A 144,179-nucleotide genomic window follows, 5' to 3' on the forward strand; every position below is an offset into this window, starting at 1 on the left:
CTATGAACAGGTAAAGCCCCTCAGACTCTTCTGGTACCAGAAGGTAAAAGGCTCCAGCAGTCGCCCTGCAACGTGCCTCTTCTTCAAGGAGCTGGACCAGGTGCTCTCCAGGCTCCCAGTATCAAGCCTGAGGTGACTCACCACCCGCTGGCCTCATTGCCCAACCAGATGCTGAGGAGGCAGTGGAGACTGTGGAGGAGGAGGCCCTGGAAGACCCGGAGGAAGAGGAGCATGTTATCCTGCACCTCTACCTGGAGGAACCAGCTCCACAAGCCCCTTCTGAAGAGACAGAGGAGGACCCTGAGGCTCATCAGGAACTGGAACCCAAAGCTGGTAAATTAAAATCCCACCCTCCCTCTTTCTCCAGGGCGGCATGCAGAACAGGAAGGCCCCTCCCCCCCCCAAATGCTCCCTGACCAAGACAGAGCTGTCAATTGAAAATTTGATTGAATTACCACTAACTACTATAAAGCTTTTGGCAGAAGCTATAGCACAGGTTATCAGCGAACTCTCGGATTGCCCCTGGGTCTGTGAGGTTTGTCAGCCAACTGGCTGACAGTGAGAGAGGGGATGGGAAAAGCCCAGCTAGGGGATGGGGGGAACTTTTTTGGTTCTCCAGAGTTACAGCTGTTTCAGCTCCTTTCAAGATCACAAACTTTCACTACAGTAACCTCCTTCCCCTGCCCTTTACAAACAGGAGCCAGGCAGAAGGGGTAGGTGGGTTTAGTATCAGGGCGGGTATGTACAGGAAGGAGAAGGGGAGCCTTTGCTGCTCCGAGGAACGTGACAGCGCTATCACAGTACAAATGTTTTCAAGTATTCCTGGTCCCTGGGGTCTCACAAGCCGGTAGAAAGGCGGGGAGGGGTGTCTGCTCCAGTGTCTGCACAGACACACTGCAATATCCCTTTGCAGTAGGGAGGTGAGTGGCTTGTGGTCTTGATCAGAAAGTTCAAGGACCACAGAACAGTTGCTGTGACTCTTTCTTTCCTTGTTCCTTTCTCTGCTCTTCGCTGGATGAAGGAGCCAGATTCCCTGAAGCTGCAGGGGCTGGCCTGGGGATGGGGGGGCATTTGATGTGGTTTGCTTCTCCGCATTCATGCAGGCTCCCCTCTGCTAGCTTAGAATAGTGAGTGAAGAATAACACTTTCAACTGAGGTACTCACTCAGTCCTTTCAGTGGGCAAAGTACTGGGATTGTGGGTGCCACCAATGGCCTCCGTGCAGTTCGGAAACCCTATTCTCTGGAACCCAGCTATTCTTTTTGGAACTTTGGTGATGGCAATCAACCATGGGCAGCTGAGTGTTGATAACTTTGCAAACCTGCATCACTAAGAGCCCAACAGTGGACTTCCCCACCCTGAAGTGGTTTGTGACTGACTGGTAGCAGTCTGGAGTTGCCAGGTTCCAGAGGGCAATAGACCAAGACTGGCGTAGAAGTGGGTGGCTGTGGAACAGAGTGTTCTGCCATTGTAGGCAGGGCCGGCTCCAGGGTTTTTGCTGCCCCAAGCAGCCCCCCCCAAAAAAGTCACAATCGTGATCTGCGGCAGCAATTCGGCGGGAGGTCCTTCGCTCCGAGTGGGAGTGAGGGACCGTCCTCCGAATTGCCGCCGAATAGCTGGACGTGCTGCCCCTCTCCGGAGTGGCCGCCCCAAGCACCTGCTTGCCAAGCTGGTGCCTGGAGCTGGCCTTGATTGTAGGGTTGGGATCAGCTCCCCACAGAGCTCCAGGAACCTCTGTTTCTTTATTCTGAAGTTCTGCAGCCACAGGTCATCATCCCAAATTTCCAAGATGATGTGATCCCACCACCCTGTGCTGATTCTCCTGGTCCAGAAGCAACGGTCCACCCATAAACATACAGTTGCAACAAAGGCACTCTCCTGTGTCTCTGTATCATGGGGCAACAGTGGATCAGTCACTGTTCTCATCACCCGTCTTCAGCTTGTGAGAAAGATCTGAGTACCATGTGTGCAAGATTGTCACTGGTCGCATGCTGCAATGCATGCACATTTGTCCTACCCGAAGGAGCAGAAACACATCATCTGTCACTTGCTCCATGTCTTCAACCAAGTTGGGCAGTAGAGTGGAAACTGCCATCCTCAAATAGGTGAAGACGGCAGACAGTACCAACAACATACTGCAAGGAGGTTCCTAGAGTGTCTCATGTGATGCACAGAACCCACCACCCCTGAAATGCTAATACCAAATGCACATACCAACAATAGCAGTGGGCACACATGTATACAGCTTGTACTCATGTCCAGCACAGCATATGTGAACATCCTTAGAGGTTTTTAAGGCCTGACTTGACCAGGGCCGGCTCTAGGTTTTTTGCTGCCCCAAGCAAAAAAAATTTTGGCTGCCCCCCGTCCCAGCCCTGGGCTCCTCGCCGCACTCCCCTGCCGCCCCAACCCTGGACTCTCCCGCACCACCCTGCTGCCCCAGCCCTGGGCTCTCCCCCTCCCCGATCCGCACCCCTCTGCCGCCCCAGCCCTGGGCTCCCCCTACCCCCCCCACCATTGCCGCACACACACACCTCCTGCCACCCCAGCCCTGGGCTCTCACTCCCCCACCCACACACCCCTGCCGCCCCAGCTCTGGGCTCTCTCCCCCCCCCCCCACGCACACCCTGTTGCCCCAGCTCTGGGCTCCCCCCTACTCCCCCCACCATTGCCCCACACACACACCACCTGCCGCCCCAACCCTGGGCTCTTCCCCCCTCCCCCCCCCCCACCTGCACCCTCCTTCCGCCGCAGCCCTGGGTCACTGGTAACTTGCTCCCAGGGCGGGTCATTCCGCAGGAATTTTGGATGTGCACAGAACACAGACAGGATTGGTTCCCATATGGTTACAGAACTGCAGTAAAGTGGAACAATTTTCAGCTTGTGTGATTGGAGGATATCTGGATGCATATTATAAGACTGTCCTACATAAACGAGGAAAAGTTGAGGTGCCTTTATTATTCTTTTGTTCCATTCTTTGTTTCTATGGGGAATTTGCCAATGCAATATCACTGTCTTCCTTTTAAACAAACAAACAAACAAAAGGCAATGGCTGTTGAAAATAGCAATTCCAGTCCTAATAACCACTGGGAAGCATTTCTTGCTCAATTTTATCCTACTTTTTCTACAGCAAGTTACAGTGGATCAGTATATTTGATTTGGGAGAAATGAAGTAACAGCTGCCCAAACTGAGCTTGAGCACTCCTGAATTTTGAGGTGTTCAAATCTGGAAGGCAGGTGCTGGGGGGGGGGCTGTGGCTCTGTGGGGGAGCACGGCAGCATGTATGCTGGTCTGAGTGGCACGGTAAGGGGGCTAGGGGGTTGGAGAAGGGGTAGTGGGTTCCGGGGGGGGGGCAGTCAAGGGACAGGGAGCAGGGGGGGTTGGATGGGGTGGCGGTTCAGGGGAGCAGTCAGGGGCAGGGAGAAGAGGGGGTTAGATGGGTCAGGGGTTCGGGGGGGCAGTCAGGGGACAGGCAGCAGTTGGATAGGCACGGGAGTCCCAGGGGTTTGTCAGGTGACAGGTAGGGGGTGGGGTCCTAGGGGGGAAGTTGGGGGGTCTCAGGAGGGGGCAGTTGGGGACAAGGACCAGTGGGGCTTAGATGGGGGTGGGGTCCTGGGGGGCAGTTGGAGCAGGGATTCCGGGACAGGGAGCAGGGGGGTTGGATAGGTTGGGGTTTCTGGGGGGGCAGTCAGAGGGGGTGGCTGGAGGCAGGGTGGGGCTACCCTCCCTCCCCGTGGAGTGTCCTATTTTTGGAATGTTAAAATATGGTATCCCTACTCACAGTGCAGCTCTCCATTCACAGCAGGCTGCAGCATGAGGTCTCAGCTTCCTCACTCCCTCCCCCTCTTTCCTGTTGGTAGTGGCCAAGGGACTGCTGGGAAATGTAGTTCTTTCCCTGCTCCAGGGCTGGCTCTATAGGCAGGGAGCTAACCAAGGAACTACAGCTCCCAGGGCCCCCTGTTGGTTCTCAGATCCCATGTTGGATCCCTGCCGCCCCTGCAAATGGGCTGCCCCAAGCACGTGCTTGCTTTGCTGGTGCCTAGAGCCAGGGTCGGCTCCAGCATTTGTACCGCCCCAAGCGCCAAAAACAAAAACAAAAAAAGCCGCGATCGGTGGCGGCAGTTCAGCGGCAGGTCCTTCGCTCCTAGAGGGAGGGAGGGACCTGCTGCCCCCGAATTGCCGCAGGTGCCACCCCTCTTCCTCGGCCGCCCCAAGCACCTGCTTGTTAAGCTGGTGCCTGGAGCCGGCCCTGCCTAGAGCCGCCCGTGGACTTGACAAAGCCCTGGCTGGGATGATTTAGTTGGTGTTGGTCCTGCTTTGAGCAGGGGGTTGGACTAGATGACCTCCTGAGGTCTCTTCCAACCCTAATCTTCTATGATTCTATGAACACTAAGTGCAGGGATGGGATACCCACATTTATGCTTGTGCATGTAAGTGTGTCTCTCAGTGTAGATGTAGCTTCTATCTCACGTCACGTTGTCTGTACAATTGCTTCTCCCTGGGTTAAGACTGTGCTTTGTACTTCAAGGAGCTACCAGAGGTACATGGATACCAACCCAAGGAGAGGCCAGTGTCAGCATAACAATTCCCATGCTCCTACAGCCATTCCACACTGCAGCCTTGTCAGGCTTAAATTCTCATAACTGGGATATTTCCTGTCATTTATTTAAATAAGGTGATACATATTAATCAAATATGCAAATTATGCTTCACTTGCACAAAATCTCCAGACTGCTAGTGCTTCAGACTTAACATATATGTAGAGAAGCCCATTGAGCTTTGTAGCAAGAATCCAATAGTTTTTTAGTGGCAGGCGTAAGTGGGAGGTAGTTACTTTGCAACTAAAGTAACTGTCTCTCTTCTGCAGTTGACGAGAAATCAGCCAATGGGCTTCTAATATCCCTTTGGTAATCAATGTACACCTACGTCTACATTTAAAAACTCCAAGTAAATAATTATTTCAGATGCTTATGTGGAAAATGTGGTTAAAAAATCTTCTTGGATCGCAGAGGGGAATGGCCACTGCAGGAGTGCAGCAATTTTATTCTCTGGTTCGTGAGATCCTTCACTAAGTAGCAAAATGTGAACATTTCAAATACAGTTTGTGACACTGGTAAACCAAGTGCCAGCTCTGCCCAAGGCCGTAGGCGTTAGCTAAGAAATGACAAACTCATAGCTGGAAACCAAACCAAACCTGTACATTAGTTTTGTTCAAAATAGGTATTAGTCTTATAAGAATGTATTTAGCGTTTCGACTCTATGAAACGCTCATCAGTTGCTGCATGTATTAGTCTCACTTGTAGTGTCTGTATTCCATGCTAAAAGGACATATGTAAGTTTTGCTTTATAACTTTGAAAATGTTTGCTCTGAACTTGTGAACCCAGGCATGGGAATCATCCCCACCACCCATCCAGGAGGCCTATCAAAATTTAAGTGGGCCATCATAAGGCAAAAGCTTTGTAAATTGCCCCATCCACCCATGGAGAAGTACGTGCAGAAGGCCCCGTCCCATTGGTTTGAATGCTAGAAGAGGGAAATAAAAATACTTGACATGAAGATTTTTCATCTCTTTGCTGTTTGAACTCTCACAGGGACAGAGACTCTAAACTGAGGCAGAGATCCCCAGGGATTACCCCAGGGTCTGCCCTGAAAGACCTCTTGAATTCACAGATGATCACATCTCTGTCATCTTTAGGAATCATAGATGGTAACTCATTTGTGTGCATATGTTTGCTTGCTTTAACCTGTAAATAACTCTTATTAACTAGGAAAAAGAAATAAACCTTTAGTTAGTTTATTACATAATTGGCTACAGGTGTGGTCTTTGGTGTGACAGCTAAAATACAAATTGACCTGGGGTAAGTGACTGGTCTCTTGGGACTGGGAGCAACCTGAATATTGTGTGATTTTTGGTGTAAGTGACCATTTATCACTAAGTCCAGCTTACCTGGGTGGCAAAATAGACTGGAGAACCCAAGAGGACTGTCTGTGACTCCGTGGTAAGACTGTTATAGTGATCCAGGAGTTCACATTTGTTACTGGCTTGGGGAAATCTAATTATAGGACACGCACCAGTTTGGGGTGTCTGCCCTGTTTTTGACAGTCTGCCCTGAGGTAGGCACTCAGTCGTGAGCCACTCCTGACAGCATGACACAGTTGTCAGGGGAACATTTATTTATTAACTACTCTAATCTCTCCTTGACCCTCTCCATCCCTTGCTTTTTCTAAGAAGGAAAAGAAAAGATCAGCTGTGTGTCAAAGCTCAGTCTCTGTATCCGTCCCTTGTAACCTTCATACCTCTGAATTTGTCCTAGGCTCAGATGCTATCTATTAGAGCTAGACACGTACTGCAAAAAATGTTCTGTGGATAATTATTCTAAATGTGTAAATGAATTACTTTCAGATGTGATGCACCCCTTTGGTATTTGCTTTCTTGCAGATATTGAAGCGAACAAGTTTATTGGAAGGAATATTTCTGGGGAGAGCAATTTTTAGCAAATATTGGAGAACATATGGAAAAAGTAAATTTTGCAAAAGATGCAAATCTATAGTACTGAACACTATCTGGTTTGGTTATCTCCAGGATAGCTTTCTCTTCTCCGCTGGGAATAGTAGACGAGATAAGGCCACAAAAAAGCTGTTTTCTCCAATTATTTCCTGTTTTCCACTGACCCTCCCCATTTGAAGGGCTGTTATGACATGCCCATGGGTAGTGTTAGAAGTTATGTCTTGCACATCAATAGCTTTGGAGCATCTATTTATAATACTCTGTAATGGGGTGGTCACCCCGCTCCAGTCAGAAAGGGGTTAAAACCAGCTCTGGGAAAGGGCTGCCCCGAGTCACCAATCAGGGGAGGGAAGGTAGCAGCCAATCTGGGCCTGGGAGGGCTGGTATAAAAAGGGCTGTGAGCTAGGAGACAGGCAGTCTGACTCCAGCCTTGGGGTGGGAAGGACCTGGCTGCCTGCCTGCCTGGGAGCACAGGGTACCTTCAACAGAGCAGTGCTGGCTAAGCTGGGGAGCTCAGGCCTGGCGACCTCCCAGGCTGAGGCCTGACAGGAAGGCCTAAGGGGGTACTGGGGCTGCAGGGAAAGGCAGCAGGTCCAACCCCCTAGCCAATGACCCCTTTCAGACTGCAGTTTGCCCCTGAGGGACAGGGCTAGATAAAGACTGGCAGTGGGTCACTGAGGCAAGGTGGGCTCAGGGGAGTGGGGTTCCCTGTGTGAGGGGCAGTACCACAAGGTAAGGGGCAGCGTGGTCCGGGAGGGACGTGGGGCCTATTGTGGTGGACATAAAGGGACTGCAGAGGGATAGGTAACAGAGGGCAAGACACCGGCCCATAGAGGGCGCTCCAGGGCTGAGAGAGCTAATTCCCGGATGACCAGCAGGAGGTGCTGTGCCAGTGAGTCAGCAATCTGTTACAAACTCCCATGGATAGCTTTGGGGAGACAGTTATGTCATGTCTGTCTTAGCCTGGAGTTGTTTCAGTTTGCCGCAATCTCATGTCTTTTGGTGGCAAAGATTTTTTTGAATAAAGCAAACAATGCCGATTTAAGTTCCAGAAGATTGGAAGAACGCTAATGTTGTGCCAGTTTTTGAAAAGGGTAAATGTGGTGACCTGGGTAATTATAGGCCTGTCAGTCTGACATCAATCCTGAGCAAGATAATGGAGTAGCTGGTACAGGACTTAATTAATAAATAACTAAAGGGGGGTAATGTAATTACTGCAAATCAACATGGCTTTAGGGGAAATATCCTGCCAAACTAACTTGATATTAGGGTTGTCGATTAATCGCAGTTAACTCATGCGATTAACTCAAAAAAATTAACGGCGATTAAAAAAATTAATTGCGATTAATCGTACTGTTAAGCAATAGAATACCAATTGAAATGTATTAAATATTTTTGGATATTTTCTACATTTTCAAATATATTAATTTCAATTACAACACAATACAAAGTGTACAGTGCTCACTTTATATTATTTTTTATTACAAATATTTGCACTGTAAAAATGATAAAATAAATTGTATTTTTCAATTCGCCTCATACAAGTACTGTAGTGCAATCTCTTTATCGTGAAAGTGTAACTTACAAATGTAGATTTTTTTGTTGTTACATAACTGCACTCAAAAACAAAACAATGTAAAACTTCAGAGCTTACAAGTCCACTAAGTCCTACTTCTTGTTCTGCCAATCGCTCAGACAAACAAGTTTGTTTACATTGACAGGAGATACTGCTGACTGCTATTTATTTACAATGTCACCTGAAAGTGAGAACAGGCGTTCTCATGGCACTTTTGTAGCCGGCATTACAAGGTATTTACATGCCAGATATGCTAAACATTAGTATGCCCCTTCATGCTTTGGCCACCATTCCAGAGGACATGTTTCCATGCTGATGATGCTCGTTAAAAAAAGGTGTTAATTAAATTTGTGACTGAACTCCTTGGGGGAGAATCGTATGTCTCCTGTTCTGTTTTACCTGCATTCTGCCATATATTTCATGTTATAGCAATCTCAGATGATGACCCAGCACATGTTCGTTTTAAGAACACTTTCACAGCAGATTGGTACCTTCTTTGTGTTTTGTCAAATGTGAGATTCTAAGGATAGATACAGCACTCAACCCAAAGTTTAAGAATCTGAAGTGCTTTCCAAAATCTGAGAGTGACGAAGTGTGGAGCATACATTCAGAAGTCTTAAAAGAGCAACACTCCAGTGTGGAAACTACAGAACCTGAACCACCAAAAGAGAAAAACAACCTTCTGCTGGTGGCATCTGATTCAGATGATGAAAATGAACATGCATCAGTCTGCTCTGCTTTGGATAGTTATCAAGGAGAACCTGTCATCAGCATGGACGCATGTCCTCTGGAATGGTGGTTGAAGCATGAAGGGACATATGAATCTTTAGTGCATCTGCCACATAAATATCTTGCAATGCCAGCTACAACAGTGCCATACGAATGTCTGTTCTCCCTTTCAGGTGACATTGTAAACAAGATGTGGGCAGCATTATCTCCTGCAAATTGTAACCAAACTTGTTTTGTCTGAGCAATTGGCTGAAATAGGACTGAGTGGACTTGTAGGTTTTAAAGTTTTACATTTGTTTTATTTTTGAATGCAGTTACTTTTTGTACATAATTCTAGATTTGTAAGTTCAACTTTCATTATAAAGAGATTGCACTACAGTACTTGTATTAGGCGAATTGAAATATATAATTTCTTTTGTTTTTTACCATGCAAATATTTTAAATAAAAAATAAATATTAAGTGAGCACTGTAATCTTTGTATTCTGTATTGTAATTGAAATCAATTTATTTTAAAATGTAGAAAATATCCAAAAATATTTAAATAAATGGTATTCTATTATTAACAGTGTGATTAATCACGTGATTAATAGTGATTAATTTTTTTAATCACTTGACAGCCCTATTTGATATCTTTTTTGATGAGATTACAAGTTTAGTTGATAAAGATAATAGTATTGATGTAATATACTTAGACTTCTGTAAGGCATTAGAGTTGGTACTGGACAATATTTTGATGAAAAAGCTAGAACAATATAAAATTAACATGGCACATAGTAACTGGATTAAAACTGGCAGATAGGATTCAAAATGTAACTGTAAATGGGGAATCCTCACTGAGTGAGTCTGTTTCCAGGGGGTCCCACAAGGATCAGTTCTTGGCCGCACTCTGTTTTTAATATTTTTATCAGTGACCTGGAAGAAAACATAAAATCATCACTGATAAAGTTTGCAGATGACACAAAAATTGGAGGAGTTGTAAAGATGACAGGTCACTGATTCTGAGTGATTTGTATCACTTGGCAAACTGGATGCCCACCAACAATATCCATTTTAATATGTTTAAGTGTATATATCTACAAACAAAGAATGTAGTCCATACTTACAGGATGGGGGATTGTATTCTGGGAAGCAGTGACTCTGACAAAGAGTTGGGGGTTGTGATGGTTAACCAGTTGAATATGAGCTCCCAGTGTAATGGTGTGGCCAAAACAGCTAATGCGATTTGGGACGCATAAACGGGAATCTCAAGTAGGAGTGGAGAGGTTATTTCACTTCTGTTTGGACTGGTGTGACCCCTGCTGGAATACCGTGTCCATTTCTCATGTCCGCAATTCAAGAAGGATGTTGATAAATTGGAAGGGTTCAGAGAAGAGCCACAAGAGTGATTAAAGGATTAGAAAACATAGTGATAGACTCAAGGAGCTCAATCTATTTAGCTTAACAAAGAGAAAGTTAAAGGTTGACTTGATTACAGTATATAATTATCTACATGGGGAACAAATATTTAATAACACAATCCAATGGCTGGAAGTTGAAGCTAGACAAGTTCAGACTGGAAATAAGGTGTAAATTGTTAATGGTGAGAGTAATTAACCATTGGAACAATTTACCAAAACTCATGGTGGGTTTTGCATCAGTGACAACTTTTAAATCAAGATTGTTTTTCTAAAATATCTGTTCTAGGAATTATTCTGGACAAGTTCTATGGCTTGTGTTAGACAGGAGGTCAGACTAGATGATTGTAATGGTCCCTTCTGGCCTTAGGATCTATGACTTCTTCCCTAGGAAAATTGTTGTAACTCTTTGAACCCGTAGCATATGATCATAAAATTATATAGAATACAGGGGCGGCTCTAGCTTTTTGGCCGCCCCAAGCACGGCAGGCAGGCTGCCTTCGGCGGCATGCCTGCGGGAGGTCCCCGGTCCCGCGGATTCGGCGGCATGCCTGCGGGAGGTCCCCGGTCCCGTGGATTCGGCGGCATGCCTGCGGGAGGTCCCCGGTCCCGTGGATTCGGCGGCATGCCTGCAGGAGGTCCCCGGTCCCGCGGATTCAGCGGCATGCCTGCGGGAGGTCCGCCGCTCCCGCGGCTTCGGCATACCCGCCGCCGAATTGCCGCCAAATTCACGGGACCGGCGGATGCTGCCTGACTGCCGCCCTCGCAGGGACCGGCAGGGCGCCCCCCGCGGCTTGCCGCCCCAGGCACACGCTGGGAGCACTGGTGCCTGGAGCTGCCGCTGATAGAATATTCCACAGCAGCTGGGCAGTGATTTTAAAATGCCATTACTATTTATATCACGGATCGGCAACCTATGGCACGCGGCCCATCAGGGAAATCCGCTGGCGGGCCAGAACGGTTTGTTTACCTGCAGCATCCGCAGGTTCATCCGATCGCGGCTCCCCCTGGCTGCAGTTTGCTGTTCCAGGTCAATGGGGGCTGCAGGAAGCGGCACGGGCCGAAGGATGTGCTGGCCGCCGCTTCCCGCAGCCCCCATTGGCCTGGAATGGTGAACCGCGGCCAGTGGGAGCCGCGATCAGCCGAACCTGCGGACGCTGCAGGTAAACAAACCGTCCTGGCCCGCCAGGGGCTTTCCCTGACAGGCTGCGTGCCAAAGGTTGCCGATCTCTGATTTATATTATCATTAAATTTTACTGCAAAGCCTGCTGTTTGTTTCATAGTTATTATAAATAATTGCTAAGCTACCATGGTGTCTTCTGAAGTTCCCTAAAGTCAAGGGTCACTTTCCAACTATGAAATGGGGTGTCTGGTAGTATATGTGATCCAGCACCGAGAGGTAATACTCAGCAATGCTGTGGCCAGCTTTTTATGCCGGGCTTCCTAACACCTTTAATTGCACAGCTTTTTATGTCTCAGCATAGAAACTCTCAAAAGTTAGAGACACAAAAGCTGTGTTCCATCATCTGGTTTCATCCTGCTCCCTACAATATCTTCTGCAGTGATTTGCCCATAGAAGATTTGTGTCCCTTTCTCCCTCACCCTTACTAAAAGATGAGGATGGGGCAGACTTTCCTAGCCCCTCTGCAGAGACCACAGAGTTCAGTCTTCAGAAGGGTCCCTTTCACTTCATCCTAAAATACGCAGGGGATTTTTCAAGAGCAGGGTAACTGCATTTTGGTTGCTTTGGACAGAAGAGGAGCCCTCTCCCAAACATTGCTGGAAGCCAGTTGTGCAGTACTGTACCATGGAGGAGAGGAGATGGCTTCCTGATCTCAACTTGTGATCGGGTGATGCCCTGCAGCAGGCGTGACAGCCCTTGTAACTTTATCCTGGCAAGTGCAACCGAAGGTTCTACTTTTGTTCCTTTTGTACAGTACGCACCTAATCCTTGGATTGAATTTTATGATGAGAAACACTAAGACCCTGGTGCTTGATTCCCATTTATTTATTTCTAGTAGAAATTGATGAAGCGCAGGGACATCTTGTTCTTTTTTGCTTTATTCCAAGTGAGTCACCAGGCAGGAGGAATTTAAAGCAGCTGAAATCCAACAAATCCGCAAGCTCCCTCCCTCAGAAAGGAGCGGGACATTAGTATAAATTAAGTTATTCCTACCATCCTTCTGATTCATCCTTAGTAGGCCTAGGCTTAATTCCAGGGCACCTGTGAACTCCCACCTCCTTTCTCCTCCCATCTCAGCCTGGCTGCTACATCTTGAGCTGGGGCATTGGTGCTGAGAACACTAACATGGCAAGTGTTTGGAGACAGCAAAAGGGCAGCCCTCCAACTCGGAAATGATCATCTAGTACCCACAAGTCTCAAGTGACCTTTAAAAACCAACAGGGATCTACCTCCATGGCATATGCAGTGGTAGTTTTTATGAGCCAGCAGCTCCAAGCTATTTAAAGTGGCCCTATCTAACAATCACACATGTGCTGCTGTATACTTATGTCATGCTAGCTTCAAGCATTACTAAAGGAGAACTGGCCTCTTTTGCTCAGCCCAGCAGTTTGAAAGGTCACAGGCATGGGGGCGAGGGGCATGCTAATAATCTGTGAATATATTGGGAAATAACATTGTTGTTTTTTATTATACTTGGGCTTTTCGGAGCTTCTGCTTATGCCAGCTTGCTAAGGAAGACATCACATATGAGACCACTACCAGCAGCATGGGAGATTAATGACAGCAACTGTAAGCTTGCTTCAAACATGCTGGACTCTAGTACAGTTATCCAGAACTTCACCATCAAATTAAACATACAGGATCCTCAGCTGGTATAAATCGACGGTGCTCCACTAACTTCAGTGGAGCACCACTGATGTACACAAGCTGAGGAACTGGCCTTAAGGGTTTGGGGTTTTTTGTTTGTAAATGAAAGCAGGCTAGAGACTTTTCCTGAACAATCTCTGGCACTAGTTCCCATAATCATGTTAGCATTACAAACTACGTCCCTCATTAGCAATGGCTATCATCTCCAAAATGCTCAATTGTAATTAAATGTGAAATTTTAAATACGCTGCATGGCTGATTCCTGAGGTGGTGATCTCTCCCTGTGAGTGTTTTGATGGCAGCGTGGCTTTTTCCCTGCAGAAAGACCAACCCTATATGTTAAACAAGTTAGATTAAGGAAGGCAACAGCAGCAAGAAAAAACAAAAGTAATGTCTCAATTGGAAAGCATCAAGTGTATGTCTCCTCCATAATGGGCTTCAGCAACTCCTCATGTTAAGAACAAAATGGCTGCAGTCACTGGAGAGAGGAAGAGTTCTGAGAAACTTAAAGTCAAGGACACTGAACACAAAAGGCATGACGGAGTCAAGATGCATACATCAAGTGGTACCTTCCAAAATGGTGGCATTTGGGGAACGCCAGTCAAGTGGTAAGAATATAGAATTAGGTAGCAGTATCCCAACTTCTAACCCACTACTGTGCTTGCCTCTGGCTGTCTTTATGGGTATGTATAAATGAATGTGTGTTGGTTAGGAATAACATATGTATATTGTTGTTGTGGGCTCACAGCAGAATTCTTTATATTTATTTTTAAAGCAGGTTTTGTGTCAGGTAGAGGTGCCGGACTCACTGACAGCACCTGTCACCAGAGAGGAGTGCAGCAGAAATGCAAGCATCCATCACGTAGCTCCACCAAGGCACACTCTGACCTGGAGGGAACACTTATAAGGGTAAGAGGGGAGTTCAGTCTCTACGGACCAATCAATCCCTGACTTGTCCCCGAAGCCTGTCAGATGTGGCGGGTTCCCCTTCATGAATGCTCATGCCATGGGGAAAATTTACAGTTGCAGTGATGTAGACCCTATACATATATTGCTGCCTACCTTGTGGTACAAGGTAATTTTCCAATGGTTTGATCATACAATTGCATGACCCCAATACATTGTATAAGGGTGGTGGCTTTGTGCTGTGGACATCTGTTGTTCTATTAAGACTGGGGCCACAGGCTAATTTAAGAGGAATAAGCCACTGAACAGCTGTCACTAAAATTTGGGAGTTGTTTTAAACTAACAACCTAGAATAAAAGGTTCCCTATGCCCTTACCCACCCCCTGAGCCATCCAGTATTAAAATACTCACAGGAGTATTTTAATTGCCCTATAATAATCTGAGTATCTGTATGGTGTCAGGGTCAGATCCTTTGCTGGTATCAATGGACCCAACTCCACTGAAGTCAATGAAATGAGGCCAATTTACACCTGCTGAGAATGTGTCCCATTGTGCCTTAAACTCGTCAATGAATTAAATAGCTAAAGAAGTAAAGGCTGCATTGGCTGACCCTGAAACCTCAGAAACTGAAGGGAAACTAAGCCCAGCCTCAATCTGTTAATATTAAAAAGGAGATTTAGGAATCAGACACAAAAGAAAATGACGAAAACCAGGAAAATAAAAGTACCAGCAACTGCTTGTCAGTTTCCCTGTTTCTTGTCCTGGTTTTCCTAGCACAGGGGTCGGCAACCTACCGCACGCGAGCCGATTTTGAGTGGCACGCTGCCTGCTGGTGAGAGGAGGCGGCGGAGGGGCCGGAATGCACCACGCTGGGGGAAGAAGGGGGAGGAGGGAAGCTTGGCTGCTGCAGGACCAAGTTTCTGCCGCCTGCCCCTGCAGGGGAGAGCGGGGGGGGGGGGGGTCCCGGCCCCCCGCCTCCCCCCGCTCACCGCTCTCCGCTGCGGGGGCAGAAGGCAGAAACTTGGTCCTGCGGCAGCCAAGCTCCCCTCCCCCCCCCCCCCGTTTCTTCCCACAACGTGGTGCATTCCGGCCCCTCCTCCTCCTCCTCCCCCCTCTCCCTGCCGAGGGGAGGGGGAGCGGAGCCGAGCCGAGCGGCAGCGTGCTCGCTGCTCCATAGAGCAGGCAGAGAGAGGTAGGTAGGTAGGGACGGGCCTTGGGGAAGGGGGTGGAACAGGGCATATCCCTTCCAGCCCCCTGCCATGAACCGCTCAGGGGAGGGAGCACCCCCACGAGCCGAGCACCCCAGCCCTCTGCCCTGCACCCCCACACCACCCCAGCCCTCTGCCCTGATCCTCCCCACACACACCCAGCCTTCTGCCCTGCACCTCCACGCCCCCCCCAGCTCTCTGCCCTGCACCTCCACACACACCCCAGCCCTCTGCCCTGACCTCCTCCCAACACCCAGCCTTCTGCCCTGCACCTCCACACACCCCCCAGCCCTCTGCCCTGATCCTCCCCACACACACCCAGCCTTCTGCCCTGCACCCCCCACACACCCTCCAGCCCTCTGCCCTGACCTCGAGTTGCCCCCAACACCCAGCCATCTGCCCTGCACCCCCACACACCCTCCAGCCCTCTTCCCTGACCTCCCCACACACCCCCAGCCTTCTGCCCTGCACCCCCACACACCCTCCAGCCCTCTGCCCTGACCTTCCCCCAACACCCAGCCTTCTGCCCTGCACCTCCACACACACCCCAGCCCTCTGCCCTGACCTCAAGTCGCCCCGTTCAGCCCGCTGCAGGCCTAGGTGAATAGAACCCCAGGCTGGAAGCGGGCTGAGCAGGCTGGCGGCGTAAGATCAGCATTTTAATTTAATTTTAAAGGAAGCTTCTTAAACATTTTGAAAACCTTGTTTACTTTAAGTACAACAATAGTTTAGTTATATAATATAGACTTATAGAGAGAGACCTTCTAAAAAATGTTAACATGTATTACCGGCATGTGAAACCTTAAATTAAAGTGAATAAATAAAGACTCGGCACACTGCTTCTGAAAGGTTGCCTACCCTTGTCCTAGCACTTTCCACTTGCTGGAAAATTAAAGCTATTCAGGGCAGGACTAGAGTTAGCATATCTGGGTGGGAGGAGGGAGAAGCAAAAGCCAAAGCCCCATAATAAACCAGCTAGAGAAACAGCCTGGGGTTAGGAGAAGAATGATAGGGACCCAGCAGCATAAACCCCCTGGGGGCTGAGGAGATTCACTATGTAATACAGAAGGGGGTACGGGAGAGGCTGAGAGAATCTGCTGGCCAAACATGGGGAAAGCAAGGAGTGCAAGGAAGAGAATTCTTAGGATCCCTTGGGAAGGATTTCCTGCCAGTGTGCCAGCCCATTCTCAGCAGTGAGAGACCAGGGAAGGTGACAGCTGTTGCTGAGATGGAGAGCAAAGTGAGCACTCGCATACTGCAGCAATTCTGGCACCCACAAATGTGACTATAGCCCGGTACTGGTGCCCAAGAAGGGAAAAGTACTTTAGCAAAACTATGGGATAGGAGTAGATTATAAACCCACCCGTGAGTTATTGGTCTTTCTATGGAGACATTTATTGATTTATCTAATAGATTACACATACCAATATAATAAAGGGGATGAGGGGAATCACAATGCTCGACAGGGTCACAGACTTAAGGTTGAAGGAGAACATTATGGTATATCTCTTGGAGAAAGAAACAGATGACTCTAGCTAAACCAGAAACTTGAGACGAGACAGTGGAAATTGTATTACAGACAAGGAAGCAGAAGATACGTCACCAACTTTACAATATAGTGCAAAGGAAAGCCAGGCTAAAAGGATGGTTCCACTACTAATGCCCAAAACCAGACTAAGTTCATTAACAAGGACTCCAAACTTTCTAAGAGGTCTTTATTGGATACATGATGATTTTCCCTGTTGGCAAGCATTAATGTCTTTAATCCATTCTATTAGTGAAGGGATCTGATCCCTTCTCCAGTGTCATGTGAGATGCTTTGTATGGAAGTTTCAAAAGTGCCAAGATGACTTAGGCACACAAATCCCATTGAAAGTCAATGGGACTTGTGCTAAGTCACTCAAGCACTGTTGAAAATCCTACCCTTCATTGCTACTGGCAACTCTACGCTGCTGGACACAGCTCAGGGGGTTTTTTGTTAGCTAGAGCACAGATTAGGCAGATCACACAGGAGCTTTATCTGTAGCCATTGGAAGGTTGAGATTGCTAAACTATCTCTGTGAAATGTTGAAGCTGAGGACCAACCTTCTTGGACCACCGTCCAGTTCTGTGATTAGTCCATTTCCACCTTGCTGTGCTCAGACACGCATGCCCCTCTTTTATTTTTGTCAGTTCGGTGCATTTCTTCTGTTGTGAAACATGTTACTAGCTTTTTTTTTTTTTTTTTTTTTTAAATTGTGCCTAGATCTTCAAGAATGTGAAGGCCATACCACCAATTGTTCTGTAGAACTTTTTTATTTATTAGCTGATCACATTTCTAAACATTACTCACCAGTTGGCCAAATGCTTTCATTAAAGTCAATCACAAAACTCCCATTGGCTCCAAAGGGAGCTGGATCAGGACCCAAGGTAGGAACCACATGGCTTGTGATATTCTAGATCTCATTCTCCACTGCCCTACACCTTGTACAGTCATTGACACCAGTGCAACATGGGTGTAAAATGCTACCATGTAATAATGGTAGTGTTTTACACCCATATTGCCCTGGTGTAAATAAATAACACAAAGTGCAGTGGAGGATCAGGCCTATTGCATTTAAGTAGCACCTTCCAGCCATAAGTGCTTTGTAAACCAAAATGCAAGTTATATCTGGGGATCACGTAACTTAATCCACAGCTGAACTGCATCACATGGTGAAACAAGGTTCCTATGGCACCTACAGAAATATCAAAAGGTCTGATAGTTTGTGCTAGACATGTTAGGCCAGTGAGTAATCCTTGAAAGAGAGGACAGCCAATGGAAGAGTTGGGATTTTCAACATACATTGTTATGCACCTGAACCTACTTACTATGGGCTTAAACCAAAATCCACTGAAGTCAATGGGAGTCTTTTCATTGATTTGACTGGGCGGGGGGTCATGCCCTAGACTGAGGGTATGTTCATGTTGTGATGCATCATGGCTTCCAAAATGTGGGTATTGAGACTATGCATCTTTATCCAGCTGTGAGCCATAGAGCATGGATTACTAGAGAACATCCAGACAGCTGGTCAAAAAGCATGTGTGCAGAAAGCTAAAAGCCACAAGCAGACTAACGGCCTGAAGCATGGGATAACATTAAAGGAAATGGACAAAGTGGGATATAGTAGACTGTGAAAGAGATGTGTTAATCTTTTATAGAAACCTTGTTCTGGCTGGTTGGCTGTGGGCTAGAGGCAAAAGCCTTTCAAACACGAGCAAAGTAAGAAAAACATCCCATCGCAGAGAGGAGGAGGTTGATTTTTTCCAAGATAAACATGAGACGAAGAGATGGAAGAAAAGGTCGGCCTTGCTTTGAAAAATAGGAGAAGTGCACCAATGTTTTCCCTTCAGTCAGGTCAACGAAAAGCCATTTTTCTTGGCTGTGGAAGGTAAACACTCAAGATCATTTGAGGAAGACTAAACAAGGTGAACTGCAGTTTTGAGCTGTTAGTTCCAAGAAACTGGATCACACTGTGATTTATGACCAGCAAAACAACTTGTTAAAACCCGTGCTCGGAGAAAAGACAATTCACAAGAGGGCAGGGACAAGTTTCCACCCAGTTTAAGTCAGACAGAAGGTTCAAACTGCTTCCCCAAAGATTGTTAATTTGGGAGCACAGATTGAGTTTTCAAAACCTGCTAAGGGATTTAGATGCGCAATGCATTAAAATTAATAGGGGTTGTGCATCTAAATCCCCTAGCTGGCTTTGAAAAATCTCAGATACTGTCTTGAAGAGAGGGGAGTACATTGAGACCACCTTGAGAATAACAGATGCAGCAACCCTATTTTCTGCAGAGAATGGGGAATCTTCCCGCTTGGATTCAGAGTCAGGCAATATGGAAACTAAACAAGAGAGACTAAAGAAACTTTCTGTGCAGGCCAGGCCTTGATGTACAGAATAACCATTAAAAGCAGTAATATGAGAGCCTCCTAGGCTAGATAAATATTGAACTGCCCTCAAGATAGTACATCTCTCTCTGCCTGCTTTTTGAAGGACAGCTCAAATTGGGCCAGCCCCCATTCTCGCATCCCACTTACTGGTGACCAAAGGCTGTTGTGTTTCTAAAGTCCATCTTTCATCCATGAGGAATTGCTTCCTGGAACCCCACCCCTCTTGTATATACAGGCCCACACCCCAAATACCATAGCAGTCCATCTCCTTGCCACTGCAGGATTCCTCCTTATTGGACACTGAATATCATTTTGTCCACATTAGTTTTAAATGTCCCATAGAGAAGGGGCTTCCACCACTCCCATTGGGAGCCTATTCCACAACCTTAGCTATTTCACAGTCTTCCCCTGATATTCAGCCTAAATTTCACCTCATTACTCCTAGTTATGCCCCAAGTGTATCACGCTAAATAGCTCCTCTCCCTCCTTGCTGTTTACACCCTTCACATACTTCATTGTTTAGCCAATCTTTTTAATCTTCTCTCTTAACTCAGTCCCTCCAGTAGTCTCCTTGTTTCTGTTCTCTGAACCTCTACACATTTCTCATGATCTTTCTCATAAGGAATCTATGCAGTATTCGAGGTGGGGGAATGATAATCTATCAGATGTCTCCCACAAGATTCCCTCATTTTAACCAGACCGGAAATATCATAAAAAGTGTGAGTGTGTGTTGAGCATTTCGGTGCTTTCAAATCTGGATCAAGCCCAAACCAAGAAGCACAGAGGTGTGTGGAAACAACGGGGGGGGGGGGGGGGGGGGAGGGGGAATTATCCAAACTTGTGAACCTGTAAACAGAGTGGGGATCTAAAGCTTCTCCAGGGTACACAGACATATACAGGTAGCTGAGGTGTCTTACTTGTATGAACATTGAACTCATAGATCTTGCCATCTTGGGTCATTATTGCTCCTGGGAGCTCCAGCCTTGCTGACAGTCTGATCCAGTTCCCACTGATATCGATGGAAAATTTGCCACTGGTGAGAGTGGGAGATGAGTAGGGCTCTGAATGTCTGATCCAAAGCCAATTGAAGTCAATAGACTGGCTCCAGTGGCACTCTGTGTGAGATTCTGAATGCAGTATTTCCTGGGGTATTGCATTGCAGCTTGTAATACTGATTGGCCAGTAGCACTGTGACATCATTGATACTTGAAATATTATAAAACTAAGACCCTGACGTCCACCTGCTTGGTTCTCCCAAGATAGGTGGGTTACAATGCAGTATGTCAGAAAGACATTGGCATGTCATTTGCATCCTCCTCATTATAATTTAGAGCCTGTGTTAATCCTATTCAGATTAAGGACCATTAATGGAAATTTTAAAAAAATCTTTAATAAAGTATTACAAATATTTTTAGTAATGTATTTGTATATTTTAATTGAATGAAACTTCTGTTACTCTGAAAAGTGATTTTGTAATAATGGCATCGTGGCTGTGCCACTGTGTCTCAATGTTTTTCAAATCAAATTTTCACAATTTAAAAGTAAGAGGGTTTGCCCTCCTCCCTCCCCCAAAACCAACCTTACAAGCTCAAAACAGGGGATCTGAAAGTCAAGCTGGGTTTTTTATCTTCTCATAGATTTTAGGCCATTATGATCATCTAGTCTGACCTCCTGCTTAGCCCAGGCCGTAGAGTTTCACCCAGTGATTCCTACATCAAGCTCACAACTGCTGGTTGAGCTATAGCATATCTCTTAGAAAGACATCCAGTCTTTTGAAAAGCAGCAAGCAATGGAGAATCCACCACATCCCTAGGTAAGTGATTCTAGTGGTTAAAAAAACTGCATCTTGTTTCCAATTTGAAGTTGCTAGTAGTTGGAACTTCTAGTAATTGGATTTTGTTATGCATGTGTTTGCTAGATTAAAAAGCCCTCTTCTATCAGAGGTTGTCTTCCTGTGTAGGTACATCCTCATCACTGAAACAAAGATTCTGCGGACCAAAGTGGGCCTTCAGTGACACCTGTGCAGCTCCATTGTCTTCAGATGAGGCCCTCAATTACCTCTATCGCCTTGAGTGGAAATGCAGAGATGTAACTGATATTAAGACAATGGGGTTCTGCAGGTGGCCCTGCAAATAGAATTTGGTTAATGTGCAAGACAATAAATCCTAGTTCACTCAGGACAGGTTCTTTCAGGATAACAGGAGAGAATGGTAATAAAATCTTACTTGTCACCAAAATCAGCAGATAGGGCTCTCTGAATACCCATGCACACAGAGCAGAGCTGCTGAGTGGGAAGAGGACACTTGTACATACTTTGTACAGTAGAACTACACTGTAAGAACATTATCTATACTGTTTGTTGAAAAGTGATAATGTACTGAATGATAAGAATACAGATCTGATGAGGACTGAGGAACAATTCAATTACAAACACGTCCAGACCACACCCTTCTACACAAATACCCCAAACAAAATCCCTTCCTTCATCCCCGACTATCATACCACCTTCTGCACAGCACCTGTGCACACTGCAATCCTCTACACACCATTCACCTACACATCCAGGCTCCACCTTCATATCACCTGTGCAGCACACACACATTCAACCTTCATGCGCTTATCTTTCCATGCACATCAGAAAACAATCCTCTGGCTCTCAAGAGGGCCAAATAAATTGGGATGTCCAGATTAGAGCTGGTCAAAAAAAAGGAATAAGTTTTTTTTGGAGGGGGAATGGAAATTTCTAAGTATTTGTTCTGAAGCAGAACCATTTCTTGGATTTTTGAAAATTGTCCATTTTTTTTTTTTTAATTTTGAGACTTTTGCTTTTTTCCCCTTTCGCCATGCTTTGCCCCCAACCCCTCTGAATGCAATAGAATGAAGGATTCCAGCAGGATTCTCTTTCTTTCTTTCATTCCAAAATGCTCAACTTTTAAAAAGTTAGAGCAGCGGAAGAAAAGTGAAAACAAAGAGAGAAATTTTAAAAGGGGTTGTCACAGGGTGGTGGGCTCCTGTGAATGAAGTAGGTCCAGTGCCCCTTATGCCAGGACAGAGGCTCCTAGTTTGGCCAATTAAGAGGGCGGGAGCAGCATGTGGAACTATAAAGGATCAGGGAACCTGAGTACTGAAGCGGAGAGTAGGATGAGGGAGAGAGACTGTGATCGACCGATCAATCAACCTCCAGAGTCAGTCGGAAAAGGCAGATGAGAGCTGCTAGAGCCAGAAAGTGTTTCGGGGGGTGAAGGCTGAAGGCAAGGAGAGCAGCAAGGGGGGTTTGCGGCTGACCTCCCCATGGTAGGGCTGGAGAGAGCTGCAGCAGGAGGGGGAGGAGCTGCTGGCTCTAAGCTGGGGAGCTGAAGCCAAGGGTTGGAGAGGGCTGAAGCCAGGGGAGCAATGCAGGGGCTTACCCACTGATGGCTCCACAATGGAGAGCTGGGGAACAGTGAGCGGGCTGGAAGAGTGAGGGGTGCTCTCCTGGTAAGGAGGTTCTCCCAGCAGAGATGCTGGGGGGTTCCTGCTGGGAAGAGCAGGGCTGCGCTCTAGCTAGAAGGATTAGGGTGACAGTCCTGGCAGAGCAACAAAAGAGGACCAACAAGGAGCCTAGGTGTGGCAGACATGGTATGGAAGGACTCCGAGCAGAGAGGCTGGTGGGATGAGCAGAGCTGTAAACCCTATATACACTGGGTGTGGGAAATGACTGTGTTTGGGGCTCTTTGTTAAGGACTGACTTGCATTATGGTTTGTAATAAGCAGGCCCCAAGGAAGGGTATTATTGAAGCAAGAAAGCCAGGTGTAGAACTGATGAATGAAATTGTTTTTAATTGTTCACTTTATTAATGTAACTTCATAAGTAAAGTTTTATGAATGAAACAACATTCATTCATAAAACCGGTTACCCCAATAACTGGCTAATTGACAATTAAGATGCTTGTTAAAAGCCATAGCTGTTCAGCCAGTTGCCCTTGTAAGTTTCACTGTCAATCCAATTCCTGCTTAAATCACTGAGACTTGCATTGTTTCAGTATTGTAACTTCTGTTCACTGTTTGCCATTCACTACACTTGTCTACTTCTGTTCACTGTTTGCCATATTGTAAATTCAAACTCCATTTTACAAACGCGTACTCCATTTTGTAAGCTTACTGTAACCTTCATTTTTGCAAAACCTTGCTGTAATCTTATTAGTTTAGTTTAGATGTGTGAATGAGGTATGTATGGATGATGGAATCAACCTCCAGCACCAACCTGTCCTGATAAAATAAAGTTCAAACACCAACGGCTGAAGATGCAGACAAGAGCCCTAACAAAGTAAGAAGAGTCCACCCTAAAAAGAAAAAAACAAAGGTACAATAGAAGGAACATCAAAGCCAGGTCCGAGGCTAAAAGTCACGTCTGCAATTAACAGGTGATCAATCACCAAATCCAGAGGCAGCGTGACACAGCAAGACCCATAGACTCTGGATTCAAACTAAAGCCTACAAAAAAGGATGGGTGAGATGAAAGACTTTGGAGGGTAACATTCTGCTGCCAACATGGAAGGGCATCAGTGCATGCCCAACAGAGACCCAGCTCGTCCTTGTGCCCGGCTTTCCTGGCCAGTTAGCCACCACAAGCTATGAACCCAAGCTGCGAACTCAAGCCACGAACTCAAGCTATGTTCAGGACTGGTAACTATACAGCAGATGCAGAACATCTGATGGATGTGTGTGTGAATGTGTTTGTGTGGATGTGTGTATAGGTAATTAGGTATTAGTTATTGGTCATAAATCAAATTGTGTTATCATAATAAATGTGGCATCTTTGTCTTGCCCCCTAAAATGATCTTGTGTAGTTTTGTCTGCGTAACACAGGCATAGAGTCCTTGGGTTACCTGAGAGGCAAAACTGAGGCCGGCATACCTGTCATGCCACGGCCTGCCATGCAGGGCCGGCGCAACCCATTAGGCTACCTAGGCAGTCGCCTAGGGCACTAACATTTGGGGGGCGGTGACCACGGCGGCTGGATCTTCGGCCATCTCTGTCGGGGGCGGCATTTCGGGGGCAGGGCCTTCCGCCACCTAGGGCGGCAAAAAGGCTGGCGGCGCTCCTGCTGCCATGGGAGAGTGTTCCAAGCAGGGTCACCCTGGTACAGGGGATTGAAACTAGCAAACCTCAGCATCAGTCTTTGTGTTGCATTTGGTGGCAGAAGGAGGGGAAACAAACACTGAAATGTTGAAATTTCTAGTGAACTTTCCAGGAAAAACTAGAAAATATATTTAAAATTAAAAAGGAAGCCTTTTGCAAACGTGTCCAGTCTAGAGAAAAAGCCTTTGTTGTTGTTCTTGTGCTTTCTGGTTCTTTTGGTTGTTTGACAAAAAGTTTTGCATGAAAAATATTTCAACCAGCTCGATTCCTGACCATTGCCCTGGAGCCTGAATGTGTCAGGATTTCAGCTCCCAGCTGTTGCCAAATCCTTGCTATTAGGGATACAGGTCCATCAAGGCCTCCATAGATGAGCAGTGGAGTCTGGGTTTGATCAAACCCAGTCATATTTTTATACAGACCATCTGGACCCATCTCCTCTCATTCACCTGCCATGCTTTCAGTGCAGAACGTTTTGTTTCCCTTGCAAATTTCTAATATCACAAGCACCTGAGGCTCTGATCCTGCAAATATATATGCAGATGCCTCCCTTTACTGTCATGAGCAGTTCCACTGACATCGCCTACATAATGAGGCCTAAGACAGGGCCTGGAAATGTTCTGCTTTAAGTGTCAGCAGCCATTTCTGGGGAAATAGAGAATCCTAAACTTGGATCTTGGCAGGTAAGTAAAGGAGAAACTGCTAGGAATGAAACTTATTTGTGTGTGTGTGTGTGTGCTTCTCTCCATAACAGAACTCAAAGCACAGCCTGCTTTGTAGGAAAGATGTGAAATGGCAGTGAGCAGGGGAAGAGAAAGTCTGGAATAGCTTCAGTGCATGTGGTAGGTTTAATTCACAGTCACGTGGCCAGATCAAATCCTAGTGAGTATTTCCCACTGCGGTTGGGTCATAGCTGCTGATGCTAGAGGCTGGATAACTAGGACCTTCTCCTACGCAGGTATGATGAAGTTGCACTAAGAATCGTCAGCTGAAAAGTAAAAAGGATGCAGAAGGTAGCACAGGAGTAGCCTCCTAATGTGAGCCAGGCCTCTGCTAGGGTCCGTCTGGATTAAGTGATGAGCCTCATTTATCATGACTTAAAGCTAATACTAGGTAACTTTATGCCTTTGATTAACCATTTTACCTCCTGTTTTTCTTTTTGCTGATTGGATTCTCTTGCATCAGGTCTGATTGCAACTGCAGCCATTTCAAATGGATGCTACTGGCTGTATTCTGTGGGAAATAGTGTTCCCTCTCCATGGCTAGCACAGCAATCCCCTCCGGGCTAATGTCTGTCCCCCTACAAGATTGGAGCATTCTACTGGTAGGCACCAAGCAGCAATAGCAGCTACCACCCTCAAAATCAGTGCCCTGTCTGGATAGGCAGTGAGCAGGTGGTAGCCAAGTGCTGGCTGAACAAGGGTGAGTCTGGAGGATCTTGCTTGTTCTGGGCCTTGTCTATCTGCAGTTGGGGTTTTGCCCAGACCGACTGGTCATATCTGGCTGGAAACTCAGTCTAGCAGCTCAGGTTTTGTCAATGGCCAAAAATGGCACTTAATTATCTCCAAACTATTTGAAAATTTGTATCCTTTTCTCTAAGGGTGTGTCTACACAGGGGGGTTAATCTGAAGCTATTTGATGTGCGTCAGGTAACTCCCAGTCTGGAGTCACACCAATAGCGTGCACGCGGAATGCCTGTTCCGTTTTCAGTTCCCATCGTGTGAGCACATGGTGGGATTCTCTGGGGGCGTAGCATTCTCTGGGGGTATCCCATGGTCCTTTGCATCACTGCTGAACAGCGTGCATCCTGGGATTGTTTTCACTATGAATTGTGGGAAGCCAGATGAGTTCCAGTGTTTAATTTTAAAATCCCATGTTTCTGCTGTCTCCGCCGCATACTTCCTTTCTGGGCTGGCTCACGCCATTTTCAAATTGCTGTCAGCCAGCATGGACCCAACAATGCTCCACGCCGTTATGTGGCACCCTCCTTTTCTCACGGACCCTCCTGCAGTAGATCTATATCTGCATGACTTTTATGCTGGATGGCTGTAAGGTATTTCATTTAAGGACTATCATTGAAAACCACTCCCGGCTCTTGTAGAGCCCAGCAGCACGATTGTTCAAGGGCATCCACCCACAAGCATCGCTGACACATTGGCTCTGACAGCTGCAGTAGCTGCCTGTTGCTCAGCAAGTGCATTTCAAGATATCACTGGTAGTGTTTTGAAGCCTTGGATAACACTGGACTGCTCTGCCTGAGGGATTGTGTGCTGCCCCGTCTTCTGCTGTGGCTACTAAAATCTGCAGGATGGAACTGCTGGCCACCTGATGGCATAACTTGGTAAGGCCTCTTCCATCAAAAGTCTGTGACTATGGAATCGTCTCTACCTTGATACATGCAATTCTGCAATATCCTTCAGAGCCAAGCTCAACGCTGTGAGTTTCCTTTTTAATTCAGTGCTTGTGGGGTAGGGGTGACCATCGTTTCTGGAGAGGGAGGGAGTTTGTTTCTCTCTTCTCTGAGGTGTGGTTTATTTGGGATATGGTACTGCGTAAAAAATGTTGGTTTCGGTTATTTTTTGGTTAAGGTGGCCAGTTGGTACTCGGCCCTGCAACCACCAAGTTCTCCCTGTGCCCACGCTGACTTATACTAGCTCTTGTTCCTCTCGTGGGCAGGCCCTCATGGTTTCTTTGCTTTTGATTGGATGCTTATCTCTATCTCTCCCCTCTGGATCTGAGGTTACTTTTTCATTGACTCAGCCTCCATTATGGTCTGAAGCCAGTTTCCTTCCCGTAGCTGTGTCCAGCAATCCCTGTCCCCACGTTATTGTTCCAGGTACTGTAAGCAAAATAAGGTTTATTTGGTGTTGGATTGACAACAAAGAAAAAAAATCACAAAATAAAAGCAATAAAAATAAAATTAAAAATTAAAAATAGTTTACGCTCCATGTCCTGGCCAGGTGATCTTCCACTGCTATTGCCTCCTCCGTGAATGGAGAGCCTTTGTTTTATCATCTCTCTGGGGCTGTGTACCCAGGAGTGAAGTCTTCATTAGCGCACTGAATGCGATCCTCATCCCTAAGGGCACGTGGGCAGACCGTTGCACAATCATCCATTGAAGTCAGTGGGGCTTGATGCCAGCACGGCATTCTGCCTCAGCATTGCAGATTGCAGGATCAGAGTCTGCGCTTAGATGTCAATATGCAATTATAACTGTTTCTCTGTATCTCCGCACATTTTCATTAGTTTTCCCTTTTCTCTTGATTAGAGCTGCGTGATTGTGGCAAGAAACATTTCTGTAAATATGCGTTTGGATTTCAAAATGAACTTGCTTTGACAGTGTTTGTGTCCCTTGTGTGCATACCTACAGGTTTGTTCATCTGGACAGTGAATTTTTAAACAAATGCTACAGGACGTTTGCAGCCAGCACATATCAAATCCATAACTGTGAGTATTTTCGCTATGCAGTGTTGTGGTAGCCGTGTCAGTCCCAGGATATTAGCTATAAGGTGGGGGAGGTAAGATCTTTTATTGGACCAACTTCTGTTGGTGAGAGAGAGACAAGCTTTCGACCTACACAGAGCTCTTCTTTAGGTCAGCTCACCCAGCTTGTCTCTCTAGTATTTGCACTAAACACCTGATTCCGAGAGTTGCACTTAGCTAATCAAGGCACCGAAACATACCACATAACATGTATCCATAGGCACCGACTTCCCCTCTGCCTGGTGGGTGCTCGGCCCCCACCCCAGCCCTGCCCCCTTCCTGCCCCCATTCCATCCCCTTCCCCCAAGTCCCAACCCCTGCCCTGCCTCTTCTTCGCCTCCTCCCCTGAGTGGAAAGTCCTAAGCGCCGCCAAACAGCTGTTAGGCGGCGGGAGGGCGGGGGAGGAGTGGGGATGCAGCTCGCTGAAGGGGGAGAAGGAGGCAAGGAGGGGGAGCTTGGCTGCTGGTGGGTGCGGAGCACCCGCTAATTTTTCCCCGTGGGTACTCCAGCCCCAGAGCACTCACTGAGTCGGCACCTGTGCATGTATCCAATCCAAAGCGTGCACAGTGTGAATAGACACTGTTCCGTCTCCATGCACCTTTTTTTTTTAATTCCCAGCTAACTTCCATGGCTGCATGTTGGGTATTTCAGAGGAGTTTTGCTCCTTTCAAAGGATTCTTCTGAACCTCTGTAAAGGGCTGTTGAATACAGACCCTAGCACACTATCATGTGCTATGAAAGCTGTGATATGCTCACTGGTGGCCACGTGGCTAACAAAATCAGCCACTTATTTGTAAAACGTGTTGAGATCGACTGATGAAAAGCACTATATCAGAGCTGGGAATTTATTATTTAAATCAAACGGATAGGAAATGGCTTGACCAAAATAATAATATTTGAACCAACCAAATATATTCCAGGCACATCATAAACCATGTAATAACCACAGCCCTTGTCCCAAAGAGCTCAAAATCTAGGTTAAAATGAAAGAGTGATTTATTGGGCCAGATCCTCAGCAGGTATACATTGGATTAGTTACATTGCAGCCAATGGAGCTATGCTAATTTGCACCTTCCAAGGATCTGGCCTACAGAGTACAGAACACAGATACAGGGTGTGAGGGATGTATGAAAGCTTTGAGTATGAGGCTTTGGCTTCACTGCATAGAAAAGCTGTGTGTTTGCACTGAGATCGCTAATTTGATGTCAAATCCTAGAGGAGACAAGTCACGGGGAGTTTGATGTAGCTAACCAAAGTCATCCATAGGTGGAAGCTAGAAGGTTGACCTTGACTAGCTACAACGAGGTGAAAAATACAATTCCTTGTCTCCGCCAGGATTTTAGACTGTGTTAGATATCTCAATGTAAACACAGTCTTTGCAGTGAAGGCGTAGTCCAAGTTTGGAGAGATGTATTACTCCTAAAGTAGCGAAGTCATCGAACACTTATTTGATTTTATTTTGTTATCTCTGGCACATCTCCAGCACTCTATCCACCTCTCAAAGTGTAAAGCACTCCATTAGAAAAGCTAAAAAAAATGTCACTATATGCTGATTCATCAAATTTCCAGAGGCCATTTTTTCAAATAGACTCCCACAAAAAAGATTAAAGGCATTCTCTCCAACTGCCTCCTATAGTGAGAAACTTCATATAATTCACCCATCTCCAGCCTCTCCCCTTTGGAGCCCCCCAGCCCCACTATGGCCCTGATCCAGGAAAGCACTTAAAGTTAAGCACATCAGTAATCCAACTGAAGTCAGTGGGACTAGTCACATGCTTAAAATTAAGTTCCCACTTAAATGCTTTGCTGGATCTGGGCCTAAATGCCTAGGAGAAAAGAGGCTTAGCAGCCTGCCTGGAAGTGAATGAATCCAGTCTCTGGAGGACCAAGCAGGGAAGTGACAGGATCTCTTGAATTCAAAGAAAATGCCCTCATATCCACTTGCATTTGTTTGTATCGATTGCCCTCAAACATGCCGGTCTCCATAGTGGCAGCATGGTGTGGGAGACAGGTGGTCTCTTAGGTAACTGGGTCCCAAATTGTGGGAATTGATAGGATAAAGCCAGCACTTGGAACTCTTCCTGGAAATGTACTGAGAATCAAAACCATCTCATTAGCGGTCACATGACATCCGTGCATCGGCGACAGCTGCTTACATGACAAGGTAACATTTGGGAAATACACCAGTTAATTTTTACCTGCCTTTAGTGAGATGAAATGAATCATGCTCTCTGTGGAAACTAGTGTGAGAGGAGAATCGGGCCTTTGAGTCCTGCAAGTGGAGATCTAGGGGGAGACTGCCCATTCCTGTAGTGGAGCTGGGGACCACAGGTACCTGACTAAACCCAGTTATCTCTGTGTTTGTGTTTATGCCTCTTTCTGAGTCAGGGAGATGGCATCTTGTCTTTTCATGGCAATGCCACCATGCAGAAATTGAAATGCCCTGCGAAGAACAAATACCCATAACATCACCCTCATATATAGCCTCTTAGTTCAAAGGAGGCCCGATTCTCCTCTCACACTGTGCAAAATAAATATAAATAACATTGTAGGCCTGGGCATGCCCCTGTTGAATAGGAAGTATGACACAGTGAGTGCGCAAAAAGATTCAGCTTTATTTCCTGGATCCAGTCATCTGAGCTGGGTCAGACTTCCGAAGATTAATAGCCCTGCATGACATGGGTCAGCGTACGTTAATGCCAGTGGTTACTGTTACAGGGAAGTGTGACTAGCACAGAGACTTCACCTAAACCTGAGCAGATGTGCTAGGATCAGTGTTTCTCTTTGAGAGAAGGAAAAAAGCCAAGCAATGTTTTTACTTGGAAACAAACGCTTATTTTACATGCAGGAAACCCAACCAAGTGCCGAGCAACGAGAGTTGATCCTCTGCTGGTGTAAATCAGCATATCTCCATGGGCATCAAGGAAATTACACTGATCTACACCAGATGAGGTTTTGAATGAAATTATGCTTTACAGACAGCTTCCAGTTTTTACTACGCAACAGGTAGATTCATCTAACTCTTATATTTGGCGGAGGAAGGGCTAAAGAACTTGTTATACTTTTACCTGAGTGACTTGCACTTTTGGGGAATCCCATTCACACCCTTCTCTTTATAATCAGCAAATATCCACTGTGATCTTCGCTGCACCACATGTCCCTTTAACGCTGCATTGCAAGCCTGAACCCAAAGCTGCGTGGAGACTTGAACGCTGCATTTTCCCTATACAGCTGCTGCTGCCCACTCCCCCCTCCTTTACTCCCAATCTAATGGTTATACAGGATCCAAGCTTTTCAATGCATGTTTGTCTCTATAGGACCACAGACAGTGTTCCTGATTAGGCACAGTTTGGCATGCCAGAGAAACGTCGCAGCTCAAGCACCTGGGACAAATCTGGCAGGGGGGATGGATCTGACACCACACGTTTACAGCTATATTTTGCAGGCACTCTCCCTTTCTACAGCTAGTGCACTGCTGACTAGAATAACTTCACCTTTAGCAACATGTGCTGAGTGGTGGAGAAAGCTTTGAGAAGTGGTTTTACTTGTTTTTATTTCTGGGAGGGGGAAGTTGTGAAGTTATTTTTGGAGAGGAGGGGGAAATAACCAAAGTTAAAGAGAGCTTCCCAGCAGGTTCCGAAAGAGAGAGCTCCGTGTCCTGAAGCAGAAGCATTTCCTTGCGAGATTGCTTTAATAATTTTGTGTAAAATGCCCCATGCTCGTCCCAGGAACCAGAGTCCGATCCCAGAGGTGACGTGGGACTCTGGTCTCAAGGAAATGAATGAGACCTGGAAGGGAGCTGTTGCCTGCCTCGGGGTGGCTGTCTTCTTTGTGATGACCATCGGGATTATTTACTGGCAAGTGGTGGACCAGCCAAACAAGAACTGGATCTTGAGAGGGAGCACCAGTGGTCTCATCTGGGAGCGAAGGTCTCACTCCCTCGTCCTGCAGACCCTGAGCGAGGAGAAGACCCTGGTGGAGATCATTGTGGGCAACTTCCCAGACATGGAGCAGCCCTTTGTGAAGAACTTGTGCTGGCTCAACAAGACGGAGTTCTGCTATACCTGGGATGCGACGGCGGATCTGGAGATCTCCCTTGAACCTGGTCCTTCCGCCGGCACAGAGTGCTACAGGATAAACTGGACTCCTCTGCACTGCAAGATTACACTAAAGGTAATGAGGATTTGGTTTAGTTATAAAACAAATGTGGTGTTTTATTAATGCATCCTGGTGCTTTCTGGGCCAGATCCCCAGCTGGTATAAATCAGCGTAGCTCCAGTGAAGTCAATGGAGCCACACCAATTTACATCAGTGGAGGATCTGGCCTCACATATTTATTATAATTAAAAATAAATAAAATCAAATTAAAAAAAAACCATTAAGCTTGTCCTGCTGAGAGGGCTGGAAGAGAGAGGGAGTGTGCTTACTTTTTGTGGAAGGCACCTGGACCACACAATGATGGGGTGATCATACAAAATCCTAGACAGATGGGTGCTCCAAAGCACTCCGGGTGCTACTGTCACCATTAATAATACTCTAATAATACTCAACTAATAATACTAATAATAATACTCAACCAGTCACTGTAGCTACCTCCTCATAGTGATGTGGTGTTAACTAGAGGGCAGGAAAGCCACATTTAGATAGAGACTGAATACATACATATATACACCAACACACACAAAATAACAATGGTGTTTAAAACCAAAAAGCTAGAAAAGGTTATTCCTAAACAGTCACAATAGATTTATTCCAATGGCCCCAGTGGGAGAACGGCAGCACCCTCCTTCCTCTGTTTGTAACTAAAAAGAACTTATGTAAAATGAATACACACTGCATATTTGCACTGGCACTGAAATCTCCTGGCTGTACCAGGTTTCAGAACTTGCTTCTCTGTCTATGCTAAAAGTTGGGGAACTTCCTCTTGTGTTCCCTCAGTTTGTGTGATGTTCTTGCGACTTACAGAGCACTTAAGAGTATTTTGTTGTTATACAATATTTAGGAAAGGGAAGAATGAATCAACTTGTCTGTATCTGAGCACGGCACTTTCCTTTCTCCTGATACATCAGGTGTCAGCACTGAGAACATTAATAAAATCTGATTTTTTTTTCTGATCTATACATTGTCTAGATATCGACATCTCTGCTATCTGTACAGTAAATCCACATTTAAAACACACTTTGCTTTGGAGAAATTTTTGAATGTAATCGGTGAGTGTTGCCTACGTGCATGATTTGTTTTAATTTGTTTCAGATCTATACTGCCAAGGTGATGAGTAGGATAGAGTTGATCATTTTCCAAGTAAAAATCAAAAACGGTTGGAAAATATGATGTGGGGAAAGTCAGAAACAGGGAGTGGGCCAGAGTCTCAGCTGGTAGAAATCAGCTACTGAAGTCAATTGAGCTATATCGATTTACATCAGCGGAGGATCTTTATTTTAATACTCTGGGCCAAATTCCTCCACCTTAGTGAAACATTCAACTTGAGGACTGGAGTGGATTGGCCCTGCTTTTCAATAGAATTTGTCCCTCACTAGCACCCAAATAAAAAATATTTTACAATGTAGTTAAACCATTACCGAGTTCAGAAATTTTGCTTGACATTTAGGATCAGTCTCAAAGGGACCCCATAGGAACCTGAGCCATGAATACGCATTTCATATTATCAGAAGACAAAGAATAATTATTCTCTTGTAGATTTGAATAAATCAGAATAAGACAGGACTCCGACACACATAGGTGTTTCAAAAAAGTTAGGAAACAGGAGTCTGATCCTTCACGATGCTGAGAGCCCCCAACTCCTGCTGACTTCAGGGGAAGGTGAAACTCCTCAGACGTTTACAGGTTCAAATCCAGGCCAGTGGGGAGGAGGGGGTGAATGTGGTTATAAAAGGTGAAAGGGATTAAGCTGGGTGAGATGAACAGGGTCTCTAACTTGCAGCAACAGAACAAGTCAGAGAGGAGAAAATGAAAAGGAAATAAAAGGCTTTTCGGAAACAATCCAGCAAATTAGCTGTCCTTTTATCAGAACATAGGCTAAATTATAAATGTTGTTGCTGGCCGGCTGGCTCGCTTTTACGGTTGTACTGAAGATCTGCCCCAGATTGTCTCCATGTGCTTAGAAGTTTACACCAGAAAATAAAAATAAGCCCCCCTAACAGTTAAAGCCATTTATTGATGCACCGTGTGACACCAATAAATCCTCTCTCTCTGCTGAGTGATAGAAACAATCCTGTGACATGTGGTTCTATGTCTTGTTTTGACTGCATTCCCTAGTTACACGTATAGGGCCAGATCCTCAGCTAGTGTCAGTTAACGTGACTCCATTGACTTATTCAGTTTGCACCAGCTAAGGATCAGGCCCAGATATGTTAAAGTAATCTATGGCTGGCTTTGAGTCACAGTTGTTTGGCAGGTAGCGCCTGTTTTTCATGGACTCGGCTGTTCCTTTGTAACGCTAAATACAAACTGAAATCGCCCACTTGAAATAGCTGAATTTCCCTCCCCAGGACCCCAATTCTGCATGAATCACTGCACAGAGTTAGGAGCTGGTCATTCTTTTTAGTAGTTGAGGGTAAGTGGGACTAGCTGCTAATGCTTAAACAACCAGAAATCCCCATTCCCCCTTAAAATATGTCTGGGCTTTCACGGAGGCACCCAAGAGGCCTTGTTCTAATTGCCAGAGATTTGAAGTCATGTGGGAGGTTAAGTCTCGCTGATCCTGCTGCTTGGCAAAAAGGAAAGGTTTAGAAAGGGCAGAGGCAACAAGAGCATTTGAACTGAAATAATATAATTGATTGTATTTAGGTGGTTTAGGAAACCAGGAGGCAAGGGGGGAAAAGCCACGTAACTCTTGATACTTTCCAGGTTTGTCTTTGTTTTGTATTATGGAGTGGCAGGAGCTTGTTGAAAAATATTCTTAGCGGTTTTTTTGGTTCATCATGTCACCAAAACACCTTGACCTGGAATCTCCAAATTTGTTTTGCTTGCCTTGCTGAGGAGAGGCACCGTTGTTAGTACTGGGGGACCTTGGTACAATTTTTGGGAGGGAAATTTAGTGGGGGAAATACATATACATGTATTATGGAGGCATCAATAGGGACTCGATAGTTAAGGATGCATTGAGATTTGCACTTGGAGTAGGGTGTAAAGACTCATGTTTTACACTTTAGTGACTGAAATGGTTTTCAAGTTCAATACAGTAACTTCAGAAAACTGAATTTTCATAATATTTGTTTAAAATATTTAGCAGCTTTTGCAAAGGAAACATTTAAAAACTCTCTCTTCTTGGATTTCCTCCTGGCAGCCTGTCCAGTCTCTTATATTGCCTTCCTGAAGCTAAAGAACCAGTCACCACAAACTCAAAACTTCTCTCTCTCACACACACAAACTATGTTAAAAGAACGTTATTTAGATTGCAATGTTGAGCACCATTAGGAAAACCATGTATGACTGCTCATGCAACTGTAATTACTGGCTCAGTGGGCATCCATTTTGTGCGCAGAATAATGCAGGATCCTACAGATATAATAGTAAGATTGTGTAAAGACCTGAATGCATAATGCATACCTGAATTATGGTTGTAATCCTAAATCTGGCACTTCCTAACTTTCAGGTGCTTGACTCTTCAACATAAATAACATTATTTTGAAAGGTACAAGGTGGGTGAGGTAATGTCTTTTATTGGACCAACTTCTGTTGGTGAAAGTCTCCCACCAACAGAAGTTGGTCCAATAAAAGTTATTACCTCACCCACTTTGTCTCTCTCTTATCCTGGGACCACCATGGCTACAACAACACTGCATACGTTCTTTTAAAGCAGCTTTTTGTGTGTAATTGAGCAATAGTGGGGGGGGGGGGGGGGCTTAGGGTAAAAACAGATTCTGTTACATGCAACTATAACAACTCCCCCAATCATGGATCGTCAACAGGATCTGAATCCCGAGCCTTCAGCATTGTGGCACAGACTGCTGCTACGTGAGCTACAGGACCAACATTAGTGAGTGGTAGGAGAAGGCTGTTATGTGGGAAGGTGGGAGGAGATTGGATTGCTGAGTCCAGGTGCTAGGTCCAGGAAGAAGCCCATTCCAGCTTGGCTCTTGCTCTCCCCAACCCCCAGAGTCGGGGGAGCTCCTGCCCCACGTCTTGCCCCCGGAATGGGGGGTTGGTGTCTGGTGCCATTTGCAGGATATGAGAATTTGGGTGTTGCCATGTCTGTCTGTCTGTGTGTGTCTCTCTCTCTCCTTGCCTAGTAGTTAAGGGAGCCGAGTTTCTGCTCCATGCGGTGCCCTGGGGTATAAGTAAGTAAGTAAGTGTGTGTGTGTGTGTGTGTGTGTAAACAGGTCACTGGGGCCATGTGCTGGTTCCAGGGACTTATAGGTGAGTAGAGCCTGGATGGGCACTCTTCTCCCCACACTCTGCTCTGGCTATTTTGGCAGCTGCCTGCTGTGGCCCTGGCTTGAGCCCACCCTTGGTGTGTTCAGCCATTTGGGCAGGCTGCCAAAAGTTCCCTGAGGGACGCAAGCGAGAAAAGGGAAACGGTGATTTAAAATCTACAGTTGCATATGTCTCAGCCAAACCTGAATGGAATTTCCTAGGAGAAAGAAAAGGCATTTCTGTAGCCCAAGAGGATCTCCCCGGCTGAATATCAAAGGCCTATTACAAAGAATGAAGGTCTGAGAGCTTCTCAGAGAAAAGGTCACAACAATCTTTTATAATAGGAAGCGGTAGGCAAACTAGGCTCACTGCTAGCTCCCCCCCATAATATATATTCTCATAACGTAGCAAGGATGGGCCTGAGATGTTACAAGAATATATATGTTGCTAGCATGGTTTCAGCTGTTGTATGGACAGGGCTTAAATGTACCATGTAGCACATGAGATTCTGTACATAGTGTAAAAAGAACAGGAGTACTTGTGGCACCTTAGAGACTAACAAATTTATTTGAGCATAAGCTTTTGTGGGCTACAGCCCACTTCTTCGGATGCATAGAATGGAACATATATTGAGGAGATATATATACACATACAGAGAGCATGAAAAGGTGGGAGTTGTCTTACCAAGTCTGAGAGGCCAATTAAGTAAGAGAAAAAAAACTTTTGAAGTGATAATCAAGATAGCCCAGTACAGACAGTTTGATAAGAAGTGGCAATTTTGCAACAGAAAAGCTTCAAAAACAGACCCCAACAAGAAACTGCTGAGCTGGAATTGATATGCAAACTAGATACAATCAACTTAGGCTTGAATAGGGACTGGGAATGGCTGAGCCATTACAAACATTGAATCATTGTAAGTATTCTCACACTTCTTATCAAACTGTCTGTACTGGGCTATCTTGATTATCACTTCAAAAGTTCTTTTCTCTTACTTAATTGGCCTCTCAGAGTTGGTAAGACAACTCCCACCTTTTCATGCTCTCTGTATGTGTATATATATCTCCTCAATATATGTTCCATTCTATGCATCCGAAGAAGTGGGCTGTAGCCCACGAAAGCTTATGCTCAAATAAATTTGTTAGTCTCTAAGGTGCCACAAGTACTCCTGTTCTTTTTGCGGATACAGACTAACACGGCTGCTACTCTGAAACCTGTACATAGTGTATAGACCCTAATTTACAGTGCCTTGAATAAGAACTGCAGTGGGCTGTAGAGGCTCCTACGCAGTTGCTACAGGAATTTTTTGGACGGGACCTATGTATCACATGGGCAGGCTCAAAGCATTCCTTGCGCCCTGCAGAAAGTCAGAGCAGTTGGGCTTCGTGAGTGTGAAGCATGAAAGGGTGAAGGATGCAAACACACACCCTAGCTGGGGCCAGAGCATTGAGCCGCAGAGTAATAATCCCTTCAGCCCACTCCGTGCGGCTGCTTCCCCAGCCTACGCTACTGCAACCTCTTGGTGCCACTTGCACAGGGCATTTAGGACAATTGAATTTATGTAACTGAGGATCCTGTGGCCTTTTCTCTAACCTATCCCTACCCCATGCAGGACTGCCACACCAATTCCCCCTCCCTCCACGTGACACAGGAGGTGCAGAAGCTCCTTTGCATGATAATTCTGCTGAAGCAGCACATCTCCTGGCCAGGAGTCCTCTCCAGCTAGCGCTGACACTTCTTCGGTGACACTGCCCAGCTGCAGAAACCCCAGTGGCTGGGAGGACACGGCTGCAGCCTGCTTATGGAGGATGTTCTGACACCCGTTCCCCTGGTATTTAGTTAGCAGAAGCCAACGTAATCCAGGACTAGAACTAGCTCCTTTGTCTTCCAGTGGAGAGGCCAAGCAGCACGGGGAAGATGGTGCTTTGATCAGTTCTTTTGGTTATGAAATAAAACAGTCAGCTGTGTATTTAATATGAAACATACAGAGTTGTGCTTACCCTGTGCTAATGTCATAAAGCAAGCGTGGCCTGCCATGTTGTAGCATTTTGGATGCTAGAGAAAACAGGAGAGACTTTCAAGTTCTGAGGAAGAAAGTCCTTTTAAAGTCTGGGATTACAATAAGAGCAGTAAATAGCCAATGTTAGGATTATCCTCAGAGTTATTTATTGCATGATGTCTGCCTGGAAACCTTATGGCAAGATCAGTAAGCCTATGGTATCGTGCTAAGCACGGCTTACATAGTTACTGGATTGATGGAGAGCCAAATTCCCTGCTGTCATAAATTGATATAGCTCCATTGAATCTGGTCCAGCCCTTATGGGAAAGAACCTTTTATTAGTAACCCAGTGTTTGCAAATATGGGGCCCACTCCTGCTCCCATTGAAGTCAATGGGTTGCTCCCATTGACTTCTACAGAAGCCAGGAGTAAATCCACAGTTAGCTGAGTGGAGACTTGAGGAACATGTTCCAGTTGAGGATGGCTAAATTGGAAGGTTCAGCTCTGTGGTCACATAGATTGTTACAGCATTAACCATTGGGATATCTTAAAATATGGAGATGGAAAACAGTGCTTGCTATTATAAACATCTGTAGGCCAAATTCTGCCTACATTTTTACCACTGTAAATCTAGAGAGGCTCAGATATCACTGGAGTTCCTCTAGACTTAAGCGGATGTAACTGAGGGCAGAATTTGTCCTGCTGTCTTCACAGCCCCTTGGAATTTGGGTCTCCAGAATGAAAGGTGCCATATATTAAATGTACAGCAAAGCATCCTTGATTACTACTAATTTACTAGAAGCAGAACTGAAATCAGATCCGATCATTTTGAAAGGACTTAAATATTTGGGCACAGGTCCTGTGTCCACAAATATCACTAGAATCTAGGAATAAATGTCTGTCCAGATCTGTGAGTGGAAGCTTCTGAAATGTGAGACTATCTGGTCTCAAGGCCAACAATGAGTTTCTCGTATGTCTGAAAGGGAAAAAAGGCAACTAGCAGGTTTGCAGGCATGCTATTCTATTGTAGGACAGAGATGTTTAGTAGAAGGAGGATTCTTCAGATTGTTTCTCTTGCCTGAAGGAAAGAGCTCAGCTGGGATATTAGCGCTTCTCATCTCTCTACAAACCCATTTTCTTTATTGAAAGGTTTTATTTTAATGCTTCACTCCACGCATACTGAGTGTGTCTGCATTGCAATCATAGAGTATGATTGCAACTGGTGTAGACATACCCAAGGTAGCTTTAATCTAGCTAGCTCAGGCAGCGGAGCAGTGAAACTGCAGCATAAGTTTCAGCGTAGACTAACCAACCAAGTAATTAACCAGGGTTCTGGCCAGGCTTCTGCGCTTAAGTACATTGCTGAACCAGGGCTACATACAGTAACATACCAACACATCCTATTATAATGAGAGGGGATGAGGAGGAGAAGGTGATTGTGACGGGTTGGATCACAGAAACCCCCTGGGGAGCTGCCACCCGATGTGCAAAGACTACCCCTGCTTCTGTTTTCCCTGCCAGCTCAGGACTCCAGCACCCTGTCTTGCTGAGCCAGACACTCCCGTCTGCTCCAACACAGACCCAGGGTCTGAATCACTTGCCCCAAAGCGGCAAGTTTACCTGAAAACAGCTCACAGAAGTGTGCTTGTCTCTAGCACTCAGATGCTCAACTCCCAATGGGGTCTAAACCCAAATAAATCTGTTTTACCCTGCATAAAGCTTATGCAGAGTAAACTCATAAATTGTTCGCCCTCTATAACACTGATAGAGAGATATGCACAGTTGTTTGCTCCCCCAGGTATTAATACATACTCTGAGTAAATTACTAAATAAAAAGTGATTTTATTAAATACAGACAGTAGGATTTAAGTGGTTCCAAGTAGTAACAGACAGAACAAAGTAAGTCACCAAGTAAAATAAAATAAAATGTGCAAATCTATGTCTAATCAAACTAAATACAGATAAGTTCCTCACCAGTTCCAGAATGCTCCCTTTTACAGGCTAATCTCCTTTTAGCCTGGGTCCAGCAATCACTCTCACCCCCTGTAGTTACTGTTGTTTGTTCCAGTTCCCTTCAAGTATCCTGGGGGGGGGTTGGAGAGGCTCCTTCCTTAGCCAGCTGAAGACAAAATGGAGGGGTCTCCCACGGGTTTAAATAGACTCTCTCTTGTGGGTGGAGACCTCCCTCCTATGCAAAGTCCAGCTCCAAGATGGAGTTCTGGAGTCACCTGGGCAAGTCACATGTCCCTGCATGACTCAGTCTTTACAGGCCGAAGCCATTGTCCACATGGTATCTTGCATGTCTCCAGGAAGACTTCTTATGTGGAATGGAGCATTCCAAGATGCATTGTTCCCCAAGTGTTTCCTGATCAGGTACTTAACCTGGCAAATTCCTTCCTCAAGAAACTGATCAAATGCCTCACAAAGCTTACTTAGAAACCAAGCAAGTATACAGCCCATATTCTTAACCTCAAGTAGAAAATGATATATGTGTACAGATAGGATGAATAGATATAGTAGACCATAACCTTTATGGAGATATATTACATGGCACAGGCAGCACAAAACATATTCCAGTTATGTCATACATACATTTATAAGCACCCCCCCATAAAGCCTTATGGGGTACACTGTCACAGTGATAATATATGATAATGTGTTGTGCTATAAAGTAATGTAAGAATACTAGATCAGACCAGTGATCTGTCTACTCCAGTAATCTCTTTCTGAGAGTGGTCAGCACCAGCTGCTTCAGAGGAAGGTGCAAGAAACTGCAGGTGGTAGTTAAGGGATAACCTGCCCCCCAGGAATGGACATTCTAACACCCTGCCCCACTGCACCCCATTCCCAGAAGTTGGTTTATGCCCTGAAGCAAGGGGGTTTGTATCCTATCTGAAACTGCTGTTTTGTTTTTGTGTTGTTCACTATTGTAACCTTGGATAGTCTTGTTGTGAGTATAAATGTATAATCCTGCTAAGCTCTGGGCCTTAGTGATAATTTTGTTGCAGTGAGTGCCACACGTTGAATGTTGGATAAGTAATATTTCCTTTTAACTGTTTGGAATTTGTCACTTTTCACTTCCATTGCCTGTCCATTTGAAGGGTTCTATTCGCAGGAGTTTGGGATGACTACGTTGTTTAGATATACTAGACATATTTGGCAGAAACTGTTTTAGAAATATTTTCTAGGCGTTTTGTTTTAAATGGAGGCACTAATTTCCGTATGCTACCACCTAAGGGAATTCATTTTGTTGTGACTTTCTTGCAGTGGACTAGTGCCTATTGCAAAACTCAAGAAACGGTGGTAGATATTTGAGAAATTATTCACAGGCAGATCATAAATGTCAAGACAGCCCACTGGATAAAGTACATCTGTGCCATTTTATACCTCAGTGTGTGTTTCATTTAATTATTGTTTTATAAAGAACATTACTGGAGGGATAGAAAAAGCTAGAGAGAGGGAATAAAACCTAACCAAGGTTGAATGGTGGTTTTTCGTCTTTAATGAACAGCTCATCTCTAGAGCCTCCCTGAGTGGTTTTACTGTTCTTCATGTTCCCCTTCCTCCTTTGGCCAGGCCCAGAGGATGGTATATTCACAGCTTTTCTTTTCCCCATTTGGTCCCTTCCTTGTCCATGTTCTTTATGGCTATCAACATGGCCCATGTTAAAATAATTGAAAACAAGTTACCTGATAGATATGAAAGCATTGTTAATTCTCCATTAACAACTATTAGGGAAGTGTTTCTAATGGGGGTCCCCTATGGATTGGTTCTCAGCCCAATGCTACTCAATATTTTTTTGTCAGTTATCTGGAAGAAAATATAAAATTATCGCTGATAAAGTTTGTGGACGACGCAGACTGAACTCCCAGGCGGATGCTGGGATACACAATATGTATAAAGGGGTAAGTACTGAATAGGAGTAGGGAGGTGGTGTTACCATTGTGTACAGCATTGGTGAGACCACCCTTGGCATATGGTGTTCAGTTCCAACGTCTACATTTTAAATAGCATATTGAAAAGCTGGAGAGAGTTTAGAGAAAAGCTACAAGAATGGTTTGTGGTCTATAAAACATTCCTTATGATGAGAGAGACTTAAGATAAATAGACTGAGTGTATCAAAGAGAAGGTTAACAGGTGACTTGATCTGCACAGGGAAAAGATATCTGGTACTACAGGGCTCTTTAATCTAGCAGACAAATGCATAACAGCTGGAAATTGAAGTCAGCAAAGTTCAGACTTGAAATAAGATGCACATTTTTAACAGTGAAGGCAATTAACCATTGGAACAGATTACCAAGGAATGTGGTAAATTCTCCATCATTTGGCGTCTTTAAATCAAGACCGAATGTCATTCTAAAACAGAGGTGGGCAAACTACGGCCCGCAGGACCGTCCTGCCTGGCCTTTGAGCTCCCGGCCAGGGAGGCTAGCCCCCGGCCTCTTCCCTGCTGTCCCCCCTCCCCCGCAGCCTCAGCTCGCTGTGCTGCCAGCGCTCTGGGCAGCATGGCTGGCTCCGGCCGGGCGGCGCGACTGCCAGTCCTGGTGCTCTGAGCAGCATGGTAAGGGAGTGGGGGGTTGGATAAGGGGCAGGGGGTACTGGGGGGTAGGGAGCAGGGGGCGGCCAGATAGGCGTAGGAGTCCCAGGGGGCCTGTCAGGGGGCGGGGGTGTGGATAGGGGTTGGGGCAGACAGGGAGCGGCAGGTGGGGGGGGTTGGGAGGGGATGGGGTCCCGGGGGGCAGTTAGGGGCGGGGGGGTCCCGGCAGGGGGCGGTCAGGGGACAAGGAGCAGGGGGGGTTGGATGGGTCGGGGGTTCTGAGGGGGGCAGTCAGGGGACGGGAAGTGGGAAGGGGCGGATAGGGGGCGGGGGCCAGGCTGTTTGGGGAGGCACAGCCTTCCCTACCCGGCCCTCCATCCAGTTTTGGAACCCCAATGTGGCCCTCAGGCCAAAAAGTTTGCCCACCCCTGTTCTAAAAGATACATTCTAGTTCAACCACAAGTTATTAGGCTCAGTGAAGGAACCACTGGGTGAAATTCGATGCATGTGATTATCATAATGGTCCTGTGATGCGGGGTGGTCTCGCACTGCTTGGAGCACTAGCACACTCTTCCCCATTATGGTTCCAAGTCCGTGGATTGGCCGTAGCACCTAGTGGCTCAAGGCTGTAGATTGCTGGTAGGGGAACCCAGGCCCTCCCTCTCCACCAGGCTCCAACCCAGGGCCCTGGGGCTGGCAGTTCAGGTGTGCAGCAAAGGCAAGGATATCACCAAGACTGTTCCTTGGGTCACTTCCTACTACATCCCCTGTCTCTCTAGAGGCCTAGTAGTTGCCTGGCTATTGACTTGCAATGCATACTCAACTGAAAGGGGTCCGGAGGTTCTTCCTCCTCACTCACAGGCAGGCGCTCTGCTGTCTCTCCACTGGCAGCCTGCATCTCCCAATTGAGGTCTGCTCCAGATGGCATTGGACTCTTTCTGTATCCCCGCAGGAGCTACCAGAACAGCTCTGCTCACTGGCACTGACCTCCCTGACTGAGCTATGCTGTGCCTTTTTAAACTCCACCTCTATTGCAAGCACCTCCAGCAAATCTGTCTGGACGGAGCCTCCTGGGCTCAGATCTGCTCTTTAACCCTCTGTTCCCCAGTGTGGGGTTTGTACACTACAGCACACGTCCCTTCTAGCCTTAAAAATCTATTACTCTTATTTCCAGCATCTCTAAATCAGGTTTATGCTTTGATGCACTGCTATTGAGAGCTTCTTATATATATATTTTTTTAAAAAATCTAGACTGGTAGGTTATTGTTTTCCTGAAAGGACTGCATTTTTATTTTTTTTAAATAAGGGTTACTAGTTTGGGTCAGAACATTAGCGGCTAAAGTTAAAGTTGCAGTTCTGCGCTCGCTGTCTCGCTCTCTCTCTCTCTCCAGTATATAGACCACAGCTGGTCAAAAAGTTCTGTCAGCTTTTAGATGGAAAGCTGCTTTTTAATTAAATGGAAATTCCAACACAAACCCCCCTAATTTCATCAAAAATTTGAGTTTTTGTAAAAATAAATATAAAAACTCACTTTTCAGTTGCCAAAAATCTGAATAACATCCAGATTTGGGTTTTTTGTATTAAAACAATATTTTGTCAGTGGTTTTTGGGGGGGATATTTCCTGGTCAGCTTTAATATAGATAATAAAATACACAATGAACAATATTTGTAGTGCTTTTGCTGTATCTATAGAAGTGCAAACCATCAAAATTCAATAGGGTAAGGAAGCTGGACCAAAATTTCCCTCTCAAGTCCACATGGTAGTAGATATCTGCTTTGATATTCCACTTTCACTGCATGTGTGGAACTCCCCAGAAGAGTTCTGGAGACAAGATCCATTGAAAGGATTTCAAAGGAAAGTATCGCCTTTAGTTTTTGGTTGATAAGAAGTAGCTACTTTTTAAGGCATGTAATGTATAGAGTACCTGAGATAATAGAATAACAGTGTTGCCAACTCTTGTGATTTTACTGAGTCTTGCTATTGCTTGATGTTAATAAATCCCCAGCTCCTGGAGTCAAGTGATTATGCAGAATTTCAGCTTTCATTTATGAAAAAAATTCCAGCCCTCATGGTTGTGGAGAAACATTTGTCACATTTTGAAGTTTAAGTTAAAAGCTCAGATACAGGAAGACAAAGAGAAAGTACCTAAAATTGATATATATCTTTTAAAAATCTCATGGATTTTTAAGGACTGTCTCATGATTATTGAATATTTGGGGCTGGCAACACCGGTAGTATTGTGCACTTGCAGAGCAGTCTGCCTCAAAGCATTGGGAAAACATTCACTTGTTAATCCTCACAGCATCCAGTGAGGGAAATGTCATTATCCTGAAGGCTACCGGTGGGGAAGCTTGAGACACGGAGGTTCTGACTTTCCAAAGGCCCCCCAGTGAGTCATTGGCGCAGAGTTCCTTGCTCAATCCACTTAAACTTGTTCCCTTTCTAAGCACATAATGTAAAGAGCCCTCTCTCACTTCTTCATTACCCTATGTATGTATTATCCTGTGTACCAGTCCCTGGCACAAAGAGTTTTCTGTCTTCATTTCTAACAGAACTCTCTGTGTTTGGTTGCAGGATTGTTTTTCAATGACTAATGTCTCCTGGTACGGAGGAGCAAGCATCAGAGCCCAGCGCTGGCCTTTGAACAATGTGAATACAAAGTCCCAGCCATTTGTTATCAGCAACCTCACCAAAAATCCCACCGGCTATGGATCTGTCTTAGAAAAATACTTTTTGGGATCAACGGGTAAGAAGAGTTACTTTGCTGTGATTTCTCATTGTTGCTGACACTAACTGTGACGGGTTAGATCACAGAAACCCCCTTGGGAACTGCCAACCGATGTGCCAAGACTACTTCTGCCCCTGCTTTCCCTGCCAGCCTGGGACTCCAGCACTCTGTCTTGCTGAGCCAGACACGCCTGTCTGCTCCAACACAGACCCAGAATCTCAATTACTTGCCCAAAACAGCTGCAGGCTTAACTGAAAGCAACTTACAGAAGTGTTCCTGCCTTTAACACTCAGATGCCCAACTCCCAATGGGTTCTAAACCCAAATAAATCCATTTTACCCTGTATAAAGCTTATACAGGGTAAACTCATAAATTGTTCGCCCTCTATAACACTGCGAGAGAGAGAGATGCACAGCTGTTTTCCCCCCCAGGTATTAACACATACTCTGAGTTAATTAATAAGTAAAAAGTGATTTTATTAAATACAGAAAGTAGGATTTAAGTGGTTCCAAGTAGAAACAGACAGAACAAAGTGAATCACCCAGCAAAATAAAATAAAACACGCAGTAAGAAACTGAATACAGATAAGATCTCACCCTCAGAGATGTTTCAATATGTTTCTTTCACAGACTGGACGCCTTCCTAGTCTGGGCATAGTCCTTTCCCCCGGTACAGCCCTTGTTCCAGCTCAGGTGGTAGCTAGGGGCTTTCTCATGATGGCTCCTCTACTTTCTTTTGTTCCACCCATTTATATATCTTTTGCATAAGGCAGGAATCCTTTGTCCCTCTGGGTTTCCATCCCCCAACCCCCTTCTCAATGGAAAAGCACCAGGTTAAAGATGGATTCCAGTTCAGGTGACATGATCACATATCACTGTAAGACCCCAAGCCTGACTCACAGGAAGGCTTCCCTGCAAATAGAGCCATCCGCAGTCAATTGTCCTGGTTGATGGGAGCCATCAAGATCTCATGTCTCAGGGTGTAAGATGATCATCTGCAAGATCCCAATTCCAAAATACCACACTGCACAACTGGTTAGGTGTTTACCCCTTCCTTTGAAGGGTCAGGTACTGGCACTGCCAAAAGCAAGATATCGGACTACATGCGCCAGTGATCTGCCCTGGCAGAGAAATCTTCTATTTATTCTTTTCAATGCATGCTAACCTGACAATATCATTCACTGAGGGCAACTCCGAGATACAGTACTGGAAAAGCCCTTGGCAGCTGGCAGCTAGCACTATGTATCATTGCCGGGCACATGGCATGTGTGTTTAGGTCTTTAGTGGCATACGTTACTGAAAGTCACAGATAACTATTTCAGCTGCTACTTTGTCTGTAGAATCCATTGTGGAAATTCTTCTCCTTCCATTCATGCAGAGCGCTAGCAGAACAGATTAAATGGTGCCTCAGGAGGATGTGCATGGAAACTCAGGAGAGGTTTTTTTCCTCAGTCATAAGCACAATTCCTTAAACATGCTCCCTGAAGGGCTGAGTTTCCACTGCCTCACACCTTGGGTAGACGAGACAGTTACGTCTGTGTAGAGCAGATGTAGAGGTGCTGCCATTCTGATGACAGGGTACATCTACACTGCAGCTGAAGGTATAGTTTCCAGCTCAGGTAGATACACATGCACTAAGCCAGCACACTAAAAATAGCAGTGTAACTGGGGTGGGAAAGGTGGTGCAATGGGCGAGCTGCCCGAGTCGGTACCTTTGCACAGGTACCTACTCCTCCATGTCTGTCTCTGCCAGCTGACAAGCTACATGCAGTTAGAAGTGTCATTTGAGGAATAGACCTGGAATGCCTGGCGCAGCTGCAGTTACCTGCAGCCCTTCTGGCTGGCTTGCAACCACTCTTGGTCCCCCTGCCAATCTAGGGTGACCAGATGTCCCAATTTTATAGGGACAGTCCCGATTTTTGGGTCTTTTTCTTATATAGGCTCCTAATACCCCTCACCCCCGTCCTGATTTTTCACACTTGCTGTCTGGTCACCCTATGCCAATCAGATCCTTCTGCTCTTACTCCTCTGCCTGCCTGTTCCTTCCCTCATTATTCCAGCTTCCAAGTATAGCCCATGATGCTTCCTTTCTCCCCCTGAGGCTGTGATACTAGTCATCTAGCACTCCTTTACTAACCTCCCCGGCTTGCACTAACTCCTCCAACAGTCCCCAAGTCTTCAATCTATTGCATTTTTTAAAATTTAGGAATGAAGAGTCTTATAAAGTCAAAGGGCTGGATTGTGTCTTTAGGCACAATAATGAGCAAGAGCCACATGTGTATGCTACATCCACCTTGTGACTTGAGTCACAATTCCCTTCCTGCTCCTAGAAGGTAGGTAGCCATATAGTGCTGGCCAAGCTGGAGAGAGAGTAGAGCCAAGGCTCCATCCACTCCCCACCCAACTGCTTCAGGAAGGAAGGAAGCAGACAAATAGCTGTGTCTACTCCTGTGCACCTGTGACCGGGGTCCTAGTGGGGAGCCAGCTGTGGTCACTCAATTAGGGTGAACTGCAACGAATAGGGCAGACAATCCCCAAAAAGCTGGTGGATATTCCAATACTTAGATTCACTAAACCAGCACCAACAGCTTCTTTATTACCTTACTGGTTACTCAAAAGTCCAAACAACACAGTTCCCTTAAAGTGATCCAGCCTCAGGCCTCCATCCAGGTACTCACGTCGTCAAATATGATGAAAATTTCTGTAAATCTTATTTCATCGTATAAAAGAACAGGTTCTACCAATCCCAAAGGATTGGACACATTACCTCCCAGATTAATGAATGTTTCCGATCTTACCCAAATACACGCTACAGCCAATTCTTATTAACTTAACCATACTCTCTCTCTTTTGTTTTTGTAATACATTTTAGTTTAAAGATCAATATACATACAGACATGAGTTCAGTTCATTGAGGTTCAGATTCACAGCAGAGATGGTGAGCTTTGTAGTTGCAAAGAGTTCCTTTAGAATTCAGTTCATAGGTCATAGTCCAATGTCCAAATTTCATATTCAGGGCAAACCAGCATAACTGGGACCTCAGTCTTGTGACTCAAACTTCCCCTGACAAAATCTAAGTAGATCTGAGATGACAGAATCAGGATCCAAGGATCTTTTATACAATCTCATGTTTTTTGACAAGTTGGAATTCCTCAAGGAACAAAAGGTAATTAGGATGACTTTGAAGGACGTCCATCACTGGTACGTAGGGCTTGTCTACACTGCAACGTTGTCGACAAAACTTTTGTCTTTCACGGGTACTTAAAAAAGCCCCCCCGTGAAAGACAAAAGTTTTGCCGACGCAAGTGGCAATATGAATGTGGCTTTGTCGGCAGGAGCACTCTCCTGCCGACGAAGCTAACACTGCTCGCGGGGCTGGAAGTATTTTGTTGGCAAAAGTGTTGACAAAATACTGGCAGAGAGCATTAACACATGCTGACTTTTAGCGACAAGGCTGTCCTTGTCGCTAAAAGCTGCATAGTGTAGACAAGCCCTTAGCTATATGAATTAACATAAGGCCATTTGCTTGTTCCTCCACCATTCACAGTCCATTTCAAAGAGAGATGAATACTGAGATATCCGGTGTTTACAATTCATTTACATGATAGGATGTTCTTTTGACCTCTGAATTATCAGAATACAGCATAGACTGTTGATTACATTGTCCACCCTACTCATACATATGTAAATACACAAAACCACAAACATTATCTCCCCACATGTCTTCCACGGGTTAATTATTTTGCAGGATGTTTAACCCTTTCTGGCCATGCATCAAAGCACCCAATCCCAAGGCCTAGGTAGCCAGCCTAGCCGTGTATGGGATAGTTCTGTTACCTCCTGGCTCCTACTCATCTGTGCAGACACGTAGTCAAAGTCAGAATCTAATATAATGTACTACTCTGCTGCCAATTCTGTTTTTTTCTGAATCTCATGGTATCTGGTACTTTTGATTACCTGAGAATCTCAGCTTTCATTAAAAAAAAAAAAAAAGTGTCTAGCCCTCATGATTGCAGAGAAAACTTGAAACATAACCAGAGTGCAACCTAAATACTCAGAAACAAAAAGGCAGAAACCCCTCCTCCCCGCACACACACACAATTTCTTTATAATGTCATGATTTTTAAGCCAATCTCATGATTTTAGGGAGCCTAGACTCCTGATTTTTTTTAACCTTCTGGGTTAGCAATATTGCAAATATAAGGGTGGGAAATGTATATCATGATCTGGGACATGTGAGAGTTTGTGTGTTGGTTTTTACACATACACAGCCTTCTGCATGTTTAACAAAAATATCCTCAGAGTGCTAAATGAGGCAAAGAAGGGCTTTCCTCTTGGCAGCATTATGGCAGGATGTCCATCCCAGTCAGACAACATGTGTATTTGCACGGACATTTATGGAGCTGATTAGAAGTCAAAACCTCATGTAGAAACTAGAGGCCTGATCCTGGACCACTGAAGTCAATGGTACTTTTGCCATTGGCTTCAACAGAAGCAGGATCAAGACCCAGATGTAGAAAACCTGATTAGGGCTTGTGTATTGAGCTCTTTGAGTTACAAGTGGATCAAATAGTGGCCAGGCTTCAAAGACTGAAAGGGTCATGTTGGATTTGTAAACTAAACTTTCATGCATGAAATATAAATCTGTCCTGGGAAATGGATTTACGGGTCCCAGCAGCTGAACAGTGGAATGTTTTAGTGAAATCCAATGTGTAACATAATGACTTTTTTGGTTTGTGTCTTTTTGGCTTAGGCTGAATAGAATGAGGACAAAAGAAATTGCTTGCCTAGGAATTTTATAGATAATTCACTGCTTAGACAAGAGTTCAAAAGCCTGATACATTGATATTATATAAAGCTGTATATCTCCTCCTCCCCCAACAAGGAAAGCTCTGCTCTGATGCAGAATCTTTTTGGGGATGGTGGTTCAGTCAGATCCTAAGTTTTACTGTAGTTCTTCTAGCTCGGTTGGAAAGAAGTGTGGTCTGATGGTTAAGGCACCAAGACTCAGGAGATCTGGGTTCAGATCCTGGCCTTGCCACAGGCTCCTTGTCTGATCTTGGGCATGTCACTTAATCTCTCTGTGCCTCACCTCCCCAGCTGTAAAATGGGAGACAGTAGTGCTTCCTTTTTCCCACGCTTGGTCTCTTCCCTGGAAAGGTTACACAACAGATAATGTATTATTCTGGACATCTACACCTAGCACAATGAGGCTCTGATCCCAGTTGGAGGCCTTTGAATTCTGCTGTTCTTCAAATTCCTTGCATTTCTTTCACCTCTTACCAATGGCCCTGCTGTGTCATCCAGTTTTGTGTTCACCCTCCAGCCCTGTCAACAAGAATGCAAATAAATGTAGATTTTTTTTTGTAACAAGAAGGATCTTGCTAAAGCCAATATGTGAAATTTAAAAAATGGTTCATGAAAGCTTTTTGAATGTAGAGCCCTCCCCCCGAGTTGTGGCCCAAAACAGCCCTGCATTGTGGTCACACATGAGAATCAGGGAGGTAACAGAACGCTGAAGGTGGAGGTTTAGCTTCACTTGAGGAGAGGCAACGTGGGCCAATGGGGAGGCATCGAACTGGGTCTCAGGAGACCTGGTTTCTATTCCCAGTTGTGAGAACCAAAGCATTAATTTAGGGAGGGATACCTGGGCTCCAAGGTAGATCAGCTCATGCCCTCCAAAGGCTCTCTATGTTTTGGGCTCAAATTACTGAGGGGGAAAATGGCTCTGTCTACTTATTATAAATGTTATTAAAATAATAAACAAATAATCAAAAAGGTCATATCAATAAGGCTAAACTACTACAATTTTTATCAAACTCAGCATTAATCAACTCAGTTATCAAATTAAGGTCAACTGAACTAATTAGCAGCAATACTGGCATGAAATCAGTTTAGTCAAATCATCAGATTAACACAGCAAATAATCAGTTCTTAATCCTAAAGCAGAAGTTCAAGGAAATAGCTGTTTGCTTAATTAGAAACCACAGTCAGAGAACTTTTACTCTCAGCAATGGCACCAATATTTATCTGGGCGGATATTTTAGCATATCCATAGCATTTGTTTACATCTGTGCCATGGTCTCAAAAGCCAATTAATGCTTTCCTCCTTGCATACAGTTAGGTACAGAGGATAACCCAGAGCCGGCACTAGGCATAAACAGACTAAACAATTGCTTAGGGCCCCGAGCAGCTCAAGGGGGCACCTATTTGCTTTATATTACGTGTTGTGCGGAGGGCCCCCCAAAATATTCCTCTTTAGGGTCCCCACTGGGCTAACACCACCTTTGGGCTAATCTGTTTCCTCTTCTCCCCTCAAATATAAACTTTACTAAGATACTTTAATAAAAGAAAGTTTTAACAACTTTTTCTCTAAACAATGAGAGAATTAGTAACAGACACATTGTTAAGGTGACCAGATGAGAGGAAGAAAATATCGGGACACATGGGGGGAGGGGTCACTGGCGGAGCAAAAAAAAAAAAGGGTGTACCGCAAAATATCAGAACAAATTGCGTCCCGACGAAAGACGCGGGACAAACGCCTAAATATCGGGATGGTCCCGATTTTATTGGGTCCTCTGGTCACCCTACACATTGTATTGATTTTAAGGCAAAGTTTAGGGAATATTCTCTGGTTCCTCCCCGTGTGCCCTTAACAGGATCTACTACACCTATAAGCATCCAACCACGCACTCACAGTCTAAAATAGTAAAAAGCAGAGATGTCTCCCGAAAAGGAAAAATTAAATATTTGAAGTGAAAAACATGTTTGAACTAGTCAGCTCTCTGACTTGTGTGGTATAGGGATATGTAACTGCAGTTGTGAACCTAGGTTGACCAGATGTCCTGATTTTATAGGGACAGTCCCAATATTTGGGGCTTTTTTTAATATGGGCTCCTATTACCCCCCACCCCCGTCCCGATTTTTCACACTTGCTATCTGGTCACCCTATGTAGACCAGACAGTGATTGCTGGCATTCGGCACTCTTCACTAACGGGCGTTTTCGGATACAGGGAAAACTAATCAAGGCTAGGAAGATGATGTTGATGTTGTGACTCCCCTTCTCCTGGAAGTGATTAATTTCAGGGTCTGGCTGGGAGGGTCAGTCTTCTTGAGATGGCTGGTGACCCAAAAGGGCACATAGCCCTCTGCATGACCTTGGTCTCACAGCTGACTACACTACTTTATTCCATCACCCAACTCCTTCGGAGCTGTGAGCAAATCTGGGGCGCAGTACACCCTGGGTACAGATGACATGGTCCAGTCCCACCACAGTGACCAAATTCCAGCCTGTGGATAGTTCGGAGAGTTCCCCTTTAGCCCGTGATTTCTTTCAGATGTCCATTTGTACAACCACAGACAAAAAGAGGAGGAAACATCAGGCAAGTCCTGGGGATTCCTGAATATTTTTAGAAGCAAACTGAGGGTTCATGAGGGGAGAAGAGAGGCGTTTGGGTGGCAGGAGGGAGGAGGAGAGAGAGGGTATCAGAAATGCAGACGTTCCCTGACTTTAATATTTCCTCTTGTTGTCTCCAAAGGGGTGACAGTAACAGTTGCACCAGACGTCCCCATCTCCCTCTCAGTGGAGAGCAATAGGCACTTCTGTCTTGAGAGCCCTTCCAGCATAGCCATGGTCCCCCTACAGTACATGGTGTGCATCAGTCAAAACATCACGTCTGCTCACCAGGAAGTAGGGAGCCAGCTCTCAGAGCAGGAGAGGAGGCTGCCAAACACTGACATATTAGGGTAAGAGAAAAATCTTCCCATTCCAGAGGGCACCAAACAACTATCCAATGGCAGCAACCCTTGGTCTCTATCGAACTGGGATGGACTTCCACCAGCAATCCAGAGTGAAAAGCTCTGTACCCAGTGCCCTGAGCCATCCAGTCTCCCAGTGAATGTAAAACAAGAAATTTAATGAAAACATTTCCATTCCTACTACTGTGCAGTAGTATCGCCATTAATTGATTGGTTCAAAAGCTAGGATTCAAAAGTCCAGTTCACTGGGGACAGGACTGGCTCTAGGCACCAGCAAACCAAGCACGTGCTTGGGGCAGCACAGTTCCAGGGGCGGCATTCCAGGAGGGTTTTCTTTTTTTTTGCTTGGGGCGGCAAAAAAACTAGAGCCAGTCCTGACTGGGGAGGAACATTCCCATTTCTTCTGCACTCAATACCCAAAGTAATGCTCCAAGTGGATCTAGACCATATACTGTTTGGTGGGAAGGGGGTTGTATTCTCCAACTATTTCCTCCTTTTACTCTCTCCCACACCCCCGTACACACACTGTCTTCAGAGACCTTGTGTCATGTACCTTCTGCCCAGCTGTGGGGTGCTAGACATACTAAATATCTGGTAAGATCAAGCAAGACTCTTTTTTTTTTTTTTTTAATTATCCCGATGCAGGTTGCCAATCTGGAGGCATTACAAAGCAGTGGATTCTGCTGCCAAAATGGAGCGAGGATTAAGGTCTTTCTTCAACAGATTGAAAAGACATCATCTCGGGGAGGGGCTAATTGCTCTCAACGAACATTCCACAATGTTACTTTCCAATGCGGTATGTGCAGTCATGCTGGGTGAGGGCAAACTGAGGGACTGCTTAGGAAAGCCCAGCAAAAAGGGGTGATGGGGCTCTGCTACTCTGGAGCAGGGAATGGGCCATTTTTTGATGTAGAAACCTAATGCCCCCAGAGAGCTACTTGAGGAGATAGGGCAGAGAGGGCGACCTCTTCCAAGAGTTCCCCACCCCCAAAGGTAAGAAGTGGTGACCAGTGCATCGTTTGGTTGGTGGGAGAACGTAATGGAACGTTTGAACCTTTGAAAAGGTTGTGTGCAGGGGAATGGGAGAGTATCGGAGATGGTTCGGATGTTATCTGAGGCTGGGTCTCCCATCTCTATGGCAAACAGTAGGGCTGGATAAAAGTTTTCAAATATTTTTTTTTTCATTGGAAAATCGACTTTGTTCAAAAACAAAAAACCTCATGGTTTTTCTAAATTTTCTCTGGGGGAAAAAAAATGAAAACTAAAAACTTTCAGTTTTGGCTTCTCCTTTTTTCCTCCTCTCCCTGCAACCCCCTTTTTTCAGTGGCAAAATGGAAAAAAAAGAGAGAAGAGGGGGGTGAATGGGACAAAATTTTTGCAAAAAAATAAATAAAAATTGAACAAACAAAAACACTATCCTTTTTGAAACCTGAAAAATGAAAAATATTTTGAAGTTTTCAAAAATTACCATTTTTGGACTAGTTCTAGTAATTTGCATGTAACGTAATGATCAACACATCATTAAAGAGGGGGCAAAGTGTTGTATGTACTTTTCTGTATAAATCTAATCTTAAGAATAATAAAAGTTGTTTTGCATTTAGGGTACGTCTACACTGCAGTCGGAGGTGTGATCTGCATTCGTGAGAGTACACCTGAGCTAGCTTTTATTTAGCTAACCCGCCTAAAAATAGCAGTGAAGATGCAGCAGTGCAGGCTAGGAACACAAGTACTTACCCAGGTTTCTGGGTGGGATCATGCATCCTGCACTGCCATGTCTTCACTTAGCTGTGCTAAGCTAGTATAAAGGCCAGTATATATATAAGTGGGGATGTCTAGCCAAGCTATAATCACACCTCCGATTGCAGTGTAGGCTTACCTTTAGTGTGCTCCTGAATTGTTTGTGGGTTGTGGTTATTTTTTTTAAGGGATGATGAAGGCTATTTAATTTGAGAGGAAGGACCTTCTTGTGGTTCAGGTACTGAACTGGGACTCAGAGAGCTGGGTTCACTTCTCAGCTCTGCCGTAGACTCCCTGTGTGACCTTGGGCAAGTTGTTTATGGCCAGATTTTCAAGAGTTTAGGTACCTGAATGAAGTGGCTGGATTGTCAAAAACGCTCAGTTCCCAGCTCAGTTCTCAATCATTTAGGTGGTTTAAGTGAGAGCTGAGCTGTTTTGAAAATCTGCCCTTTAATCTGTCTTTACTTCAGTTCCCCAACTGTAAAAGCAGTCCCTTATTCTTTCTATCTTGTCTATATTGATTGTAAGCTCTTCAGAGCAGAGCTTGTCTCTCATTCAGTGTATGTGCAGCCCTCAGCACAATGGGATCCCCAATCTCAGTTGGAGCATCTACATGCTACTGTGATGCTGCTACTAATAAAGACTGTGTTGTTAACTAGTCTGACTTGCCAAGCTTTGCATTCTCTGGCCATTAGTTTCAAGTTACCCTGATGACTTGGGTTCAAATTATTGACTAATAGTGCATTCTGTTCTTCCTTCCCGCCAGGACCATATGCACTTGCCCATGGCTAGCAGGAAGATGCATGCTCTGAGACACACCAGGGACTTCTCGTTAATTAAACCTCTGAAGTTTTCCATAACTCTGTCCCCGTATACAAGCATTAACTCCCAGCTGTTTCTGATGTCTCTGCAAGAGGGCAAAGAAAATTACTGGCTGAGCCTCCATTCGAAATTCGACAGCCACCCGGTACAAGCCTATATTGCTTTTCTGATCCAATCACTTAAATCTAGAGAGTCTGAACTCAGAAGAAGCCAACAGGTGTAAGAAACACTTGGCTGGTTAAACACTCTTTCCGCAGTAATAGATAATCAATGCAGCACACTACACTAGACGGTGTTTAAATATTAGTGATCCAGTCTCAGACCTGTAAAATTTAATATAAATAAAGCCATATCTTGGATTATTTAATAGAATGTGTCACTGAAAAAATATTATCCACTTTAGTTGTCTGTTAACCAAATAACTCCTGACTGACACAGATTGTTTGTGTGCTATATTAAAAAGCTAAATCTCGTTTGATAGAGGCTCAGTTTCATACCAGTGACACTTGTGACACTGGGAGATGTTACTACAGAGAGTAAGTTATGAAATGTTTTAAAATGTGCATTGTAACTGGATTTAAAAGCAGGCACAGTTAGGTCAATGTGGGGCCAATTAGTCTTATCTATATCTTTCCCTACATTTCCTGTGAAAAGCCTATATAACTCTTCCCCCCTTTTCCCCTTTCAGTTCTAAATTAGAAGAGAGTCCATTAGCCCAGTCTTCATAAGCAACCGTACAACAAATGGGCAGTACCCATAACTCGGTACCCAGCTGCAGGCCTGCCATTATAAAACCAGGGTATTTATAGCCAACCTCTCTTGGGCCATCAGTGGTAAAAGCTTGAGCCTCTTCCACTTTAGCTCATGGACTAATATCTGGAGCTGGCAGCTATTGCAATCACTCTCCTACTGTAGAGTACAAATGCAACTCCGTATTCCTGGCAAACCGTACAATAATGAACCATTCCATGGCGGAGCAATGCAGATCATTTTCTGGTAAGCAAGTAGATTTCAAGTTTCCAGAGGGATATCTTAAATCAAAATAAAACAAATAGTTAAGTATGAAAAATGCTCTTTGCAATATTTATTCACTGACACATATTTCATAATTTACAAAGGATTTTTTTTAATTGTAAGCTTGATTTTCAGTTAAAAGAATTTTCAAGTTTGCTGCCAATAGCCTGGAGAGAAGTGTAGGCAATTAGGGTTTGATCCAAAGCCTGTTAGAAAAACTCCTCATGACTTCAGGTGCACACTGGATCAGGCCTTTCACCAGCAATACGGTGCTGCCAGTTCTCTCATGTCAGCAAGTCATGCTTTCCGCAAGTCACTTCAAGGGTGCCCAACCAGTATACACCCAGAATAAAAGCTCAGTGCTATCTAAATTAATAATAATGCAAAATAATAACATGGCGTATTATATCATGGGAGAGAACATCTTCCTGACCTCACCTAGTGATCAGCTTATGTCCTGGCGCACGAGGACTGAGAGCTTTTACAATTCCATCCTAGCTAGTGTAACTGCAGATGCTCTGGAATTTGTAAATGTCTAATGGTTCAAACCCAGCCTCATAATACCCTTGCTGTATCACAGACTCCTCTGCTTATCAAGTGGAAAGGGCAGTTTTCTGTCCGGCTGAACGTGACCAATGATGCTGCAAGAAGCTGGTACATGGACAGGGTGAGCCTCTTGTGGCAGAGACTGGGAGCGCAGTACGTGACTTTTGAAGGTGCTGAAGGAAACACGTTTGCAGAGCAGGCAATCCAGCCACCCAGAGAACTGGAAGGGGATAAATACATTGGCATTTTTGCACTAATGGCAGCTACGCTGGGAAATTCGACAATAATTAGTGCCGTCACAAGGTGAGTCTCAGGAAAAGTGCTCAAAAGGTGAAATGAAAACAGAGATCTAAAGCCTCCTGTTGGTCCTATTTCAGTGCAAGCAGGATAGCTGGGCCAGGGCCCAAACAGCCAAGGAGGAGGGGGAACTGTACGCGAGCCCTGTTTTAACCCTGCCTGGGAACTTGGGTGGGCATTGTGGAACGAGAGATTCTGCCTGTGGCACAATTTAAAGCACACAGACTAACTCATCTTCATGCAATTGGCTTCAATGGAGGAGAGCAGTGGTTGGTTTATCTCCCACTGAACAAACAGGCCAGCTAATGGCACCTGCCAGTTCTGCCATGCAAGCAAGCAGAGAGTGCGTCTACGTTTGTGCTGTAGGAGGTATGATTCCAGCTCATGTAGACATACCCGCGCTAGCGCTACTCGAATCAGCACCTAAAAATAGCAGTGTGTCTGCAGCAGCGTGTGTGGCAGCTCGGGCTAGGTGCCCCATCATGTGCCTGGAGGTCAGGTGGGATTATACTCAGGGCAGCTGGCCCAAGAATCTGCCTGTGCCACCAGGGACACACTGGTATTTTTAGATGCTAGCTCAAGCAGAGCTAGCGCAGGTACGTCTATCCAAGCTGGGAATCACACCTCCCAGCTCATATGTAGCCATGCCCAGATCTTCAAAGGCATCTAGGTGCTGAATTACGATTGATTTCAGTCCTGCAGGGTGAGTATGTGAGGAGGCTTTTTTCTTTCCCTTCCTATCAATGTTTGTTTTATTTTTATTTTTTTTGCATCATGTTTACAGGATGACACACAAATCCAAGGTCTTTGCCACTTATGGTAATCCAAGCTCCCACAGCACCTTTTGCAAAGCAGGGACATTAACTCCAGTGTTTTAGCCAAAGTCCAGTCCGAGCAATTATTTTGCCACCTAATGATCACCTGTAGTTTCAAATGGATACAGTCTTCTTCACTTTCTCTCCTATAATGTTGCTGTACACTACCACAGTTTCCATATTCCACACCAGAAGTGGGTGTATTTCAGTGGCAGGGACAGAGATCAGTGCTTAATTTGTGCCAGGGCTTGCCAGGGCTGAGACCCGGCACCTCTAGGCAGGGCCACCCAGAGGGGGGGCAAGTGGGGCAATTTGCCCCGGGCCCCGCAAGGGCCCCCCGAGAATATAGTATTCTATAGTATTGAAACTTTTTTTTATGTAAGGGGCCCCCAAAATTGCTTTGCCCCAGGCCCCCTGAATCCTCTGGGCGGCCCTGCCTCTAGGCTTGGCACTTCATAGCCCCGGCACCTCTGGGCTTGCCACATAAGTTATTAAAGTAAATCATTGATTGATCCCTGGCACCTCTTTCATTGTGAATTAAGCCCTGCACTGATCTCTAAATAGCCTTTACATATCTCACAGCAGGTCTAATTAGTCAATTAATGTTTGTAACACACTTTGAGATACTCTGATTAAAGGCACTATCACAGAGGAAAGCTTTGTTGTTTTTTATTATTGGGATCTCTTGTATTTACCAGATGGCGAAGGGATACAAATTGTTTGGGAAATATTTTCAAGCTTCTTATGAGGATTTTACAGGAAATTGGAAACAAAGATCATTTTAAATGGTTCATTTTAAAAAAAAGAAAGGCGGTAACTCTCCTTTTGAATGTCTAGTTAAAGAGATATTTCTAAATCAGCTGTGGGATTGACAGTGATTCAGAAAGAAGGTGCTGTCTGTGACTATTCAGAAGAGTGTAAGGTAGCCCCTAGCTAGTGAAAGCAGTAAAGTGGCAAGCTGTTCCTACAAGCAGGTCCTCTGCTGATGCAGATTTGCTCAGCCACTTGTATTTAGTAGTTCTCAGATACCAGAACTGCTCCATAAACCATTGCATCAAATCCCATGTCACCTCTTAGAAAGCATCACCAGAAAGTATTTTTGGGAGCACCTGTGAACCAATCAGTCAGTTAGTAGTATTACTATTGCTTATTGTTTATGGTGCCATTTATATTCATGGCATATCTTTAGATACCTAAAAGACAATATCATTGCCTTGAAGATCTTGGAATCTAAATTACCCAGTTGGGCCTGGATCACAGTGTGATAAAGGTTAAGAACCCCTAGTTAATGGTGTTCTACTAAAAGCAAAGGTCACCACTTCAGAGCCCTAAGAGCATATAGGCACAGATCCTGAAGTTTTTCCCTAATCCTAGCTTGCACACAATTCCTGTTGACTTCACAGAGAGTTTTGCTTGAGTAAAGTCTGCAGGATCTGGCCGTGACTGCACATCCAGAAAAGCAACACCCAAACTATCTTATGGACCTATACCAGAGGGACCATGCTATCAGAAGCCTTGTGACCCCTGAGTGTGCATTGAGGGCCCAATCTAATTCCCAATTAAGTCAATGGAAGGACTCCCAATGGCTTCAATGGGCAATAGGTCAGACCTTGAGTAATGGCACATAGAGCAATAAGGAAGCCATGAGGAAGGCTTTGCTGAGTATTGTAAGGATAGGTGTTATGGCGCTATTGCAGTAGTGACTGTGCTAATGACTGTTCTGGAAATGCCCAAATGTTTCTAGGAGCTGGGAGCAGTCTGAATCTGATGCAAGTGCTCATGCAGTTTATAAAAGTGCTGTACCTTCTCTCTAGCCAATCTGACTCCTGTGTGCTTGCTAAATACTATGTGGTGTCAGGAGATACATAAAAGCAAAATTGGAGGACTGACTTCCTCCAACCCCATTGGAATTGCAAGGAATCCTCACAAGGAAATGGCATCAGTGTTTAAACAGTTTGATATTTTTCTCATACTGATGGGGATCTCAGAGAAAGCAACTAAAATGCCAGCCATGCTGTTTCTCTGCATGTCAGGATCAGCAGTATTGCAAACATCTGATGCTTTTACATGGAAGGAGGGACTAGAAGACATAAAGAGGATTTGGCATAGATGATGTATACAGATATTAGGAAAACCTTTCTAACTGTAAGGATAGCTAATCACTGGAACAGGTTACCCAAGTCATTTGTGGAATCATTGTCATTGGATGTTTTAAAGAATGGGCTAGACAAACATTGTCAGGGATGGACTAGGTCTACTTAATGTTGCCTCAGCACAGAGGGAAGGACTAGATGACCTCGTGAAGTCCCTTCCAGCCTTACATTTCTATGATTTTAGAATTACCTAAACCTAGAAAAATATTACACCTGAGAGACATTCAGTTTTTAAAAATTCATATTCAAGGGCAATATGAACCAGTTAATTTATAAGTGACTAACTCAATGATTAAAGCTCAAACTTGAATTTGGGGAATAATGTGACTTTTAATAACCAAGAGGCTTGTATATGGAATACAAAATGACCAAGTGAGGCAAACTGCTGTGGAAAAGATGATTTAACCCATGTTTTAGACATCTTGTTGGGCCAATGAAATGAGTGAAATGTAGATTTTGGCTTTTGGTGATCTGGGCACAGATAAGCAAGTAGTCCAGTGTCATCATGGTAAAGAGACAATACCAGAAATGAAGGAAATCAAAATAAAAATCTCTCTCCATTAGATGTGGTCAAGAACATTAGCCAAGGAATTCCCCAGCATTTGGTCAAATATGGTATGAAAGCAATGAAAAAATAATTTTTCAAAGATATGTCAAATAGTTAAACTTCAGTGTCTCCTTCTTTGCCAAACAATTCTATAATTCAGATCTCTTTGTTGGTAGTATCTGCAGAATTTACTGCTTCAGATTAACAAATACAGCTAAGCATTAATGACAGAACTGTAGCCTTTTAACCTAGACACTGGAGTACAATGTAGTGTTATTCCATTAAATACCTAGTACTGTAGGTAAGGAAAGGATACAGAAAATTGAAGTAAAGCTTGTTTCATATTCAGGTCAGAAAATACTGGTATAAAGGCAAATAACTATTACAATTTGCTTTAGAAACCAGTATAATATAATATCTTTTCAAACAGTTAAACACAGATGGTATCATCTGTTTGAAGACTAAAAACCTATCTAGCCATGAAGTTAGTTAAAAATATGTTTGCTGTAAACACCATAAAATCACATACAGAGAGCGTAGGCTGTATCTGGAGAGACTTCTCAAATGGCCTCAAAGACTCAGGGTGTCTGAAAGAAAAATTCCAGTTAGAGAAACAAGTCAATTTACTCTAGTGGTCTAATTACGAAGGGAAAAAATTGTGCTAATAGATACTGACAAGTGCAATTTTAACTGTATGGAAAAAACAGTAATTACTGAAAATTTAGATCAACTTACAGACTGATTTAACTCTAGACATGTAAACTGAAAGCCAAATGAATTAAGAATATGTAGCAATCCATGTGCTTTAAATAAAGTAATAAAACCTGAACTGTATATGACTAAAACTTGAAGAATTGGGGGCCAAACACTTTGTACCAAAAAATATTCTCAGTGTTAGATGAAGAACCTGCATTGTGTCAAGTTCTAAATTAGTGACTTTTCAGACACTGGGTGTTTTAAGGGTGTGCCTTTAGTTGTTACTTGTGTTCCAGAGCATATCAAAAAGTGTAAAGACTTGTGAGGAGTTCCAAGGGATGAAAGTTATAATAGATGAAATTCTGATTTGGGCTAGAGACCTTAAAGAACACAATGAAAGACTTAGGTGATTTTGGCAGACAGCAAGGGAGAGGCACCTAACCATGAATTTAACTTCTATTAGACCATTTGTTGATTTTTATCTGTATGGGACATTTGTGCACTGGAAGAGTAGCCTGTTGCATTTGACTCATGATACCTAAACATGGCAGAAAGAAACTACTTCTAGATTGAAAAGAAGGTGTTTGTGTTTGTCTTACATTATGAACGTACCCACACCCACACACAAAAAGAGCCATTAATAAACTGGTTGAAGACTGCTTGAAAATGTGTTTGGATTTAATCTTCAACACAATCTAGATCCCAATTTGTGATGCTGAAGTTGGAGAGAATTATTCCATACTTGAAATAAAAATTGAATAAGGAATTGCTCCAGCTGATACCAATAGCAGGGCAGTAAACACATTAATACCACCTGACAATAATGTAGATGAATATGAAATTCCTGCAGTGAGACCTATGTCTATTATAACCTCAAAAATAACAGAATTCCTAACTGGAACATGAAGTTACCCTGCTTTACCTAAAATTAAACTAAGAGTTTTGCAAGGACAGCACAACGAAAGAGCAGAGTTAGAAATAAACCCAGTCATTTCAGGACAAAAGCGGGGAGGAGGATGTTTTGCTAAAGCCAGACAGATTAATTGTTCCAACATCACCATACAAATAAACTCTTGCTAAAATACACTGAAGTCATCTAGGTATTGAAAAATGTAAGCAAATGGCAAAAGGTGTCTTGTTCTAGCAGGGATGAGCATTCAGAGTATGTCTACTCTAGCACTGGAGGTGTAATTTCCAACTTGGGTAGACACACAACCAGCAGTGTATCTGTGGTTGCACAGATGGCAGGACGGGCTAACTACCCCAAGTTCTACCTAGGCGTTCAGACTATCTGTTCTAGCTCCAGCATACGCACACACTCAGATGACACATGTCACAGCACAGGGTGAGGCAGATAATGCTTTCTGAAAGAGTTGAGGCTTACTAAACATTACATGTGTTTTTCTGGTTTGCTGTTCATCTGCCCTTGTTGCTCCTAGATCTAACCATCTGCCACTCTTCATTCAAATGACCCCGCTCCAGTCGGACTGGAGCTATGCTGGTTTGAAGGGAATTATACCTTCTGTGCTTCACTACAGTCTTCTTGGCTACAACTTCTTCATTCCGGATGCAGTAGGTAATATATTTTTATGATCTGTTCATATCCCAGACCATTCTGCATGAATTTTGTAAGGTCTAAACCATTGCCTATTGCTACGGCAGGAAGAATGCATGTGGTCTGTTAGCTCCATCAGCAAGCTGCTAAAAACCATAGTAAGCTATATTAAGACACAGCCTCGGGGGGGGTTATTTGGTATCCTATTCTATGCCACATCAAGTTTATTTGATTTACTATTAACAGGAATTAACCAGGGAATTTAAAGAAAAGCTTTTATCAAATTAAATCGGAAACCCATATGCTTCTAGCTTCCCTGGGATTAGATTTCAAAGAATTCCTTAACCTTGTACCAAGGGCACCTTAACTGGGTCCAGCTCACTGAAAATATGCCAGGAGCCTGAGGGCTGCATGTAAATTTGTATAAACTGGCATAGATTGCGTCCACGTTCGTCTCTGGGCTAGACTGTGCACTGGCCATGTGGCGTAGTGGGAGCACAAGGAACTGCACACCAGCTCCTTGAGGTGTTGAGCCCGAGCCTCACCTGGTGTTAGTTAGCATAGCTCCACTGCATTCAATGAAGCTATGCTGACTTATAGCAGCTCAGGATCTGGTCCCTTGTGTCTGAGGCAGGCGTGATACCTCTGGGAGCAATGGGGAAGCATGTACAACAGCACCATCCACGTCCTTTTCTCAGGGTGGGGCATATGCTCACCCCAGTCTGCCTCTCACAGGAGTTTCTCTGCAATGCTGTTGGTGCTAGACAGCATCCTGGACCAGGGATGCAAGGGCCAAGATTATACCTGCACAGAGGTTTCTTGCAGGTTTCTTGTGTATATTGGGACCTGCCAAGGGCTGCACCAAGAGGGCCTACAGAGGCTGCATCTTAGAGCTCTATGGGCTGCATAGCTACCTGGTAGTTATGCTTTTGCTATCACCTGCCCCAGGCCATCTCCCAACTCAGAGGGTAAGAACAATGGTTGTCTCTATGAATTTCTGCTGACACTTTAAAATGGTTGCACTGAAGTCTGCATTCGAGTCCGGCACACACGAGTCAGGTCTGAGAAGGAGGATCCCTTATGAAAGGCCTAATGGAGAGTAGCTGTACAATCCATGGGTGCCATTTTCTATGCTTAGGGCTCTGCTCCTCATTAGTAACTTGGTGCCAAGCTCCCACTGACCATGTCCTTACAAATGGCTGCTCCCAACCCCCTCGGATAATTTTTGACCTGCCGCTCCCCGCCGCCCCTTGACCAGCCAATATTTTCATGGTGACACTTATCAGCACCGGGAGTTCAACCATCGCGGCAAACTCTGCTTACACGAAGGCAGCATCATTTGCACTGGTGCAGTTTATCCCTTATTCCAGCCCAGTTATGGAGTTGCTCAACAGCTCCCCTGCTGATTGGGGTGTGGCCTCAGTAGTCCAAATACAAAGCCACAGCACTAGGTCTCCTGAGGGAAAGGAACTTCCTCTTCCTCCATTGCAACCTACAAAATGATCCAACTGATGTAGCTCTGGATCATTCATAGTGGAGCCTTGCCTAGAGAAACCATTACTAAGTTAAGCAATAAGCCAGGGCTGATGGGCAACTCCATGGCCTTTTGGAGGAATTGTGTTCATTCCAGAGGCACAACCACGGGTCAGTGTAGGTGTCTCAGATCATTTATAGAGAGCCGTGTTCTTCATCTCGGAACCTGTCCTATCCCATTGGACAAAATCGGAGTGACTGGTGCCTCATGTCCTCTAGGGGGAAACCTTTTCACCCTAGATGGAGAACTGAGGGGGACTGTTGACTCACACCCTATAGGGCCACAATTATTCTAGAGGTTCAAACTGATGAAGATCCTGATAGAAGGGGACAGACCTGGGCCAGTAAAGACTGTTTTTTCCTTCTCTCATCAGTGAAGGGGACAAAGAGGTTGAAGGTGGATGGCTGGATGCCAGGTTGTGAAGCTGCATTTAACTGCACTGTTTTTTGTTTTCCTTTTGTGTAATTAACAGCTAGTAATTTAATATGAAGTTGCTGCCTCTTGTGTCTGTGTACCTCAGAACCTCCTCCTTTTTGACCATTTCACTCTTGCAATGGGGTTCATTTGAATCATTCACACTTGGCAGAGGGGGGATGTCGGAAAAAAACACCCCCAGAGCAGGGGGAGAGGGAGTTGTTATTAGAGCCGCATCTGCACAGGTTGTTTACACTTTCTTTGACGTTTCTGGCTTCCTGCTTACAACGTGCTTGGCTAAAGCTCCCTCAGGCAGTGCAGGGCCAGAGCAGCACTTAGTTTCTCTCAGGTCTAATTTAATATTGTTTTTTACAGCTCATTTTTCGCATTTAAAACTTGCTTTAGCAGATCCAGACCCAGAAGCATATTACTGACCTGTCTAAACACACCCTTAAAAGGAGTTTATCTTAATAATGATGAGATTACCCCTTTTTTTTCTTTAACTGTATATATAACATTACATTGCATCCAAAAAAAAAAAAAAAAAAAGCCTATGTCAAAACAACATTAAGCATTACAAACTTAGAAAAGATCAGAATTTAGGTTTCCTGCACAACTTTCATTTGGCCCCTTGTGCATATCCATTATGATACAATCTTTAATGTCATGATCACATACTATTCTTTTCCACAGGACTCTTCCCTCATTCAGTGCAGGTTGGTCAGTGAATTTTGTTTTATTCCCATAATTCAGTGTATAGCCCTAGGCCTTATTTAATGTACACTGTTCAAACCTTGCCCTAAGGACAGAATCATTAATTTCCTTGTGGTTTTTTTCTATGGCTCTCATTAAACATTAATTAATTTATTTTCATAACATCCCTGTGAGATGCAGGATTGGTATTATCTCCACTTTATAGAGGGGGGGACTGACACACAGAGAAATTAAAGTCAACAGTGTCCACTGATATGTGATGCGAGGGGCCTGATTCTTAAAGGTATTTAGGTGCCTAAAGCTGCAGATAGGTGCCTACTGGGATTTTCGAGTGCCTATGAAAATCCCACTAGATACCTATTTGTATCTTTAGGCTCCTATATATCTTTAAAAATATGGCCCTTAGGGTGTGAATTTTCAGAATACTTAGCATTATCTGCAACCCCTCTCTACCCAGGTCCTCCCTACCATAAGTTCCTTACCCTTCTGCATTCTGTGTCATGCGGCTTCTTCTCTTTCCTCATGATCTAGATGCCAGCAGGGGGAGCACTGAGAGCACAGGACAATGTCCCTGCTCTCAGTTCTAGTGCCCTGCCCCAGAGCAGCCTGAAAGAGCAATTGCAGGGAAAGTCCTGGACTCAGCCCCAACACGGCTGGGATGTTGCATGCACAGTCCAGTGGTATGTAGGAGCTGTGTGGAGCTGGTGCATGCTCAGAACAGACAGACTTGTTGGAGAATTTAGAAGCCAAACTCTAACACATCTCTATTGAGTGTGTATGAACGGCAATTTTTTCTTGGACAAATTTGGGTAGTTTTTCATGGAAACAGCAAAAGACACTTCTCTGTCACAAAGGCCACCCCCCTGCCAAATTTCAAGTCTCTGCTCCAAAGCTGGGAGACATTAGCGCTTCTAAAAATAACATTCCTACAACCAATTCATTAGCGTGGGCAAGACAACATAGTTTTTTCCTTATCCTGTTCTCAGAAATGGCTGAATTATTTTTGCTGAAACTTTCCCCCAAAAAGTTCAGCCACAGGCAGACACCCAGTGTGGAAAACTTCAGCCAAATGGTTTCAGTTTGGCAAGGTTATAAACAACAGAAAATAGGGTCCTTCAAATGAGAAGTTGTGGGCAACCTTAACTATAGGCAGTGTTACCTGCACCACCTAAAATGGTTATTTTTTCAGTCACCTTTTTCAAGCACATTTTAAAAATGGGGTTTTTTTCGGTTTGAGTCCTTTCTCCTGCTTTAAAAATAGCTTTTAGTAGGAGACAGCCTTCGCCAATGTTAGGATCTTCAGGTGCCTGCCAATTTGAGCATTCTCTCCCTCTACCTTGAAGGACAGAGCAGCACTGTTTTCTGCCCACTCGCATCTAGATGTACTGTCCTTAAGTGTCTCTACCTGGAGCAGCTTACTGCGGTGATAACATTCGTGGTCAATAGCATCCCCAGGCTTTTGATTTACAAACGGATATGTTGGATACTTTTAGGCCTTGGCTACACTTGCAGCTGTACAGCGCTGTGAGTTAAACCTGACTTCGTGCAGCTGAGTAGGGAAAGCGCTGCACTCTGTCCACACTGACAGCTGCCCAGCGCAATATCGTGGCCACATTTGCGGCAATTGCAGCGCTATTGGGAGCGGTGCATTATGGGCAGCTATCCCACAGAGCACCTCTTCCCATTCTGGCGCCGTGGGTTGTGGGAAGGGGGCGTGGGTGCGGGGGATTCTGGGTCCTGTCCCAATGCCCCGTGATGCATCGCTTTGCATCCCAGAAATCCCTTTGTTTCCATCCACCTTTGGCGCCATCTTTCAACGGTTTCTGTGCAGTGCGATCTGTCTGAGGGAAATGGAGTCCGAACTGCTGAGGCGTATGCTGACGAGTCTCGCCAGCACGTCACGTTTGGCTGTCGAACTATTCCTTAAGATCCAAAGTGACAGTGAGAGTGAGGGTGAGGATTCTGACGATGCTATCGAGATGCGTAACGCGTACGACACTAAATTGCTTGTGGCATTCACGGACATGCTCAGCACCGTGGAACGCCGCTTTTGGGCTCGGGAAACAAGCACCGAGTGGTGGGATCACATCGTCATGGAAGTCTGGGATGACGAGCAGTGGCTGCAGAACTTTCGGATGAGAACAGCCACTTTCATGGGACTGTGTGAGGAGCTTGCCCCCACCCTGCGGCGCAAGGACACGAGATTGAGAGCTGCCCTGCCAGTGGAGAAGCGGGTGGCTATTGCAGTCTGGAAGCTGGCAACTCCAGACAGCTACCGGTCGGTCGCAAACCAGTTTGGAGTGGGAAAGTCGACCGTTGGAATTGTGTTGATGCAAGTTTGCAAGGCCATTAATCGCATCCTACTCAGAAGAACCGTGACTCTGGGTAACGTGCAGGAAATAGTGGATGGCTTTGCACAAATGGGGCTCCCTAACTGTGGAGGGGCGATAGATGGGACGCACATTCCTATTCTGGCACCACCCCACCTAGCCTCTGAGTACGTTAATCGGAAGAGGTATTTCTCTATGGTTCTCCAGGCGCTTGTGGATCACCGTGGGCGTTTCATTGACATTAACACAGGCTGGCCTGGAAAGGTGCATGACGCACGCATCTTTCGGAACACTTGGCTGTTCAGGAAGATGCAGGCCGGGACTTTTTTCCCAGAGCGGAAGATCACGGTAGGGGAAGTTGAAATGCCCATTGTGATCCTTGGAGATCCTGCTTACCCGTTAATGCCGTGGCTCATGAAACCCTCCACAGGGAGCCTTGACAGCAGCAAGGAACGGTTCAACTACAGGCTAAGCCGGTGCCGAATGACTGTGGAGTGTGCCTTTGGCTGTTTAAAGGGCCGCTGGCGATCTCTGTATGGGAAGCTGGACTTGGCCGAAAACAGCATCCCCGCGGTTATATCCGCGTGCTGTGCCCTCCATAATATTTGTGAAGGGAAGGGTGAAAGCTTCACTCAGGCATGGACCTCTGAGGTTCAACACCTGGAGGCTGAATTTGCACAGCCAGAGAGCAGGGCTATTACAGGGGCCCAGCGCGGGGCTGCAAGGTTTAGGGATGCCTTGAGGGAGCAATTTGAGGCTGAAAACCAGCAGTGATATCTGGTGCCCTGCACGGGAGTGAAGTGCAGTAGTTCCAATCTTTAGGAATCAGTGTTTGCTAAGCAGACAAGCAGACTTGCAGTGCCTGTTTATTTCCTGGGCTAAGGAGTCTTTTACTTTATGCAATAATAAGGAATGTTTTCAAAGCCAAAGAATCCATTTATTGAAAAGAAAAAAAATGTATTTATTGAAAAGAAACAAGGGGGTGGAGTGGGGAACGGTACAATCACAGATTCGCATATGTCCTGTCTGGTGTGCTGTGCAGTGAGTGCTGCACTTCAGGACAGCTATACTGCATGGTGATGGGGGTTGAGTGCAGAGGGTAAGGGTCGTGGTTTTCAGGGCTGGGTGGTGAAGATACTGGTGTTGGAGGCAGCGGGTGGCGTGAAGAACATGGAAGTTGGGGAAAGTGGGTTGGAGGTGACAGTGGGGCACAACGGAAAGAGTTTTGGGACAAGGGCTGTAGGGGGGGTGGCGTTTGCGGTACTGCTCCTCTTTCTGCATGGCTACCAGCTCCTGGATAGCATCTGCTTGGCGCTCCAGGATGCTTATGAGCCTATCAGTGCTTTGCTGCCGATGCGCGGTGCTTTGCCGCCGGTGCGCTGCGTTTTCCTGGCGGATCCTGCTTTCTCTCTCCCTCCAGTCCTGTGCTTTCTCATTCTCTTTAATAGATTTCCGCATCACTTCTTGCAGCATGTCTTCTTTGCTTTTTCGCGGTCTCTTCCTGAGTCTTTGCAGTCTCTGAGCAGGCGATAAGAGGGACGGCTGAGGTCTCAAGTTTGATGCAGCTGTATAGGCAAAATGCAACATTTAACAGAGGCAGCATTGTTTATACCAGAGTAATGATTCCCCCCGCACTTAAGGAGTAGGAAACACACAGGGTCTACACAATAGCATAATTTTCCCGTCCGAAACAGAGCACACATATCCCACGGGAGCCTCAAAATGGTGAGTAAGGGGGACTGATTGTTTCAGGGCTGCACTGTCCTCTGGGTTTCTGTGCCTTGGGGAGAGCCAACAGCTTCAGGGGGCACCTACACTGAACACTGTCCCAACATTTTCCACAGGAGTTCGTCCTGGATGATATCTCGCTGCTGAGGGTGACCTGGGAAGCAAGGGAGGGTCTTCTACTGCAATGCGGCTTCCGCCCTGGCCCATATGCAGCTTGCCTGTGTGCAGCAATGGTCCCCCCGCCCCTCACGGCACAGTGGCGCGGACACGTTAGCCTGGCTGGGACAAGGACCACGGTGGCTCTCCCGATAAACCTGCGCAAGCGCATTGCACACGTTCTGGATGAGACATTCGAGGAGATTACCGAGGCCGATTACCGCGATGTGATAAACCACATCAATGCACTATTCCACATCTAGGCATGCATGCCTAACCCTCCTCTCCCAAAGAGCCCGCACCGAAAAAATTCCTTCCCGAAAAAAAACCCCACTTACCGGGAACCTGCTCTTCTGTTTGTCCTCCACCAAGTACCGGCCGCTGTGACTGGCTACCGTCCTCCTGGCTCGAGAAGAGCTCCTGGCTGCATGGCTCCAGGGATTCCGGGGTGTCTCCATCCGGCCCACCACCATCACTCCCGTTTTCCTCCTCCTCCTCCTCCTCCCCACCGGCTCTGAAGTGTCCATGGTGGTGCTAGGAGTGGAGGTGGGGTTAACCCCAAGTATCGCATCCAACTCTTTTTAGAATCGGCAGGTCACGGGGGGAGCACCCGAGCGGCCGTTTGTGTCGCGGGCTTTGCGGTAGGCACTCCGCAGCTCCTTCACTTTAATCCTGCACTGCAGGGCGTCCCGGTCATGGCCCCTTTCCATCATGTCCTTTGATACCTTCCTGAAGGTATCGTAATTCCTACGGCTGGAGTGCAGCTGGGACTGTACAGCTTCCTCCCCCAAACACTGATGAGGTCCAGCAACTCGCCATTGCTCCATGCTGGGGCTCACTTGGCGCGTGGAGGCATGGTCACCTGGAAAGATTCGCTGATAGCACTCCAAACCACGCCGGGCTGAGCAAACAGGAAGGGGATTTTAAAAATTCCCGGGGAATGTAAAGGGTCGGTCACATGGTTGGTTACCTGAGGCCAGGGCAGTAGAGTTTGAACTGATGACCAGAGTGGCTAGAACAGGCATTGTGGGATACTGCCGAATAATTCTGGAGGCCATTCACAGTGCATTGGGTGGCCACACTGGTGCCGCAGCGCTGCAGCGGCAGCGCAATACTCGCTATTCCTCTCAGAGAGGTGGAGTACATGCAGCGCTGCAACCACGGAGATACAGAGCTTCAAATGCCTTGCCAGTGTGGACGGGGAGTGAGTTACAGTGCTGGGGGCGGCTTTACAGCGCTGTAACTCGCAAGTGTAGCCAAGGCTTTAGAGAGAGATTTTTTACTCTCAGGGATTCTGAAATGTCTGGTATTGCAGACATAGCTGGACAAGATGTTCAAAAGTGGGTACCTAAAGCTAGGCTCCTAAAGCCATATTTAGAAACCTAAATAAGTGCCCCAATTTTCAAAAGTACTGAGCACCCCACAGTTCCCTCTGAGGTCAAAGGAGGTGATGGGCAGCCAGTGCATCTGATAACCAAGCCACTGATTTAGGTACATAGAATCATCAGGTTAGAAGGAACCACAAAGGTCATCTAGTCTAACCCCCTGTCAAGATGTAGGATTTGTTGTATCTAAACCAGGGGTGGGCAAACTATGGCCCGGGGGCCGCATCCGGCCCTTCAGATGTTTTAATCTGGCCCTCAAGCTCCGGATGGGGAGCGGGGTCCGGGGCTTGCCCTGCTCTGCGCGGCTCCTGGAAGCAGCGGCATGTCCCCCCCTCCGGCTCCTACGTGTAGTGGCAGCCAGGGGGCTCCACGTGCTGCTCCTGTCCCGAGTGCCGCCCCCGCATCTCCCATTGGCTGGGAACCGTGAGCATTCATGGCCCGCCATACAATTTTCATACCCAGATGTGGCACTCGGGCCAAAAAGTTTGCCCATCCTGGTCTAAACCATCCAAGACAGATGGCTATGGAGCCTCCTTTTGAAAACCTCCAGTGAAGGAGCTTCCACAACCTCCTTAGGCAGTCTGTTTCAGTGTCCTACTGTTCTTACAGTTAGGAAGTTTTTCCTGAGATTTAATCTAAATCTGCTATGCTATAGTATGAACCCACTGCCTCTTGTCCTGCCCTCTGTGGCAAGAGAGAACAACTTTTCTCCATTTTTTATGGCAGGCTTTCACGTATCTGAAGACAGCTATCATGTCTGCCTTTAGCAGGGCCATCCCTAGCTATTCTGGGGCCCTACGCTGTGGGGGGTGTGGGGGGGGTGCCCCAGGGCTCTGTGGGGGGGGGGGGCTGGCCCCAGGCCTCCATGCCGGGGGGGGGGGGCTGGCTTGGAGGGAACCACCCCCAGCACTCACCAGCGGCGCAGCTGGGGCTGGGTTGCTGCACTTCCCACAGCCGGTGAGTGAAGGCCTGGCCCTGCTGCAGAGTCCTCAGGGGAGTGGGGACGGGGCTGGGACAGAGCAGGGGTGGGAAGAAGTGGGGCTGGGGTGGAGAAGGGGCCGGGTTGGGGCCGTGGGGAAGAGGTAGAGCAGGGGATGGAGCAGCACGCAGCTGCGCAGGGCACCAGGAAATTTGCCCCAAATTTGCTGGTGCCCTACGCAGCTGCATACTTTGCGTATGGGAAGGGACAGCCCTGGCCTTTAGTCTCCTCTTTTCCATTAGGAGCTAACTTCTGTTTTTGAACATGTTGGCCAGTGATACAGCATGGAGTTTTTCTGTCTTCATCAAGCCCTACTAGCAACCCAGCCTATCCCCACGGAGAATATAATAGAGAGAAAAACACCACAGGAAGTCAGTGAGGGTGCGAACGGTTGTCCTGTACTGTGGCACATGTGGTCATACACAGTATTGTTAAAGAGATGCTGACAAGTGTCTTCCCAGCTTGTATTCTTTCAGGGCAGGGACTTGTGTGCTTGTGCAGCAGCTAGCCCAGTGGGGCTCTTCTGGTCCTGGTTTAAGCCACTGGGTGCTCCCACACTAAAAATAATGAAGAAGAAGAATGAGGGAGCTGGTGGCAAGGGGTGTGTACAAGAAGTAAGTTCAATATTGAAGCTTTCCTGCCAGGCTTAGGAGGTAGAAGTGCATGGGTTCCCTATTCGTACAGTGAGCTGTTACTTGTGAAGCTATACCAAAACAAATACTCTGTTTCTGAAAGCCTCTTACTATTAGACGGGGCTCTGGGGTTTTAATGCCTGCAGTAGATTTTTAAATCAAACCCAGCTCCATTATCTTTTCTTTTCTTTTTTTTAACCCTCAAGCAACTGTCTAGTATTTCAGAGGGGAATTGGAATCTGCTTCCATTTATCCCATGTGTTTCTTATAAATGAGTCATTGATACCCTGCCCCCTGCACCTCTTTCCACTTGATGGAGCAGACCCAGATTATTACCACCAAACTATTTAAGGAAGGAGCGACAAAGCCGGGGAGAATAGGAATACATCTCAGACCCTATCGGAACTGAATCTCTTCCCTAGAATGAGTGCTAGTAATCCCAGTGGTGCTACTCTTTGCATGAAACTTTCTAGTGCTGTGTCTGGGGGTCAGTGCACTCTGTGTTTGGTCAATGTCTAGTCTACTGATTTTTTTGGGAATAACTTTGGAAAAAACTAAGGATTTAAATTCTGTGGCATATTGTCATGAATCTGTGCACAACCCATGGACCTCCAGGTTGCCACCGTCCTGTGATAGCAGGATCAGCTATCCAATCTGCTCCAAAACCATAAATCCCCTATTGCTTGAGACCAAGAAGCATTCAACTGATGCCAGTGGAGCTATGCCGATTTAAATTATCTGAGGATCTGGCCCAGTGTCTCCGATGCAGAGCTTAATTTGAAAAGGAAAAAGTGCCGGGGCTCAAGCATAACAAAATGGCATCCACCATACATGCAAGGTCATGCTGCATGAAGGATGGCATTTTGTAGAACAAAATGGTGTCGTCCGCACAGTGTGACCTCGCACTCACCGTATATACGAGGTCATGACTTGCATGCAGGTGTAGAATTGCATGCCTTATTAAATGCCACTAACGGAAGGTGCCACAAGTACTCCTCATTCTTTTTGCTGACACAGACTGACATGGCTACCACTCTGAAAACTGACGGAAGAGGCACTAGGGCTCTGCCCTGGCATGAAAAGAGGTGCCAGGGCTAAGCCCCAGTACAAATTAAGCTCTGCTCCTATGCCTGTCTCCAGTAATAACTTGGGCTGGATTCAAACTGGCGACTTAGAAATTAAAATCTTCCTATCCCAGAGCCATCTATTTCCCCAGTTTATGACTTTTGAAATCTCATTACACCCATATTCCATATTACTCACTCTGGGTAAAATTCACCCTCAAGGCAGAGGATCAGCACAAGGTCTGTATATTATTTAAATCCCATTTAAAACTACAGCATAGACCCTTACTAAAGGATGAATTTCATCTCCTGAGAACATTGGAAAATGGAATATATTGCATGTCCAAATGCCTTCTGGCTTTCTGCTGATATTCATCTCTCCATAATGCCTTTCTCAGTGGTGATTACCAAGATTCTGGCAAAACAAAACAAAGTTTCTTTGTTTTATAATAATCGCTTCCCTACTGCTGCCTGATCCATTCAGTTACTCCTCAATCTAGGGTCTTGTGATGTCAAAATGACTTTCACAGTGGTGTATTGTAATGTCATAGTCACTGGATTGTGATTGAATGAATCTGAGAGAGCGAGGAGGCTGATTAGAAAGGAAATAGCTTCTGTTTACATAAGTATACTGGTAACCAGCAGAAAATAGTTACAGAAAAGGACAGTTTTCACTGGGATTTTATAAAATTGTATACATTTAGCTTGCTGGAGTGGTGTGCTGTAGCTGCATTTCTCTTTGACAAGACTTACAGAAACCTGGTATTGCTGTTAAAACATTCAAATCTGAAAAGAAAGAAGGCGAGAGAGAAAGTTAAAGATTTTCCTTCTTTTAGCAGGTGATTTATCTAGAACATTTGTCTGTAATTTAACCGCTATAGCCTGTGCACTGTGATGCTCCAGCTGGAGTTACCACTGCATCACTTAATTAATTTTAATCCTCCATAACATGGACTGAACTAAATTATATTATATTTTATTTATTTATATATATTTTATTTCAGCAGTCAGATGGCCAGTAACATTAACCTTTTCTTCCTTACCTGCACTCTCTGTCTGTCCCATTCAGTCAGAACCAATAGATCAGTTCATAGACCAACCAATTGTACTCATTTTGAAACTCTCTGGAAAACTTTTGTCTCCATTTAACCACCTGTGGTGGAACATGTGGGGTTAGATCCTTAGCTGGTGGTAAGTCAGCATTGCTGCATTGACTTCAACAAAGCTATGTCAATTTACATCAGCTGAGGATCTGGTCTGTGGTATCCTGAACCATGCTTGCTTCTATAGCTGTTATGACTTTCTTCTTCTTAAATACTATACAGTGGAAAATCCTTAAAGACTAACATATTTTCAGACATATTACCCTTACAAATAGAGAAGCCTGGAAAACCAGGATTTTTCTTACAACATTTTTTGCAGGAAAAAAAATCCCCTTTAGAAATGTTCCCAATGGGAAACTCCAAAAATATGTGAGAGTGGGGTGTTTTTGTTTTTCACTTTCCCACACTTTCTTACTGTTTCTCAACTTTTTCCAATAAGGGGGAAACACTTTTTTTCTTGTTTAAAACAATATTTTCATTGTTAAGTGTTAATACTTCAACACACTATTAGTTTTCGAACTGACAAAAGTCTGAAAACTATCAGAAAGTGGGAGGGAAAAGTAGGTTTTACCTGGTCATTTCAAAACCAAAAATTCTGAAATCCAAAAAAAAAAAATAAAAAAAAAATTCCCCCAACATTCTTTTGGAAAATGAAAAACTTAATCAAAACAACCCCCCCTCCCCCACACAAACAAATATTTTTGACAAACACTATTTTCTGGGGGGGTTGAAAGAATTCAGCCAGTTCTACTTACCAACATTGCATTATCTGTTGTCCACAAAAATCTAGATTTTTGTAAAAACACAAACAAAAGAATTAGTTTTTCTGCTGCAGGTACACAGGACCAGGTCCTTAGCTTTAGTTTTATGTAGTTCCATATAACTTGGATAAAAATTTACACTGCCTGAGGATCTGGTCCTGGTCTATCCAGGGGCGGCTCCAGGCACCAGCGCAGCAAGCTCGTGCCTGGAGCGGGAAGCCACGGGGGGCGGCCTGCCGGTCGCTGTGAGGGCGGCAGGCAGGCAGCTTTCGGCGGCGTGCCTGCAGGAGGTCCGCCGGTCCCACGGCTTCGGCGGCAATTCGGAGGCGGGGACGCCGATGGCGCGGCACAGGCGGACCGCCCGCAGGCGCGCCGCCGAAAGCCGCCTGCCTGCCGTGCTTGGGGAGGCAAAAAACATAGAGCCGCCTCTGGGTCTATCTATACAGTGTTGTCCTAGGGACTGTTCCCTTTCTAACCCGAGCAGGCATAAAAATGTCACCAGCTAAACCATAGCACAGAAGAGATGTGACCTCTCCCACCTCACTAAGGTCTGAAGTCTACAGCACCCATTTTCCCTCAGTGAGGTGGGAAATGGGAGAGGCTTCAAAGTCTACCTGGGTAATTTAAATACTGCTAAATTTGGACACTATAGACTTCTGCTGGAATAGCTAGGTTGGTCAGGAGTGCGAAGCGTTGTGATGCCTGACTGACGCGGCTGTGTTGGCAAAAGCCCTGAGTGGAGGTGCAGTTAGGCCAGGAAAGCAGTGCTTTTACCATGCAGTTTATTTTGCTTGGGGTGTGGATGGGGAACTGGAATAAAATAGACCAGAAAAAGCAGTATCCAGGATAGCTTGCCAGTAAAGTTTCCTATGTAGTCCTGGCCCTTGAGGCAATGATCACCTGATCTGATAATGCCAGCTCCTTTCTCACTCCACCCTTCCTGTTGTTATAGCTGCTTCTTTCTTCCGTATCTTGTTCCTCTTTGCTGTCTAAACTTACGGATAGGCCTGTCCCATTCATCCTCTAGTTTAAAGTTTTTCCCTTGGATTTGTTGAACTTCGGCTGAGCCATACTATTGGTCCTCATTCCGTTCAGATGTCGCCCGACCCGTCGTCTTTCAATATGCTGTATGCGTTCTAGAGATCCCACCTCCAAATAAATAACTTCTTCCCGCCTTCACTAATGTTTCAATCACACATTCAGGGTAGTTTTCTTTCATTGTACCCCTGATCAGCTAGCAACAAAGTATAGAAAACTACAGTCAATGGGCTGGACCCTCCCTTTGTTTCGATCGAGTTATGCTCATTTACATCAATTGAGGACATAACTTTACATTTAAAAGTCTGACAAAGGCTGGGATTTTCAAAGGGCGCTAAGGGAGCTAGGCACACAAGTCCCATTGAATTTCCATAGGAGTTGGGTGCTTAACTCACTTAGGCTGCCTGCTCAACACTCTTCTCATATGCCTCTTCCTATGTCCATTTCCCCCCCCTTGATTGTGAGTATGCGTTAGGAGCTTCCTATTAGCCTGCTGCTCAGATTGACATGGAAAAAAGGGTGGTATTCTACTTAAGATCCACCCAGGGTTCCAGCTCATTGTATGATCACATGACTTGTTAAAATGGAAGAGTTTTCAAATATTAAAAATCAATACTATGATCTTGCCGCTTATTCAGTTTGAAGTCCTGATTTTCATTCCTGTTGGGTGTTTCTAAATGGGAAATATTAATCCCAGGTTAACAGGAGAAAAAGAACAATCTGGAAAAGTAGAAAACTCAAATACTCTGTAAGCTTCCTGGTGACTGGGAGGCTCAGAGGATTGGAAAGAATATACATGCCATTGCTACCTGTTCTATTGAGAGAGATGTGGGTCAAGCCTTTGCACCATATTTAAAAGCTATTGCATTTAGTATCTGACATAGGTGAGTTTTAGCCATCTAGGAAGGGGAGGAGCTTGTGGTTAAGGCAGTGGCCTAGGTATCAGAGACTCCTGGTGTGACCTTGAGCAAGTCACTTAATCTTTCTGTGCTTCAATTCCCCATCTGTCAAAAGGCAATAACACATCCTTTATCTATTGAGAATGAATGTTCTCGATGGGGAAACGATCTGACTATGTTCATGTACAGCACCTCGCACAATGGGTCACCATTCTCATTTGAGGACATTGGGTGTTACTGCAATACAAATAACAAAGCATTACATAGTACTTCCTGTAAACAGGTAAGGATTATACTGTGGGGCTGATAGTGAGCAACATTTTCTAGAGAGAGTTAGGAACCTAAATCCCTTTGAAAGTCAATGGGATTTAGGATCCAAAATCACTGAGCTGCTTTTGAAAATTTTCCCCATTGTGAAATGCAATCTTTCACCTCTCCATCACTCATTTATTGCTTGCCCTGTTCACTAGTGACAACGTGTTACAGGTGCCAGCTGTTCTGTGGCCTTTGAGTAACGAGTCAGTGATTTCAGCCCTCTTCTCAGTGGGAAAGTGTCCAAAACCGTGGCCCTTGACTCGCATGCTCGTTTGCAGTCTGACAGAGAGGCTAAGAATCAAATAGGCCTGAGGACTGAAGTACCTTCTTACCCCTCCAGAACAGGTTGAAATACATTGCAGGGCTGGGGCGGGAGGGGAAGCTGCTACTGCCTGTACTGTGGATAAACTATGGACTTCTAGGGCTTTCTGTCTGGCACCTTGCAGCAACACAGATTCTGGGGTTAGAGCATCTCATTATAAATGACTGCATATGTAACACCGACAGACCCCAGTCTTTGGCAGGCAGGATTGAACCTGGGATTTCTGGAGCTAAATACATGAGCCTCTACTGCAGTGGTCCCCAACCTTTCAGTGTGGTGGGCGCCAGACGACTAGCCGCCGAGGAGCGCGGCCACCGGACAAGCAGCTGCCGAAATGCCACCGAGAAGCGGCAACGCCAAGAAGCGTCGCTGCCACCGAGAAGCAGCGTCATCAAGAGGCGTCGCCGCCGAGAAGAAGCTGCTTGTCCGGCGGCCGCGCTCCTCGGCGGCGGGGCGCTCCCTTGGCAGTAGGCGGGCGCACATAGATGTCCCGGCGGGCACCATGGTGCCCGCGGGCACCGCATTGGGGACCACTGCTCTACTGCGTGAGCTAAAAGCCACATGGCTCTTAGCTAAGGCTGTAGCAGACTCATTAATCTCTAAGTGGTCTCAGTGCCAATAGAGGGGACCGAACACCATACCCAGGAGGTGTGTGGGTTACAAATAAGCTTTTGATTTGCCTTTTCACAAACTGAATATGTCCTGCACAGGAGGGACCCTGGCAAATGAGTTCCTGACAGAAGAAGAGCTGTATATTCGTTGGCTGCAGATTGTGACTTTCCTTCCTGTGATGTCCTTCAGCACTCCGCCATGGGTCTGCTGTGACGACTGGGTACGTACTCTCCACATACTACATCAGCGCGTACTCCCTGACGCACACAGGACAGCTAAACTGCCCTGTAGCACCTTTCATCCAAAGATCACAACAGAGCTTTATAACGCCCCCGTGAAGCCGGTATTACCATCTCCTTTTTACAGGTGAACAAGCTGAGGCACAGAGGTGTTTAAGGCCAAAAGGTTCAGAATTTGGGTCTCTAAAATCTAAACCCATGTGTTGTAAATGACAGAGTTTAAAAAAAATAATAAAAATCATTAATGCAAGCTCCCCCCGACACAATTTGAAGAATTGATTTTCATTTCTGTTCAGTGTTTCTAAACTGGAAACATTAAGTAATCCCAAAGTAACAGGAACAAATAACAATCTTAAAAAGTCAGGCTCCTAAATCCATAGATTCCTAACAAGTGTGGGTGGATTTTCAATAATGCTGAGCCCCTTCAGCTCCCACTGAAATCAACAAACCTGGGCTTGGTCAGATCAGTGAAGGAAGTGAATTCCAGGACAAGGGCTCTTCAGTGTGAACACCCTGCTTCTGGAACCACAGATGTTTATATCTCGGGTCTGTTGGCTCAAGTGTTTCAGCTGTTCTAGAAAGCCAGGGCACTTCCTGTAATATAGTGCCTGTGGCTAAACTTACTCAACAGGGGTGTAAGCTGCTTTCTGCCCCAGGCAGCTGTTGCTTCTGAGAGGTTCTCAAGAGCAATTCAGTATAAGACACATTGCGGTTAACCAGTCTAGAAGTCATAAAGATATGAACAACAAAGCAAGGTCCGTGTTTGAGAGAATGCCTTACCCGAAGGAGATAATGCCTTTTGGGCTACCAGTGCCACCTGAGATTCCAGGAGCAATCGGGCAACCTAAATCACCATCAATTTTTCACCACTTAGACAAACACTAGAGAATACCCCTGAACAGTAGGAAGCAAACCACACCTCCTGGACTCGCAAGGTCCTTTCCCCATTCTACAGGCACTGCTTTCTTGCCTGGGTTAAGTTTAGCCAGATCACTCTCATCCAACCCTCAATAACAACAAAGCAGTGAGAAGTGACACTCCCCGCCATCCAGATCTGATGAAAGTGATACCTAGAGCTGTGTACTATCAACATACTGATGGTACCATTGCCCATGAAGTCACGCTATCTCTCCCAGCAGTTCCACATACACATAGAAGAAGAGTGGTGGTAGAACAGAACACTGCAGAACTGCGCTCCAGACTTTTCTTGAAGCAAATAAGTGCCTGGGAGATAATGCACTTCCAGTGCTCCCCAGTTTAGGAGAGAGGTGCATCACCCCTGAAGCGCTGCTGACTTCCCACCAGGATGATTGCACTTCAAGGGAACACTTTGCCGAACATTCATAAGCAGAAATGGCAGTCAGAGAAACAGGGTGTCCTTCTGTATACACATCTCCCTGTTGCTTCTGAAACAGCAAGTATCTAGAATAGAATCAAGCAGGCTGATCTCAGACATGGAGCTGAGGGAGACTATAAGGGGGGAAATGATTTGTGAAAATTCAGGCTGGGAGAATGAGTGCTTAAATCACATCCTCTACACTAGTAGCAGAAGGGTTAATCATTTATGGGTTAGAAGAGATGAATCCAGAGGGGATATTACCAATATACTCAGCTCCTAGTGGAGTTCATAGCTACAGCTATTATCAATCTATCACAGCTGTTTGCACATGATTGTCTGCTGTGTCTATTGATCATTCTGCTAGGATTTACTGTGTCTGCTTTTCTGAGCAACTACTCTTTTCCTCCAGGAATACATAAGTAGGCTTAAAAGTCTCATTTTTCTGCTCTTATATTGCCATCTATTAAGTGAGAGAACATGCTAAATTCTTCTCCTCAGGTACTGAATCTCACTAGGCAATACATACAGAGGCATCAAGATTTTGTTGTCCCGCTCATTCTAAAATTCAGCAAGGAATGGCTCTCCTGGGGGTATCCCATCTTCCGGCCGCTGTGGTGGCTCAGCCCCAATGACCCAGTCACCTTCACTATAGATGACGAATTCCTCATTGGAGACGAGGTAAGACACAGAGAGATTTGGGTACTAATTACATGCAGCAACGTTTAAGATTATGATTAAGACCAGGTACCCCCTGATGCGCACACTTCACTCCCGACCCATCTTCATTGAATGCTCCAAATTAAATGGCATTCCTGTGTTAGAAACATAGAAACTGATCCAAAGCCCAATGAAGTCAATGGAAAGACTCCCATTGACTTTAATGGGCTTTGGATTAGGCCCATAGACATTAAAGAGGGAAAAGACCAATTAAGTAATTGGCACTTATCCAAACCTGGAGGTCAATGGAAGATTTTTCCCTATATTCTCTAGTGCTTTTCTCAGTCTAATTTTAAATGGCTCTAGTGAGTGAGCTTCCAACACATCCCTGGGGAGGCTCTTCCACAGCCTATCGGATTTTACTGCCAGTTGTTTCCTGATAGTCAACCTCATTTTTTTCTTCTGAGTTTCATCCCATTACTCCTAGTTATGGCCCCTTTGCCCACTCTAAACAACACTTTTTCCTTCTTGACATTTATATTGTCCAAATACTTGTACTCATGATCAGATCCCAGATTGTTATCTCTTCGCCAAGCTAAGCATAGTTAGCTTTTAAAATCTTTCCTCATAAGTCAGAGGCTTCAGCCCCTGAGTCATTTTTGTTGCACTTCTCTGAATTCCCGCCAATTGCCCTACCTTTGGAGAGCTTGGCAAAGACTACACAAGAATAATTTTGATTTATGGGATGTTCTCTGAAGTCTCCTCTAACTCCTGCAGCATCAGTATTTCACTGTTGTGTTTACAACGCTTTGGCAAAGTAGCTGCCACTTATTGCACTGGTACAAAAGACAGAAATTTCCAACTATCTGAAGAGCAATTTATAAACTTCATTCATCTCCTCTGCCCATTCATTTTCCTTAATGAGCCCTACCAGTCCAATTGTGGAAAATCATTGGTTTGTTACTGTAGGATCCTCTATACATGTGCACTGGTTTGTTTCTCATAGTGTTGGTTGTGAGCACTAAAAGAGGCTCTCCTGGTTGCTTGTGGGAGCAGGGCTGTGTACTTGCTTATTGCTATAGGCTTTCTCTGGAGCACTGAGTTGTGTGCATCTGGTTTATTATTGTAAGGTTGATCAGGTGTTTATTGACTCTTCTAATTTTGATGAAGAGCTGAGAATTTACAAAAAAAGATAGAAACTTGGAAATCAAAATAAATATTAGGTGCAATGTTGGCCACTGGATGATGCCCTGATATCTATGTGTGTTTCCATTACTGAAAAGAGAGCGCACAGGGTTCCAGTTTATAATGCATTTCTTGATTACTCATAGAAGATTCAGTTGTTTGTTTAACCGATTACTTTTTTTCTGCCAATTTTTCTGTTTTATTTCCATGCAAAAGGCAGATGAGAGGCAAAAAGCTGAGAGCCAGGAATTCCTAAAATCTGATCCCAAACCTGTCACTGACTTTCTGTAGTCTTGGGCATGTCACATAACCTTTGTTTCAGTTTCCCAATTTGTAAAGTGGGGTTAATAATAATAACATTCAGACATTTCGCTGGCATTAGTTAACGTTTTTGAAAATGAAAAGCACTGAGTCAGTTTTCAGCTAATCAAAATGTCGAAAAATTTCAGTTTGGGTTGAATGAAACATTTTGTTGTGACAAAATCAAAATGTTTTTGATTTTTTTAGTAAAAATTAGAGAAAACTTTGAAGCAAAAAATGTTTAGGCATGAAAACATGGAAACATTTTGATTTAAAAAAAAATTTTTTTGCAGCCAAAACAATTCAGGCAAACTGACATGAATTCATGAAACATTGTAGCCAAATATGCCTTTTTCACTGGAAAAAAGGCATTAGCTGAAAAATTTTGCCCAAGTATGGTCATGATGTGAAGGAAAACTGAGATTGCCTGGTGTATAAACACAGGCTGAGGTCAGTGCCCTGATGAAGGCACTAAAGCCTGTAGATAGACTGGTGAACATGCGTGAGGCTATTTTTGACCCTCTAGAAAGATGTTCATATATTGAGGAGTTCTATCTGAGCTAGAATATTTTAAATTACAATCCTCTAGATCCATAAGGTAATTTCATGTTAAGTGAATGTTACCAGTTACCATTTAACAAGATAGTTGCAGCACATTAAAGAGCAATTAACATTCTTACTCATTTTCCAGTAGTTTCAAACTCAGTTGATATCTAATTAAGTTGCCTGGAGCTTTTTTTATTTGTTCAGATTGAGATTAATTTAAATGTCTAAATATTTTTGCGAATTTGGAATATTCACACATTGATCTTGGCTTTTATAGCTTTGAGTTTATCTGCCTCCGCAGATTTATCTCTTTCATTGCATTAAGACTCACTAAGTGTTCACTTAGCATATAAATGGTGTGAAATTTAGCATCTAGTTACGGCCTTATTAAATCTAGAATGTATGCTCAAAGAGCAATTGATGACTCATTTAAAACTTTGGAAAACTTCTTTCTAATATATATCTGCTTTGATATTGTATATTTTCTTTATCTCTTCTCTAACTCTTGATTACTAGAAAAATTGCATAAAAACCAAGGATCATGGTGGTTTAAGATTTCTTTTGCAGTTTATTCCCGAAATCATAATCTTCTGTTTGGGACATCACATTAATCTCCACAGCAGTGCATTGTGATGTCACAAACAGAGAATGATGATTTCAGTTTCAAAACCAATCCAAAATACACCAATATGTGTCAGTTCCTTGGTAGGGTTTTGCCAAAAGTAGCTTTGATTTGAGGTTTTTAAAATAGGCAGTGGAAATTTTAAAGCCTGATTTTTAAAAGTGAATTTCATTCTGGAGACTAGCAGTCATCTGGGTCTTTTCAGACGTGACTAAAGATTTGGGGTGCTTTGGTTTTGGGTGCCCAGCTTGTAGCCTGATCTATGGATTGTGTATTAATTATATTGATTACTTAGGAATTCCCAGGTATCACTCTGAGGTTTGACAGGTTCTTGTCCCAAGATCAGGCCCAGTATTATTACAATTACTGTTCAGTTGGGAACCCCGAAGTGCACAGTTGCAAAGTTGCAACACTCACACTTTAGGAACCTTCTGTCTTTGTAATAGTTTATTAATACATTTAGCGAAGTCACAAGCATGCTAATCCAGAAAGATAGATGGAGATATAGAGAATGTACATCCATATACTCACACCATCCCTTGCAGGGCAACCTGAAATGTTAACTATTATCTTCCTCACCACCATCACCTTCCTCATCCTCACCAGTGGCCATCATCCTGGCACCTCGCAAGGGCTACTTCTCTCTTTCCCTCTGCACACAGGCTGGGATATGACCTTTATAATATCAGGGTTGGAAGGGACCTCAGGAGGTCATCTAGTCCAACCCCAGGACCAAGCCCCAACTAAATCCCCAAATGGCCCCCTCAAGGATTGAACTCACAACCCTGGGTTTAAGCAGGCTAATGCTCAAACCACTGAGCTATCCCTCCCCCCAAATATACTGTGCTGACACCACTATGCCTAATGCATATTCAGTAGGGGTTTCTCCCCTCTTCCTTATTTGTATTTCCTTGCCCTACTAATGTTGGGGTGCCCTTCTCCTATAGGTTAGTATATTAATGATCTCAAATATATAATATATATCATCATATATGTCAGTTCGTTGCCATGATGGCCCTCTTGTGGTCAGACATCTACAGATGTTCCTATCCTAAAATATCAAAAGCTGGTGTCAGCAGGGCCGGCTCTAGCGTTTTGCCGCCCCAAGCAGAAAAAAAAGAAAAAAAAAAAGCCGCGATCGGCGGCAGCTCTACCGCCGCTTCATTCTACAGCGGCAATTTGGCGGCAGGTCCTTCGCTCCAAGAGGGAGTGATGGCCCCGCCGCCGAACGGCCGGACGTGCTGCCCCCCTCTTCATTGGCCGCCCCAGGCACCTGCTTGCTAGGCTGGTGCCTGGAGCCGGCCCTGGGTGTTAGCTCATCTTCCTGTGGTTGCCGGTGTCAATATATACAAACTTCCCCCTTAAACACTCTATTCCCAGTTCCCCAAAACTTAAGAGTGACCATTGGGCCATTTATCTATGCCAAAATTCATAGGCCTCAAGCCTAGGGTTACCATTCGTCCGGATTCTTCCGGACATGTCTGGCTTTTCTGAGTTAAAAATAGCGTCCGGGGGGAATTTGTAAATGTCCGGATTTCCCCCCCCCATGCAGAGCGCGTGCGGCTGACAGGGCAGCCGGCTGGATCATGCCACTCGCCCGGGCTTCGGCAGCCAGAGCCCCTCCTCCACTTCCCCCTCCTCTCCCCTGCTGCTTGAGATCACTCCCCTCCTCCCCCTCCCACTCCCTGCATTCGCAGATTGCCAGACGTTCGCATCGGGTCTCCGGCAGTCTGGAGCTCCTCCCCCTGCTCCCCTCCCGCTGCCCAGCGCGCCGCTCTGCGGGGGCGGGGACCGGGCTGTGCGCTCCGCTGGGGAGCGCGGCAGCGTGTCGGGCTCCGCGTGGAGCCTGACACGCTGTTCTGAGCAGCACGGTAAGGGGGCCAGGGGGTCGGAGAAGGGGCAGGGGGGTTCTGGAGGGAGCAGTCAAGAGACAGGGAGCAGGGGGAGGGTTGGATGGGTCAGGAATTCTGGGGGGGGCTGTCTGGGGGTGGGTGTGTGGATAAGGTTTTGGGCAGTCAGGGTACAGATAGGGGGTAGGGTCTCAGGAGGGGGCAGTCAGGGGACAAGGAACAGGGAGGCTTAGGTAGGGGGTGGGGTTCTGGAGGGCAGTTAGGAGCAGGGGTCCCAGGAGGGGGCAGTCAGGGGACAAGGAGCGGGGGGAGGGTTGGGGGTTCTGGGGGGTGCTGTCAGGGGGCAGGGGTGGGGAGAGGGATCGGAGCAGTCAGGGGACATGGAGCAGAGAGGTTTAGATGGGTCGGGAGTTCGGGGGGGGGGGCTGTCAGGGGGTGGGAAGTGGTTGGATGGGGCGTGGGAGTCCCGGGGGTCTGTCTGGGGGTGGGGGTGTGGATAAGGGTTGGGGCAGTCAGGGGACAGGTAAGGGGTAGGGTCCTAGGGGGCCAGTTAGGATGGGGGGAGGGTCTCAGGAGGGGGCAATCAGGGGACAAGGCGCAGGGAGGCTTAGGTAGGGGGTGGAGTCCTGGGGGGCAGTTAGGGGCAGGGGTCCCAGGAGGGGACAGTCAGGGGACAAGGAGCGGGGGGAGGGTTGGGGGTTCTGAGGGGTCGGGAAGTGGGAGGGAGTGGAAGGGGCAGGGGCGGGGCTAGGGCAGGATGGGGGCGGAGCTAGGGCGGGGCTCCTCCCATCCTCTTTTTTGATTGTTGAAATATGGTAACCCTACTCAAGCCTTATGCTAACTGCTGGGGTCAGTGTCTCACAGGTTACAGGCCTGTAGGTTCCTTGCATTACTGCTAAATCTGAGACACCTTAAAGTGGCCCAAGGCTCAGAAAGTGTTGGGCATCCACCCAGAGATGAATTAAGGCAATTTGGGACTCTAGGCACACCAGGACATGCAACCCATTGTGTCCCTGCCCCTTAGGGTTGCCAATTTTCTACTCACACTAAACCGAACACCTTTGCCCCGCCCCACCCTTCTTCAGAAGCCCCATCCATGCCCTGCCCCTTTTCTGAGGCCCTGCCCCCACTTACTCCATCCCTCCCGCCATCACTCGCTCTCTCCACCCTCACTCACTCGCTCATTTTCACCGGGCTGGCTCAGGGGGTTGGGATGCGGGAGGAGGTGAGGGCTCTGTCTGGGGGTGCGGGCTCTGGGCTAGGGGTGCGGGTTCCGGGCTGGGGGTGCGGGTTCCAGGGTGGGGCCAGAAATGAGAGATTCAGGATGCAGGGGGGGTGAGGGTGCTGGCTCTGATGTGGGGCTGGGGATGAGGGTTTTGGGGTGGAGGAGGGTGCTCTGAGCTGGGACCAAGGGATTCGGAGTGCGGGAAGGGGCTCTGGGCTGGGGCAAGGGGTTGGGGTGCGGGGTGTTGTGAGGGCTCTGGATTGGGGGTGCAAACTCTGAGGTGGGGCTTGGGATGAGGGGTTTGGGGTGAAGGAGGGTGCTCTGGACTGGGACTGAGGGGTTCGGAGGGTGGGAGGCGAATCAGAGCTGGGTTGAGGCGCGGGGAGTGGGGGAGTGAGGGCTCCTGGGTGGGGAACCTTTTTTCTGTCACGGGCCATTGACCCACAGAAAAAAATCAATCATGGGCCACTCAGTCACCCACGGGGCCAGAACGGGGCGCTGAGACTCAGGGCTTCCCTCCATAGCGAGACGAGCCGGCACCGCAGCTCCAGACCCATGGGAGGGGGGGAAGACTCAGGACTTCCCCCTGCAATGGGGCAAGCCAGCGCTCGCAGCGCCTGCCCCGTGTTGGGGTGCCACAGGCCAGATTAAATTAACCATGGGGCCGGATCCGGCCCGCAGGCCCCAGGTTCCCCACCCCTGCTACGCGTAGGAGCTGGAGTGGGGAACATGCTGTATTTGCCTACAGCCACGCGGAGTGCAGCGCCGCCAACCAGAGAGTCAATGGCCCGGTCGGCGGTGCTGAGTGGCGCCCCCAGGATCCCTTTTCAATCGGTGTTCCGGTCCAAAACCAGACACCTGGTCACCCTACAGCCCCTGCACCATAGTGGAGGCTGGTGGCAGGGACCCCTCCCATCCCAGAGAGTTAGTGCAGCAGAATGGGACCCCCATGCCCCCTCCCAAGCAGCAGCAGGGATTACTTCTTCCCTCTAAAGCGGCAGGAGGGTGCCCCTCAGCACTTAACCTAGCAGCTGAAGTGTATCTGCTTGGGTGGGTGGGCCAGGCCTACTACACTTTTCTCCTGCCACCTCACACAAACAGAGTCTTCTGCTGGGGTGGTGTTGGCAGGGACCATCAGGACATTGGACCTCAGAGTTCACACGCCTTTGAGATACATAGGGCAGTTCACATCTCTGAGTCATTATTTCAGGCTCTCTGCAGACTCGGGCAGACATCACTAGGGCCAATTTTCAAGTTTTTCGTTACAACCATAAGGGCTAGAGATTTTTTTTTTTTTAAATAAAAGTTTAGAATCTGAAATCACATGACTCCAGGAGCTGGGACCCTATGTGTGGCCCTATTGTGCCTATGCCTTAATCCAGCCCTATGTTTGCCCTCTGAAAATCACATCCTTTCAAGAGGTCTCAAGCTGAGCACCCAAATATCACTAGTCTCTTTTAAAAATCTTGGTATCAGATACTAGCATTTGGACCTGCAGTTAATTGTAAGCACAAGTAATTTGGGTTAGATAAGTGTGTTTGCCAAAATTGAGACTATTTTTAAAATCAGGCTTTGTGTGCGCACACACGCGTGCACATGGGTCATGTTCAAGTGATGATACAGGATAATGTATGTCAGAGATGAGCAATTTTAGCATGTGTGATGGAGCAAACTCTTTAAGTATAGCAAGTACATTTCTGTGTCTTTTGATAGGCTTGTGGCAAGCATTCGTTATCCCTCTTCTCCTGCACTCGCACAGCTGCACTTTGGGATATCTCTCATTTTGCCTATCCCTAATGTAGCCCCTACGTGGTTTTCTGCTTCTGATTTACTGCTCAGTACCATGAGATATTTCCTATACCATATGCTTTGTCTGCTCTCCAAAGCCAGCAGTCCCAATATTTTCAGTCTGTCCTCATATGGAGAGCTCTCCATTCATCTAACCATTTTCATTGCCTTGTCCTTTTCATCCTTTGGAAATATCATCCAAGCAATACTGCCAAAGTCATTGTGACCGTGAACCAGTCACAGGTTGCTGCACAAGTAGAACTGCCTGAAAGCTGATTTTTACTTAATCTCCACTCCATTTTGGGGAGATTTCTCTATCTTTGGCAGAGCAGGACAAACAGCAAGTTGCTCAGCATGGCCACATTCCATCTTTTAGCTTTACTTTTTCTACTTATGACACAAAGAATCAACCCTGCAGCTGCAATCTTTGCCCCATGCACATATTCCTGTTCCCTCCCAGTTTACCTCTGGCTATGAGGCACGAGAGTTTGCCTCCTTGGCAGAGTCGGACACAAACCATAATGCCAGATTTGTATGTGCGTCAGAGTTTTCAGCTCAAGTTTTTCCTCTATAATGGGCCAAAAATGAACACTGAATCCAATTCCCTTTGACATCGGAGCTGGATTTTGAATCTACACTAGATCATTTGAGGAAGAATGATCTTGTGGTTAAGCTTCTGCACCAGTATTCAGGAGACCGGTTCAGTTCCTAGCTCTGCAACATAGTTCTTGTGTGACCTTGGGCAAGTCCCCATGTCTTTTTCCGTGCCTCTATAGGTAAAATGATAATGGTTCCTTTTCCCCACCTTTTTCTGCCTTGTCTATTTGTTTAGGCCTTCCTAGCCTGTCCCTATCCTACCTATCATTTCCCATTCAGTATTAAGACATAGACTCCTGCCTCCAATTGGCCCCATTGCCCACTTGTTAAATTTTCAAACAAACTCCTTCGTGCTTTCTCTCGTGCTGCCCCTCACGCTTGGGAGGCATTCCCCATAGACATTCCCAAAGCTACTTCATTATCTACTTTCAAATTCTTCCTTAAATCTCTCCTTTCTCATGATGCCTCCAAAAAAACATGACAATGGTTGGGCCGCTGATGTGCTGAGACCACTGCCTCAATATTGTCTCATTGTACTCCCCCGTCTGTCTGTATCCGTCTGTCATCTCATGTCTTATGCTTAGATTGTAAACTTCTTGGGGCAGAGACTGTCTTTGTGTTCTGTGCCTGTACAGCACCTAGCACAATGGTGCCCTGGTCCATGACTAGGTCTCCAAGGCACTATGGCAATACAAATAGTAACTAATAATAATATTTAGATTATCTGTCTGTTTTTCAGGGCAGGGACTCTCTCACTACGTGTGTGTGCAGCATCTTGCACAATGGGGCCCTGATTTTGATTGGGACTTCCAGGCCCTACTGTATTAGATATAATTAACAAGGAGTGGATCCAGGATTTTGGTTCGAAGAGCGCCACCTCTTCTCCCCCCACAAATCTCCTCTCTCCCATTCTGGGTGGGGAAATTTCAGTATGCAAGATCAAAGCCCAGAAGACAGCTTTAAAAAATGGCATTCTTTGGAGAGCCAGATGTTTCCACATGTGGCCTTCCACCCACAGGCACCCTGTCCAGCCCTTAGGTCCCAGGTTCACTGGTGCCCTAGTGAGTTGCCCAGGAACAACCTTAAAGCCTCAGCTGCTACAGATTCAGAGTTAGTTTCAACAAATGGATTGCTACTGAACATAATGGCACTCATTGGGGTCGGGAAGGAATTTTCCTCCAGGGCAGATTGGCAGAGGCCCTGGAGGGTTTTCACCTTCCTCTGCAATGTGGGGCACAGGTCACTTGCTGGAAGATTCTCTGCACCTTGAAGTCTTTAAACCATGATTTGAGGACTTCAATGGCTCAGACATAGGTTTGATACAGGAGTGGGTGGGTGAGATTCTGTGGCCTGTGTTGTGCAGGAGGTCAGACTAGATGATCATAATGGTCCCTTCTGACCTTAAAGTCTATGAGTCTATGATTCACTGTGCCACAGGACAGAGAGATTGTGTCCAGGTCAGGGCTTCATCTGTCCTGCCAAGCGTGCTGGGCTGCACCTGAGCAATGGAACTCGCTGCTTTGCCGGACATGTCGAGCGACATCTGGCAATGCCACTCACTGTGCACCAGCACCTTCTCAGTATACCTGGGAGACACCTGCAATGGTCAGTGTGTTAAGATGCATTTGGGTGACAATATCCACAGTGCTGCCAAATGTGCAGGGCTAGATCTGGGTAAGTTGCCAGCTATGCCAACTGGACAGGCCAAGCTGTTTTTGAGCAATGCCACCCACTTTTCTACCAGATCTATTGGGTTCATTTGGCTGATGGCACCTCATGGACATGGTCTGTCTCTGGGTGATGCCACTTGCTTTGCTGCTGGACACCGCTACTGGACCAAGCTGTTTCCAGGCAATGTCCCTCATTGTACTGCCAGACAGCTAACTTATTTGGGTAATGGTTCCTGCTGGACATGCTGACCTGCATATGTGTGATGTCTCCCACAACGCTGTCAGATGTGCATCTGCATAACTCCATCTGCTGTGCCGCCAGACTTACCTGGTCCACATTCGTACTATGCTGCTACATGTGCCAGACTGAGTCTAGGCTTGGTGCCCATTGTGCTGCTGAGAACACCTGGGAACCAGCACCCCGGTGGCTGCCAGATGTGCTAGACTGAGGATAGCCAATGTCACTCACTGCACTGTCAAACTGCATCTGTATGATGGCACACACTGTGCTGTTAGGCATGCGGGGATGAATCTGAGTGACAGCACCAGCTTGCATTGCCAGAGGCACTGGGCCATTTCCTGATAGTCCCTTGACACCACTAGCAGCAAAGCAGTCACCAGTAGCTGAGGGGTTAAACAACCAGCAGAGCAAAGTGAGTTAGAATGCAGCTTGCCCCAGCTCCAGTTGCTGTCTGGGTGCCTGGGTGAAAGGAGAACAACACATGTGTGTCAGGGAGAGAAGTATAAACATTTAAATTGAAAACATATTTTATTATCTGTGTTTATTATTTGATCTTGAAATCTCTGGGCTAGGTGGGCTTTTCTGGCTGCGTCGGGGCTGACTATCATATATCAGCAGTCTGGGAATTATGCCAGGGCTCAGCTCCAACAGTTCACAGAAGGACTCTGGGGATGGGAGGTCAAACTGGATGAAACAGGCACCCCATACTCCACCGCCTATTTCTGACAGGTGAGTTCCAACACTGCAAGCCCAATCCTGTTGACACACAAATCAATGATAAAGCTCCCATTTTCAGTAGGGGGCCATGTGATTTTTGTACTGGACCAGTGCCCCAGCAAGATGTTCCCCCGTGCGGCTGGAGTAACAGTCTTTTTGATTAGAGGAAAGAGCAGGACCCTGACCACTTGTGGTCATTAAAGATTCCATGGCATCTCTCACAAAATGTGGTGAGTTAATCCTAGCATCCTGTGACCTGTATGTTTAGTTATTCATTTAAATTGTCTCATATCCCTTGTTTTCCCAATAATTTGGGAAGAAGAATGTCCCGATTGCAAACCCGGGTTGACCATGGAAAATGTTCTTGAATGATAAACTTCACAGAAAACATTTCTACAATAACAAAGGTCTGGAATTTTGGCTGCAGTGTTGAAGATTAGTTACAATCACAAGCAATCTAAAACATATTTCCTTCCCGAAAACCCCTTGAATTGAAAAATCTCCTGTGCAATTGAATCGGACAGTTCCAGTACAGTAATGTGATCTGCATTAGCAGGAAAAGATTCTTTTTTAAGATACCACAAGCTCAAGAGCAAAGATCAGAACAACCTCAGACCTTCTCCTAAAAGGTGGAGAGCCAAAGTTTTGCTGAAAGTTCAGCTCCTAAAATAAGGTACAATTGAGTGTGCTCTAGGCAAATACTGCAATCAATCTCTAGTGGGTCTGATGAAATCAGAACTGATGCAAGCATAAGCCTATTCCACAATTCAAAGCAAACCTGAGCCAAACTTTTTATGAGCTCAGAAAGAGGTTGGATATTATTATTTTATACTTTCATGCAGTCTAGCTCGTTAGGGCTGTAAGTACTAAAGTACAGCAAAAAAAAAAAAAAGGCCATTCTTGTGCAATTTCTGGTACCTTCAGTACCAGGGAGTACTGGGACATGCACAAAACTGTTCTGAAATGTCCAACCACTAATGCAGAGAGGAATCCAAATCATAGGACATTTAACTGAACTGAATCTTTGACCGTCTTCCATCACTATAAGCAACTTCTCCGAGGCAAAGTACAAACTGCCATTTTGGTAAGGCTGAAAAATTGTTGCTTGACTGATTTCCTTGAGCTTTGCATCATCAGCGACATTGGATTAGGGAGAATGTCCCTGCTTTTGGGCCCAATCCTCATCCTATTAAAATTCATAACCAAACATCCATTGATTTTAAATGGGAGCAGGATCTCGCCCATTGTAAATCCTTTCCTACATGCATATTTAAATTCACTGTGAAGACACAGGAAGAGAACACAGAGACTGTGGCTGCTGCATTGATACACTGGAAAATATTTGGTGTACTGGCACTTGATAGCACTGCAACAAATTGTGGTACTGCATCTTTAAGGGCATAAGAAAGTGTGAAGTCAGCATGTCAATGGAGGGAAATGCAAGAGGAAGGAAAGCTAAAAGATGTTGCCATCCCTGTGTATTAAACATGCTTCAGTATTAAAAGTAAACATAACAGTGTCAAAAGCATTACACAGAGCTGGCCAGCTAATGAAATAATTTATTTGTGAATAACTATTTGATGGGAAAATAGCCCAAATTCACAATGAATATTATTTGCAGCGAATTATTTGACCAGCTCATAACCATATGGAATAGAAAACCAGAAAGGTGCTCAGATATCGCAGTGATGCTCATGGCGTACGTAGAAGAGGCAGCCATCATATGATCCTAGGTATAATCTGTTATTTCTCTAGAAATTTACACTTTCTCCACAGTGCCACACTATTTGGAAACGCCTTCCACAGTTTTTCAAAAATGAGAGGGAAACAATGATAGTAATCTTTTGGGGGATTGTGACGGGGCGGACTGGCCCCACACTGGGACTGAGAGAGTTAACCCTTCCCTGCTGGCAGAGGAAGCCACGCCCCTGAGGCTCTGCTGGGCATGCTCCAACCGGGAGTCAAGCATAAAAGCCTGCAGAACCGCTCAGTCAGGGCTGGCGGCTGGGGAAGGAGGACGCCCAGCAGAAGCTCCAGCCCAGGAGTAGTTGCAACCCTTACAGGAGGGAGCTGAGGAGCCAGGAAGCAGGCCCAGAGACTGGCAGCTGTGGGAACCCCAGGGAGCATCGGGTGCTGAGGAACCTGGATACCCTGATGCCACAAGGACTGCTATGTTTGGAGGACTGGTAGGCAGTGACCCAGGGAAGGGAAGGGAGTGGTATCTCCCACCCCTCTGAGGGCAGCGTGTTGCAGTAGGATTCCCCACTGACCCATGGCGGATCATGCCATCACTGACAGGGCCCTGGGTCAGAGCCCGGTGAAGGCGGGTGGGCCCGGACTCCCCTACCAGAGGTCTCTAATCCCCCTCCCCCTTTGGGGGTTGACATAGTTCACCAACCCCTCTCTCTCACCCCAAAGGAGGTAGATGAACTCCGGCTGCTGGGCCACGCTATCGCCTGAGGGGAGAAGAATGTAGAGAGACTGTGGCCATTAGGCCATGCTGCCTTAGGAGCGCACTATAGAGACTCTGGCTGCTAGGCTGCGCTATCCCACCAGGGGAAGAGGGTGTAGAGAGACTTTGGCCATTGGGCCCCGCTGCTTTAGGAGCGCACTAGAGGGACTCCGGCCATTAGGCCGTGCTATCCCACCTGGGGAGGTGGATTTGAGAGACTCTGGCCATTAGGCCATACAGCCCTGACTACCGGGGAAGTAGTAAGACTGACATAGACGCAGGGAGGTGGGGTTAACCTCGCCCCCTCCCCCCCTTGAATCAAAGGGGTTGATGAGGTACAAAACCCGCCACAGGGATAGATAAACCTTATACTCCTGTCTCCACCTGTTGTCTCTTGTTTCATATTTAGATTATCAACTCTTTGGGCCAGGGACTGTCTTAATTCTGTGTGTGTTTGTTCAGCATCTAGTACAAGGGGATCCATGACTAGGGCTCCTAAGTGCTACCATATTACCAACAATAAATAAGGATAATAATAATCTATGGTGAAAATTAAATGTCACCAGCCTATGATTGGAACAGGCAAACATTATTTTAACCCAGTCCCAGCCATCTAATCTTCCACATAATAATGGCTAGAAGAACCATAGCTGAAAGCTCAGCAGGCACCAGTGAGTAAAGTGACCATATGACCTGGTTTTACCAAAACAGTCCAGGTTTACCATTTTGTTTGCAGTGTTGTTGTAGCTGCGCTGGTGCCAGGATATGAGACAGACAAGGTGAGTCAGGTAATATCTTTTATTGCACCAACTTCTGTTGTCCCTTTCACCAATATAAATTGGTCCAATAAAAGATACTAACTCACCCCCTGTCTTTCTAATATCAGAGGGGTAGCCATGTTAGTCTGTATCCACAAAAACAATGAGGAGTCTGGTGGCACCTTAAAGACTAACAGATTTATTTGGGCATAAGCTTTCGTGGGTAAAAAACCACTTCTTCAGATGCCCAAATAAATCTGTTAGTCCTTAAAATGCCACCGGACTCCTCGTTGTTCTTGTCTTTCTAGTTTACCATAATTTTCTCATGTCCTGAGAACTTCTTTCTGGATGCTCTAAAATGCCCGTTTGGGTCATTTTATCAGTCAAACCCCCCCCCCTTTTTTTTTAACTACAAAATATTTTATCACATGCGTCTGACGAAGTGGGTATTCACCCACGAAAGCTTATGTTCCAATACTTCTGTTTGTCTATAAGGTGCCACAGGACTCTTTTGGCACCTTTAAGACTAACAGATGTATTGGAGCATAAGCTTTCGTGGGTGAATACCCACTTCGTCAGACGCATGTAATGGAAATTTCCAGAGGCAAAGTGGATATTGACAAAGTGAGTATTCACCCACGAAAGCTTATGCTCCAATACATCTGTTAGCCTTAAAGGTGCCACAGGACTCTCTGTTGCTTTTTACAGATCCAGACTAACATGGCTACCCCTCTGATACTTGACAGGACTCTTTGTCGCTTTTTACAAAATATTCGTTCACAATGTATTATTATGTTGAGTAAAATTTGCATTGGGCTTACTGGGAACACACAGTCCCAGTGGAACAAGTGTTGAGTGTGATAAACAGTGTTTGGCATAAAGAGAAAAGCCAAAGGAGCATAGGCACTATCAAAGCTGTTTCTTAGCTCAACGTGAATGTTAATGGCACTTGTTCCATTTTTCATGATAAACTTACTGAGATACCGGAAGAAAAAAAATCTTTCACTCTGCCCATGTGGCTGTTGATCCAGCAGCTGTCAGGATAACACCAGCACAGTTTTTTTGTTTTTTTTTTTAAGTGCACTTTTGCATGAGTATTTCACAAGCTTAAAAATGTCACCACAAAAAACTCCCGTTTTTTATTTAGTATGTGTGGTCACTTCATCTGTAAGTGGCCTTTTATAGAATGTTAATTGTTTTTAATAGTGTTTTTTTCTCATTAGCATCTTTAGCTCTCATTTCCCCTTGCTTTTTCAGTCTCTCCTAAGAGGCACATAGATCTAGTAACATTTAAGTTTGAATAAAAACCACAGTGTTAGTGGGTTCAAAATTAGGCAAAACCAGCTGGCTCTTCCCTACAAAAGGCAAAGCATTTTTTTGGAAACTTATGTAGGTTTCTGAAATCCTTTTCCAGTTTCTGAAGTGAAATAATTTCTCAGTGATAAATATTTTCAAGAGCTTGGAATTTGCCATTTATTTTTCAGAAGGGAAAAAAGACATAAGGATGCATCCATCAACTAAAGCTTTGAATCTTTTTAAAAACTGTTCTTTTCCCATAAATTAAAAAAAAAACTTTAAAATTCCCTGGAAATTGTGGATTATCATGAAGGAGCCATACTGGAGAGGCTGGCTGCTGGGCTATTTTTAGAGGACACAAGGTTACTCCAGCTCTCAGAGTGAGAATCATTTAATTGGGGGTTAACTCTGTTGGGTTTTTTTATCTAAAGCAATTATCCACACAAGAAGGCATCAGGCTTGGATTTTTAAAGGAATATAGGAAGTTAGGTATCTAAATTCCAGAAAAACTGTCTTCGCTGCAGAGTTAACCTGGGCTCTTACCCAGGTTTTAGCTCAAACACCCCTACCATCCACACAGAAAAACCTCTGACCCAGATTTGGAGGTGCTTTAAGCCTGGCCTAGTTTACACAACTGGGGTTACGGGTTAGATCCCAAACTCCACTTAAACTTGAACCCACCACTTTGCAGTGAGGATGCAGACAAAATCATTCAAGTGCTTGATAGTCCTCCAATGCCCTTCCCACAATTCCCCTCAAAGGACACAAGTTCTCATGCAATTGACACAATGGACTGGGAAAGAACCCTAGAGCATTTCAGCACAAAGAACCAGACACACACAGGTGAGTGCAGAACAGTGAGCACACAGATACGCAGGTAGGGCTCTGCTGTGCACACAGTAACCTGGGCTAGGCTAACCCGGGCAGGGCCGCCCAGAGGGGTGGGCAAGTGGGGCAATTTGCCCTGGGCCCCCAGGGGCCCCCACGAGAATATAGTATTCTATAGCATGCAACTTTTTTGTATGGAAGGGGCCCCCGAAATCGCTTTGCCTCAGGCCCCCTGAATCCTCTGGGCGGCCCTGAACCCGGGTGCCAATCACCTGGATTAACTATGCAGTGAAGACAGAGGCTAGGTCTACACTGCAGCGGGGGTCCGACCTAAGATACGCAACTTCAGCTACGTGAATACCGTAGCTGAAGTTGCGTATTTTAGGTCGGCTTACCTAGCGGTGAGGACGCGGGAAAGTCGACCGCTGCCGCGCTGCCGCCGCCTCCGCTGCCGCCTCCTGCCGAGGTGGATTTCCGGAGTCGACGGCAGAGCGATCAGGGATCGATTTTACCGCGTCTTCACTAGACGCGGTAAGTCGATCCCCGAAAAACCGATTGCTACCCGCCGGATCGGCGGGTAGTGAAGACAAAGCTAAAGGCAGAATTTCAGTGGGAGCAGGGAGCTTTAACTCCCTGAGGCTCTTTTGCAAATCCCAGTTTCAGTGTTTCCTGAGCCATTACAGAAAAGACTCACACTGAGTCCAAGGAATAGTCAACCAGAGTATTAATACTATATGATTGCTATATAATAACAGTTACCAACCAACAGATTTTCCAGGTAAATCATGCAGCCTGCACCACTGTGGACTAATTGTAGCAGTTTAAGATCAGCTCTTCTGGATAGAGAAAAGAAGAGAACAGAAAATGAGCTGGGGGAAAGTCATACACTAAGCAACTGTGGCTAAAGGAGAATTGTAGAGTCCATTATGGAAAAAATATTATACGCGTTTTTTAATTAGTGCCTAGATACCATAGTAATCACTCCCTCTGGGGCACCTGGCATTGGCCACTGTCGGTAGACAGGATACTGGGCTAGATGGACCTTTGGTCTGACCCGGTACGGCCGTTCTTATGTTCTTATGTGGTACATTGTTGATTCTAATCTAGACTAGGCATCACTAATCACCTAGCAATAGAAGGGGCACACATTGGTGCAGGGTGCAATTTAATGTGGTCTTGGCCATTAATTTTGATGTAAATGCTCCTAATATGCTCCTAATATAGCATGAGAGCAGCCTTCCTTGCAGGATTACAGGGCTTTCTGGGTTTGATCCAAAGCCTATTGAAGTCAATGGGAATTCTCCCATCCAAATCAATAAACTTGTCCCTAATTAAAATAAAAGATTCAGCCTTTATTATTAATTATTACTATTTATTCTTATTATGCCGGAAATATATGAGGTGATAATAAATAACAAAATCTAAGCTATTGAGCAAACTTTGAGCCAGATCCCTGGGTCTGGCCAAGCTGCACTCAGTGTGTGACCTAAACAAGTCATTTAATGTCATAGAGTTTAAGGCCAGAAGGGACCCACTAGAAAATAATCTAATCTCTGTCACTTTTTCCCCATCAGTAAAATGGAATAACAACATTCCCTTTCTCTCTCCCTTTGTCCGCCTTGTCTATTAGGATGCAAGCTCTTCAGGTCAGGGGCTGATAAGAGCTCCATGTAAAAAACTGCATACCAGGAACCATTTGCAGTGCATGCCATGTTTTATTTTTCCTGAAAAACCTATGAACAATGCTGCATATTTTTGAGTGTGGTCTACTGGCACCTTTTCTATTAACTCTCTACTAGAGGTGGCTGGAAACAGGAATTTTCATTTAGTGGGCAATTTCTCGGGGGGAAATCATTATGAATTGGAACAAAAAGTAGAAAGTTTCCTGTGGAACAGAAATTTTCACAAAATTCCAGGGAGCTGGGCCGTCTAGGGAGCTGGCCAGCCCAACCACCCATCAGGTGGGAGCACAGGAGCCTGGCAGCCCACCCACGCATCACGCAGACACCTCGTGGAGCCAATCACCTGGGGAGCCAGTGATTCTGGAATCCCAGGGAGCCTGTGAGCTTCCCCCACCAGCCATCTAGTGGGCTGGCAGAAAACCAAGCAGGCTGGCTGGTTTCTGTCGAAAGTTTAGACAGAACTGACACCTTCCTGCGGAACGTTTGGACTCCATCAAATCAGCATTTTTCGGTGTTAAACTTACACTGGAAAATTTTCAACCGGCTCTATTATCTACATGTATACAGACATCTCTTTTGCAGAGCGCTCATGCAATAGACTGTCACTTGACACAATGGGGTGGGGTGAGACAGTTGGGTGGGGCCCCTAGGTGAGACAGTGAGGTTATGTATACACTGCACATGAGTTGCAGCGGCGTGTAGGGTATGCGTAGCTACATGCAGCAGGGAAGATCAGGCTGCATCCACACTATGGTGTGTAGCTACCTGTGGCAGGGAAAGGCTGTGGTGGAGGGGAGGCAGCAGGGAATGACACTTTAAAAATAGCAGTGTAGACAGGGGAAGCACTGCTTGGGTGTGTAGAGAGCCAAGTGGGGCACATACCCTAAGGTTCTGGCTGGTGCTAATCAATCTCTTGGTCTGTCAGGTCTGCATGAGAAATGTCTGTGGGTCAAATTTTGGCCTTGTCATAGTGGATGCAACTCATTCAGAACTTATGTAAGACTGTATGGATTTCCATTCAGTTGCACTTGTCTGAATCTGGCCCTTGGTTTGCTTAGATTTGCTGCGGTAAATTCTACCTAGCCCTGCTGAATGCTGTGCTTCCTTTAAATGCAGGTACTGATTGCCCCAATTACAGAACAAGGGCGAGTTCAGAGAGACATCTACCTGCCTGGGGAAGGCCACATATGGATGGACACCAACACCGCCCAGGTGTTTGATGGAGGAACCTTAATCAGGAACTACTCAGTCAGTCTTGGGGAGGTGCCAGTTTTTGTAAAAGCCTCCTAGATTCCAGGCTGTCCCAGTTCTCAAAAGATTCACCTATTCTCAGAAGAGCGATGCTGACAAGACATGCTCTCTTCCTTTTCAGGCATTTGTGCTTTTCCAGGAACTCTTTTTCTTTTTTTTCCCTTTTTTTATACAAGTGTTTAAATCTGTTACTGTGATTTGCTACCATTCTAAAATAGTGAAATACTGCAGGAGCTCTGGTACAAAAAATACCCCATGTGCACATGCAACACATCTACTGAGATCATCCAGGTTCATCTGACCCTATCCTGTGTGTTATCTACCAGGAATGTGTCTGATTACCTAGTAGTGAAAGAGAGACACCCTCAAAGTCACAGGGTAATGAGAAAGCAGATGGATTCAATGTCTACTGGAAATATTCCCCTGTTTGGGGAAAAAATCATTAAAGTAAAGAGGAAGCTCTAACAGAGCCAGGTATGGACAGACAGCAGGACTGGCTGCCTTGAAAAGAAACGGTCTTGGTTGACCAGGTCTAACTGCCTGCTGGAGTCTTAGTGAAACAGGATTGCATCGTCACTTACCTTCTACAGACTTCAACTTTTGGTTTGGGAAAACTGCAGCATCCAGTTCTGGGTCTTGTGTCAATGTCTTTATTTTTGTCTAGGAAAAAGTTGGAGACAAAACTTACAAAAAAGGAGAGGGCAGAGAAAGCTGTTCTGTAATGTGTGGCTGCAGGCTCCTCACCAATGTGAGGAGTCTTCTCCATTCCTTATGGATGATTTGCCTTGTGTGGTTTTAGAATATCAGGGTTGGAAGGGACCTCAGGAGGTCATCTAGTCCAACCCCCTACTCAAAGCAGGACCAATCCCCAGACAGATTTTTACCCCAGTTCCCTAAATGGCCCCCTCAAGGATTGAACTCACAACCTTGGGTTTAGCAGGCCAATGCGCAAACCACTGAGCTATCCCTCCCCTCAGCAGACTATCCTGTCTGCTGCCTTCTGCCCCTGCTTTCTCACCTCAGAGTGCCTCCCTCCCATGGCTCGAGAACACCCCAAAACTGAAATCAGCCTTAGTTTATTTTTGGAACTAAGCAGCCTATTTGAAGCATAGGGATGTGTGTATTCTGCAGCAGCTGGGACTCAGTAAACCGAGGAATGGCAGCACTTAAGACATTCAAAAGGTTCTAGGAGGCTACAAAGAGAAGATTATTTTCTGTAACATTAGGAGCTCAGCAAACACATGAGCATCTTAGCAGCTGATAAGATGCTACAGAGGCTGGACATACATAGTGTTAGCATACCTGGGGGAAGTAACAGCTTCCAAGTGAATTCAAATGACCTTACCAAGGGGTGCATATATATAGGAGGAGTGGGCTCAGATTTTCAATGCTAAAATTAATGTATATGGTACAATTTCTTTGTGTATCCCATGACAAGTACCCAACTTCACTCATGGCAAATGTCTTACTGCTTTGCCATACCCTTGGGATAGATGAGCCAGATGCTTAGCTGGTATAAGCCAGCATTGTTCTATTGACATTAGTGGAGTTAGGCCGATTTACCTCTCTCATCTTCCTTTTAGATCAGGAACCGCTCAGGATTTTCCTAATCTTATTAAGAGTATCTAGGACTTTCTGGAGTGTGAGGGGGCCCCAGGGCAGTGTCAAAATGCAGGGTGCCGCAAGGGGTCAAAGGCTGAGTATGGGAGGGGGAGCCCTGTGTGCCACACGGGGAAGGGGCTCACTCTGACCACGCCCAGGAGGTTGCTGTGGCACAGGGTACAAGTTTAGCATGAAAACAACTTGTGCCCTGTAGGAGACAGAAGAGGCTGGGAACGAAGAAGCGCCTCTTGGTGCTGCTCTGATAGCATTGAACGGCCTTTTAAATGGAGTCCGAACAGAACAGAATAGATTTTAGCTGCTGCCCTGAGCTTGTAACTCGACATGGTCCCCTCCAGGTGTTCAATCTCATCAGCAATTTACATGAAACAAATTGATACTGCAGGCACTATCCAAGGATCCACATCAGACCGTGGCTGTTTGTAAAAAAGGAATTGGCTTCAGCCTCCTCCTGCCCCCCCACAACCAGGACCTATCAACCAGGGCTGTCCCTAGGCATATGCTAGGGTTACCATATTTCCACAAGCAAAAAAGAGGACACTGGGTGGGGAGGAGCCCCGCTCTAGCCCCGCCCCTGCCCCCATCCACTCCCTCCCACTTCCCACCCCCTGATTGCCCCCCTCAGAACCCCCAACACCCCCCCCGCTCCTTGTCCCCTGACTGCCCCCTCCTGGGACCCCTGCTACTAACTGCCCCCTAGGACTCCACCCCCTATCTAAGCCGCCCTGCTTCTTGTCCCCTGACTGCCCCCTCCTGAGAACCCCCCACCCTCACTGCCCCCCTACGACCCTACCTGTCCCCTGACTGCCCCGACCCTTATCCACACCCCCACACCATATTCACACCCCCGCCCCCAGACAGACCCCCGGGACTCCCATGCCCTATCTAACTGCTCCCCGCCCCCTGACAGGACCCCCAGAACTCCCGACCCATCCAACCCCCTCTGCTCCCTGCCTGCCTCGACCCCTCTCCACACCCCTGCCCCCCTGACAGCACCCCCAGAACCCCAGACCCATCTAACCCCCCCTGCTCCCTGTCCCTGACTGTCCCAACCCCTCTCCACTCCCCTGTCCCCCTGACAGCCCCCCCCCCGAACTCCTGACCCATCCAACCCCTCCTCCCTGTCCCCTGACCAGGGCCAGCTTTAAAGAGCCCAGGAATCGGGCTGCGCTCCGGCCGGGGTTGCGGGGCTTGGGGCCGGGCCGGAGGTGCTGGGCCGGCGCTGCTGGGGCCCAAGCTGGACCGGAACCGGGGCCGGCGCTGCTGGGGCCCGAGCCGGGTCGGGCCTGAGCCGGCACTGCTGGGGCCCGGGCCGGGCCGGTGCTGCTGGGAGCCAGGCCGGGCCTGAGCTGGTGCTGCTGGGAGACGGGCTGGCACTGCTGGGGCCCAAGCCGGGCCGGGGGTGCTCGGCCGGCGCCGGGCTGGCGCATTCGGCCGGAACCGGGGCCGCCGCCCTGGGGCCTGAGCCGGGCCGGAGCCGCTGGGGCCGCCGGGCGCCGCTCGGCCCGGGCCGCGCCTCCCTGGAGCTCTCCTCCTCGCGCCCCAGCTTACCTGCTGCTGCCTCCCACCTGCCCCTGCTTCTTTTCAGGCTTCCCGCGAAGATCTGATTCGCGGAAGCAGGGTAGGTGGAGGAGCAGGTGGGCGGAGCGTTCAGGGGAGGGGAGGAGGGGGAAGACAGCTGCGGGGCTGGACGGCGTGGTAAGGCTGCAGGGGATGCGGGGAGCCGGGAAGGGGCTTTGGCTGCCCAGCGGTGCTTGGCCGCCGCTTTTCTGTCTATAAATAGCCGACGGGGGGAAATCCCGGACATTTTTAGATTTTTAAAAATCCCCCCCGGACGGCTATTTATAGACCGAAAAGCCGGACATGTCCAGGGAAATCCGGACATATGGTAGCCCTAGCATATGCAGAATATGCAGTTGCGTGGGGCACCAAATTGCCCCAAATTTCATGGTGCCCTAGGCAGCTGCGTGCTGCATACGCGGCAGCACCAGCTCCAGCAGCCAGCCCTATCCCCCAGCCGGCCCCCCCGTGGGCTGCACCCTAGGAGGGTGTGGGGCCTGGGACAACTCCCTCCGCCCTGCCTCTTAGTCTTTGCCCCTACTCTGCCCCATTCCACCTCTTCCCCCACTGATGGACGCAGCCCAGAGGATTAGCAGGGGGCCTGCACCGGCAGCAGGGGTCAGGCCCGAGCCCCCACTCACGGGCAGCAGCGGGAACCAGAGCAACCCGGCCCCAGCCTGCTCCACTCAGCCAGCTCTCAGCTGCGTCACTCCACTTCCCGCTGCCGGTGAGTGTGTGTGGGGGTCCTTCCCCCTCCCCCAAGCAACACGGCTGGGGCTGGGGCCGGGTCGCTCCACTTCCCGCTACTGGTGAGTGCAGGGGGCAGTCCTTTCCCCAACCCCCACCTCCTCCTCCCACCCGAGCGACATGGCTGGGGCTGGGGGAGCAGAGCGGGCTGGGGCCGGGTTGTTCTGCTTCCTGCTGCCAGGGCCACACCCCCCCGGGCCACTCTGGGCCTGTGGAGCCCCCCAAAGCGTCTCCCCACAGCTCCTGCCTCCCCGGCCCCGCAGGCCTTGAGCACTGCCCAGACCCTCTGCAAGTAGGAGCAGGTGCTCGGGCTGCGTAGGACACCATAATTGGTAGAGATGGCCCTGCTGTCAATATTCCCCTCCCCCATTGTGCTTATTGAGCACTGACCTCTTCTAAGTCCCTCCATGCTCTCAGTATGAGAGCCTTTTCCTCTCCTCTGTAGCGCTTGCCATCTGGAAGACCCTTGGGATGTCTCACTGCCTGATCAACCCTCTGTCTCTTTTCAAACCCCAACTGTAAATTGTTTTTTTTTCTTTTCTGGCCTCTGCTTGGTTTCTCCCTCATGCAGCTATTGTATATTGTTTTAACACTGCAATTATATGATTTACAATAACTTTGTAAAGCATTTTAGGGTAAAATGTATGAAATAAAGTTGTATTGTTAATTAAAAAACTAAAATACACACCCAACATAATTGATTCCAATAGGCACCCTTAGCAAATGTACCCCACTCATAGTAGCCCTCTGTGCCCCTCTAGGGGTGGGTGGGCCATGTATAGAGGTTGATAAAACTGCTACAGCCTTCAGTAATAGAGCTGGGTCTTTTAATTTAGGCAGTAGAGACTCACTTGTTAAGATACAGAGGTCATGGCTTCAAACCCTGCTGCCAATGACCCACCCAGGGGCATGGTATTACACAAACAGGCCAAGCTTTTGATGAGCATGGAACTGACCACTCAGCCCTAGCAGTGGTCTCTCTGAATTGGGGTTTTCAGGCACATTGGCAGGTCAGCAATGGGGAAGTTTGTACTGCTTCCCATCCTGTACTAGAGAAGGCCTCCCGGGCTCTTAATCCAGCACTTTTCACCATTTAATTTCCCCCCCCAGTTGCTTCCTTTAGTACAAATGAAATTCTGCATGGTTGCCCATCCACAATCCAGTGAAACGCAACCCAATGAGCAAAACAGATTTTTTGCATGCAGAGTAAGCACTTATAAGGAATTGTATTATACATTCATCTTGTATTATGGATCTAGAGCAGGGGTTGGCAACCTATGGCATGCGTGCCAAAGACGGCACCCGTGCCGATTTTTAATGGCACGCTGCTGCCTGCCGGGGTCCCGCTCAGCCTGCTGCCAAACTCCGCCAGCGGGCTGAGCCGGACCCCGGCAGGCAGCAGCGTGCCATTAAAAATCCTGCCCGACCCAGCCCGCTCTTCTCCGCCCCCCGCCTACCGCTCTCTCTGGTGGGGGCAGGGGGCAGAAGCAAGCTTGGTTCTGCCGGCTGCTGCTGTACGGCAGGCTCCGCCGGCAGCCAAGCTTCCCCCTCCCCAGTCTCTTCCCCCAGCGTGCTGCGTGGAGCCCCGCCTCCTCTCCCTCCCTACCGCCGATGGCCCTTGTTCAATGTATGTGCTACAATACTTTTGTTTCCTTTGTTTTTGTGGCTTTACATCAGCCCATTAACAGCCCCTGAACATAACGTTATGGCCCAACATAGGCAAAGGTGTCATTCTGAGTGTACTTCATTCTGTGATCATACCATGTGCATTAAGGAGGTGATTTTAGGGTTGGCAAGATTCTGAAAGGTAGACAGACCGGAGAGTGTACCATCCGCAATAAGGAACTAGCTCATTAGTAATTCACCCTTTTGTGAAATGGGAAGACATTTTTCTGCAGAGCTGTTCTCCTTAAAAGTAGTCATGGTAATGATACAAGATTATTCATGTGGCCACTTTCTGCTGCAGTCTGAGCAGCTCTCATTTCATTAAAAGAGCTTGATATGGTCTTTATGTAACAATGCCATTCAGCAAAGCTTGTCAATGCAGAGCCCAGATTCAGCACGATTTCCCCTTCAACAGAAAAGTTGATCCTCAGGGCTGCATGTGTTTGCTTCTTGCCTGCAGTACTGAAACTTTTTTTATTGGATAAAATATGATCTTCCAGGACATAGAGACTCAGCACGAGGATCAGGTTTGATTCACCCATTTGAACTGAAATTTATTCTGACAAGCTGGATCTAGATTTGAATGAGACCCAAATACTTCTACATTTAGTCACAGAAGATGTGAGTGTGTGTCCTCTCCCGGAAGTCTGATCTGTGATTAAGTACCTTCAAATCCCAGACAAAGCAAATGATCAACTCCCTAAAATATCTTGGAAGAAAAGAGGTGGGTGACAGACAATGCTGCCTTTGATGTCCTTGGCCTTTAGAAAAACTACTAAAGTTATTTCTTTTCTATTCCCCTTCCCCCTAGCAGGTTAAACAGCCAACTGAATGTTAACAAAGGGAACCCTGGCCAAACAAATGGTAGAGTCATTATCCCTTTAAGACTGGCAGATTGTGAATGCATTTCCTTGTCAGAAATGAAGCCCAGAGCCTTGCAGTGCACTTCAGCTTCCCTTTATGAAAGTTATGAGTCTAGCATTGCAGACAGCTTCAGCTGGACTTTTAGCCTGTAAGAGAAGCAATGGCTCGCCCTTGCACATCTGGGGCTTTCAAAATTGTTTGAGGCCTTTCACTTTATATTCCCAGGGGACAGGGTGACCAGACAGCAAGTGTGAAAAATTGGGACGGGGGTGGGGGGTAATAGACATCTATATAAGAAAAAGCCCCATATATCGGGAATGTCCCTATAAAATCGGGACATCTGGTCACCCTACCAGGGGACCATCTGAGTAATTTGCCTTTGCTTTGCTGAGGCTCTGCTGATCATGGTATTCAAGACTGAAAGACAGGAAATGATGCTTCTAAGGGTATGTCTACACTACAGGATTAATCCGAATTTATATAATTCGAATTTAGGAAACCGATTTTATAAATTCGAATGTATTCGGCCACACTAGGCACCATTAATTCGGTGGTGTGCGTCCAAGCTACCGTAGTAGCATCGATTTCCAGAGCGTTGCATTGTGGGTAGCCAATAACATCTAATTGCCAATAACATCGAATTGCGGCCACACTAACCTTAATTCGGATTAACAATACCGATTTTGACGCTACTCCTCTCGTCGAGGAGGAGTACAGAAATCGAATTAAAGGGCTCTTTAATTCGAATTAAATGTCTTCGTTGTGTGGACGGGTCAAGCGTTAATTCGAATTAAAGCAGCTAAATCCGAATTAAAGTCGTAGTGTAGACCAGGCCTAAAAGAACAAGAGAGCAGGATACCAGGAGTCTGATTCTCAGATGCCGGGCACCTTCTGCAGCCATTTACTTCAGTACAAAGTGGATGTAAAACACTACTCAGTCAGAATGGTAACAAGTTACACCCACTTCACACTGGCGTTAATAACACAATGCAGGGCAATGGAATATTGTTCACTCCCAGATGCAGTGTAGACATACCCCATGTTTCAATATTATAGGGCAGTATGAGATGATGTTGTTTAACAAAGTTACTATATTTCTACCTCTTTTTCAGTTATGGATTCAAATATTTTAAGGCCAGATGAGATCATTAAGACTATCAAGTCTGGCTTCTTGCATAACCCAGGCCATAGAATGTCCTGCAGTAATTCCTGCTTTGATATCGATACGTTGAGTTTGAGCTAGTGTGTATCTTTTAAAAAGATATCCAGTCTTGATTTAAAGATTTCCAGTGGTGGAGAATCCACCAGATCCCTCAGTAAGTTGTTCCAGGGGCTAATCACCCCTACTTTAAAAAAGTGCACCTTATTTCCATTATGAATGTGTTTAGTTTCAATTTCTAGCCACTGAATCTTTTTATGCCATTATCTGCATCAGATATTATTGGAGGCAGAATACTGGAGAAGATGAACCACTGGCCTGTTCCAGTAAGGCAAATCCGGTGTACTGAACACACCCCATCAAGGGATTTATAATACCATCATCTACTATGAGCATATTGCTAATACATTTTATGACTTGTGGCACTGTAGGATATTAAAGAACATACTTGCGGTCATCAAAATGTTAATGAAGTATTTACTAATGTAAACTTAATTTAAAAAGTTAGCCCAGTTTGGTTTCAGTGTCTTTCTCACATTCTTTAATATGGTATTCTTGTAAATTTCCATAATCCACATCAGCACAGAACAGGTGCTAACATTTCCTTTCCCTAAATCAGATGCTGGAAACAATGCTCTAGTCTAGCGATAATCACTTGACTTGGTTTGCTTATGCTACCTTTTAAGTAATGTATTTCTATCTTTTTATAGCTACAGAGATGTTGTCTTTTCCAACGGGTTGCCAATTTAGCCAAGTTTACCATCTGATAGATACAGAGAGTCCTGTGGCACCTTTAAGACTAACAGATGTATTGGAGCATAAGCTTTCGTGGGTGAATACCCACTTCTCCAATACATCTGTTAGTCTTAAAGGTGCCACAGGACTCTCGGTTGCTTTTTACAGATCCAGACTAACATGGCTACCCCTCTGATATCTGATAGATAGATAGACTTGCTAGTGCATGTCACCTCCACACAGATTTGAGATTGACCTTCATGGGCTGGACTTCCTGGGTAAAATCCTGACTGCACTGAAGTCAATGGGAGTTTTGTTTGCTGACTTCAGTGGGGACAGAATTTCACTCCATGTACAAGAGCCATCTTATATTCTGTGGCAAGCTAGACCTACGTTCTCCCATAAGGAGTTTCTGGGATGCTCCAATATAGCAGACTGGAAATTCTGCAACAGTCTCAAATTTCCTATGTTTTGTATAATGCCTGGCATAATGTGGGCCCCAATTTGACTGAGGCCTCTAAGAACCTGATTCAGGAAAGAACTTAAGCAGTGTTGCCCAGTCTCATGCTTTTATCACGAGTCTCATGATAACTGGTATGTTGGTTTTTAAAACCTCAGCTCCTGGAGAATACATGAGAATCCCAGCTTCCATTAAAATAAAAGTAAGTTTCTAGCCCTTATGACTGGAAGAAAAGCATGACAATATGACCCAACTGCACCCAACAAGCATGAGTATCTTGTCCTCTAGGGTTTATACATTTGTGCTTTGTTGATTTAGGTTGTGGTGGTTTAATTACAGGAAGACTTTATTCAAACTTAGGTCTCTGTCAGCTAGAGTGACCAAATGTCCCGATTTTATAGGGAGAGTCCTCATTTTGGGGTCTTTTTCTTATATAGGCTCCTATTACCCTCCACCCCCTGTCCCAGTTTTTCACACTTGCTGTCTGGTCACCCTACTGTCAGCAGCTGAATGTTGCATCCCAGTTCCCGGTGAATCTAGTTGACACATGGCCCAGTATTAGAGTAAAGAACTTTTGTAGCAGCTTTACTGAATATAGCCAGCTGGGCTGAAGATTTGCATAGAAGTTCCTAAAATGCCTTTCCCCAGCATGAGTAGTCTTAGAAGAAATGATAGGGTCACTTTGGTAAATAATTCTGCAGTCCTCTTTCTGGGACTAGAGAAGAACAATAAACAAAAGTGTGTTTAAAAGTTATTTCTTCTGTTAGGATTTCCCCAACAACAACTCAAATTATAAAAACAGAATTAACACCCAGTTCTGTTGTATAATTACCAGTGAGGGTGACTTGTTTGAAATGGAAAGACTTGATCATTTCATAAGGCTTGATTCAATAGATGAGAAGCTGCCCACGTGACCCAAAGGAATGGTGGAGAAAATCTGGTCAGGGATATCTGAGGGGTTTGAGGTTCTCTCCTTTCTCTAGAGTTTAAGCAGTTTTCAAACAGGACTAGACATTTCTATGAGTAATAAGACTATTCAGAGTTATAACAGTGAGGATAAAAAATAAGCAGGAGTTTTGGAAGGGAGCCAATCTCTAACCAGTGGGGGTTAGGAGGGCCATTCCCTGAGGGCAGATTATCCTATAACAACCTACTGCAGAATTGCTGCAGCTGGTGCAGGCCACTGTCAGAGTCAGAATACTAGACTAGATGGACCTCAGGTGTAATGCAGAAGGGCAATTCCTACGTTGTGAAAGTACCTCAATGGAAGCAATGGGTGCATAGCAGTTACCAGCATCATGCATTAAATTTTGGCTTTCAGAAGTAGCATTGACCAGCTCCATCAAGGTGTTACATTTCACCTCTGTGAAGCAAACCCACAGCCCAACCAGGGTTGCTCACTTAGGTGCCATGACTCACCTCTCCAACACCACTGCAGTGAGTCATCGCTCAGGGATGCAGCAACAACTCAGCCGCACTGACTTAGCCATCTAGCAGTGACTCAGCCCTCAGGCATGTGGCAGCAGCCTGTCCCTGAGTGGAGCCTGGTCAGATGACCCCCAAGTTCAGCTATTTCTCCAACTCTGCCAGAGCTGCAGGTTAGTTTGTGCAATAGCACTATACAGCTAGGAACCCTTCTGCTGCTTTGTAGTATGACAGACTTGCTAGACTCCCAGCTGGCTCTTCAGCTGGTTGATATTCCTGCTCCAACCTTGTCTAGATCTACCCTGACCTTGCTCTAGCCTTGTTATTGACCTGCTCCAGCCCTGCATCTGCCTTCATACCCCCTCAGGCCTGTGGACTCTGATCACCCAGCTCCAAACTTTGGCTTGCACCTGGACTTGGATAGGATACTGATTTGGCTTGTCTATGGACTCTGATCTTGGTTCTGACTCCAGCCTGTCCCTGAATCCTGTTTCCAGTGCTGCCCTAAGTCCAATGTCAACCTCTGCTCCAGCCACTAGGCCTGACTACTGGGAACCAGCATCTGACTTTCTGAAAAGGAAAGAAGGGTTGGTATCCCACACTGCCTTAAGGGTAGCAGCTGAGAGGGGAGAAAGAAGTGAAGCTGAGGGCTTCCAATGGAGTACCCTGTGCAGGGGGAAGAAGGGATAGTCTCAAAGTATCAACTAAAAGATTTTCTAATGGCCTCAGAAAAGTGAGTGGAATCAGGCACCATCTGTTCCCTCTGGGATTAGAGAGGCTTTTATTCTCTCCTCACTGGCGCTACCTATCCATCCTAGGGCACTCGCAGAAGAGCCATTGGAGCTTCTCTTGCTAAAATGTAGGTGTTAAAGGCTTTTTTGAATGAAAGGCTTGAAGTTTTGTGCTCTCCTCTTTTAAATAATTCTGTATGAGCCCTGGAACCTCCCACTCCAATGCCACTGAGATCTCATTCTCTCGTGTTTCTCCCACATGCACTGCTAATATTGAAGGAATGTGTCTTGTCCCTAGGGAAGCTTCTTGATAAGTATAGTCCTCCTGGCCATTGCTCAGATAACATGCTGTGGGACACACAAAAGCCTCCTGACTTTGATTGTCACTATAAAATAGCCTTGCAAAATGTTGTGCTGTCATGGTTCTTACGTGATAATGAAAATGAGAGGAACAAACAGGATTCGCAGAGCTACCCTTGGGAACATGATCTATTTAAAAAGAGATTCTTTTTCTTGTAAAACATCCTCCTTTTGGGAAAAGAAAAAGGTGTTAATGAAATAGGAATGATTAGGGCCAGATCCGGCTTTACACCAGGCTGAATCCAGAATGATCAGACTGAAGGCCAATGGAGTTATTCCAGATTTCCACCAGTGTATGTGAAAGCAGGATCTGTCCCAGTGTATAGCTGATTCAAAATACTCAAATTCGGCCCTCAATCGCATGGTAACCTGTGAGGTTGCATGCATGTAACTGCGGGTAGATTTATGGTAAAAATTTCAAAGTCTAAGTCCCATTTTCAGAAGTGGTATAAACATGGGGGAGCCTAAGGCTATGTCTACACTACAGACCTTACAGAGGCACAGCTGTACCACTGCAGCTGCACCGCTATAAGATCTCCTGTGTAGCCGCTCTATGCTGATGGGAGAAAGCTCTCCCTTCAACATGGTGCTGTCCACACCAGCGCTTTTGTTGGTGAAACTTATGGCGAACAGGGGAGTGGTTTTTTTCCCCACCCTGACTGACAAAAGTGCTAGTTTAGACATAGCCTAAGTTCTATTGAGAGTTGATGGGATTTAGGTTCCTAAGTGCCTAAGTCACTTGAAATGGGAGTTGGGCTCTTAAATCACTTAGGCACTTGAAAATTTTACCCCTGGTCCTTTTCATGTACAAAAGGCATATTTAAATAAAGAACAATTCAGACAGATAAAAGGAAGTTACTCAAGACAAAAGGAAACGCTAACTTGGTTCCCTTCCTAGGAGTTATATATCCACAGAGGTAACTAGGAGGAAGACAATGTTAGCATTAAATGTATCTTGGGTAACGTATCCACTTACCAGCTAATCCTTCATTGACACAGTGATTTTACAGATGGCAAATCTTCCTGTGGCTAAACTACGGAATTTTCTGATCATTTGGAAGGCTACTACTAGCAAAGGAAAAAGATTACATGTGAAGTCTATGATGTTTCTAAAAACCAGGGAAGCAATTGTAGAGACAGCAGTGTAGACCCACTCCTGATCAATGGAATCATATTATCCCCAGAGAGTAACATTTTTACTCAGCGTAGGGCTCATTCCTGCAAGGTGCAGAGCACGCTGACCCTGATCCCTGAAGCACTTGCTTAACTTTAAGCACATGAGACTTCCAGGGGACTATTCACGTGAGTAAACCTAAGCAAATGTTTAAGTGCTTTGTTAGATTCAGGCCAGAGCACTCAGCACTTTGCAGAATCAAAGCCATATTTACCAGACTTCGCTCTCCTGGCCCAGCAACAGCAACTCTCTAACTGTTTGTGTTACCCGGTACACAATTGTAGAATTTCTCTGGATTTACACTGAGAGCATAACTATAGAAGGATATCCTTATATGGGAGGAATCCATTGTTGCAATTCAGAGAAGCAGGGACCTGAAAGCTATCTGCACAGCCCAAGGAGAATCTGCTTTTCAAGTTTGCAAACTATAGACTCCCACAGGCAAAGGCTCCTGCCAAAAAGCATCAAATATATATCAAGTTATATAAAATCACCCACCAAGAGCCCACTGGCACCAGAACAGGTGCAGATCCACTGTGCAAAGTGGGGCAGAATCTGAGAGCTACTCATGGGCGTGCACAGCATGGAATTTCTGCGTAATAGGCTGCTAGCAAAAGTGAGGGGTGTATAAAGGATGCTGGGGCCAGGGCTGCCCAGAGGATTCAGGGGGCCTGGGGCAAAGCGGGGGAGCTGCGGCACTTGTGCTCACCCGGCAGTGGTCCGGGTCTTCGGCAGCATTTCAGCGGTGGGGGGCCCTTCAGTCGCTCTGCGTCTTCGGCAGCACTGAAGGGCCCCCCGCCGCCGAAATGGCGGTGAAGACACGGAGCGACTGAAGGGCCCCCCGCTGTCTAAATGCCGCCGAAGACCCGGACCGCCGCCGGGCCAGGGCTCGTGGGGCATTTCGGCAGCGGGGGGCCCTTCAGTCGCTCCGCGTCTTCGGCAGTACTGAAGGGCCCCCCGCTGCCGAAGACCCAGACCGCCGCCGGGCCAGGGCTCGCGGGGCCCCTGCCCCTGCCCCTGGGGCAAATTGCCCCACGTTCCCACCCCTTTGGGAGGCCCTGGCTGGGGCTACTCCAGCCAACAGAGGCAGAAGCATCCTCTGTGGAATGGCTCTGCAGCCATTTTGAAATCTGGGGAAGTCTTCTCCACACACCTGTTCCACATTCCCAGTGCATATTCTCAGCACTCATCTAGCTACTCAGCTACATTAGCACAGTGATTGGGCCTTAAGAACAATCCTTGCTGTTAGAGAGAAGGAGCAAAACTTGAGCTCTAGGTATTCTCAGAGATGGTTACCTGCTGGTTAAGAAGAAATTCACGTAAGGCTATGTCTACACTACAGACATTACTAGGGTGACCAGACAGCAAATGTGAAAAATCGGGACGGGGGTGGGGGATAATAGGAGCCTATATAAGAAAAAGACCCAAAAATCGGGACTGTCCCTATAAAATCAGGACATCTGGTCACCCTAGACCTTACAGCAGCACAGTTGTAGATAGAGCTCTCTGCTGACATCATTAAACCCAGGGCCGGTGCAAGGATGTTTCGCGCCCTAGGCGAAACTTCCACCTTGTGCCCTCTCCCATCCCCGAGCCCTGCAGCAGCTCCCCACCCGCCCTGAGGCACCCCCCCCCCCGCGGCAGCTCCCCACCCCAGCTCACCTCTTCTCTGCCCCATCCCCGAGCCCTGCGGCAGCTCCCCACACCCCCCATCTGCCCTGAGGCAACTCCCCCGCGGCAGCTCCCTACCCCCCCTCCGCCCTGAGGTGCCTCCCCCGTGGCAGCTCCCCCCCTCCGCCCGGGGAGCCGTGCGGCAGCTCCCCACCCCAGCTCCCCACTGCTCCGCCCCCTCCCCGAGCCCTGCGGCAGCTCTCCACCCCACCTCTGCCCTGAGGCGCCCCCCCCGTGGCAGCTCCCCCCCCCGCCCGGGGAGCCGTGCAGCAGCTCCCCACTCCAGCTCACCTCTGCTCCGCCCCCTCCCCGAGCCCTGCGGCAGCTCCCCAACCCCCCCCCCCGTGACAGCTCCCCCCCTCCGCCCTGAGATGCCCCCCCGTGGCAGCTCCCCCCCTGCCTGGGGAGCCGTGCGGCAGCTCCCCACCGCAGCTCACCTCTGCTCCGCCTCCTCCCCGAGCACGCCGTCGCTGCTCCACTTCTCCCGCCTCCCGGGCTTGTGGTGCCAATCAGCTGTTTGGCGCCGCAAGCCTGGGAGGGAGAGAAGCAGAGCGGGGCGGCATGTTCAGGGGAGGAGGCAGAGTAGAGGTGAGCTGGGGCAGGGAGAGGGTCCCCTGCATGCTGCCCCTCCCCTACTTGCTGTAGGCGGCCCTCCCCGCGCCCCCCTGCCCCAGCTCCCTCCATCTAAATGCCGACGATGACCGGGGCGGCCGAAGATCCGGCCGCCAGTCACCGCCGAAGGACCCGAAATGCCGCCCCCCAAATGCTAGCGCCCTAGGCGACCACCTAGGTCGCCTAATGGGTTGCACCGGCCCTGGTACTGGGGCGTTGTGCGATCATGAAGCGGCAGTCCTGTCTGCAAGAATGAGACAATCTCTGTATTAAAATTTGATCTATGCTAATGGAAACACGAGACCCTCTGCTCTGGCCCAAATTGCCAGGGCTGGTCAAGTTCACACTAGACCAGTGGATAAAGTAGATTTGAACAGAAGGTGGGGAGCACTCACAGCACCAGCCAAGGAGAAGAGGGAGTTGTGGGGACTGCCACTTACGCAGCCAGGGAGATTAGGGGGAGCTCTCCCATTCCTTACACTCCTCCTAACTTTAACACTGTATGAGACGTGTCTGTGAATAGCCAACCTGTCTTAAGCATCGGTTCCATTGAGGGCCCCTTGACAAATGTCAGAGTGGGTGGCTACAGTCATATATCAGAGGGGTAGCCGTGTTAGTCTGTATCAGCAAAAAGAATGAGGAGTACTTGTTGCACCTTAGAGACTAACAAATTTATTTGGGCATAAGCTTTCGTGGGCTAAAACCCACTTCATCGGATGCATGCAGTGGAAAATACAGTAGGAAGAGTTAGAGTTGGTATGGCAACACCCATTTTTTCATGTTCTTTGTATATATACACATCTTCCTACTGTATTTTCCACTGCATGCATCCGATGAAGTGGGTTTTAGCCCACGAAAGCTTATGCCCAAATAAATTTGTTAGTCTCTAAGGTGCAACAAGTACTCCTGTTCTTTTTACAGTCATATAATCTACTGCTGCCTAAAGCCAGTGATGCTAACTGGAATTCCTGGTTCCTGAAGGGTTTGATTGCAAACCCTATGGCAACAAGACTTTGGAGTTCTGTGGTGGATGAACTTAAGCGACAAAGTTTCCATTTTCATATTGTTCCTAACCTTAAAAAGAAACAAAACAACAACCATCTCAGATATAGTAGAAGATCTTCTTCTAAGTAGGTGGTTTTCTCAATTTTTTCCATGCAGTGTCAGCTGCTCTTTTCCAGCATTTACTATAGTAGACCCCCTAGATCAGGGGTCGGCAACCTTTCAGAAGTGGTGTGCCGAGTCTTCATTTATTCACTTTAATTTAAGGTTTTGCATGCCGGTAATACATTTTAACGTTTTTTAGAAGGTCTCTCTCTATAAGTCTATAGGGCGGGGTGGCATGCTCAGGGGAGGAGGCGGAGCAGAGGTGAGCTGGGGCGGGGAGTTCCCCTGCGTGCCGCCGCCCCCCCTTACTTGCTGCAGGTAAAGGAGTTCCCCTCCCCGCGCCCCCCTGCCCCAGCTCCCTCCGCCTAAATGCCGACAATGACCGGGGCGGCTGAAGATCCGGCCACCGCGGTCGCCGCCGAAGAAAATGCCGCCCGACAAATACTAGTGCTCTAGGCGACCGCCTAGGTCGCCTAATAGGTTTCACCGGCCCTGATTAAACCTCCGCAACAAGCAGCGGTAGCTATGTCAGCAGGAGAATGTCTTCCAGCGACATAGCGCTGCCCACACCAGCACTTTTAGCAGTGAAACTTATGGTGCTCAGGGGTGTATTTTTTTTCACACCCCTGACTGAGAAAAGTTTTTCGAACAGCAGTGCTCGTGTAGACAAAGCCTTAGAGATTTGAGCACTAAAAGGCAGCTGAAGAATGTCTTGAGAGCTGAGAAACACTCTCCTCTCCCAGGTTTCATTTGGATAAGTCAGAAATGGCTGAATGGCTTTTTATTACATTAAAAGAAATAATAATACTTCTGTGCTGAACCAAGCATGAGAAATGAGAGGCCCACAGGTAATTTGCTGAGAAAGTTATATGCAACCGAAGACGAGGGTTAGAAAAGAAGTGTCTCCTTCAGCCATAGCTACATAATAGGCATATGCAGCCTGCTTGAAGTCTGTGGCAATCTAGAAGCTCTGAGTGATTTATATGGCTAATGTTTTCTGCAATGAGGTCCCAAGGGTTGGGGGCTACAGGAAAGGATTAAGAGAAAGAAGGAAAAAATTAATTGCCTGCTTACCAAGCTATTTCCCCCAGTGTTTGGGGGGGATTTATGCTGTGAGGATCTTGGAGGGATCTCTGAAATACAGAGATAAAGGGAAACTAGATGAGCCATCTGAGCCGTGTGTCAGGCTGCATTCTAACCTGAAAGCCTGTGTTAATCTCCTGTGAACAAAGGCAAGGTTTACATCTGCACAGAATAATCAGTTTTATTGTTTGGTGCCAAGTGGTTGGGAGGCTCCTGGGCATGTAAAATGGAATAAACTAGATTACCAAATTAAGGAATTTTCAGATAGACATTTTAGACCTTTTAATGTAATTTTTTCTCAGTTTTTAAATCTATATCTATATAGATATAGATAGATATTGTTAGATAACATTATTTGTATGGAAACTCATGCTTCTGGACATAAACTGATTGGCTGTTAGAGCAAGCAAGAATTTTTACCCCTCCAACCCCTATCACCACGTATAGCCTTGCCCAAAACTAGCTGTGTTATGGGGCAGTGTTCATCTTTTTCTGAAGCAGGACGCAAGATTCGCCATGTTGAATCCTACATGGATCAAGTCTAATGTGGAAGGGCAAATCCCTACTGATTCCTTTTTTAGTTCCTACTCAGGTATGTGGCCAGCTGCTGTCTCCCACCACCACTCCCAGATGTTGGGGTGATGAGAGATCATCTCAAATTTATGAGCCATATGTAGCAATCAGCCATTTTAGAGCATGGCTGTTTAATATAAGCAGAAGACCTATGAAGCTGGTGAGAACCATCAGATGGTGCATAAAATCTTGAAAAGCCTGTAGTTCTTATACCAACTATATAAGTCAGATCTATGTGGCAGCCCTTTTCTTTCCTATAGTACATAGTATGAGAAATATCTTTTAGGCTGAAGGGGTGCATTGGATTTTTCTATTACACAGACCATTTAAGCACTGCTGGGAGCACAATCAGAAAAGCAGATACATCTATAAGCACCTCTTTGTGTAATGGGCTACAGGATTTGGAGCATCCTGCAGAAGATTGAGCTTTCATAGAATATCAGGGTTGGAAGGGACTTCTGGAGGGCATCTAGTCCAACCCCCCTGCTCAAAGCAGGACCAATCCCCAGACAGATTTTTGCCCCAGATCCCTAAATGGCCCCCTCAAGGACTGAACTCACAACCCTGAGTTTAGTAGGCCACTGCTCAAACCACTGAGCTATCTCTCCCCCAAGGTGTACAGGTATTCCTGATTACATAAGGAGCTGCTCTTTAGCTCAAGTTCTTTCATTGTATTTCCCCATCTTCCTCATCCACACCCTTAACTGGACATCTCATTTCTATTTCATCCCCCCCCTATTGCACTAGTACACTGAGATACCAGTTTCTTGAATATTATCTGATGGTGACATCCAGTGGAGAAACATTTCTTAGCGCCCTAGCTGTGCTCCAAAATTTCTGCTCAACTTTTAAGTTATTATAGCTTGCTTGTCACTCTTTTGAATGGATTGGAGATCTCTGAAGTATCAAAAAAAAAAAGTTTCTATATAGGTACTGGGCAGCTTCCATTACACAAATGGTGTTTAAAAATCAATACTGAATTTAGGTGCCTTTAGTGCTGCAGAATATGATTTCATGCTGGTAGGTTTGGGAGAGATCACTCAGACAGGAGGGCTGAAAACTCATTTGTAATAGGTGATGCTTAAATACAGCATTTTACTTTAATGTTGCCTAAAGCATTATGGATTCAGTCGTGCACAGTGCTGAGGACTCTGGTCCCATCCAGCAAAAAGTACATGCTTAACTTTAGGTGTATGTGTAGTCTCAGAGAAGTCAATGGATCTACTCACATGCTTAAAGAAACACATACTTACGCTTTGCCAGATTGGAGCCAGCGTGTTCAGGGCTGTGCACAATTAAACATTCAATAGATTGTCAGAGGAAGGAAATTGCAACTGAGCTTGCCCTTGCTCATGATAAGACTTCATCATTGTAGATGGAAAGGTCATTTCTAAAAACTGAGCTAGTGCTATATTGATCCAAATGCAACCAGAACTTGGGTGGAATAAATATGACTGGTAATTTCATACAAGTGCTGCAGCTTCCTAGGTCTTCCTGCAACTTCTAGATTTCCTCAAAGGCACAAACTACACAAAAGCTCAATTACCTGCAGGATACCCCTCAAAATGGAAGCTTTTCACACTGCATGCTAAACAAACTCACTATAATCTTTTAGTGTACACACTCAAAAAGAGAGATGGCTGTAAGCAAAACCCACAGAAGTATGCCCTGACACAAGGTGAACCCGCTGTTCTTAGTTCAGCCTGTTACTTGGTTTATATTGACTTGTGCTACGTGCAACAGATTGTGTAAACTGACAATGGCACAGAATGAATGGCATATTTGAGATTGTGTCGTTATAGAGACAGTCAAGAATAGAACAGGGCTGACATATTAAATGGTATTGAACATCAGCCTTTTCTGGTGACTGACAATCAATCTAGCAAAATATTCTAGGAGATTCCTATTAAGACCTGGACTAGCACAACTTCCTAGAAATATTAGCAGAGATTTGCAGCATTGTTATGATACAGTGTAAAAACCAAGGACCAGATCCTTGATTGCATCTAAGGAGCATACTGTGCAAGCCAGGGGGTGGCAGGAATTAGGGTTTGCAGCTGAGCCTGGGACCACCGAGCTCCACCTCCCTAGTGAGCAATAGAGGACTTGCAGCTGAATCACAGTTGGCTTGCTGCAGAATCACCTGATTGGCCAGGCTGCCCAATTGGCTGGAGGAACCAACTGCCATGTTCCTAAATCCAGCAGCAGCAGTAGGCTGATAGCTGCTCAAAGCTGTAATAGTACCTGCACAATCCCAACCCTTGTTCCAGTCCTCCTCCTGCCTTTCTTCACTCTGGGTAATCTGACTCTTACCCTCTGCTCCGATTCCTGATGTCCAGTCTGGCCTCTGACACCAGCTCTGATGCTGGGCTCCTATTCCGAGCGATTGACTCATGCTCCAACTACTAGGCATGACTACCCATGACCTGGGCTCTGATAGGTGGTGGCATAAAATTCACTTTTGCTGTCATCTGATCATGGGGCTGGTTGTGTGCAAACCTGGGTCCCTTGGCATAAGCTAGAGTAGCCCTCAGCCTGCTCTAATTTATGCCAATTTCAAACTGCTCCAGAAGTGCAGCTGGGGATCATTGCAGGATAGCAGTGTCCCACACACATCACTTTCTTCTAGCTGCACCCATTGTGCAGGTGGTATAGAATGGGAATGGTGTAGAAGACTCTACACCACAGGTAGAATCCCCTGACACTTGTATGATCCTACCAGGCTCCGTGGCCAGACTCTGCCAGTAACACACAGGATCACACAGCAAGTGCCATCCTGGATCAGACCAATGGTCTGTCTAGTCTAGTATCTAGTCACCAACCTCCAGACCAGAAGCTTTAGAGGAAGGTGCAAGAAACCCTGCAATAAGATTTATACAGCAACCCTCTGCCAGGAAAAATTTCTTCTTAACCCCATTAGAGGTATGTTTATGCCCTGAAGCAGGAAGGTTTATATATCTTCCAAAACTCTTTAATTGTTGGTGTTTTCTAGTATCTACGACAACCCTGGATATTCTCATTATCCATATAAATGTATAATCCGTTTTTGGATCCTACTAAACTCTTGGCCTTCATCATATCTTGTGGCAATGGAAACCCGCAAGCTAATTGTTCATTGTATATATAGGTTTGAATTTGCCACATACGAACTTAACTGAATGTCCCCTTGGTCTTGTATTATAAGATGGGATAAACAGAAGGTACTGATTAAGCAGAAAGCAGCCATACCACAGTTAGGATCTGGGCCTGAAAGTCACAAAATAAAACAAACAAACAAATAAAAAAATCCCCAGTGCTGCTCTTGGGTGGGCCAGAGAGGGCTGTTAGAATGACACAAGATGTTCCCTCTCCTTGGGAGAAGAGCGAGTTGCTTCTGGAGCCCTTTAAATTGTAAGTTATTTAGTGTTTTAATGTTGGTTATATTATCCAGTGTGCCAAACACTTCCTCTTGCCATCAGAAGATTATCATGTTCCTTAGTACAGTTACTATCTGGTTTCAATCTGTGCAGCCAATCTCTGCTTTTGACTTCTAAATAGTATGTTTCCTTCTCCTTTCCGCAACCCCAATAGGCAGTGAATGTGTGTCTGCTTTTCAGACAAGTATCATTCAGATGCTTTGGAGGGGTGGGGGGCATCTCAGCTAAGGAGAAAATCTGTTTAAGCAAGTTTTGCATGTGGTGTCAGCAGCTGATTAATATGAACCCAACCTGATTTCTTCATGTCCTAGCTACAGGAAGGTGTACAAGGCTGCCCGATGCATGGCTGGAACAAAGTGGAAAGTGATATTGCATCCGAAATCAGGGAAGACACCATTGTTTGGTGCTTGTTGGGACACTTTCCAATGACAGGCCTGAGATCAGGTGTCAACCGCCAGAACTGATCTCCACTGGCTTCAGGGATGAGGTTCTCCTCCTTTCCCCCTTAGCTTTCTTTTCTTCTGCAATGTAACTCCCCACCTCAAAGGCCAACCCATAAGGATGGAATATGAAGCAGAAACAAAGGGATGTAGTGTGAACTAGATAGATGAGATTGCAGTACCCGAGCATTAAGAAACTTGACATTAGGCATGGGGCTTTCTCTGGTTCAGGAAAGTGAATCTGTGGTCCCTTCTGACAATTTGTCATCTCAGCTCAGACACTTAGAGGATAATGTCCATTGCCCTGGAGGATACACAGCAATAAAAGGCTTTTATGAAAGATTAAATGGCAAGGGTTTGCTGAAGCAATTGATAACTGCAATAGCTGTCAGCAGCAAGTACTAGTCCAATTACGTAAACATTATATAAAAATTAGATGACAAACCACAACATATAAAGAAAAATCTTTTTTTTTCTTGACACATGAAGGATGGTAAATTCTGTTCTGCCACCATCTTAGATTTTATTTCCTGGGACCTTGGGAATTAGTCAGGATTCAGTGATTGAGAGCCAGAAATCAGTGTAGTTGTACCAGTGCTGATCCCTAAATATAGACAGGGACTAGTTGGGGTTTGCACCAACTGAGCTAATCAGTGTTTACCTCTGTGCAAACAATGGCATGTCCTTGACTGCGCTTGAATTGCTAGCCATCAAATGCTGAATGAACTGAGAGTGGGCAAGCCCTTAGACCAGTGGTTCTTAACCCGCGGCCCACGGGCCACTTGCAGCCCAATCAGCACACAGCTGCGACCCATGTGACATCCTCAGGGCCATAAAGGTAGTATATGTATTGTGTGGATGCGGCCCACATAACACATAGAAAGCTGCATACGCAGCCCACAATGGTAAATAGGTTGAGAATCACTGCCTTTGAATCTCCACTGGCTCACGGTGAGGTTGTGGCTTGGAGGACTGAGTGAGGTTGGATTTAAAATAGGATTCATTCTTTGAAGGACCGGTCTGCATGGAAAATGAGTGATTAATAATGCTGGACCAAATTTTAAAAAAATAAAACAGACTTTACATTTATGTCATTAGCTGACCTCTCCACTGGAGAGAGAATGCCTGTTGTATTTGTGCTGTAAGCAGTCAGCAAGGCTAAACTGGGTTCTTTAGCCAAATAAATCTGCACAAAAATGAGAGCTCTGTCATCTTATTTCCCTCTCTTGCCCTCCTTTCTGTTTCCCTAAGCTCCTTCTACTGTTCTCAGGCACGTATTTACTCACTCCTACTGTAGTCAATAAGCATCATTATTATTAGAGCTGATTGAAATTTTTTCAGTGGAACAGTTTCCTATGAGAAAATGCAGTTTCATGTAAATTAAAACATTTCATGGGAAGACTTGATTTCAATGAAATTTCAAATGGGGAAAAAGTTGAAACGCATCACTTCAACGTTCTTGTTTTCATAAGGTAAAAAATATTTCATTTCAAATGTATTGTTTGAATTCCTTCTGGTTTTACAATATGTTAAAATATTGACATTAATATACATATTATATTTTAATATGTATAATATGAATTAAAGTTGATATTTTATAATATGATTTGACACTATTGAAATCATTCAGCATTATCTAAACAAAATGTTTTGATGGTCTCAAATAGAATTTATTTTTTCCATGTTTGTTCTGTTGAAAATTGCTACATTTTGGCTTTTTGTTCCAATTTTGAATGAAACCAAATTTCAGAATGTTAAAATGTCCCACTGAATAGAAATTCCAGTTTCTGGACAGCTCCTATTATCTATCTGTGTTTTGTAATGCAAATAATAACCATACATAGCACTTTGCAAACATATATAAGATATATTCTCTGCCTGAAAAATCTTACAATCTAAGGGCCAGAGTCACAACCACAACTCACACTGAACAGAAACATTACTTGCATTGAAATACAAGAGACTACTTGTGAACTAAAGTACTACTCAGTTTGAGTAAGGGTATTAGAATCTGGCCACAAATAAACATTGGATATAAGTGCCATCTTAATGTAAGACCAGCAGTTAGGGGGACCCTGAAAACACAAATTTCCATCCCCACCCCCAAACTTGGTCCAACGCATTTGATATCGGATTCAGCCAGGACTCATACTTACAGGATGAAAGGAGATGGATTTTATGTAGTTAAATTAATTAGGTTAAACAGCAGCATTTCAATTCAATGTGCATTTAAATAGAGAGTAAACAAAGTTTACCCACTATCATCCTCTAAATAATCCGTATGCTTACTCTCTGTAAACAAGAACCTGACCAGATAGCAGATTCCATACAAAATGGAATCTTCAGCATGCTGCTTTAAACCAGTATAAATTGGGATTTTCAATTGCAAAATGTCAGCGTTCCAGTTTTTCATTTCCATGGCCACTCTCTCCCCCTTTTCCTACCCATGAATGCATTGGTATCATTTCAGGCAGGAGATCCAGGAGCAGCAGCAATGAATGACCCAAGTGCAGAACTTCACTGATCTCAAAGAGTCAGGTTTCAGAGTAGCAGCCGTGTTAGTCTGTATCCGCAAAAAGAATAGGTGACTACAAGAGTCACCTCCTACAAGACAGGCCCAACAAAGAAAATAACAGAACACCACTAGCTGTCACCTTCAGCCCCCAACTAAAACCTTTCCAGTGCATCATCAAAGATCTACAACCTATCCTGAAAGATGATCCCTCACTCTCACAGATCTTGGGAGACAGACCTGTCCTTGCTTACAGACAACCCCCCCAACCTGAAGCAAATACTCACCAGCAACCACACACCACTGAACAAAAACACTGACCCAGGAACCTATCCTTGCAACAAAGGCCGATGCCAACTCTGTCCACATATCTATTCAAGTGACATCATCATAGGACCTAATCACATCAGCCATGCCATCAGGGGCTTGTTCACCTGCACATCCACCAATGTGATATATGCCATCATGTGCCAGCAATGTCCCTCTGCCATGTACATTGGCCAAACCGGACAGTCTCTACGCAAAAGAATTAATGGACACAAATCTGACATCAGGAATCATAACATTCAAAAACCAGTAGGAGAACACTTTAACCTGTCTGGTCACTCAATGACAGACCTGTGGGTGGCAATTTTGCAACAGAAAAGCTTCAAAAACAGACTCCAATGAGAAACTGCTGAGCTTGAATTGATATGCAAACTAGATACAATCACTTAGGCTTGAATAGAGACTGGGAATGGCTGAGCCATTCAAACATTGAATCTATCTCCCCATGTAAGTATTCTCACACTTCTTATCAAACTGTCTGTACTGGGCTATCTTGATTATCACTTCAAAAGTTTTTTTTCTTTTACTTAATTGGCCTCTCAGAGTTGGTAAGACAACTCCCACCTTTTCATGCTCTCTGTATGTGTATATATATCTCCTCAATATATGTTCCATTCTATGCATCCGAAGAAGTGGGCTGTAGCCCACGAAAGCTTATGCTCAAATACATTTGTTAGTCTCTAAGGTGCCACAAGTACTCCTGTTCTTTTCTCAAATAAGCAGTGTTGGGAAATAAGCAGTGTTGTTCCTGTCTACCAGTTTCCTGGAACATGACTTTCTTGGTTGCTACATAAACAGTTTGAACAGAAATCAAATCAGCTCCAACTATCAGCTGTTTCTATTTGTTAGGATCCTGCTAATAGATTAAATGTAATATTTGTACAGTATTTGCCCAGCTTGGTTTGCCAGCAAGATACCAGTACGTATAAACCAGCTGATGATAATGTACTAGCACAAATATTTACTTAGGAACAGATAAACATGTGAATAAATCCCTCCCACACCCCCTGCCACCCCAGCCCTGGGCTCTCTCTTCCCCCCCCACCCGCACCCCCTGCCGCCCCAGCCCTGGGCTCCCCCCCCCCCAAACGTGACCTTCTCGTTCACCACAGCAATCCCGGTTTACACTTGCAGTGGGGATCAAACCATTTCTCCTATTTTTATTTCACTTTAGTATAAATCTCACCCCTCCCCCGTCCCCCGCAACCCCATTTTTAGTGCTCCAAATGCACATGGAAGGCATAGGGACTAACCATCAAACCTTGTACCCGGAAAGGGGTGGGGATCTAGTAAAGAGGGTTCAGGCAGAAGAGCAGGTGTGTGGGTGCTTGGGGGCTCTACACTGGCAGAGAAGCGGGGTGTGATGTACTCACGGAGGAGGGGGGTATCAGGAGGGTTGCGGGAGAAGAGGTTCAGGGGAAGGGGGAGGTGCAGGAGGAGAGGGCTGGGGGAGGGTACAAGGGGAGAGATGCGGGTGAAGGGAGAGTACAAGGGGAAGGGGTGCGGCGAAGGAGCGATGGGGGGAGGTACAAGTGGAGGGGCTGCGAGCGGGATGGGGGGTGCAAGGGCTGAGAGGGGCAGGCGCTTACAGCTGCTTTCCCAGCCCCGTGCAGGCAGAGCTGAGAGGACAGACACTGACTCCCAAGTGCCCGAGCCGCGGGGGTCCCCTGGCGGGGCAGTATCCGCTGCCCCGCTCGGAGCCGGGCTCTGCCTCTCCCCGCCAAGGGCAGGCAGCGCGGGGCTGAGGCGGGGGAGGTACGCAGCGGGCTGGGTCCGGGGGCAGGAGGGGGCGGCGGCAGTTCCCTGGCAGCTCGGGCTGCCCAGCCACTTGCCCTGTCAGCGCACGAGCCGGGATCTGTGCCCCCTGCCCAGCCCGGCGGCGCCCTGCACAGCCCACTCGGGCAGGGAAACGCCATGCCGCCCTGGGGAGACGCAGAGCAGCAGCGGCAGCAGGACCCCTTCCCCCCTCCCTGCATTCCGGGCCCCACTTCCCTCCCTCCCCAGCTCCTCACACACAGGCTGGACTGCAGTTCAGGCTGCCCTGCCACTGGAGAGCCAGAGCATCATCCCCCGGAGCTGAGCCCCTCTCGCCGCCGCAGCCCGGGCTCAGCTCGGGGCAGGGCCGGCTCTAGGCACCAGCAAAGTAAGCAGTTGCTTGGGGTGGCAGATTTGCAAGGGGCACAAGAATCCAGCATGGGAGCTGAGAACCAACAGGGGGCCCTGGGAGCTGTAGTTCCTTGGTTAGCTCCCTGCCTATAGAGCCAGCCCTGGAGCAGGGAAAGAACTACATTTCCCAGCATTCCCTTGGCCACTAGCAACAGGAAAGGGTGGGGGAAGGAGTATGGAACTGAAATTTGCAGCTTGCTGTGAATGGTAGGAACAGAGCCAGCTCTAGGTATTTTGCCGCCCCCCCCCCGTCCTGGGCTCCCCCCCCCCGCACTCCTGTATTGCCCCAGCCCTGGACTCTCCCCTGCCCACACCCCCTGCTGCCCCAGCTCTGGCCCCCACCTGCACTCCCTTGCTGCCCCAGCCCTGGGCTTTCCCCCTCCCCCCGCGCCCCAGCTCTGGCCCCCACCTGCACTCCCCTGCTGCCCCAGCCCTGGGCTCTCCCCCCACTCGCACCTCCTGCTACCCCAGTCCTGGGCTCTTCCCCCCGCACCCCCTGCCGCCCCAGCTCTGGCCCCCACCTGCACCCTCCTGCTGTCCCAGCCCTGGGCTCTTCCCCCCCCCCCCCAGCACCTCCTGCCACCCCAGCCCTGGGCTCTCCCCCAAAGAAGGAATTGGGGGGACTAAATGGACGGTGCACCTCTCTATCTGAAGCCTAGCAAGGGAGGTATGTGGATCCCACTAGAATTTAAAATGAAAAGTAAGGGAGGGGAGGCTCTGGACCTGGGCAGCTTTAGATACAGTACCAGGCACTTAGGAGGATTTCCACTTCTGAGCCGTGGAAGCAGAAATTGACTTTTCCTTTCCAGATATAGCTAATATTCAGAAAGGGAATCTAGCACCTGCCTTCCAGATTTGAACACCCTCAAAATTCAGGAGTGCTCAAGCTCAATTTGGGCAACTGTTACTTCATTTCCCCTAAATCAAATATACTGATCCACTGTAACTTGCTGTAGAAAAAGTAGAATAAATTGAGGAAGAAATGCTTCCCAGTGGTTATTAGGACTGGAATTGCTATTTTCAACAGCCATTGCTTTTTTTTTTTTTTTTTTTAAAGTTTTAGTTTTATTTGTTTAAAAGGAAGACAGTGATATTGCATTGGCAAATTCCCCATAGAAACAAAGAGTGGAACAAAAGAATAATAAAGGCACCTCAACTTTTTCTCATTTATGTAGGACAGTCTTATAATATGCATCCAGATATCCTCCAGTCACACAAGCTGAAAATTGTTCCACTTTACTGCAGTTCTGTAACCATATGGAACCAATCCTGTCTGTGTTCTGTGCACATCCAAAATTCCTGCTGAATGACCCGCCCTGGGAGCGAGTTACCAGTGACCCAGGGCTGGGGCGGCAGTAGGGTGCAGTTGGGGGGGGGGGGGAGAGCCCAGGGCTGGGGTGGGGGGCAGCAAAAAAATTTTTTGCTTGGGGCAGCAAAAAACCTAGAGCCGGCCCTGGCTCGGGGGATGATGCTCTGGCTCTCCAGGGGCAGGGCAGCCTGAACTGCAGTCCAGCCTGTGCAACTCAGGCTGCCATGAGCGCCATCTAGCTACTGAAGCCAGAACTGCAGTATCAGTTCCAGCTCAGCCTGAAAGCATCAGCTGACAGGGATATGTTGGTTCAGGGCCGGCTCCAGGCTTTTTGCGCCCCAAGCAACAACAACAACAAAAAGGGGGGGGGGGGGGGCTGCAGTGCCACCCGTTGGAAAGTGCCACCCCAAGCACATGCTTGGAGCGCTGATGCCTAGAGCCGGCCCTGTTTCAAGCTTTTTCTCTGCAAATGTGAGGTCAAGAAGTTACTTTTATTTTAAAATGAAAACTGAGATTTGCCTGCACTCACATGACTGCAGGATCTGGGGCTTTAGGATAAATACTATCAGACTCACAATAAAATCATAGGAGTTGGCAATGCTGTATCATATGTCTAGTCTACCACTCTCAACCTTCAGATATTAAATGCCAATTATGAATTAGATTTGATTCATTTAGACCAGATTTAGCAAAGGAACTTTATGAAAAGGAACAGACGTAAGGGCTCCCTGTATCTATATCAATAGATATATACACACACACTCCAAGTCTTCATGCCTAGACTAAAGGGGAGAAAGGAAGGAAGTGTGTGTGTGTGTGTATGTTTACAAGTGAATGGAGAGTCCTATTTTGGCTACATTTTATATTCATTTTGCACAGATATAAATGACCACACAAAGTGTGAGGTAGTAGAAAATCAGGTTTCTAGATTGTAGGGCTAAATTCTCCTGTATGACAGCACTTTCTCATGTTATAGAAACATACAAATTGCCATGCAGGGTCAGATCCTAGTCCATCTAGTCAAGTATCTTGTCTCTGACAGTGGCCAGTAGCAAATGCTTCAGAGGGTAGGTGCAAAAAAGCCCACAGTAGGCAGATGTGGGTAATCTGACCCCATGAAGGCCTAATCCCTAAATAGTTAGAGATTGATTTAAACATGAGATTTTAATGACAGGTTTCAGAGTAGCAGCCGTGTTAGTCTGTATCCTCAAAAATAACAGGAGTACTTGTGGCACCTTAGAGACTAACAAATTTATTAGAGCATAAGCTTTCGTGGGCTACAACCCACTTCTGGGTTGTAGCCCACGAAAGCTTATGCTCTAATAAATTTGTTAGTCTCTAAGGTGCCACAAGTACTCCTGTTATTTTTGAGATTTTAATGTCCCTTTCAATACTCTTTTTGTTAGAGTTAGCCACATGAGGGCAGCAGAGCCTATTTTATTTCAAACTTCTGCACTAACAAAGGATTTTATGTGATAGGAAACGACTCTTCAGCAAGGTACTGAACACACTGGCCAACATATCTGCTCAATTTAACACCTATGGCCAATATTTTTCAAAAATAGGAGCCGAATGTTAGGCTCCTATATCCACATTTAGGTTCCTAAATAGGTGGCCTGGTTTGCAAAAGTGTTGCCTATATGCCCTTCAATTCCCATTAAGGCCAGCAATTTTGAAAAGAAGATCACTTATTTAGGAGCCTAAATATGGATGTAGCAGCCTATTTTAGGTTACTTTTATAACACTGTGGGTCAAGATTTCTTTTTAAGTTGAGTAATGTCTAATAGGTTGCATAGGTTTACTTTCTTCAGGGTCAATTTCAGATGCTTGTAACTGTCAAAATTTTACCTTTTCAGGCTATCTAGGACTCACGATTTAAAGCAATTTAGTTTCAATTTCCTAGGAAGTCCACTTAAAATTGATCACTGTGAAAAGCCTAACATTTTCCCATAAATATCAGGCACTGATCACACAGAAGAATGCCTTCCTCTTTTAAACCATACTTGGAGAAACACTGCTCCAGACCTAGCTATGGAATTCATTGGGAGCCAAATATAATTAATTATAATCTTAGACAACTTTGTGAAATGGGAATATTGCATTTTCCTATGACTTATACATTTTAAATCTTTCTGAGAAGTATTATTTGTACATAGGTGCCATTTGAGCCCACTGACTGACTGATTCAATTTCTTAATGTCCCTAGAATAAGATGTTTTTCATGCAAGGCAATGTTCAGATTTGTTGGCACTACATGCTTTAATAATTCCATATGCTGATGACAGTCTAAAGTTAGCCAGTTTTTCCCTTGGTATTTCATTAAATTAAAAAAATGCATTCATGATGTGTGATACTATCATAATTGCTAAGCAGGGCATTTGCGCAGTCCCTAAAGCCATTATCTCCACTAACATAAACCTTGAGAGCAATTTGTATGAGCAATAAAAGTGGAAGGAAACAAGAATGCAGATCACATGGCTTTGGAAGAGTAACGCCCTTGTCAGAAACTTTTTATTTAAAAAAAAAAAAAAAAAATCACTTGTGAAAACTTTTTCTCTAACGCTCATCTGTTTGCTCTAAACATTCTACAAAATCTATTATAAACTACCTTCTCTCAGTATCAGAAAATGCTTTTACAAATTATGTTATCATTTGTGGTTGCATTCACCTTTCCTTATCTGTTTTTGGATCTTTATTAACCACATGCTTTTTAGACATTGTGGGCAACATTTGTCCTTGGTGAAAAATCACAGAAGTCAGTGGAATAATACCAGGGATGAATTTGACACTGTCTGTTCAGACACAGTGTGCTTACGGACAAAGTCCATTGACAACATACAACATTTGTAAAAAGTCCACCAACTGCTTAATAATCATTTGTAAACTGGCTCCGTTTTCATTGCACATCTTGAAAGGGGCTGAAGTCTGTAGTTCAGTCGTCAGGTTTTATTTTCTTTTGGCTGTAGCAAATATTTTGACTAGCCAAGGTCTTAATAAACACACAAACCACAATAATAAACCTCCCAGCATCTGTAAATCCTCGCTGAGCCAGTTAAACAGAATTAAATACTTCAATTTCTGCTAAAAATCTGAAAAAAAATTGTTTTTAGATGCTTGCCTTTAGACTCAAAATACTCTCTACTGATACATTTTGGTTAAGATTGCTACAAACCTCACCACCTTCTTCTCCAAGTGCAAACACACTTTCTCAGTCTTGTTTTGCTAATATAAATACATAAAACAGTATACATATAAAGATGCTAAATTATATATACTAAAAAATAACCCCCTACAATTTCCTTCTGGGGAAGGAAAGAAAAAAAGAACTACATGTGACAGGTGCTAGTCAAATTGCCTAATGCACTTCTGGCAGATGTTCAGATACTATGATGATGGGCATAAGACTCTGAATAGAACAAAATAGAATAAACGTAACTGGAACACGAAAAATAAATTATTAATCTTGTGATTTTTCAGCTTTTAAAATATCGCTGAACATTTTTTATGTTAAAGAACATGTATTTGTTAATGTCCAGAATTTGCTGTTGATGTTGCAGTCAGTATCTGGAGCAAAAAGAGAAATGCAAAAAAAATTCATCAGTGAATTCAAAGGCAATTATTAAACCAAAACCTTTTTGTTTGTTTGGGGGTTTGGGGGTATTTTTTTTTTTAGAGGGGGGGCCATTTTAAGGTTAAAAATTCATAAGGAATAAATGAGGCCCCAATCCTGCCGCTTGTTTCATGCAGGCAGATCCTGGTACCAGTTTGAGGCTATAGAGCCCCATTGACGTCAGTGGGAATTTATGTGAGCACAGAAGTCTGGCCACACAGAGCAATTTGCAGGATTGGGGCTGTAAGCAAATAAGTACATCAGCAGTAAAGCTCTAGTAATCAAGGAATCAGGACCAAGTTAGAAGAAAACTAATGAGGAAATCTTTCAATCCATTCACACAGAGGAATCCAATTATATTCAGTACAAATCTCATGCTGCCTAATATGGCAAATTCGGTGTGAAATTGGGGAAAGATTCATCACCCCACCCCGCCCACCCAAAAAATTAGTAGAACTGCCACAGAATGCTTTTCCACATGCTCTGCTTACCCTGGGCCTGAACTAAAGCCCATTAAAGTCAGTGGAAAGACTCCCACTGATTTCAATGGGTTTTGGCTCAGGCACCATTAATGAGATGGGTCAGACAACATGGATACCCGTTACGGACAGTTGTTATTATTATTATTACAGTAACTCCTCGCTTAACGTTGTAGTTATGTTCCTGAAAAATGCGACTTTAAGCGAAACAATGTTAAGCGAATCCAATTTCCACGTAAGAATTAATGTAAATGCGGGGGTTAGGTTCCAGGGAAATTTTTTTCACCAGACAAAAAACTATATATATAATACACACACAGTATAAGTTTTAAACAAACAATTTAATACTGTACACAGCAATGATGATTGTGAAGCTTGGTTGAGGTGGTGGAGTCAGAGGGTGGAAGAGGATGGGATATTTCCCAAGGAATGCCTTACTGCTAAATGATGAACTAGCATTCGTCTGAGCCCTCAAGGGTTAATGCATTGTTGTTAATGTAGCCTCACACTCTACAAGGCAGCACGAATGGAGGGAGGGGAGACAGCATGGCAGACAGACACAGAGACACACACCCTGTGTCAGAGAGAGATATGCGCATTGCCCCTTTAAGTGTGCTGACACCACTCTAAGTACATTGCCTTTAAAAAGAGCAGAAAGTTGAGAGAGCAGCTGCGGCCAGCTCTCTCCATCCTGAGCCCTGTCGTGTCTCCCCCCTGCTCTATATGGAGAAGGGGTAAGCGGGGGGCAGGAGTAGGGAAGAGGGAGGGGGACACCCTGACATTACCCCCTCTCTTCCCCCCTCCCCTGCACAGCAAGCAGGAGGCTCCCAGGAGCAGCTCCAAGGCAGAGGGCAGTAGCAGCACATGGCAGTGGGGGGAGGGACAGCTGAACTGCTGGCAATTGGTATCCTGCTGGGTAGTTGCTGCACAGGGAATTTAGGGGAGCGGGGAGCTGATAGGGAGGCTGCCGGTCCACCCTGGTTCCAAGCCCTCACCAGCTAGCTCCAACAGGCTGCTCTTCCTGCAAGCAGTGGACAAAGCAGGCGGCTGCCAAACAACGTTATAAGGGAGCATTGCACAACTTTAAACGAGCATGTTCCCTAATTGATCAGCAACGTAACAACGTTAACCAGGACGACTTTAAGTGAGGAGTTACTGTATTCGTTTCACAGTAGCAGCTACAGGCCCAAATAGCCATTGAAGCCTTATTGTTTTGATGGTGTAGAAACACATAGTAAGTCAGTTCCTGGCCCCAGTGAGCTTACCTTTTAAATACACAAGACAGACAAAGGGTGGGAGGAGAAACAGGCACAGAATAGTGAAGTGATTTGCCTAAGGTCATACAGTTGATCAGTGGCGGATCCCAAAACAGAATCCAGGTCTCCTGAGTCCCAGTGCTTTATCCATTAGACCATGTTGCTTCCATTTTTGCGCTTTATTATTATTGTGTGTGTGAAAAATAAGTTTATTTGATTAAAGAAATGGCAATGAGTTCTGGTCTATAGTGAAAACCAAAAACAATTAGTTCAGCAATATCCTTTTTATTGAGTACCACATCACAGGGACTTTAAAATACTACTTTTCTACAGGAACTACTGGCCCCACCTCTCCTGTCTACTATAAAGCATGTTAGTTACATTCTGAATCACCCTAGTCTTGCATGATTGGAAGTATGTTTATCACAGGGCTCAAGGAAGTCAAATTCCAAGATTTTCCCATAAGCCTCTGGACTTTCTTTTAGAAAGTCTAAAGACAGTGGGTTGAAAGAGACAGGTCAAAAACAAAACAAAGGGGTTATAGTGCCACTTGTCCCCTGAAATGAGGATTCCAGTGTTTCCTGCCATCCTGCAAGTGTGTGAAGATTCCAGCCCTGGAAAAGTAGCACAGCAGCATCTGTTCTATGGTAAGACAAGGCTGCACATTGAAATTTGCTGTCAAAGAAATTTCAAGCTTAAAATTTAGTTTTTGCAAGTGTTCATGTTAGTAAAGTTCAAACAATTGAATGTGGATTGAAAGCAAGCAAAAAAGGGTTGTGAACACAGTTGAATTACTTGTAAATTCTTTGGGCGCAGGGACTAGCATATTTGTACAGCACCTAGTACGGTGAGTGCAGCCTGGTTGCTGACCGGGGCCTCTGAGCATTATTGTCTGAGAACTACTGTAAGGCAAATAATAGATAATACTAATAAACTTGTTTTAGAACTCAAATAGATATTCACAAATAATTTGCACTATCCTCTCAGCTCTTGGTACATGGCACACAGTTCAACAGTTCTGGATCTATCCACTGGATGGCGATGATGACATAGAATCATAGACATGTAGGGCTGGAAGGGACCTCGAGAAGTCATCAAGCCCTGCACTGAGTTAGGGCCAAGTAAACCTAGATCATCCCTGACAGGTGTTTGTCCAACATGTTCTCAAAAAACCCCACCAAAAATGGGGATTCCACAACCTCCCTTTAAAGCCTATTCCAGAGTTTAATTACCTTTATAAATTAGAAAGTTCCTAATATCTAAGGTAAATTTCCCTTGCTGCAGCTTAAGCCCATTACTTCTTGTCCTAACTTCAGTGGACATGGAGAACAACTGGTCATAGTCCTCTCTATAATAGCCCTTACAATATTTGAAGATTATCATGTCTCTGCTCAATCATCTTTTCCATTCTTCATGAGTCAGGTTTTCTAAACCTTTTGTCATTTTGTTGCTTTTCTCTGGACTCTCTCTAATTTGTTCACATCTTTTTTCAAGTGTGGCACTCAGAATTGGACACAGTACTCTAGCTGAGGTCTCATCAGTGCTAAGTAAAGTGGGACAATTACCTCCCATGTCTTACATATGACACTCTTGTCAATGTACCCCAGAATATTAGCCTTTTTCACAACTGTATCACATTGTTGACCCATATTCAATTTGTGATCCACTATAATCCCCAGATCCTTTTCAGCAGTACTACCATCTAGCCAATTATTTCCCGTTTTGTAGCTGTGCATTTGATTTTTTTTTCTTCCTAAGTATAGTACTTTGCACTTAACCTTATTGAAATTTCATTTTGGTAATTTCAGACCAATTCTCCAATTTGTCGAGATCATTTTGAATTCTAATCCTGTCCTCCAAAGTGCTTCCAACCCCTCCCAGCTTGATGTCACTGCAAATTTTATAAGCATACTCTCCACTCCAAGTCATTAATGAAAATATTGACTAGTACTAGACCCAAGACTGACCCCTATAGAACCCCACTAGATACAGCCTCCCAGTTTGACAACAAACCATTGATAACTACTCTTTGAGTATAGTCGTTCAAACTTTTGCACACCCACCTTATAGTAATTTTATCTAGACCACATTTCCCTAGTTTGCTTATGATAATGTCATATGAGACTGTGCTAAAGCCTTTCTAAAAATCAAAATAATCACATCCACTGCTTCCCCCCATCCACTAGGCCAGTCACTCTGTCAAAGAAGGAAATTAGAGTTGGTTTGACATGATTTGTTCTTGGCAAATCCAGACTGGCTATTTCTTATAACCCATTATCCTCTAGGTGCTTACATTTGACAGTTTAATAATTTGTTCCAGTAATCGAAGTTGGGTTAACTTCTATAAGTGCCTGCATCCTCTTTGTTCCCTTTTTAAAAGATGGGTATTATATTTGTCCTTCTCCAGACGTCTGGGACCTCACTTGTCCTCCATGAGTTCTTGAAGATAATTGCTAATGGTTCCAAGATTGCTTCAGCTGATTCCTTAAGTACCTTAGGATGAATTTCATTAGGCTCTGCTGACTAGAATATATTTAACTTATGAAATTTTTTTTCTCCATTTTGGCTTGTGTTCCTTCCCCCTTGTTGTTGATAATTAATTGTGTTGAGTAACTGGTTACCATTAACCTTTTTAGTGAAGACTGAAGCAAAACAAGCAAAACCTTATACTTCTTGATGTAATCAGTTATTAGCTCTCCTTCCCTGCTAAGTAGAGGACCTGCACTTTCCTCTGTATTTCTCTTGCTCCTAATGTATTCATAGAACATCTTCTTATTGCCTTTTATGGCCCTTGCTAGGTATAACTCTTTTTGTCCTTTAGCCTTTCTGATTTTTGTTCCTACATGCTTGTGCTGTTCTTTTTTACTACTACTTAGCAATTCATCCATGTTTCCACTTTGCTTGGACCTTTTTGATTTTCAGGTCATTAAACAGTTCCTACTGGAGCCATATTGGCTTCTTACTATTCTTCTTATCTTTCCTTCACAACAGGATAGTTTGAAGTTGTGCCTTTAATGTTGTCTCCTTAAAAAAACTGCCTGTTCTCCTGAACTCCTTTTCTCATATACTTTCTTCCCATGGGATCTTACCTACCAGTCCTCTGATCTTGTTAATCTGCTTTTTTTTTTTTGAAGTCCATTGTCCTTATTCTGCTGCTTTCACTCCTTTCTTTCCTTAAAATCATTAAATCATAATTTTATGATCACTTTCACCCAGGCTGCCTTCCACCTTCAGATTCTCAACAAATTCTTCCCTGTTGGTCAGAATCAAATCTAAAATGGCTGCCCGCCCTGGTTACTTCCTCCGTCTTCTGAAACAAAATGTTGTCCCCCGTACATGCCAAAAATGTAATGGAAATTTTGAGTTTTGCCATATTACTTTTCTAACATATGTCTAGGTCGTTAAAGTTCCCCATTTTAAACAGGTCTTGTGTTTTGGATATTTCTGTTACTTGTTCTAGAAATGCCTCATCCACTTCATCTTCCTGATCTGGTGGTCCACTATAGACCTTACATGATGCCACCCTTTCTCGCCCCCCACTTTATCTTTACTCATAGACTTTCAACTGGTCTGCCTCTCCCCTCCTTCTGGCCTTCAGAACAAGTGTATATATTATTGATATACAATGCAATACCACCTCCCTTTTTTGTCCTGCCTGACTTTCCTGAAGGAGCTATATCCTTCCATATCAATATTCCAGTCATGAGACTTATTCCACCAAGTCTTTGTGATGCCAATTAGATTATGATTTAGCTTATGTACTAATTCTTCCAGTTGTTCCTGTTTATTCCCCAAACTCCTTGCATTTGTGTATGGACATGTAAGATGTTGAGCACATTTTCTCCCCCACAACCCACTGATTTTCTTCTTGTTGCTTCTAAGACACTATTGTAATTGTTCATGTGTGTCCCCCATAACATCTAGACCTCTGTTAAGGTCACCTTTCTTTATACTTACCTGTGTGCTTTTGTCACCAGCCCCCTTTGAATCTAGTTTAAAACCCTCCTTACTATGTTGGGAAGTTGGTGTGTGAAGATAATCTTTCTCTTCTTAGTCAGGTGGACCCCAGCTTCCCAGCAGACCACCTTCCTGGAACATCATACCATGGTCAAGGAAGCCAAAGCCATCCATCTGCTCAGCCATGCAGTCAACTCCATGATGTGCCATTGCCTGGGCCCGGGCCCTGAACTGGAAGGGTGAATGAGAACACAGCCTATGCCCCCAATACCTTCATTTCGACTTCCAGAGTCCTGAAGTCACTGCTGATATACTCAGGTCATGCCTAGCAGTATCATTAGTGTCCACATGAATGAGCAGCATGGGATAGTGGTCAGAGAGACAGATGAGCCTTTGCAACCTTTCGGTAACATCTCTGATGCAGGCTCCAGGCTGGGAGCACACCTCCCAGGACATCTTGGCAGATGGATACCTCTGTCCCCCCTAGAAGGGAGTCCCCTAGCACCAGCACCCTACACCTTTTTCTTGAGTGCAGTAGCTGTGAACCTCCCAGCCTTGAGGGCCTAGGTCATCTCCTCCTCCTCTGCCACTGGGCTCTGCTCCTCACCTCCTGTTGCCAGTACAACATACTGGTTCTTCACCTTGATGGATAGGGTCCCGGGTGGAGCACTGTCTACTGCCAGAGATGGCCAGCAGCCAGACTACTTCCTATAGAGCAGGTTCTCCTTCCTCTCTGGTGCCGCTGTAGTAGGCTAGCAACCTCTGTTCCAGATGTTTCTACATGTGTCCTGTTGATTAAGTCCTCACACAGCCAGATGCTACGCAGATAAGCCACCTCCTCCTGCAGCTCTCTTACCTGTTTCCTGAAGGACTCCCCCAACAGACACCTCTCACCCCAGGTGGTTCCACCTGCCTTACTTTCATCAGCTGCGACATGCAGGCCATGTTCCCAGCAAGTAAAGACACAGACCTGGGTGGAAGCCTCCAGGGTCAGGATGCCTCTCTCGCAGGAGTCTATGGGTGGAGGCAGAGGAAGAGCAAGCAGGGTGATGGAGACATGCTGTATTCTCCCCATTGCAGGGTCTTCCTTGTAGAGCACTTACAAGTTGAAGAAAGGAAAAAAACAACACACAACCCCTCCTTCCTCTGATGGCAAACTCCCTTAGTCTCCCAACTGCCTTTGTCTCATCAGCTACTGGGAGCCTGCATGCCTTTTAAAGCTGAGAAACAGCTGGGCCCCATAAACAGCTAGAAGGGTGACTCTGTTGCATCTAATAATAATCACCGGCCTAAATGGATCAAAAACTGCACCGCTCTCACTTCAAAGAGTCCTGCTAGAAACCTGGCGCTGCCTCACCTAACTGCAAGGCAACCTAGCCCAGAGTCAGCAAGCAAGCAAGCAAAGACATATACATCAGTATCTGATGCATCTATTGGCAAAGAAACTGCAGTGTAATAACTTTTGACACTGATACTATGCATTAAGTATTAAAGAAAACTCTTACCAGTATAATGTGCACAAATATTAGGCTTTTGAGTGACAGATAGCCCCCGAATGGTGGATTATTAGCAAAATGTTTCACATGTGGACATTGTACTTAGCTATATTGCCCCAAAAGTTTCCATGAATGCATTAAAATTCTATTCTTTCCTAACAATGTTCATGCACATTTTCAGGCTAAAAGGGTTTATTTCCCCCAAATCTTAGAGGGGTGCCAAGAATAAGGCTTGTAATAGGAGATTGGTTGGAACATCAAGGCTTGGCAGAACTTGATTTTTATTTTAAATTATTTTAATGGATTTTTATTTTTAAGCATTTTTTAATTTTATTTTTATCAATTTAAATTTTTGCAGTGGTGGGAAATATGGTTAGGGGTCAGACAATGGAAGGGGGTCAGAATAATTATCTTATGCCAGATGTGAAGATTCAAAAAGTTAAAGCTTTGTACCCATTCAAACACAAATTGTCAACATCACATGTGAAAATATACAAAATAAATATCCTTAAATCAATGCTAAAGTTCTCAAGTAGCATGTCTCTTTGCCTACCTATACATTTCTATTATAGATGGAAATATTTTTTTCATCGGGATGTGTGTGTGCAGTGAAATAGACATTCACCAACATTAACTGATTAAAAAATCTAATTCTTCCAAGCCTAGCTGTAGCTGTTGCTAATATGCAGGGGCAGGACTGTAGTTTTTACTTGTTCCCTTACTTTAGAAAGCCTCCAACTGCAGACCTTCATCTCAAAGTCTGGTCATCCTCCATTCTGCTAAAAGACCTTAGGCACATGCTGTGCTGCGGAAGGTGCTGTCCTTCACATTCAGGACATGGCTCATATCCCAGCATCCAGTGTGACATTAGGTGCACTGTGCTGCTAAAGGTGCTACCTGAGTGGATGTGACTGTGAACAGAAGGGGCATTGGAGATAAACATTTGAGGGAAGGGAGAGGGCACTATGAAAGAATAAACAGTTGAGAAACACAGCAATTAAGGAGAGAAATACAAGCTATGAAAATTTGTACTCTCTAGATTTTCTTAACCACCTACGATCTAGCTTTAGGCCTTGGAATGGAACAGGAACTGCAGTCACCTCAGTCAGTGATTTCTTGCTGACAAGGGAAAGATCAAGTGATCATGCTGATTGTCTTAGATCTATCGGATGCTTTTGATGCCACTGCTAAAAGATGATCTTGATATGCTTGCAGGCTCCGCTGGAAATAGAGTGGCTTTTGGCTGGCTTTCCTCTTTTCTGTATGGAAGGACTCATGTAGTGCTGGATGTTCTTGTCTTGTACAAAAACTTTTTCATGTAGGGAAGTCACAACGTTCTATTGTCTCTGAACAGGAAGGGCAATGTGTATGGGAGGTAAGTAGGGGAGACAGTAAGTCAATGGGAGTGGTCGTGTCTCCATTATGCAGATAACATTTCATTTCAATGGGACTTAGGTGCCAAAATTGCTCAGGCACTTTTGAAAATCCCACTAAGCATCTATCTGCATCTTTAATCACTGCCCCCTACTGCCGCATGTGGCTGCCAACTTCCTTTGTGGACTTGCTTGCAGGGAACATATCGTCGTACCTGTGCTCCAGAGCCTGCATGTGCTTACAATACATGTCTTGGTGTAGTCTGAGGTGTTAGAACACAAACCGTAATCAATACCATGTGTCTGGCTGCTCTCTCCAGGTAATTCTAAAACAGATGAGATCAGGTGAGGTGCTCAAGCTAGCAACTCTCAAAGGTAAATACCAGGGTACTGGGAGTAGGATGTTCACAGTGAAGAATCCTTGGGTCAGATCCTCAGCTGCTGTAAACTGGCATATTTCCATTGAAATCAATGGAGCTATGTGGCTTTACACCAGCAGAAGATCTGGCTCTTGATTCATGGAAGTCCTATCGCCTGTGTTATACAAAGGAGGTCAGACTAGATGATCACAATGGTCCATTCAGGCCTTATCTATGAACTCTAGAACTAACTCCCATGCTGGTCCAGCAGAACCTAAATTTGTTAGGCTTTGCAGCATGGTTTGAAAGCTTTCTTTCAGAGGATGGATAGAGTGATGAGGAGGTATTAGGATGAGGGGGTTGGAAGGGTGGTTAATTGTAGCCGTTTGATCAATCAGAGGTTTTTATGCATTCTAAACTTAATATGCCTAGGCACCTGGAACACTGGAGAGGTGTATTTATTTTATTTAGATTTATAAACTACAAATAATACCAATCACATGCTTTGGGTGATCTTTGTAATTCATGTCCACGATAACATAAATGGATTGCCCACTTCAGAAAAATAAGTCATTAAAAGAAAATCTAAATCAATAGATTTTTTTTAAAAGCTTTAAAAAGCTAAGAGCTGGCTCCTGTTTTCCTCTCCCTACTGCACTCAAGGATGCACATCAAAAACTGACTAGCAGGTTTTCCTGCTAGATTTGGCAGTCATCAGGAAAGGTTGACTGTGTAACAGACCAGATTAGCAGTGGTGCTCCTTTTAGTAGGTGAAAGAAGAAGGAGTTAAAAGAGACAAATTCTACCCTTCTAAGTTTTGGATGAATCAGCATTATCTCCTTATTCTACCATATATTTAAGGCTTTAGGGAGGGGTCAAGTCAAGTAGAACTCCTCCCCTCTGCCAAATGTTGGTAAGGTGGTAGCATTTGGTTCCACTCTTATGAATATGAATGATAGTGGCTAAAATGGCTGACTCATTACCATTCTGGGTTGAAGAGACCTGGGAGAGAAGAGGGTCTGGGATCTATAAATACAGGACTTTTTGCTTTCTCCAGTATTGCAGACCAGAGTATGGCGCAAGAGCCACTCCAAACAAGCCTCTGGCCTTTGTTTCTGGTATGTGTAGATCTTGGCTGATATAAGTCAATTTTTCACACAGTTTGCTGTTTTGTGAATAAATCAAATTTTGTCCTTCTGACGTAAAATCTTGTGTTTCGTATTTTGCTGATGTCACGGTTCTGCCCCATCACCGTACACAAAGACATGCGTGGCCATTTTGTATATGTATATGAAAAGGCATTGACACAAGTAGCCTAGCAACCTATACAGAACGATTTAAACAGAGGAATTTCAATGCCTTTGTCCCACATTCTTGAACAAGTGTTCCAGTTCAGTTATTACCAATACATTTCCCCAACATATTCTTGGTGGGAAAGTTGCTATGGGGCACAGAGTTACCAATGGTAACATCCTAACTATGAACTGGAATCCTCTGTTGCAACATAGAAGAGAAAGAAATTTGAAGGGAAAAAAAATGCTCTTAGTTCTGTTTATAAGGAAATCACACTGCTATTTTGGCCAGCTAGCAAACTGGAAAAACATCTGTTCATAAAACTGACATTGAACCTAACAATGTAATTCTCTAGATGCCATAAAGTCTCATGTAATTCAGTCTCAGGTTACTCAAAGTGGAGCGTTTGTTCATGCTAAACTGCTTGACTTCTGAAAAATTGAGCAATGAGGTTAATTCAAGGAAACACATCAATGGTTAACTTTATGTGGGTCCTACCTGGAATGTTCAGATTTCCAGATAAGATACATGCTGACAGTTTTTACCAGTGTCTAAGGCCATGTCTACACTACCACTTTTGTTGGTATAACTTATGTCACTAAGGGGTCTGATAAAACACACCCCGTGTGCGACGTAAGTTTCACAGACAGAAGTGCTGGTTTGGACTGCCACATGTGGAGGTGGTTTTATTATGTCGACGAGAGAGCTCTCTCCCGCCGACATAGAGCGGCTACACGAGCGATCTTACAGCAGCACAGCTGCATCGGTACACCTGTGCCTCTGTACGCTTACTAGTGTGGACATGGCCTAAATGCTAATTTGTCCAGAGTAGACACAAGTAAATATAATGGAGGTCTTTCAGATACAGAAACAGTGTAAGAAAATTTAGAGGAGGGAAGCCATACTGCACATAGGGTTGCCAGGTGTCTGGTTTTCTGGGTCCTGACCGGTCCGCTAAAAGTCCAGTTGGCCACAGTGGCTGGCTCCATGCAGCTCCCGGAAGTGGCCGTCATGTCTCTCCAGCTCCTAGGTGCAGGGGCAGCCAGGAGGGCTCCACGCGCTGCCCCTGTACATGGCACAGGCACCACCCCAAGCACTGGCTCCACAACTCCCATTGGCTCCTGGGAACCGCAGCCAATGGGAGCTGCGGGGGCAGCATCTGCAGACGGGGCAGCCCCTGAGCCTAGGAGCCAGAGGTACATGCCGGCCGCTTCCAGGAGCTGCCTGAGGTAAGCGCCGCCTGGATCCTACACCTCGAACTCCCTCCTGTGCCCCACCCCATTGCCCCAACCCGGAGCCCCCTCCTGCACCCCAAACCCCTCATCCCTGGCCCCAGCCCAGAGCCCATACTCCCTCCCATACCCCTGCCCCAGCCTTGAGCCCCCTCACACACTCTGAACCCCTCATCCCCGGCCCCACTCCAAAGCACACACCCCCGGCCAGAGCCCTCACCCTCTCTGGCACCCCAACCCCTGCCCCAGCCTGGTGAAAATGAATGAGTGAGGGTGGGGGAGAGTGAGCGACGGAGGAAGGAAGGGATGGAGTGAGCGGGGGAGGGGAGGTGGGGAGAAGGGGCAGGTCTTCAGGGTAGGTGGTGGGGCCAGGGTGTTCAGTTTTCTGCAATCAGAAAGCTGGCAAACCTAACTGCACATACAGCAGCCAAGGGAGTCTAGGAAAGGCAGGGGAAGCTTGTTGGATGTGATTAATTTTAGTAGCTCAAATTTGCTGAAATATACCAACAAGTTGTTTCAAACCACCTACTGCTGAGTGCAGGTAAATTAGACCTTTTGCTGATCATTCAGATCTCATTAGCTTGCCAGTGTCAGATGGAAGAGCCCTATGGAACCAGTCACATCATATTTCTGATGATGGTGTTCATCACATCTTTAGAAATGAGAAATATGGCAGCTATAGAAAAGAAATCGGAAATGTCTTCATTGGGAAATGAATGGCACCTCTAGCAGCACAGGACTCCTTAAGGACCATACTGTGTGCCAGGACATGGATCATATCCCAGATATGAAAGGCAGCATCACAGCATACAGTAACTCTTCACTTAACGTTGTCGTTATGTTCCTGAAAAATGCGACTTTAAGTGAAATGATGTTAAGCGAATCCAATTTCCCCATAAGAATGAATGTAAATGGGGGGTTAGGTTCCAGGGA

General features: G+C 45.8%; 1 protein-coding gene across 1 annotated transcript; it reads left to right on the forward strand.

Moving 5' to 3' along the window:
* Window positions 1-31,375: 31,375 nt before the first annotated feature.
* LOC135878773 (SITS-binding protein-like) lies at window positions 31,376-100,514 on the forward strand. Its single transcript, XM_065404520.1, has 10 exons — window positions 31,376-31,840; window positions 45,153-45,324; window positions 52,845-53,052; window positions 53,710-53,860; window positions 55,568-55,768; window positions 57,218-57,486; window positions 63,131-63,267; window positions 79,331-79,452; window positions 81,309-81,488; window positions 100,341-100,514. The coding sequence occupies exons 1-10, from the start codon at window positions 31,376-31,378 to the stop codon at window positions 100,512-100,514; spliced, it is 2,079 nt and encodes a 692-aa protein (XP_065260592.1).
* The last annotated feature ends 43,665 nt before the right edge of the window (window positions 100,515-144,179 follow it).

The sequence above is a fragment of the Emys orbicularis genome, chromosome 4 (genome assembly GCF_028017835.1).
Source record: "Emys orbicularis isolate rEmyOrb1 chromosome 4, rEmyOrb1.hap1, whole genome shotgun sequence".
Classification (NCBI taxonomy): Eukaryota; Metazoa; Chordata; order Testudines; family Emydidae; genus Emys; species Emys orbicularis.

Coding starts and splice junctions, on each gene's coding strand:
- LOC135878773 (XM_065404520.1), top strand. CDS start 31,376: ATGCCCCATGCTCGTCCCAGGAACCAGAGTCCGATCCCAGAGGTGACG. Junction 45,325..52,844: donor ATACTTTTTGGGATCAACGG/GTAAGAAGAGTT, acceptor TTGTCTCCAAAG/GGGTGACAGTAACAGTTGCA. Junction 55,769..57,217: donor CGAAATTCGACAGCCACCCG/GTACAAGCCTAT, acceptor GCTGTATCACAG/ACTCCTCTGCTTATCAAGTG.